At 28.4% G+C, this 120,000-nt stretch overlaps 5 protein-coding genes and 1 long non-coding RNA gene across 17 annotated transcripts; 3 read left to right on the top strand and 3 right to left on the bottom strand.

Annotated features, from left to right (window-relative positions):
• Positions 1-17,632: 17,632 nt before the first annotated feature.
• LOC100200144 (epidermal retinol dehydrogenase 2) lies at positions 17,633-48,092 on the top strand. The gene is made up of 6 exons (XM_065795560.1): positions 17,633-17,766; positions 17,876-18,008; positions 18,106-18,311; positions 18,676-18,917; positions 32,026-32,151; positions 47,437-48,092. Exons 1-6 carry the CDS (start codon positions 17,647-17,649, stop codon positions 47,528-47,530), a joined length of 921 nt encoding a protein of 306 aa, XP_065651632.1. The 5' UTR covers positions 17,633-17,646; the 3' UTR covers positions 47,531-48,092.
• Positions 48,093-56,489: 8,397 nt separating this feature from the next.
• LOC136079591 (protein LKAAEAR1-like) lies at positions 56,490-66,091 on the bottom strand. 3 transcript variants are annotated; one of them, XM_065795557.1, is made up of 4 exons: positions 65,974-66,091; positions 65,821-65,878; positions 60,996-61,118; positions 56,490-57,573 (listed from the first exon to the last, which is right to left on the bottom strand). In XM_065795557.1, exons 1-4 carry the CDS (start codon positions 66,009-66,011, stop codon positions 57,493-57,495), a joined length of 300 nt encoding a protein of 99 aa, XP_065651629.1. In that variant the 5' UTR covers positions 66,012-66,091; the 3' UTR covers positions 56,490-57,492. The 3 variants fall into 3 exon arrangements, with proteins under 3 accessions (XP_065651629.1, XP_065651630.1, XP_065651631.1); XM_065795558.1 differs by lacking the exon at positions 56,490-57,573 and adding an exon at positions 58,296-58,545; XM_065795559.1 differs by lacking the exon at positions 56,490-57,573 and adding an exon at positions 58,613-59,558.
• A 9,851-nt stretch (positions 66,092-75,942) lies between these two features.
• Positions 75,943-77,002, bottom strand: LOC124818394 (uncharacterized). Its single transcript, XR_010638054.1, has 2 exons — positions 76,598-77,002; positions 75,943-76,399 (listed from the first exon to the last, which is right to left on the bottom strand). It is a non-coding gene; the product is annotated as an uncharacterized LOC124818394 (long non-coding RNA).
• Positions 77,003-78,294: 1,292 nt separating this feature from the next.
• LOC136079588 (uncharacterized) lies at positions 78,295-90,249 on the top strand. The gene is made up of 4 exons (XM_065795550.1): positions 78,295-78,401; positions 78,478-78,926; positions 88,604-89,691; positions 90,045-90,249. The coding sequence occupies exons 1-4, from the start codon at positions 78,399-78,401 to the stop codon at positions 90,236-90,238; spliced, it is 1,734 nt and encodes a 577-aa protein (XP_065651622.1). The 5' UTR covers positions 78,295-78,398; the 3' UTR covers positions 90,239-90,249.
• LOC136079587 (uncharacterized) lies at positions 78,927-88,591 on the bottom strand. Of its 7 annotated transcripts, none has more exons than XM_065795547.1 (7): positions 87,749-87,965; positions 87,589-87,645; positions 83,902-87,453; positions 83,726-83,806; positions 80,434-80,468; positions 80,231-80,300; positions 78,927-78,955 (listed from the first exon to the last, which is right to left on the bottom strand). In XM_065795547.1, the coding sequence occupies exons 1-3, from the start codon at positions 87,762-87,764 to the stop codon at positions 84,089-84,091; spliced, it is 3,438 nt and encodes a 1,145-aa protein (XP_065651619.1). In that variant the 5' UTR covers positions 87,765-87,965; the 3' UTR covers positions 78,927-78,955; positions 80,231-80,300; positions 80,434-80,468; positions 83,726-83,806; positions 83,902-84,088. The 7 variants fall into 7 exon arrangements, with proteins under 7 accessions (XP_065651619.1, XP_065651621.1, XP_065651616.1 ...); XM_065795549.1 differs by having other exon boundaries at positions 83,736-83,806; XM_065795544.1 differs by having other exon boundaries at positions 80,434-83,806.
• Positions 90,250-91,197: 948 nt separating the features above from the next.
• Positions 91,198-100,651, top strand: LOC136079589 (uncharacterized). 4 transcript variants are annotated; one of them, XM_065795552.1, is made up of 18 exons: positions 91,198-92,436; positions 93,689-93,778; positions 93,976-94,153; positions 94,248-94,344; positions 94,449-96,681; positions 97,934-97,964; positions 98,189-98,224; positions 98,327-98,353; positions 98,479-98,502; positions 98,683-98,709; positions 98,846-98,872; positions 98,969-98,989; positions 99,082-99,108; positions 99,235-99,255; positions 99,377-99,397; positions 99,483-99,503; positions 99,972-100,055; positions 100,216-100,651. In XM_065795552.1, the coding sequence occupies exons 6-18, from the start codon at positions 97,940-97,942 to the stop codon at positions 100,413-100,415; spliced, it is 561 nt and encodes a 186-aa protein (XP_065651624.1). In that variant the 5' UTR covers positions 91,198-92,436; positions 93,689-93,778; positions 93,976-94,153; positions 94,248-94,344; positions 94,449-96,681; positions 97,934-97,939; the 3' UTR covers positions 100,416-100,651. The 4 variants fall into 4 exon arrangements, 3 of the variants coding, with proteins under 3 accessions (XP_065651624.1, XP_065651625.1, XP_065651623.1); XM_065795553.1 differs by lacking the exon at positions 98,189-98,224; XR_010638052.1 differs by lacking the exons at positions 93,689-93,778; positions 97,934-97,964; positions 98,189-98,224; ... (9 more) ...; positions 99,972-100,055; positions 100,216-100,651 and having other exon boundaries at positions 94,449-95,504.
• The last annotated feature ends 19,349 nt before the right edge of the window (positions 100,652-120,000 follow it).

Here is a 120,000-nt window from a genome sequence, read left to right as displayed (position 1 = left end):
AAAGTCAATTTTTAGTAGTCACCACTTTAGATAATTGATAGTTTTAATTGTTTATAAATCATTATAAACAATTAAAACTACAACTTTTTGTCTTTTTCAGAATAATCTATAAAGTATATAATTGAATAACTTATTTTAATTATATTGTCAAGATTCCAGGTTATAGAAACAGTTGTTATGTTTTTTTACTCAGCGGAAAAACTCAGCGGAAAGGCTCCTATCGCCAAAAAGATGGGGCAACTTTTCTAACTGAAGCTAAAGAATAAGTGATGGTAAGCTATATTATAAGCGCTCAACGAAGGGCACACTTGTCTGCAAAGACACTGTTTTAGAACTTGTGTCCAGTCTTTTAATGGATGAGAAGCTACTCGGAGAAATAAATTGAGACAGGCCATATAAGTTTGGCAAAGCTGGTACTTTTAAACCTGGCGATTGTTGGTTAGTAAATATAATAATTATTATATTTATACAATATTTAATAAGTTACCATAGTGGTATTTGTTTATATAGTATTTTACGTTTAGAATATGGTGACAGGTTTAATAATATAGGCTAGAGTACCTTAACTGATACAATAATTAAATAAGTTGTTACCTTGAAGAGTAAACAAATACAAATTGATAGTTATATACGTCTAAATTATCGTTTGTATTAACTAATTTTAAAAATAAGCTTGAATACTAATTTTATCATTATTTGTTTTTATATTTACAGCTATCTGTCGGAAAATGGTTGCCTAAACATTCTATATGAGCCTAATCAGACTTTAACATTAATGAGACCAACTTCTTGCTTCCTCCAAAGAAGCCTAAACTCTTGGCTGATAAAAGTTCAAAAAACGTTCCTTACGGCATCTCCTAAAAAGATAAGGAAAAAATTGCTGCTTTAGGTATGAAAAATTTATAGGGTATTACAGTCTTTGCTTATGAATTATTGCTACTTCTGTAACAAGTTTATTACTTATAAACTTTACAATTTTAAATAAAATTGCAAAATGCTTCCCCATCATTTGTTTCCTCATCATTTGTTTTTGCTTCATAGGCATGCTAGCTTGACATGATAATATTCTTTTGCTTTATTTTTTTTTCACTTTTCTTTACAGCTAATATTCATGCAGATGGATCATTTCCACCACTGCTTATAATATATTTTAATGTCCGTATTTCAATTAATGTTCATGTATCCTTACCTCCAACACTGGCACCCATTGGAAATTTTGAAAACCGTTGTATTGTTATACGAGTACCTTTGTAACGCTTTTGACCAATGGTTGACATCTAAAAATATTAAAATAACCAGTATTTATGTGATCAGATAATGGTTAAATGTGGCAGATGGTTGTAAAGCAAAATACAATTCCTATGTTACAAAAAAAACGTTCGCTAGTCTTTTTCTCCATATGTACTCCAAATCAATGACTAAGATGAACATTTAAAGTGCTTTCAAGAAATGTGGATTATAGCTATTTAATCCTTATGCTATTGATTACACAAAGTTAACCTTACAAGAGAAACATGCAGGGGATGAGCACCTTTTTGAAGGTGTTTAGTGGAATCAAGATGGCTTTGTAAAAGCTTCGACCCAAGTGGAATCAATATTATATTTCAATGAAAGTACTCATTCTAATCAAAGTGAGAAACTCTTCAATCTCTTCAAGTAGGTTTCTCTGAAGCGCAGGCAACTGGGCCATATATAAACCTGTAATACATTTTGTAAACGCAATATAGGATTGAGACAAATTGTATACTTAGTTGATTTTAAACAACTTTCTACTGTTTGTACAAATTAACATATTTGATTTTGTTTTTGATAGAAACAGGCAGTAGGAGTTAAAAACCAGCACTTTTACAAATCCAAGTTCTTCCGAGAGCCAACTCTCCACTAGTGGAAATGTTTGCCATAATTCTTCTTCTAATAATTTAACAACAAAAATAATGTCTCATTTGCTGTGGTAGCTTTTAAACACAAAAGTTCCAGTCAGATTCAATTTTAGGGATGGGGAGGGGGTGTTTTACCCCATACTCCCCATCCCTAAAATTGAATCTGACTGGATTATGAAGTTATAGTCGGTATTTTGACGAACTCAGTTAAATGTATTGTCATAAAAACATACTTCTTTAATAGAAATAAAGAGAATAATATGTACCACATAATAATATTTAAAAGTAATATTTATACTAATCTATACTGTTCTTTTACTGATAATCTATACTGATATTTATACTGTTCTTAGTTAAAGTTCGCATTGTTGCGCAAGAGCAAGATTGTGACATCAGATCTAGTGGTATCAATTTTGGCGAAAAGTAAAAAAAGATAAAGAAACAGCAAGAACTAGCAAAAGCGGAGAGAATTAAAAAAAGCTTTGCAACTGAGATGGCAAAGAATTCAAAGCCCCCAGTCAAAGTGAAAGTGGCGTATGACCAATTCAAATTGTAATAAACTCTATTAATGTTGTTTCCACTTTTTTTAACAAAAAATTCACGCAGTCATGAGACCGGAGATTTCTAGTCTAATTTATAACTAATGCAAAATAGAAAAAATGTATATAAAACTTTGATTCCTTAACAAAAATTTAGACTTAAAAATAAATTTTTATTAAAAAAGACCATTTTTTTAATGAGTATTGTAAAGACTAACTCTCGATTTATAGGCCAAGATGAAGAGATTTATAATTTATGTAAAAACGAGTAAGAAATTAGTATCAATATCAATGAATATCAAGTCCAAAAGTGACGAAAACTGGTTGTTTTACCTTAGTACCTTAACTTTTTTATGTTGAATAAAAATGCGATACTTAAATAAAATAAGTACTCTCGAATCTACGAAAAATAAGGTTTATATAATTAAGAAAAGACGTGTAAAACTAAAAAAATATCTGGGTTCAGTATTGGATTTCCTGTCAAAAACCCAGAGTAATCCTAGTATTTTTTTTACATATTTCAGTAAATCGTTTTATAATAATATATTTAAAATAAAAAGTTGTTACACAATAAGAAATAATTAAAATGTAAAACAAATATACAGGCATTAACAAAAAGAATGCGGATATTTGCAGAAGACCAATTTTATCAGGTACAAGGCCTGAATTATATCAGGCCTTGTACCAGTTAAAACTCAGATACATACATAAAATGTCATTAAATTATGATACATACATATATACATAAAGAAATATAACAAGTTATAATAACAATAATAATATATTTTTATGTTGAGGATCAACGTCAAGTCAACCCTATGACTCAATAACAGGTTTTACAAGATTTTACAAAATGACTTTACTAAAGCAATAATTAGTTTGCAAAACATAGCTTGTCTATTTTTGCTTTAAACTCATTAACAGGCTGCAATTCAACAACTGAAGTTGGCTATTTTTTCCATAATTTTAACACTCAGTTTGTAAAAAAGTTTTCACGAAGATCATTTTTGAAATGGGTATCAGTAACAGTGTGATGATCTGATCTCCTTAAAATAGCAACTTTATAATTTTTAAGGAGGAATTTTCCATTCAATTTTTATACATTTTTATAGCATTTCAAAAATTTTATTAAATCCCTTTTTTCTTCTTTCTGATAGAGTTGTTAAATTTAACGTGCATAATTGTTTTTCATATGATAGATGTCGTATTTCCGGTATCATTTTTGTCGCTCAACTTTGTATGTATGCAAGGATATTTATTTATATATATGAGGCGACCAAACTTGAGGTGACCAAACTTGAAATTTTCCAAAATTACTTTTAAAAAATAGTTGCTAAGTTTAACTATCGTTTTTAAACTGTATTTTTTTATCTTTTAATCTATATAAATTTATATTGAGTTTATTTGACAGTATGGTGTCAGTATACTTGTCACAATTTTTTTTTTGGCTGATAGCAGCTCTGCAAAATTAAATTTAGATTTTCTTTTTAAGCTTTTTTAGGAATGCTTCTGCAAAACCGGCACATGAGTTGTCATTGACAGGTAATAATTCCACAAATATTCATTGGTTTCTACTGGTTCCTACTGGTTATGTATTAACATTTCTAAAAAGAAAAACCAAAAAATGCCTTCAAATTGAATATGATGAAGATAACGTTGAAGACTTCTTTCCTACTTCTGATTCCTTCCAGAATACCACATATGTTTTTGCTAATTTTGGATTATAGTTTATACAAATTTTACTTTTATATTTTTTATTCGTTATATAATTTTTTTAAATTTGCTAAGGTAAATTTTATTTTCAATTCTTAAATAAAATCAATTAAGTTTATTATACAGTTTTTTGAATCGGTACCTCAACAGGGGCAGATGCAGGATTTTTTGTGGGTGTTGCCTGTTATTTCGAGTTGCCAAAATATAGTCGGCAATATTTTTTTGTAAACTCCTCCCTCAGGCAAGAGAAGGCGGGTGTAGGAGGGGGGCGTTAAAGTTGCAAAAAATATCGCCGACTATATTTTGGCAATTCGTCATCATGGTGGCATCAGTACTTTGTTATTACTTACTTGGTATTGTTCTCAATTGCCCATATAAAACAAAACTAATAAAAATGTTGCCTTGGCTATTCTGTTCATAAATTCGACACTTTTTATTTGTCTAACTTTAACGAAGTGCACTAACGAGAAGGTAAGCCATAGGACTTTGTACTCCATCTGTAAACATGTGGCCTAAGGTTAGCCCTCCATTTCTGGAATCTTTTCTTTTCTTAATAGGCAGTTAGTGTAAAGTATTTGTATTGTTGCCTTAGGTTAGCCCTCCATTTCTGGATTCTTACTTTTTGTTGATAGGCAGTTATGCCAAATTTTTTTTAATAGTTTTTTTCTTAACTTTTTATGTTGGTTTTTCTAATTTTTATTAAATATAAGATAAACTTAAGTATAAAATAAAATAAATTACATAAATATAGTCAATGAACAAAAAAGAAATTAATAAATCAATATTAGGTAAAAACCAACTCCAAGCGTCGTTCCCTTAAAACAGAAAAAATATTTAAAACTCTTTCTACATCAAGAATTAATTCTTCATGAATAGACGTCAAAGCTAAAGGATTAAACCTTGACTTGTCATGCGGCTTCGCATATAAGTTTTCAGTCTGCGTATAACAGAAATGCTCCTCTCGCATTAACATGTAGTAATTGGAGTTGTTCCCATTATTAAAAAACCTTCCCTAATGTTTGGGAAACGCCTCATATCAATAGACTTTAAAGTCTCTGTAATAGTGGATGGGATCACTGATTGATTGTTCCAAAATGTTTCCCACAAATATAATTCAGCACGAATTGATGTAAAATGAGGCATATTGGATATATAAAAATGCAAAAACTCCATAAAATCTAACTTCCAAAAAACAATTTTTGTTATTTTTTTTTACAACATTGGCAGGAATACCACATAAATCTTTGTAAACAACCATCTCACATTTTTTTTTTTTTTTTTTTTTTATGTAGTTATTTTAGGTGCTCCCAGAAGTCCTTACGGTCTTATCACAGAGCACCGCGGGAGAGCATTTAACAAGAAGTTCACGCCTCCTTCCGTACCAATGTCGCTTATATGGCTGGAGCTGGCATCGACCCTCGGACCTCTGAGTTCTGAGCCAGAACTCTAACCACTGCGCCACGGCTGCTCCTTCATCAAATCTATCTTCTAATTCTTTAATCAAATGATCTAGAAGAGGAGATGTGATGGAATATTTGAAATAATCTGAAATTGTGTCAGAGGAATAACTTTCTCTATAAATTTGTCGGTCACAGAGCCTTGGTTTAACTTCTGAAACATCAAGAGTTTTAGCAAGGTCAAGAGCAATTAAGTGCCATTCGTTATGATAGACATCAAATACTTTTTTAAATCTAAAATTTGAGTTTTTAAACAATTTATGTAATTACATTGTTGTGATATATCAAACGCTTTAGTTTGGAAAAAAACAGTAATGGCATAGAAATAGTCCATTATTTGTTTTGCTAAAACTAAACTTACAATAAAAGAAAAATTTGTAATAAGATTTAAAAAACATGAATCTTTTGAAGAAGTATCAATATTATAACTCTTACCTTCATTGTATTTCATTACTTCCATTGAATGAAAAACGGATATGTAGTTATCAAAAAAAACATTCAGACCTATAAGTTTCTGAGAATTTATTAAGACATACGTTTAGGTGATAAGTTAAAAAAATATGGTATATCTTTGATTTGATCAAGAGCATTTCTAACACTCTAAACATTGCACAATTTACTGCATTTATGCATTTTTGGAGCAGAATGAATATGGTGCTCAAGAAGTTTATCACCTGCTTCAACACGAAAATTTAAAAGCTCTACAAAGTTACCTATACCAATTAGGGACGTGGTGGCCCAGTACGAGGGTACGAGGACTTGTACTGGGCCCTTAATCTTGCTCAGGAAACTGGGCCCCCAACCCTCAAACAGAAAAAATTTATTTCAGTTCTATAAGTTTCTATCAGGGCATTTTTTACAACATTTAATTTAACTTACTTTCACGTCGGTTTGTTTGGTGTCCGCTCAAAACAAATACTTGGTCAGCGGTAATAATAAAAGAAATACGCTAAACCTTAGTTTAGCGTAAATAAAAGAAATCGTTAAAAGTAATTTAAACAAACAAAAAACAACAAACTTTGTTTAGCGTAAATAAATAAAATCAATGATGAATAATAATAACAAAAAACGTTGTTAACCTGGAATTAATAGATTTTATAATTTAAAAAAGTAAGTAACGTTTTAATACTTTACTTATAAATAGTAATTAAAAATAATAATTAATGTTTCTAAAGTAAATAAATAAAAAAAATATCTTATAAACGTAGAAATATAAAGAAGAAAGCTAAATATAAAAAAGAATCCTGGAAACTGAATATGATCGATTGTCTTGCTCGAGAAAGAGAATGGAAATTTCGAGCTAGAGCAAATGAATCATCTGAACAACGAACATCTAGGCTAAAAAAAAGAAGAGAACGATATGTTAAGGCAATGGCGGCTGAAACAAAAGAAGGTAGAGGCAGATGTATTTTTAAACTAAAAGAATACCGAAAACAACCATTTTAGCGATGAACGATTAAACAATGTCTCCTTTTTATCTGAAATTAACCATCCCATCAATAAAAAAAAAGAGAAAATTGTTATTAAAAAGTTCAAAACAATAAATATATAAAATCCATGAATTCATTTGCTTTACATTGATAAATATGGTTAATATATGTTTGATAAATAATATTGTGTGATAAATAATAATGAGTTTTTGTTATTACTTTCATTCACTACTACTCAATATGCTCCAGCCCACTCCCTATTGGTCAATGGAATTTATAAATAGGACAACTATGTATAAATTCCATGGACCGATAGTAGTTATAACTCAAACGAAAGAAACCAATGCCGCGGTGTCTATCATAGGACTAGTTTTAGTTTTATATTTATTTATATTTCAGGTGAAATGAAGGGACAAAAAAAGAATCAATATTGAAATACAAATCTGGTGCTGAAAAATATGCTCAAAAACGACAACATGAATTAAAAGTAGCTAGTAATGATCCAAAACAATTAAAGTTAACGGCAGGTCTCGCGTCAGTGCAGGTGCCACAAATACAGAGAAAAGCTAGGACATCATTTACAGCAACAGAGAATATAGAACTAACATCAACATCCATTGTGAATATGACAAGTAAGCATTATTAAAACAGAGCCAATAACAGAGATTAGTGACGAGTCATTTGTACAAGAAACAGACAATAATCAAAATGTCAGAATTGCAGCAGATAAAGGAGCAGCAGATAAATGAGCAGAACTATAAATATTCAGACACATTCTGAAACCGAAAAATTACTGAAACTGAGAGAGTGCCTGTAGAAATGGGTTACTATGAAGTGCCTGTAACTGCAGCGGTGGACCAATAAAGATTATTTAGCGGCGAACCAATAAAGATTATTCAGCGGTTCTACCAATAAAAATTATTTAGAAGTAACCAGACAACGTTGTAAATGTCACTAAAAATGATCCAGCAAAATTTCTAGAGCTGAAAAATGCAAAGACGATTGATAAAAATCAATTTAATGTATTAGGGCCAAATCAGCCAACAAAACATTCAAGGTTATCTAAGTATCACACTGAATCAGTTAAAATTAATGACATTGAAGTTGTGCAAAAAAATTCATGGCCAACTTAATCTCTACTATTGTTTGTTTATGCTTTGGATCAAGTGAGGACAGAAATTTTTTACATGATGGGTTTGATAATTGATCAAACTTACGTCACATTATAACAAAGCATTGCCCCCAGAAAAACCATCGAAATGCTGCTGAAGCTATGGTTCATGCATTATCAGACTCCACAATTGATAAAATATTAAATAATGAAACCACAAGACATCTGAACAAGAAACGTAATACGAGTTATTGATGCTATTCGGTATTTGATTGCAGAGAGTATTTCTTTACGTGGAAATGAGGAAGCCGACTTTTACAATGACTCTGAAAAAAGTGAAATCTTTCAATGTGGCGCGGTCAAATCTCTAAAGTTGTTAAATTTACTCAGTCAGTATGATGAGGTGCTGAATGAAAAACTTTCAAATGTTCGCAGTACTCAAAAACAATCTGCTGGAAGGGGTGCTAGAATTACACCTCTTTCTAATATACACAATACAAGCTAATTCATACTATGACACAGATAGCCAAGAAGGGTATTTCAGAAGAGGTAAATAACTCAGTATTCTTTCACCATCAGCTGATGGCAACTATGATATTACACTCTACGAGCAAACTTCTATTGTATTACGTTATGTTACACTTGCTGCAGAAAAGGCCGTTATAAAGGAACATCTGATTTCAATGGTTGAAACTGGAACAACTACTGGTGAAGGAAATAGTGAAAAAATCAAAGATGAAATCAAATCAGTTAACGTAGATATTTAAAAGTGTATAGGTATGTCTTTTGATGGTGCAAGCAATATGCAAGGAATAAACGATGCAGTTGTAACACATTTGAAGCAGTGTTCTTCCATCGCAACAAATATTTATTGTGGATCTCATGGAACAAATCTGGTTATGAAAGTTTGGGCAAAATCTTCTACAGTTTCTGTTCACTTATTTGGAACAAAAAACAAGCCTGTATGGGCAGAAATTAAAGACTTTTCTATACGGAAACTCAAGGAAACGAAATTATATTTTTGAGAAGTGCAAATCTCTTCTTGAGGATGTGAATCAATCTATTGAACTGTCTGCTACCCAAAGTGTTTGTTTCAGTGCCTTAAATGCTACAGACCAACTGCTGACACTATACCAGGCAGTTATCGATTGCCTTGAACAAATTTCAAATGACATGGAACTTAAAATGTGTATTCGAAGGGAAGAACAAAGTCTTTTATCCCGATTTTAGTCATATGAAACAATTGTGACATTATGTCTCTTCAAAGAAATTTTTACTATCTTGGGTTCCCTAAATAAAATTCTTCAAGGAGAAACACTTGATTTTTTATTTGCGCTAATGTCTGTTGATGCATCACTGGAAAAGCTTTAAGTATTAAGGGGCAGTGCTGACCAAAATGCTATTTTATCTGCTGTTAAAGTTGCAACAGAAGATCAGCTTGAACAGCAAATATTTGTTGAGAATAGGACTCGCAGAAAGAAACGACTGGACTTCGATGAAACAGAAGTTTAGCGACTTACTCAGGCTAAAGATTGGTGGCTGGCAGAAGTGTTTTATACTCTAGTGGATTCAACAACTGCAATTCTTGTTGACAAATTTTCTTTACAGCGGAAATTTTTAGAAAGCATAGACATCTTTTATTGAAGAATATGAGTGAAGATATTAGTCATAATTTTCATAACTCTAATTCACAAGAAAAAATTCAATCAGTGCTTGAAAAATTCAAAATTGGTATCAGTATAAATGAATTCACTACTGAAATGGTTGATTTTGTGGAGATCTACAGAAAAGCTGCTGAGAAGGATAACAAAACTTTGCCTTCTTTCCTCACCATTTACAACTTTATGCTGTAAAGTTATGTTAGATGCTGTATTCCATTCTGTTGCAGTTCTATACAAGATATTTAGTTCAATTCCAAAAAATTTAGGATGAGAGAGTTTTCAGCAAACTGAAACTTGTCAAAATTCGTCTAGCAAATCGGTTGACATCTTAGCATGTTGGGGATCGTGTTCTCTTGTCAGTGGAACATGAGAAAATGTGGAAATTGACCCATTCAGACATAATAAAAAACTATGCTGATACAAATGAGTTACGTAATATTTTGTATCCATGAAAAACTTTTTTTAGTATAAATATAATTTTCCTTGATCAGTTATTTTTCTAACGTTAAAAGTACTTCACCGGGTCCCTCTTCTGGAAATTCGTACCTGCTTTTTAGGTGCCACCACGTCTCTGATACCAATGTTGTCTTTAAATGTTTCTCCAATCTCTGGATGATACTTACTGTCATCACGATGACCTCGAAAGGCAATACCGTTGCGGCCAAGAAAAATAATTGTCTTTATAATTGGAATTAATTTATTTCGATTATTTACAATAAAGTTTTTTCTAAGATTATCGATGTCAAATTCAATAAGATTTTTTTTTGAATTAGATCTAGATTGCAGCATGTTAAGACAGTGAATCGACATTAAATTCATTCATTGAAGTCAACAACTATTATTGTGATCCATATAAGCACGAGTTGCATAACCCCATATTGTAAAAGGTTTTCAAATAAAGTTGGTTATTGAGGTATTGTTTGGAATACTGCTACCCAACAGTGTACACGGAAGGCTGTATGTCCCATCTTCAATCTGTGAGTGAGCTAACCAGGAATATTCAAGTAGCCATTTATGTAAAAATCATTGTTTCTTTTTTTCACCAGAAACGAGAAAAACTAAAGACAAGTCAGGAATAAATATTTTATTAACTAGATCTAATAACATTGAATCATCTTTGCCTGCAGATAGATGTCTACCACGCTCATAGTAAGTAGAAACATCATAAAAAAGAAGGCTTGAAGACTCATCTGATGTACAAGAAATACAATTAAGTAAGATTGGATTAGGATTAATATCAATATTTACAACTATAATTTTAGCTTCATTATCTATGCAAAACTTTAAGTGACATTGAACTAATGATTTTATTTTTGAAAATAGATTTTTAGAAGGTTGACAAGATAAATTAAGGACCTTAGTGGTAACTGAAGAATGCGATAGAACACTTGACAAAACTGAACACGATTCTCTTTTTTTATCACTTTTGACAAATTTCTTTGAGCATAAAACTTCTCTTTTCACAATAGGAACAAAATGATTTGGTGACCACATATCTTTATCCTTGGAAATAAAGCAACAATCTGAGTTACAGCATTAAATACTCTGAATTTCTTTATTTTTTTATGATCACCACTTGGGTGTTATATATTACTTAAGTATATATTACACTAAATAACTTTTTATATTTTTCAAGTCCAAATTCAGGACAAATAGATGATTTTGTTTATTTAACACTGTAGATAATGGAGTTAAACAAAGAAAAGAAGCAAATTTATTGTTTCTGCAATTGCTATAGGTTTCTTTTTTTATAAGTTTAGAAATATTTATATCATTTAATTCTGTAAAAGAATCAGAAGACTCAAATGAAATACATGCCATGAAAACACTAGAGAGTGAAGAAAATCTTTTAGATTCCACTTGGTTTAGGATTATTGGGTATCTTGAATTGAAGGTTGCTTTCTCAAACAACTTTTAATATTTATCAATGATCTAACGGATCAGGTCAATAACAAGATGAAAAAATTATAAACATCATAAAGAATGCAAGTGGCAATAAGAAATTACAATTATATATAGAAAAAATCATGGCATGGTCCTCAACTTGGTTAACAAAATTGAATTATGAAAAATGTAAGGTTATACATATGGGCAAAAATAATCCAAACAGAGTGTATATAATGCATGATATTGACACCGGACACTACCATACCATATCTAGTACGGAAGATGAAAGAGACCTAGGCATAGTAATACAATCAGATCTAAAATGGCAAACTCAAGTTAACTCAGCTGTTGGTAAAGCAAATATGATGCTAGGCATTATAAAATGGACATTTAAATATTTTGATAACAATACGGTAAAAAAGTTATATACAACTTTCGTTCATCCACATCTGGAATTTGCTATTCAAGCTTGATGTCCTTACTTAAGACTAGGGATCGCCGGTACACTATACGGTATACTAACTTTACGGTAAACTTTACCGTATATTTGGTATACTGAATGTTAGTATACCATTTCACCCGATCCTAAGTAAAATTTGTCGATCTCATCGAAATAAAACGTCTCCGTGTATTCCGATCTCATCAACCATGTATTTGCAACACCGTTACATGTGTGCCAATATTTTTCGATGTCATCGAGTTATATATTATGGGGTAAATAACAAATAATAAATTACGTATGAAGTTATTTAAATGGCGTCTATAGGTGTGCGGAGCTTTAGAGCTCGAAGAAAAACTACAATAAATGTTGCTGGCAAAAACAAACGAAAGGTTACTAAAAGTTGGCATAATTCAAAAAATATCGAAAGTCAAGCCTTAACAGAATTCTCCGGTATTTATACATATTATGTATAATTTATGCAATGCATAAAATGCAAAGGTTACTGGTAACTTTATGTACAGGTATACCTTTAACTTAAAGGTAACCTTTAGTACCCTTTGCAGTTTTACTACAAGTCTCTCTTGCTTCACTACAATTCCTGTATTATAGGACTTTTCATGAAGAAAGAAAAGTTGTAGTTCTCTCATAATTCTTTGAGCTTTGGTTTATTATTATAATAAACCAAAGCTCAAAGCTTCTTATTATTCTCTGAGCATCGATGTAGTATCATATAATAATTATATGATACTACATCGATGCTCAGAGAATAATAAGAAAGCTTTAGTATTGCATCATTCTTAGAAAGATTTTATTGTTGCATCTTTCTGCCTAAGCCTGTATATACAAGCTTGTTTGTATATAGTTCAACACCAATATATATATAGTTCAACAAATGTGCGTATATATATATATATATATATATATATATATATCCACTCTTAACAGCAAGAGGTACTTCATTAAAGATTATAGGAAAGTTATACAGCACATATGTACAGAATGTTGTGAAGTATGGCAGTGAAACATGAGCAAAGGTTGACGATGTTCAGCATTTGGAAAAAATAGAAAAGATGACGATTAGATGGTTGTGCGGTGTAACTCTAAGAGACGAGAAAAGCAGAGACGATCTAAGAAAAAGATTAGACATAGTTAGTATATCTGATAGGGTGCCTCAGGGAAGATTGAGATGGTTTGGGTATGTAGAACGTAAGGATGCAGAATACTGGTTATCAGCATGTAGAGGGGTCAAAGTTTCAGGAGAAAAAAGTAGAGGTAGAAGTAGAAAAACTTTGAAAGAATGTGTTTACTACCAGGTGCGGTACAGGGATAATTAATAATGAATTTTGATACCAAATTTATAATCCTAGGTCAACTAGAAAAAAAAGGTATGCAACTTTAACATGTGATGCAACATCACATGAAATACGCATATAACACTTTAACTCTATAATAATTTATAAAAAATAAAATTGATTATGGCACATTTTAATCCAGGTAGAAATGATTTTAAGATAAGAATATAGGCGCAGACAAAAATAAGGAGTTTGTAGTTATTTGTAGTTACTTGCAGTTTTGTTTAACCTTTTTAAACATGAAGGACATGTTTAAATATTGATTATTATATACCAAATGATCTGTAAATAATCTGTAGGAAGATGTTATTTTTCTTTCTGAGCATTTAAAATATAAAATAAAGAAAAGGCAAAAAAATAAAAATTAAAAATAAGCGATTTGCTGTTATTTGGTTGCAACTATATGCAAAAATGTTTTAAGCATGTTCGCAATTTTAAAATATTGATTGTTATATATCAAATGAAAGATCTATAAATAATCTATTTAAGCATGTTAGTTTCATTTTTGAGTATTTGGGGGTATAATAAAATTACTTATTTTTGCTAGATTGCTTTAATAAGGAAAGTATAAAAATGTTTTACAACTATAGCACTTTTACTAAGTTTAAACTTAATTTAATACAAAAAAATACATAGTTTTAAAGCAATTTCAGTAATAACGTTTTAAAGCTCTTTCCATCATGTATATAGCTAATATCAAAAAATCATGAAAAACTAGAATCTTTTTAAAAGCGATGTCAAAAATAAAACGCGTATAAAACAGATGCAAATGAAGGTATCTATATATATTTATCTTTTATTTGCTTAACAATGATCAATATTATGCAAACAAATGTTTTGTATAATAGATCCAATATATTATTAAATATTTAAATAAAAAAATATAATGATGATGTATATATATATATATATATATATATATATATATATATATATATATATATATATATATATATATATATATATATATATATATATATAAATTAGTAAAAAACACTTATCTAACTATATTAAGTATCTATATATATGTATGTGTGTGTATATATGCGGTAGTGGTGTAGTGGTAGAGCGCTCGCTTCATAAGCGAGAGGTTCGGAGTTCGATCCCCACCACGTCCCTGGTAGTATCGCGCTCAACTTGTTTCTCCGCGCAGCGGCCTTGTTCGTCAAGTTTCGTGTTTCAGAGTTATAGAGTTGAGAGAGGGTTATAACCTCAATTAAGTAGCCTCCTCGTCTGTAGTGGCCTTCTGGGCCTTGGGGAGGTGAATTATTATACAAGACAATTTTTTGGGGGAAGATTGTCAACGTTTTATTAATGTTATGAAACCATTATCGAAACTAATAGGTAAACTGGAATCAGGTACTTGTTTACTTTCTTAAGTTTATTTAGGATTTGTTAATTTAATGCAAATATGGAGTGAAGAATCAGTATTGAAAGCTCTTGTTTTACACCGATGGGAATTTGTGCATACACCATCCATGGGGTTCGCGTACTTTCTTGATCCACGAAATCATGGTGGTAGAAATATGTATACTGAGCCTCCTCCATCCAGTAAAAGTGACCTTGTTATAGTCCTTGAGTTACTTCCAAAGTACATAGTTGAAAAAAGAGGATTTTGCAATTATCAAACTTCAAAAAATGAAATAAGATCTTTTCAGAGACTATGCGCAAATCCAACTCCAGATTTTGCAGCTCAAGTTAAATTAATGGATCCTGATATCTGGTGGAGTGTTGAGGGTGCAAGTAAATTTCCAAATTTAGCTAAAGTTGCACGAATACTCTTTACCATTCAAACTTCTCAAGCTGCAAGTGAACGAATATGGAGTTTGTATGATTTTATACATTCAAAACGTAGAAACCGACTTGCAAAAGATAAAGCAATCGGCTTAGTTCTTATGTATGCAAATGCCATGAAAAAGAAGCAAATATTGCTGATATAATGCTTGGTAATACTAGTAATCATGATGAGATTGATGAAGATGATGTTGCTGTTGATTTTAATCTAGAGACTTCAGTTGATACAAATGATATCATTTCAGTTGATTAATTAAAAACTATTTTTAATTACTTATATTAATTTAAAAAAATTCTTTAAATTGCAATATAGAAAAACATTATTGTAATTTTTTAAAAAAGATTAATACAAATGTTTCTGTTAACTTTAGTATTTTTTTTACTTTTGTTTCAATTTGAGTGTGTTTATTTTACTATTTTTATTTAAAATTATTTGAAAACATTAGAATTTATTTTTAAAATTTAAATTATGCAAAAAACAAACATGCTTGCTTTAAAAATGAAGAAGCAAGATAAGACTCCATCGTCAAGTGGTTTCGATCAAACTTTTATTTCATTTTTTTCATTTATTTAGTGAGAATGTGGAGCAAAATTTTATAATTATCAAGTTCATGGGATTATCCGGCTCATCAAAAATTTGCAATTATCAAACATCAAATGAAAAAGCAACTTAAGGGGGAGGGGGGGGGATTAATAGAACAGGATGTGAATATTTTATATTGGTATATATAAAAAGTTTGTCGAAGTTTCAAAAACTTTGAAACTTCGACTTGTTTTTATTTTAACTTTTAAAACAGATAAATATGAAATACAACGAAAAAAAAAGTTTTTTAAACCCTGTGCTAGTTTGACTATTTTGCTGGGTTCGTCGGCTATTTTAATCCTAAGATAAAAGTCTTCTTTTAATTTAGAGTGATGCCGAAATCTATTTTTTAATTAGTTTGCAATGAGTCGATGTACCACAGTGAAATAAGCATTAACATTTTACAACAAATTTTTTATTTAATGCAAACATACAGTCGGTTTCTAAAACCGCTGTCGAGTTGATTTTGGCCGAAAGCTAAAGTAAAATTGTAAGAAAACTGACTTTAAAGAGAAACATACTACCCTTGATATACTAATAAAAATGATCAAAAATGTATTAAATCTGCTGAAACTACGAATGTGTAAAATTATTTTAAAGTAATTTATGGCCTATATAAAAAGTAAGTATTGTTTTAAGTATACAACAACAGGGAAATATGGTTGCATTTATATAAAAAGATTTTTGACATTGTCATATTGTGTCTGCTTCCGTTGTCATCACATATCAGAAAATAACCAGGGTCACCGGCATACAAATGCGAATGACGTTTCGATGAAGACAACCATACCAATTGTCATTCAAAAAGCGTTTATTGTATAAGTTTCTTATATTAAATATAATGTAACTTATATTATATATTATACTAATACGCATAAATAAAAACAAAGACATTTAATAAAAAAACAAACACATTTTTTTAATGTAAACTTTTTTATAAACTTGTTATACAGTTTCGCCAAAAGTTTTGTTTACGGTATACTTTACGGTATACTTTACAGTATACTTTACGGTATACTATATGGTAAACTGTAAACTAAATTTTTAGTATACCGTAAACTAGCGACCCTACTTAAGACCCTTTGTCACTTTCTCGGAAATTTTATTTTGCAATATTTACTTGTTTACAAAGCGCGCAAATTTTACATCACTGTATACTTTACAAACTGGTATACTTTACAAACTGGTACTTTATAAACTGTATACTTTACAAACTGGTAATTTTTCGGTAATCCTTTCGGATAAATCAATCATCGTAACAATCAAAGTCCAAGTTTCAAAAGGAAATCAGAGTGCAATAACATTAGTTGAAAATTCGTGGTTAAATAATGCGACTAACCAGTAACCTTTTTGCTGAAAAACTGAAACTAACTTAATATTTAACTTAATTATGTCTTAACTTACTATTGTTTTTTAATAATGAAGCTTATTTAACAATGCATCAAATATATATATATATATATATATATATATATATATATATATATATATATATATATATATATATTATATATATATATATATATATATATATATATAAATATATATATATATGTATATATATATTATATATATATATATATATATATATATATATATATATATATATATATATATATATATATGTATATATATGTTATATATATATATATATGTATATATATATATATATATTTATATATATATTATATATATATAAATATATTATATATATTATATATATTGTATATTTATGTATTATACATTATTATATGTCATATACATTGTATATTTTTACAACTTTAGTAAATAAACAAAATGGCTTTATTTCAAGATATATTTGAATTTTTTTGTGTTTTGCTGCAAATTTCAATATTATGGCCTTGGGAGATAATAAAGTCGTTTCTACCAAAAAACAGGAAAGATATCTCGAATGATGTAAGTTAAGTTAAGCTTGTAAAGTGAAAATTTTAATGTCTACTAAAGCAATTTTTTTTCCAGAATTTACATTTTTACTTTTAAATTTAATATATTTTTTTTTGTTTAGATTATGTTTATTACAGGAGCTGGGAGTGGAATAGGAAGGTTAATGGCAATTAAATTTGCAAATTGTGGAGCAACCATTATAGCAACTGATCTAAATGGTGCCACTGCTCAAGAAACAGCAGATATTATTAAATGTATGTTTTTTATGTATGTTCATATATCTCATTGGTGTATTGTATTAAAAATTTGATACCTTATATATTTGTTATACTTGTTCAAATTTTTTCTAAGCCTCTGGAGGAAAAGCTTATAGCTTTCAACTAGATGTAACGGATAGGAAAAAAGTTTACTCTATTGCTGAAAAAATACGTGAAACAATCGGTGAAGTAACAATGCTAGTTAATAATGCAGGGATTGTTACAGGTCACAATTTTATGGAATGCCCAGATGACCTTATTGCTAAAACTATTGAAGTTAACACCACATCTCATTTTTGGGTGAATATTGTTTTATTTAGTATAGAAATTACTATTAAACTATTTAAAGCAAATTGTTAAACAATTACAATTAGTTTATCAGGAAGTTTTAAAAAACAACTATTTGTTTTGTTACAAATGCAAAAAAAAAAAAAAAGAATTAAAAATATAATAAACATAAAATGCAGTAGATAATTTTTGACATTACCTTTTTTTTTTAAAATTTTTTTTTTGTTTTTCTGTAAGCAATGTGTTTTTAGTTGTTGATAGAGTTAATAGCTTATATTTATTAAAAACTTTTAAAAGTTATTTAAAAAAATAAATGTTTTATTAGTATTTAGTTTGAACAATTTTATTGTCTTGAACTTTACCTTTTGATATTCAGACGTTAAAAGCGTTTCTTGGCTCAATGATCGAAAATAATAGAGGTCATGTGATTTCAATAGCTTCTATTGCAGGCTATGGTGCTAGTCCTCAACTTATTGACTATTGTGCAAGCAAATTTGGAGCAGTTGGTTTACAAGAAGCTTTAGGACTTGAACTTCAAGGCTATGCAAAAGGAATTAAAACATCGACTGTGTGTCCATGGTTTATAAAAACGGGCATGTTTGAAGGAGCGAAGAGCAGGTAAAAGTCATAATTATTTATTCAAGGTTCTCACTTCTCTTTAAAAACCCTTAGTATTCTTAAAAAATATAAACCTTAAAAGTACTTAATTAACTTTAAAAAGATTTAAAATTTGAGTTTCCTCCTTGTTGTTGTTGTTGTAATTTTTTTTTTTTTTGATAACAGCATGACATCAATTACTTTGCAGAATGTTCTATTTTATATATATATATATATACACACACATATTTATATATTTATATATATATATATATATATATATATATATATATATATATATATATATATATATATATATATATATATATATACATATGTATATATATACATATGTATATATATACATATATATATATATATATATATATACATTTATATATACATATATATATGTATGCATGTGCTTAAAAAAACATGAGTGCTCAATGTTCTTAAAAAAACAGAGTAATTATAAAGTAGTAGAAAATCACTTAACAAAATTTTTTTTCATTGTACACTGTTTCATCAATAAAGACTCATCAGAAATTTCTAATGAGTCTTCATTGATGAAACACAGTGTAAAATGTAAAAAGTTTTTGTTAAGCGATTTTCTTCTACATTATATTAGTGAACGGAAACTTTCGACTTCGACCGAAACCGAAATTTCTGCTTCAACAATTTTTTTACTTTTCCTGTTTCAGCCAAAATTTCAGTTCAAACTGCAACCGAAATGAACCGAAACTTTTATAAGATTTTTTTTAAGTTTTAATTTAGAGTGGGATCATGACGATTTCCTAATTGTGATCGTTTGTTAGTAAATCAACTTTTAATTATAACAATTGTAGAAATTTTAATTGAAATCACGTTACATAATAGTTTTAAGTTACTAATCTCAAATCATTCTTAAAACGAATTAACATTTAAGTAAAGCAACCCAAACCAATAGTTTCATCAAAAGTTTCTCAGTACTAAATTTTACAATAGAAAATAATCGATAAAAAACTGGTTTATGGAATCATTTTACCGTGGCAGCTAGTGATTTCAAATACGGAACTTGCAACAACTGCAATTTGAAAATATCTCGTGGATCGCACAATCCAAAACTTCAATCACTTTGCGGACTTTCATCACATTTAAGAAGTCGTTTACTCTAAAAAAATCTCCTAACTGAAAAAGCAATACTCATAACTACTGGCAGTCCTGAAAATATACCAACTTCAGATCAAGTTGAGTCTATTACAATTAAAAAAAGAACAATACCCTTATTTGACACCAGAACAAAATGTGAGATATATATATATACATATATATATATATATATATATATATATATATATATATATATATATATATATATATATATATATATATATGAAAAGTTATATTACTTTTACAATGGAAAAAGAAGTTAAATCAAAAGTATCTTTTTTGAACCTCTAAATAAAACAAACCATTCCAAAATTACCACTGTTTTTCATATGGAAACTTTCTCAGGATTTTACACCAACTTTTTTAGTTTTACTCCATTATCATACAAAGTTAAATGTTTAATTGATAGAGAAATAAACAACACTTGTCTCGGTCTTAGTCATGATATTAACGATCTTTTTAAAGTTCTTGAACACAACTTATACACATCTTTGTTGATTGAGAAAATCTATAGCTCTTATATTAACAATACTGATGTTGACATTTAATTGCGTTTAGAAAAACCTATAAAATTATCAATATTTCAAATTTCTTGCCAAACAAAAATTATATGCAATTATTTAAAGGTATTGTGAATCAGTTACTGTAAGAATGGTTTTCATTGAAAATTTCAAAGTTTTTTTCCTAATAATTTTCTAAATAAATCCTGTTATATTGGTGAAACTACTCACCATTTGTAAACACGAATAATTGAGCACTATATAGGGGGAAAAAACTCGCTCATTAATAAACATATTCATTCAAATGAAAGCTGTTTTAATAGTTTTAATCACGCTAGTTTAATTTTAAAAATTTTATTTAAGCATTTTAATATATTTTAATTGAGGATGGCTATGATATAGTCGAAAAATGTGTTTTATAAATTAAATGGTTTTAACAAAAATTTAAAAAATTGTCTTATTTATTAGAATATTTACACACACACATACATATATATCTCCTTATCTTGTAGTCTAAAGAGACTCGTATGGTAAAAAAGTATCTTAGCAACAATTTTGTGACTTCCTTAATTAAGCTACATTTTATTGTCGTTGAAAAGTTAAAACAATTAAATTCATGCAGAAGTACATTAAGTTTTATCGCTTTTTAAAAAACCACAATAATAATGGCTACAAAGTTTTTTTAATTAATAGTGTTTTGGTTTTATTAAAATATACTTTTAAAACATGCGCAGAGTGTTGCTACATTGACTATCATATAGTCTGCTGCTATGAGGAAGTGCTGCAACATCAAATATCTTATAGCCTGCTGCTACAAGGAAGTGCCGCTAAATCGATTGAGGGTTTGGTTTGAGCAAGCAATCATTCATTTAAGAAAAAAAACAAAACTTTTATTTAAGTTTTTAAACTTTTTCTGGTATGGTTTATTAGCAGTCTCTTTAAAACTATAGTTTATGGAAGAAACTTTTTGACTAACATGCAAGACTATATATATATATATATATATATATATATATATATATATATATATATATATATATATATATATATATATATATATATATATATATATATATATATATATATATCAGGCCTTGTTACGAGACTTCGCTGCGTAGCGAAAACGCGTAACGCATTTCTAAGTTACTCAACTCATCAAATATATTTTGCATCGTTAGAAGTTATATTGCGTCTCTCGCGTCTTTTCAAGTACCGCATTGTAATTAAAGTTATTTTATTAACGCGTTAAAAATCATACAAACATTTTTTTTTTTCTCACTATAAAAAAAGTTACAAATAAAATCTAAGTTCTTATATAAAAAATTATTTTTATTATTTTTTTCAAATATGAACTAAATTTTACTTTGAAAAAAATATTTTTTTCATGAAACGTAAAATAATGTTTGTTTATTTTCTTATGATTTTTATGTTTATTTTCTTATGATTTTGGTTTTTGGTTATTTTATTAACTGTTAATAAATTTTTTCTTATTTAATATATGGACTCATTTTAATGTTTTTAAACAAGAAAGAGTTTTTTTTTTTGTTTATCAGTTACTGATAACATATTCGTGATCATAATTTATTTTTATAAATTAAACGAACGTCATTAAAACTTTACGTTATTGAATTAACAATAAACAAAATATCTTATTAATAAAATATTTACATCAAAATAAATCGTGCATTTTTTAAACTATTATGACTAAAAATAAATTTTATATTTAAAAGAAATTTATATATTTAATTCCTTAAGATAAAACTTAAAACACCTAACTTTTTTAACTCATTTTTAACAACAACAAAAAAATTATTTAACAAACTGTTTCTTTAACAAAAAATCTATTAGTTTACAATTGCGGTTAAATACTTACGACTTTATTTCTTCTGAATAAACGTCACGTTAACAACAATCAAAAGATAATTTAAATATTCTAAAAGATATAAGTTTTTGCGTAGCGCAAAACTGCTGAACGCGTAGGCAAATCGCCTTTTCGCAAGCAAAATGCGAGCTGCGTAGCGCTTCTTAACAAGGCCTGATAAATATATATATATACATGTATATATATATATATATATATATATATATATATATATATATATATATATATATATATATATATATATATATATATATATATATATATATATATATTATAATCTGCTCCTTTATAGTTTTTCATTTTTTCTTTTTGCGCTTCTTTATAATTTAATTTCATTTAACTTTAGTTTCCAGTCTTTCTTCTGCTGCTCAAAGGTTAATCTTTTAGCAGATAATTTTTTTTTTAATTTAATTTTTTGTTTTTTATTTTTATTTAATTTTTTGTATTTTTGTTATTTTGTGTTTTTCAGTTTTCGTTTTTTTCTCTCTATTTTTTTAATTCTTTATTGTACATAAGGGCTCCTGAGATTCAAAATCTTATCCTTAATTTATCCTTACTTTTTTCTTCTAAGAAATTTTTTTTAAGTGAATAGCTTGATATACTTGATAGAGAAGCAAGTAGTATATGTATATATATATATATATATATATATATATATATATATATATATATATATATAAATATATGTAGAAAAGTTGTGGTCAAGTTGTCCCAAAAAAATAATAAATGGGTGGCAGAGAATAGAGCGCGATCACACGCAATCCTGTCCACAACTGCATGTGTATATATACATATACATATATATATATATATATATATATATATATATATATATATATATATATATATATATATATATATATATATATATATATTTATATATATATATGAATATATATATATACATATATATATATATACACATATATGTATATATATACATATATGTACACATGCAGTTGTGGGCAGGAAGGCGTGTGATCGCACTCTATTCCCTACCACGCATTTATTATTTTTTTGGGACAACTTGATCACAACTTATCAGATTATTGAAAATTTTTCAAAAATGCGCTAAATAAAGTATAAGGTAAACACATGCAGTTGTGGGCAGGAAGGCGTGTGATCGCACTCTATTCCCTACCACGCATTTATTATTTTTTTGGGACAACTTGATCACAACTTATCAGATTATTGAAAATTTTTCAAAAATGCGCTAAATAAAGTATAAGGTAATAAAGCGAGAAATTTTTTTTTAATTATGAATGTAATTTTTTCAAAACAATTTGTATTCTTAATTTTATAAACAACAGCAACAACTAATGTGTTTAAAAAACTTTTTTTTTAAATACTTTTTGATAATTTAAACAAAGTTAGTTTTTTATTAAATGATAATTAATAAAAAACTAACTTTTAGATGTAATTTTTTTGTTTATTTAAAAGAGTTCACCTAATATCATAAAAACATTAGAAAAGATCAAAGTTTTATAGTTTGTTGTATTGATTTGAAAAGGTTGTAACTTAGGGTTCCCACTCCTCCTTAAAACTTTAAATATTCTTTTAAAAAAAACCTCCTTAAAAGTCCTTAAACAACCTTTAAAAAAGTGAAAATTTGACTGCTCTCCTTAATTTCTCTTTATTTTTTTTTAATCATCTTTGAAATTTTATTTAAGTGAATAAATTATACTTATTAATAAACAAGCAAATGTATAATTCTTTGATAGTTTGTAAACCTATACTACTATTATATATAGGAGAGGTTAAGGCTATTGCTCTTAACATTTTTAAAACTTTTGATAAAGTTTGGCATGCTAGTCTTTTCCATAAACTTTCTTCTTACGGTGTATCAGGTAACATCTTTAAGATAATTGAATCGTTCCTTATCAATTGTAGTATAAAAGTTGTCCTCAATGGACTGTGCTCTTCTTCATATTCTGTAACTTCACGGGTTCCTCAAGGTTCTACCCTTGGTCCTACACTTTTTAATTTACATTAATGATTTTTCAGACATTCTTACATTTAAGGTGGCATTGTTCGCTGATGATACTACCATTTATTCTGGGGCATTTGAGCTTGAAAAGGATCTCACTTCTGCTATAGCATGGGACTCACAGTGGCTGGTGAACTTTAATTCAGATAAAACCCAAATTCCGATCTTTCTTGGAAACCATATATCAAATCCACTGCAAAAGTAGCATCTGATAAGGTTGCATTTCTCAACACTTTCTTACTCTGGATTCTATTCTTTATCTCTATAAATTTCAAATCTGTCCTTGTATGGAATACTGTTGCCGTATCCGGGGCGGATCTTCCAATGATGCCTTTTCTCTTTTAGACAGGGTGCAAAAATGCATTGTAAGCATAGTTGGATCTGCTCTTGTACCCAACCTCCAACCATTATCACATCATTGGGCACTGCTCTAAATAGCTAGCATCTGTTGTGTCATTTTCTAAAATTCATTCTTGTGTTACTTGTCATTCAATTAAGTCTCACCCTTTTTCTGTGACTGTTCCTAAGTGCTAAAAAAACTCTTATTTGTCTAGTTTTGTTCCTCAAACATCAGTTCTTTGGAATTCACTTCCTTCATCTTGTTTTCGTAGTTCATATAATTTGCAATCTTTTAAGTCACCTTTCAATTGTTATCATGCTCTATAAACTTTATTTTTTCTCTTCCAACTTTTATAGTAACTCTAAAAGAAAAAATCTGTTAGAACCTTGTCAAACCAAAAGTTATTCAACCTTAACATAATTACAAAACATAATTAAAAATAATTTTATCTTAGAGTTTTAGCTTTTTAGATTTATATTAGTTGATTTTTTTTAGAGCTATAGGTTTTAATTTTTTTTTAATTTCTTTTTCATTAAGATTTTTTTCTTTCTTTTTATAATTTTAGCCTGTTTTTAAGTTTTTTCCTTTGTCTGTTTTTTTCAGCACGTTTTTAGTTATCTAGAGAGCCATTATATATATATATATATATATATATATATATATATATATATATATATATATATATATATATATATATATATATATATATATATATATGTTGAACGTCGTAATAGCATTTTTTTTTAAATAATTATATATATATATATATATAATATATATATATATATATATATATATATATATATATATATATATATATATATATATATATATATATATATATATATATATATATATATATATATATATATATATATGAAGACCTGAGATCAAGAACATTTTAAGTCCAAAATAATCAAAAATTGAGATAATGTGCAATAATGTTGATAGACATGTTACGCATATTGTCTTATAATAACATTTTTTCATAAAATTAATGTTGGAAGCAGTGAAATTAGCACTTTAAGAACAATAACGTCCTGAAATCAAGAACTTCCTAATTCCAAAATAATCAAAAATGGAGATAATATTCAATAATGTTGATAGACAAGTTATGCACATTGCCTTATAATAATTTTTCATAAATAATAATTATTTAATTAGCACTAATATAATACAATATAATTATTTATTGCCTAATAATTAATTATTATTATTAATGTTGAAAGCAGTGAAATTAGCACTTTAAGAACAATAACATTTTAATTACGGTTTTGGTAGACCACAGACGGATGTATGCAGTCGGTGTTCTGAGCTAAAAGTCAGCATTGCTAATGAAAAGAATGTGGTACTTTGTAACAATGCAAAACTCAGTCTTCTTGTTCACAAACGGAAAGCCAACCGGTTTTATTCTCGCATGAGAGAATGTAAAGATTCTTCATCATTAGGTGACAACATTGTTGTTATAACTTTTGACTTTGCACAAAATATTCCAGTTCCGCATTTACCTGGTCAACTTTGGACTTATACCTTTGGTGTTACTTTGTTAACCAGCACCTCTCAAAAATCCACCATGTATATATGGCCAGAAAATGTTGCTAAGAGAGGCGTTAATGAAGTTCTTAGCTGCTTGAATGATTATTTTTCGAAACTTCCTGATTCTATTAATACGGTTTTCTTGTTTAGCGACTCTTGCCCTGGACAGAATCCCAATATAACCATGGTTCAGTTTTTGTATACTTTGATAAAGTTAGGGTGCTTTCAACGAATTGTGCATTATTTTCCAATTTGTGAGCACAGTTTTCTGCCCTGTGATAGGCATTTTGCTATCATTAAAGGTATGAAACAGAGATTAGAAACAGTTGAACTCCCTTCGTAGTGGATGGGCGTGGTCTCCCAAAAATTTCTTGTTGTCAGAATTTCTGGCGCTGATATTAAGGATTATCAAAGTCATTTTCAACCTTTCTTTAAGAAGACGATTATGGCTAATAAAGAAAAATTCCCAGTGAGTAGTTATTTTATTTTTGAATATTCCAATTTGCACAAAGATATGGTTGCAGTTTCATTGGACACGGAGAGTTCTGTTTTTAAATGTTTCGTTATTGAACAAGCTTCAATGGTTTATCTTCTAAAAATACTTATCTTTTATCTCTCTAGACTCACTTATATATATATATATATATATATATATATATATATATATATATATATATATATATATATATATATATATATATATATATATATACATATACATATATATATTCTTAGCAGTCTTGGTTAACTGGTTGAAAAAAAATAGAGTTGAAAAATGTTTGACAAATAATCAGGATATAATTTGAAATTATTTATAAATATGGACTATTTATATATAGAAAATTTTTTTGATTCACGCTGTGTTTACTCACCCGTAAGTTATTTTATGTATGTTTGTGTTCTATTTAAATCTCTGATCCAGTGTGAGCTCAGTAAATAACAAGTCACTCCTACTATAAAGCCTATGCTCACCTTAATCTCTAGTGTTTTGTTAGATGTAATGATTTTCCTGATGCATTTCTAAATTATCTTGCTTAATGTTTTAAAGTAATGTTTACAGGAAAAAACTCCTTTTAACTACTCCAGGTCAGGTCAAGTTCAAAATCATCATGATCACCCTGCTACTGGTATAATGTCACCTAGTACTACCTTATGCCCTGCTGCCTTGTAGTTGTGCTTATTTAGGCAAAGGCTAGGAGAAACAAATTGTGACTCAATAATCCCCTCCCTTGGGGCTCTTGATTGAGTAAAGGCTAGAGATAATGTCTTGATAAAAATGCTCATCTTGGGCAGGTGTTAACTACATCCACCTAATGTCTTGTAGAAGGCCTCTTAGGCAACAAAGGGGTAAGCAGAATAGTTCTGTTGACCAGCCTCAAAACCCTACTTCATCTATTAGGCTGACATAGATGTAAACCTGTGTTACATTGTTTCCTACCTAGGATGACGAATGCTGGACCTTGACTCTACTCAAAGATTTTTGCTTGTGTCTCTTTAATAGTGGCTATACAACACTTCCTGTTAACTCCTAATGAGAGTACAGCTCTAAAACTCAGTTTATTGGTTCTGAGGCTGGCTGGTAGTAAGGTTTCCTGAACTCTGCGGTAGCTCTCAGAGAGGCTGATTCCATCAACAGCTGCAATATATCAGAGAATTAACAATGCAATTTTGCATATGGATGGTATCCCTGTTAATGCTATTGGTGAGCATTGTCAAGGCCACATATGAGCCCTACTTTATGACTTTAGGGTAATTAACAGGACTGAACCAACTGCATAGCTCATTGCTTAGGAGGCTGTGCTATATCTATGAATCAAGTTCTCTTTAAACTTACATCATGCCAAAAGTAACCTAAAGTATTAAACATAAAACCCATTCCCCTAACTGTTTTATATCTTTTACTAATAATCGTGGTCTGTGAAGCAACCTTCCATCAGTTTAATCTTAACTGTCACCTGACTTGCTTGCTCTTAGTGAGACTAATTTAGATTTTGCAGTCACATGCTTAGCTTAAGGGTATATATATATATATGCATCTTTTCACCTATTTGTTGTGAAATCAAGTTTGAATCTTTTAATCATTCTTTTATGTGCTTCCGCTTAGCACCTCTTCACTCTATCACTTTTCTCTATGTTCTTTATCATTCTACTTCTTTCCAAGACTACACTCTTTTAGATGTAATTTCTGATCAAATTAACCATGCTCTTTCTCTTTACTCCTCTGCCAGTATTGTTGTTATTGGGGCCACTGACCCGCTGGCACTAAAGCCTATAACTTCTGCATTTTTCAATCTTTTACTCAGTTAACTTTGTGACTCGTTATCCTGGCAACTCTAATCATTTACCTTCACTCCTTGATTTGTGTCTTGACTCTGACCCTAGCTTGTGTTCAGTTTTTCCTTGTTCTCCTTTGATCATTGCATGGTTTGTGGTTCTGACAATCCAATGATCTAAATAAATCTTTCTTCTCGTATTTCTTCTTCGGATTCACCCTATCATCGCACTTCTTACTACTACCATAAAGCTGACTGGGATTCTTTTTGTGAGTTTCTTTGTAACAGTCCTTGGGCTGATGTCTTCTCTCTCTCAGCTGATAAATGCGCCTGGTATGTAACTTCCTGGATTCAGGAAGGAATGGACGCTTTTATTCTTTCTCCTTGGTTCTGAGTCAAATCTCTATTTTACTCCATGGGTTTTACCTTCTTGTGCAGCTGCTATATCTAATTGTAGTCATTTTTTTCATCTTTTTCAAAAGAATAACTCTCTTTAGAACAAAAGCTATATATTATTGCAAGAAATCAATGTAAAAAGATACTGTCAGATGCTAAACTCCATTGTTTTCAATAAAGCTTGTATTTTATCTTAGAAGTTAAGTTCCAGAGACTTTTGGAAAATCTTTAACAGCATCATTAACAAGGGTAGGTCTACAATCCTTCTCTTATTCATAGGACTAATTTTACTACGTCTCACAAGGATAAGGCAAAACTATTTGCAAAAGTGCATTTCTTGTAATTAGACTCTTGAATCTTACGACCATTTTCTTCCTTTCATTCCAATTAAACAGGTTAACTTATTGTTAGACATTCAAATCATGCTAGCTTCCGATGTTAAAATCATATCTCAATTAAACACTTCTACAGCTTGTAGTCTAAACATCATTCCTGTCATAGTCTTACAAAATTGTTTTCCAGAACTCTCTTCAACTCTCTCTAAACTATTTAATAAGCGCTTGACTGAGTCGTGTTTTCCTGCCTGCTGGAAATGGCATCTGTGGTTCCAATTTCCAAAAACTCCTGAGAACATTTTAACCCATCTAATTATCATCTAAAAAGTCTTCTTTTTGTTATTAGCAATGTCTTTGAATCTTTGATCAACAAATTTCTCACATCTTACCTTGAGTCAAATAGCTTACTGTCAGACAATCAATAGAGTTTTGGATCCTCTTGCTTTACAGCTGACTTGCTAACTGCTGTGACTGAAAAATTTTATTGTGCATTAGATGGAGGTAGAGAGGCTAGGGCTGTTGCTGTTGACATATCTTAAGCTTTTGACAAAGTTTTGCATGCTGGTCTTCTGCATAAGCTTGCTTTATATGATGTATCTGGTAAAGTTTTTGAGATTATCAAATCATTTCATTCTAACCGCTTTATCAAAGTCATCTTCGAAGGCCAACACTCTTCTTCATTTCCAGTAACTTCTAGGATACCTCAAGGTTCTATCCTTTGTCGTGTTTTGTTTCTTATCTACATTAATGATCTTCCTGACAACCTTATATCTAAAGTAGCTCTTTTTGCAGATGACTCAACTTTATACTCCTGTCTTGATAAAATATCTTCTTTTTTTCAATTGCTTAAAACAGGCAGCCAATATCGAATCTGATCTCACTTCTCTAAAAGATTGCGGCTTGCAGTGGTTTATGAGTTTTAATTCTAATAAAACTCAGTTATTTACTGCAAGCAACTATTGCAATACTGTTGACTTATCTATATTAATGAATGTCAACCCTCTCACTGAGTCCTCTTTATGTTTTCTTGGATCATTGTTCACTACTGACTTTTCATGGTTCCCATTTATAAAATTAATGGCTAAATTAGCATCTGCTAAGGTTGCTTCTTTTTATCATGCTTTACTCCTGGTTCCATTCTCTATCCCTACAAATCTCTTTTTCGCCCTTATATAGAATACTGTTGTCATTTTTGGGCTGGTTCTTCTAATGATGCTCTTTCTCTCCCAGACTAGGTTCAAAAATGCATTGTAATCGTAGTTGGACCTGCTCTATCTGCTAATCTTGAGTCTCTCTTCCATCGTTGTAAAGTTGCATCTTTTTCTCTTTTCTACAAATACAATCATGGTTGCTACCCAAAGGAGCTATCATCTCTAGAGTCATCAACTAAAACTCATTCTTGCTTGACTCGTCATTCAGCAAAGTCTCATTTTTTTACTATATCTGTCCTTGCCTGCACTAAAAACTTTTATTCGTTTCTTTTTTTTACCTTTACTTGAAGCTTTTAGAACTTTCTCCCATCTTCATGTGTTCCTGACTCATACAACTTACAACTTTCCATGTCTTTTGTCAACCTTGCTTTATAACTCTATTCATTTTTTTTTTTTTAATATATATATATGAATTCGTTAATTTTCAAGCATTTATTTCTGTATTTATGAACTAATATTAAGATACAAATTTAAACAAAGAAAAAATAAATTTTTTTACCGTCCAAAAAAATTGACTAGTTTCAATTTAATTCTATGTGCTAGCTTCAATATAAAATTTGGTATTTGGCTTCAATATAAAATTTGGCTTCAATATAAAATTTGGTATTTGGCTTTATTTAGCTTCAATATAAAATTTAGTTCAATATAAAATTTGGTGAACTCTATGTGCTATTAGGCTTATGGAAAAGACATGCATACCAAACTTTATTTATTATTAAAATGGCTTGGAAAAGAGAAATTTAAAAAAAATGTGCACGGAAATCTTAAAAAACTGATGTTTGTTTTTTCATTAAAAAAATCAATGTTAAAACATGATTTTTTAATGAAAACTTTCCAAGTATGATTTTTGAAAGTAAATATCACTATGATCAATTAAAGTTTGAACAATTTTTAATTTTAGTTTTCTCAAGAACCATTCAATCAATTATAATATTTTTATTTTAAAATGATGCATGCATACCTAGTTTTTTGTGTGTCGGTGTAATTTTGTTTACATCTTATTGGTTTTTGTAATGTTGAGTAAAAAGTCCGAAAATCAAAAAAATATTTTAAAATTTTATATAAAAAATCTCTCGCGCTCATATTCAATAATTTCAAAAGGTTTTAAAATTCTTAAACCTACTGTTAGTACTGTCTTAAAATGTTATAAAGAGAACAAAACTATAAATAGAAATCAAAGAAGTGGTAAAAAATCCAGATTTAATGACAAAAAAAAGGAAAAATTAACAGCATAGTATAAATAATATAGTTCAATATAAAATTTGTTTATTTTTATTTATAATATAATATGATTATAATATATTTATAATTTTTAAGATAGAAAGAGAATCGAAGTGAAAAAATTTAGAGTAGGAATAAGTTAAAAAACATAAGTTTTAAAAACTTAGAGTATAAGCTATACTTTTTTTTTTCCTGCAACCAACCCCTAATTTATTTGTGCAGTATTTACAATATTATTATATATTAGTTCGTTCCATGAAGCAAACAATATATTGCTATTTTTTAATTTATTTGTCTAGCATGCCTTTTCTTTGTCCAATGTTGGAACCAGAGTCCACTGCTGATCGTATTGTGGCTGGAGTTCTCAATGATGAGACACATATTTTTATTCCATGGAGACTATTTCTTTTGGTTGCTTTAAAGCAGTAAGTTAATCAAATGTTGTTGTTTTTTATTGGTTCGGTTATACTATTTTAATTGTTTTAATTAGCATAATGTTTTATTAGTTAATTTTTTTTTATTTTTTACTGTATTCACCTCCCCAAAGCTTAGGCTCCAATCCTATGTTTTAGTTGTCACTTATACCTTTCTTTCTACCCGAAGCTGCTGCACTATGAAACAGGTTGAATAGAATCTTCAAAACAAATAATAAAATAACAAAAAAGTTTGTATTAAATTTATAAAATTAATACCAGTACCATTTAAAAAAGAATGGTCTGGTTTTTTTCCAAGAATCACAGAATTTAATATAAATTGTATTTAATATTTTCATATATTCTGCTTTAAACATAAACATTAAAATATATTTGCTTTAAACATAAACATTAAAAGTTTTTGTTTTTTTTTGCGATAAGTTTTTTATTGCTTCTTTTCTCTACTTCATTCCATCAACGGAGGAAGGAAATTGAAGAGAGAGCATATGGCAGCTAAATATTCAAAAATTACAGTTTTTTTTCATCAAATGAGTTAATTAAATTAAATCAATTAATTATTTAAATTATAAATACTAATTTTTAGCATTCTGTAAAAATTAATATAACTATTTTTATCAAATTTGAGAATGAATCAACAGTACTTGACTTCTTCTTTAAAAAAGACTTCTAACAAATTAAAAGAAATGTGATTAAAAGATTGTGCAACAAAAAAAAAAATGCTTTAAACATTTCTGACAAGTTTTGAGTGAATACCTTTTTGTTAAGATTGATCAATTTGTGATGCAATCAACTCTAAGAAGTGATCATTACAATAACATAATTAAGTTATTTGGATTTCTGTCAAAGCTGTTTGCTATTAGCATAATCGAAATAAAAGTAAGTGTGAAAAGGTGCAAGAAAGTAATAATTCATTGTATCTGTATGTTTTGAATTAGATTGTCAACACTTATATTATTGACCTGTTTCTGAATATTTATAAAGCATACATGCATTCTTGAGCAGCTGTGGCGCAGTGGTTAGAGTTCTGGCTCAGAACCCAGAGGTCAGAGGTTCGACGCCGGCTCAACCCAATAGGGGACGATATTAAGGAAGGAGGCATGAACTTCTAGTTAAATGCTCTCCCGCCGTGCTCCGTGATAAGACCATAAGGGCTTCTGGGAGCACCTAAATAACCTATAAAAAATAAAAAAATTGATTGTTTCTCACTATTCCAATAGCAAACTGAAAAGTTAAGAAATCATTCTCTACTCTTAAAATAGTAACAAAGATACACTTATCAATAACTGATCACAGCCGTTTATGTTATTAATTATTGAATCAAAGTTATTAGAAACAATGGCTTTTCAGCAATGTGATAACTGAGTTTGCTGAAAAGAAAAGCAGAAAGAAATCTTATAAATTATTCAATAAAATAATTCAAATAAATTTAAATTTTTTAATATTTTTTATTTTTATTTATGCTTCAAATTAATTAGATTTCTGTAAAGTAATATAATTGACATTATTTATTTAGAATTTTTTCTTTTTTAAAAACTATTTATTTAGACTTAAGAACAAAACTACGTAAAGAACTTAAAACAGAATATGTCAAAAAAATTTTTCAAAAATTTACACTGCCTAATTTTAAAACAGTCCTCTGCAACAACAATTCTAAGCTATTACCTAAACTATAACCCTTGTGTGTACAAACTTACAGATTTGTGTTGAGGAATTTATATTGGAGAAACAAAGAGAATTTTGAAAATGACATTGATCACCAAATAAATAGTATGAATGACAGTTCAAAGAATCATTTTAAATGGTAACAACTATTATAAAAGAAATAAGATGTATTACTGTATTTTTTCACATAGAGGAAAATTTATTCAAACATTAATTAGTTTTCTTACTTTGATTTATATGCAGTTTAGAACAAAAAAGTGATGCAAAAATGTTGCTTCCACTTATATGCGGGGTCAACTTATATGCCAGCATATACAGTAATTTTACAGAAACATTTTGAGAAGGAAAACCCCATGTACTTTTAAATAGGGACAGCAGTGTAAAAATTGTGTCTAATTAAGAAAATCATTAAAAAAAAAGTTTTATTGAAGTTATCTGTATTGCCTTCTGAATGATTTTTAAAATGACTTAATTTTTTACAGGTTTTTAAAATAAATTTTCGCATTATTTTACACCTGGTGTGAGCTATCAGATCGAAATATAACCAATAATTTACTTAAAAATAGTATTTTGCTGTTGTTTATGTTTATACGAAATAATAATTTATGCACAACAAGAAATCTCGCTGAAATAATCAATAAAAAGTTACAAATGATCAAGTCATTACAGCTTATATTCATGGAAGTTTAAGATAAAATATAAGTTAAGTTTGAATAATTAAATGTTTCTTTTATAATAGTATTTGTCCGCTATTCTTTAACAAATTCCTTGTAAATGTAGCCGTGTTGAAAATCGAAAGGACTTTCATTTTAATGAGTACATCACTTTGTTTTTCTCTTAGTTGCAAACTGGCTTTTTTCCCTTAAAAAAAAATCTGATGTCTTATTAACTATAAATTACCAAATATAATTGCAATTGATCCTATAGCAATAACAATTTGGACTTGCACTTGCAACTTTGTTTACATATTTTGATCCTTTTTTAATGATGTGTATACAAAATAATGATTACACATTTATCTCATAAATGGATTAAAATAATAACTTTAAATAAGTTCTTTGAACTTTATGACTCTCCTGTGTCAAATAAAGATAAGAATTTTTTTGAATGCTGACACTGAGATACAATTTTGTAACTTTTTTATTCAGGAGGTTTTTACCATTATGTGATAAAGTTATATATTTTTTGTAGAGACATTTTTGTTGTTAGATTAGAGTTTGAAACGTTATTTAATTTTCCATTTTATAATAGGCTATATGTTTTGGTCTTTTAAGCTCTATATTTGTATACTTAACTGATGCAAATGATTTGAGATGGCTTGTATATCTTAACTTAAATGGTGTATGACTAATGTCAAAATATACTTTTTTATTATGTTCATGATCACTGGAACTTACAGTTGCTTGGTAGACAATATGGTTGGACAAACACTGGTTATTCAAAGCAAAAAAAGCTTTATCTATGCAGTTACATTCCTTGGTTTTTAATTGATTTTTGTTGTGCAAAATTTTGAAATTATGTGATTTTATGATAAAAATGTAAATCAATTAGGGTTAGAAAACGGTTTCCTATTTTTGTTTTGACATTCAAGCTGAATGGAGGGTTGTACCAAATGATATTATATTAACTATGTTTTTTTATTTGTTGATTTTGATTTTTGAATTAATTGTGGTTAGAAAGTAATCTTTGTTTTGTATCCCAATTTTTTTAAAGCTTCTTCATATGGTGGAGTAGCCTTTTTAAAGACAGTTTCACTAATTGACATGGAAGATAATCTTTGTTTAATATTGCTAAGCATTGCTTTTATTATGCTTGGAGGGTGGTTAGAATAAGAGTTAATTGATTATCAGGTTTACAATGCGGTTGAAATGTATTGTTATTTAGATTTAACGTAACATCGAGGTAGTTTAAAATTTTTATATTGATTGAATGGTGGTTCGAAAATTGTTTCTTTTAAAAATAGGTGTTATATGCTTTTTGATTTTATCCATTTGCTTACCATTATCTTTTATTAAATACCTTCAATAATGACAAAGCATGGTTTAAAAGAAAGAGGCAGATTGTTATATATGCACATATATATATATATATATATATATATATATATATATATATATATATATATATATATATATATATATATATATATATATATATATGTGTGTATACATATATATATATATATATATATATATATATTTTATTAAATCCCTCATCTTCAATAATGACAAAGCATGGATTAAAAGAAAGAGGTGAATTGTTATATATACATATAACAATTCACCTCTTTCTTAGTTATATATACATATATATATATATATATATATATATATATATATATATATATATATATATATATATATATATATATATATATATATATATATATACATATATATATATATATACATATATATATATATATATATATATATATATATATATATATATATACATATATATATATATATGTATGTATGTGTATATATATATTTATATATACACACATATATATATATATATATATATATATATATATATATATATATATATGTATGTGTGTATACATATATATATATATATATATATATTTTATTAAATCCCTCATCTTCAATAATGACAAAGCATGGATTAAAAGAAAGAGGTGAATTGTTATATATACATATAACAATTCACCTCTTTCTTAGTTATATATACATATATATATATATATATATATATATATATATATATATATATATATATATATATATATATATACATATATATATATATATACATATATATATATATATATATATATATATATATATATATATATATATATATATATATATATATATACATATATATATATATATGTATGTATGTGTATATATATATTTATATATACACACACACACATATATATATATATATATATATATATATATATATATATATATATATATATATATATATATATATATATATATATATATATATATATATATATAAGAATTGAGAAAGAAAGTTTTAATTACTCTATCAAGAATATTCCATCGGAAGAAACTATAAATTAAAGTTATTAGAAAAATCGGAAGAGCTAATAAAAAGGATGAGATGGAAGGCGATTTTCTTCAACAATAGAAATCTGCAGAGCAATAACAATGGTTTTATTTCTTCAAACTACGACATCAATACAGATAAATTTCCTAAGCAAGTTAAAGATTTGGTTGCTTTTGAAAATGATTTTCTAAATCTTATTAAATCTTTAAATTATTGTAAAATAAAAAGCGCTTTTTAGTATAAACTAGTTAACCATGTCAAAAGAATATGTAAGTCGGACAAAACATTTAATCAAGCTGATAAAACATCGAATTTATATCAACTATCTAAAGACCAATAGAATAAACTGCTTACCAACTTATTTACTACATTCTATGAAAAATCAGAGTTACACATAAATAGCCTCTTAAATATGGAGGGGAAGTTATAATATAATATATAAAACATATATACATATATATGTATATATGTTATATATATATATACATAAAATATATATATACATATATATGTTTAATGAAGCTTTTTTAAAGTACTACATCATATTAAATCATTTTAGTATAAAAGAAATTATAAATATTATGGATCTCTCTTTTTATAGAGGAAAAAAAAGACCAAGTTGAATGGTTACTTTGCAAGAAGCCATGGATCTCTTGGAAACTAACAACAGGGCAACAACAGTTATCATTCTTCTTTCTGATGGTGGCGATCAAAATATACCAACTGACAAAGAACTTTGTGGTAAACCGTCTGATGAATTATTTGAACCAGCCGGAGAATTAAAAGTTTTGTTGGCCTCCAATTCTTTAGATGATGAAGGTTATTCTCATGATATAAATGTTTTAGCTGATTCACAACGGAGAAAGAGAACTAGCTTTACAAGAACTATTTTGTTAGATAAGCTATTAGTGTGGAATACAAGTATCCTCAACTGACTACAAAGTCCTGCTACAAATATGGGAGCTATTTTTCACTAATAATATATGTAATCATATTTTAGAACAGACAAAATTATATGCTTGAAGAGATAAGAATGATGCTGCTTTTGATGCCTCTGTCACTAACATCAAGAGTTTCATAGGAATTGTAATTTTTTCTGGATACCATTTTGTGGCATTAAGAAGGGACTACTGGAGCAATCGATCAGACCTAAATGTTACATTTGTTTCAAATACTATGAGTAGAGATAAATTTTTGAAAATAAAAAAATGCTATCATGTTGCTAATAATCAAAATTTGGAAACAGGAAATAAAGTTGCTAAAGTGTCATTTTTATATGAAACCTTAAATGAACAGCTAAGTAAATGGAGAATATTTCATGAAAAACTAAGCATAGATGAGTCAATGGTGCCTTATTTTGACAAACACAGCGCTACAATGTACATAAAAGGAAAATCCAATATGTTTTGGGTACAAGCTTTGGGCTTTATGTAGAAACAATGGATATCCATATAAACTACAAATTTATACTGGATTGATTCTACTAGAAGATCTGAGATACCTTTAGGTCAGCAAGTTGTTCAAGATATGCTAGAAGTAGTGAAGCAAAAATCTAGTCCAAAATTCCACGAATTATATTTTGACAATTTTTTCACAAGTGGAAAGTTGATGAAATTACTTTAGAGGAGAGTTTTATTGCTACAGGAACTATCCGTGAAAATAGAACAGATGGTGCCCCAAAAGTAATGATATCCAAAAAGGAACTGAAAAGGCAAAATAGAGTTACTTATGACTATCTCTGCAAAGGTGAAGTCTTTGTCTGCAAATGGTACGGGATTAGTATTGTGACCATTCCAAGCAACTATTTTACCCATGAACTAGTGCACAAGGTGAAAAGGTGAGTTAGAACTAAAGGAAATACAGAAGTAAATCAGCCCAACCTAATAAATCTTTACAACAAGGGAATGGGTGGAGTTGATTTGATGGATTGTCTTTTGGGATCTATAGGCCTATGATCCAACCAAAAAAATGGTGGTGGCCATTGATGACTAATATGTTAAACCTATCTCTGGTTACAGCTTGGAAATTTTTTCTCGCTCAACATCCTAATAAAACAAAATTACTCACTTAGATTTCAATAGTCCTAATGAAATTAACTCAAACATTGTGGGCAGATGGTGGAAGACATGCAGATTTACCAGCAGATGTTCGATTTGATGGCCAGTGCCATGGGTCAACTGAATGTATTCAAGGAAGATGTGTCATATCATAAGAATACAAGATCGAGGTGTGGAAAGTGTAATCTTAGGCTTCATTACAGTAGAGCAACTCAATGTTTCAAAATTATCTCACTAGAGTTTTTTTTTTTACCGTTTGTTTATCAGTACATACAGTAACTATTGTTTACAAATGTAATAGTTTTTAGTTTTGTGGCTTGTTTATCAGTATATACAGTAACTACAATTTATATAAGTTATAGTTTTTAGTTTTGTTGTTTGTTTAATAGTATACTAAATACAATAACTATATTGTTTATAAAAGAAAAGTATTGACCTAGTGATCCAATAAGTTAAAAGAATGTTTGTTTTTTTTTGTATTTGAAATGAAATTTAAAAAAATAATTTCAATTGGATTTAATGCAGCATATTCATAAATACTTTTTAAAAAAATTTGTTTATTTTCGATTTTCTTTTGTATAGTATGGTTTTATTTAATAATAAGCATTTATAAGTGGCTTGGTAATTATTTTCCAAAAATCCTAAAATTCAGGCAAAATTTATTTGTCAACATCTTAATGTTCCCATATAAGAACACTACTATATTTTAATGCATTAATTATTTTTTTTTAAACCAGGAATTAGTTATTTAGATTATAAATAGTCAGCGTTCCAAATATATTTAAAAAATATGAACTTTTTCTGGGATCAGGCAGTATAAGGTTAAACAAAAGGAATTAAGAATAAATCAGGTGCAACTCTTAGTAAAATGAGAACTACAAAATAAATTTAATTAAAAGATTAATGAAAAACTTGTTGTAAAAAAAAAAAAGAAAAAAATAGAAAAAAAAGCGACAAAAATAGGATTTAAAAACGACTTATTGAAACCACTAAGATAATAATATTTACTCTAAACAGAAATATAGTAAATAAATAGATGTAATGGTGAGAGGGCTCAAATAGAAAAAGAAGAAAGTTTTCTATTATAGTGCAGAGAAAGTGTATCAAGAAACAATAACAAATATTATAAGAAATAATAATAATATTAAATCTCGATTAGGAAAAAAAAGTTATTGCTGAGCTGAAAAATATTCTCTTAATCTCAATGGAAAAGCACACAAAGTTAATTTTTATCCTTCTATCAATGAAAATCTTTAGAATGATGCAATAAAATTTACTGAGAGTTATTAAACAAACCTACCGTCTTTTAAAATCTGTCTAAATTACCGTCTTTTTTCAAAAGTTTGTTATTTAAATCCAACAACAAAAAAATTTGCTGAGAAATACGTAACCATTAAAAACGAAGATAAACTAATAATTAAACAAGTCAAGAATTATTGTTGTTTAATAAAGAGTAACCTTGGATTAAAAAGAACAGTGGTTTGTTTGATGTTGCAATGGGTGCTTTTGACGGCGTAGAAGTATGTGAGCTTGTTGGACTTTTTCTTCTTTTTCAGCTATCCCAGCATTATAACAAAACAGATTTTGGCTTATACCGAGACGATGGTTTAGTGGTTTTTAAAAATGCAAGTGACCACCTCATGGATGCAATAAAAAAACATTATACAAATTTTTTAAAATAACAATCTTCCTATCTCTATGCAATATAACATGAAAGTTGTGAACTTTCTTGACACTTAACCTAATTGACCAATATTTTAAACCGTTTCGTAAACCAAATGATGAACTAAGTTATATACATGTTGATTCCAATCACCTTTCTAGCATTTTAAAGCAACTTCCTCATTCTATAGAGTTAAGGCTGTCAGCTAATTCATCTAATGAAACTATTTTTTGAAAGCAATTAGTATCAGGAACTTTATATTTATAAAAAATTGTATTCTGAAACTTATCCAACCTCTATCAAAAAACCGCAAGCGCAATATAATCTGGTTTAACCCCCCATATAGTGATAAGTGTTTCTACCAAAATTGGTAAACTCTTTATGGATTTAATAGACAAGCACTTCCCAGTCGGCCATAAATACCCCAAGATTTTTAATAGAAATACTTTAAAGGTGAGTTGCAGATCTATGCCGAACGTCAAATCAATTGTTAACTCTCATAACCATCATATAATAAAAAACAACACCTCAGATTCCAATAAACATTGCAATTGTATTATTAAAAGCAAGTGCACTTAAAATCAACAGGGCCTTGTAAATAACATTGTTTATCAAGCCACTCTATACCCAGGCACTCTGGACGGGAATAAAAAAGTTTATTTTGGATTAAATGTAGGTCTCTAAATGTAGGCATAAATGCAAATTTCTTCTTGCAAAATTTGATACGGGTGATTAGGCAGCCATTTTTAGATTATTTTTTTTCCTTTTGTTATTATGACGAGGGAGCACACTCTTTATACTTTAACGGTTTTTTTGTTTCTTGATTTGTATTACATGGCTTTCGGCATGAAATTATTAGTACCACAAAAGGTTGCACTTTCTTTGTTTATAAGTTTACATATATATATATATATATATATATATATATATATATATATATATATATATATATATATATATATATATATATATATATATTTTTTTTTTTTTTTTTTTTTTTTAAACATCTTCGCTTCCAACAAGGCTGCAAGCAGCCACTAATTAAAGTTGGAAGTTACTGTAAGAGAAAAGATGAAGGTTGTAGAGCAAGATAACGATTGACAGATGATTTAAAAGATTGCAAATTATATGAATCAGGAAAGCAAGATGAAGGAAGCGAATTCCAAAGAACTGATGTTCGAGGAAAAAAACTAGACGAATAAGTGTTTTTGGAGCACTTAGGAACAGTCACAGAAAAAGGATGACACTTAATTGAATGACGAGTAACACGAGAATGAATTTTAGTAGATGGCACAAGAGACGCTAGCTCTTTAGAGCAGTGCCCATTATAGTATTTGTAGAAAAGAGAAAGAGAAGCAACATTACGACGATGTGATAATGGTTGGAGGTTGGCTGCAAGAGCAGGTCCAACTATGTTTACAATGCGTTTTTGCACCTTGTCTAAAAGAGAAAGGACATCATTAGAAGATCCGCCCCAGATATGGCAACAGTATTCCATACAAGGCCGGATTTGAGATTTATAGAGATAGAGAATAGAATCCAGAGTAAGAAAGTGGCGAGCTCGATAAAGAGATGCAACCTTAGCAGATGCTAATTTTGCAACCAATTTGATATATGGTTTCCAAGAAAGATTGGAAGTAAGAGTTAATCCTAGAAGATGAAGAGTAGGTGACTCATCGAGTACATCACCGTTCATAAATATAGGAAGATCTAAATTATTGCGATAACGATTGGCTGAAAAAAATTGAGTTTTATCTGAATTAAAGTTCACCAGCCACTGTGAGCCCCATGCTGTAGCAGAAGTGAGATCCTTTTCAAGCTCAAATGCCCCATCCAGGCAATCAGAGGGTGTTGGTTTCTTATCACGACAAGAATAAATGGTAGTATCATCAGCAAACAATGCCACCTTAGATGTGAGAATATCTGGAAGATCGTTAATGTAAATTAAAAAGAGTATAGGGCCAAGGATAGAACCTTGAGGAACCCCTGAAGTTACAGAATAAGAAGAAGAGTGTTGTCCATCGAGGACAACTTTTATGCTACGATTGGAAAGGAAGGATTCAATGATCTTAAAGATGTTGCCGGATACACCATAAGAAGAAAGCTTATGGAGAAGACCAGTATGCCAAACTTTATCAAACGCTTTTGAAATGTCAAGAGCGATGGCCTTAACCTCTCCACCTTCATCTAATGCACGATAAAACCTGTCAGTTATTACTGTTAGCAAATCAGCTGTAGAACGAGAAGATCGAAATCCATATTGATGGTCAGAAAGTAAGTTATTAGATTCAAGATGAGAAATTAAGTGTTTGTTAATTAAAGATTCAAAAACCTTGCTTATGATAGGAAGAAGACTTATGGGACGGTAATTAGACGAATCAGATCGCTCCCCAGAATTTTTGAAGATAGGGATAATAGATGCGGCTTTCCAGCAGGCTGGAAAACAAGACTCTGATAAGCACTTGTTAAATAGTTTTGAGAGTATAGACGACAGCTCCGGAGAACACTTCTGCAAGACAATAACAGGTATGTTGTCTGGGCCACAAGCTGTAGAAGAGTCTAGGCAGGAGATCACTTTAGATACAGATGCTGGAGTGATATGAATGTCAAGCAATGGATCAACCTGTTTGTTGGCAATATCAGGTAGAACGCAATTAGTGGAGTCAAGAGATGATATTGATGAAAAGTTTTTAGCAAACAGTTCGGCTTTGTCTTTAGGTGAGGTGACAAAGTCTGAACCATACAAGAGAGGTGGAATTATAGATTTGCCCTTATTATTGATATTATTAAAGATTCTCCAGAAGTCACGAGAGCCTAATTTTTGAGATGAGATACGAGATTTCATGACCTGAGAATAGCGGGTTTTGGTGTAAGACAAAACCTTTTTACAGTTGTTTCTAGCAGTAATAAACAGACGTCTGTTTTCTGGAGAATTGTTTTGCTGATAAATATGGAAGTAACGGTTTCGATTGGCAATCGCAGCAGCACAGTGTGAGGAAAACCATGGAGGAGAGTGAGGCTTGACCTGGAATCGTCGAGAGGGAATAAAAGATTCCATGCCAGCCTGAATCCACGAAGTTATGTAAGAAGCACATTTGTTGACAGGAAGACGAAAGATTTCTACCCAAGGGCCATCACGAAGAAAATCACGGAAAGAATCCCAGTCAGCTTTACTGTAGTTGTAAGAGGTTCGATAATAGGGGGATTCAGGTGATGAAGAAGAATGAGATATTAGTTTTAAAGAGATCAAACTGTGATCAGAAGCACCTAAGGGTGAATGTGGAGAAACTGAGCACTGACTAGGATCAGAAACAAGACATAAGTCAAGTAGAGAAGGTAAATGATTAGGGTTGTCAGGAAAGCGAGTTGGAAAGTTGACTATTTGAGTTAGGGATTGAGAAAGGCAAAAGTTGTGGGCTTTAATGCCTGCAGAGTCACTGACACTAGAGCCAAGCCATTCAGAGTGGTGAGCATTAAAGTCACCGACAACAACTATATTAGCTGATGGATAAAGAGAGAGGGCTTGGTCAATATGATCGGAAATAACATCAAAAAGAGTGCAGTCTTGAGATGAAGGAGAGCGATATAGAACAAAGAGAAAGGCAATAGAGTGAAGTGGTGCTAAACGAAAGCACATGAAAGAATAGTCTGTGGATTCAAACCTAGTTTCACGACAAACAGGTGAATTCTTACGAATGTAAATGCCCAGGCCAAGCATGTGACTATTGGAGTCTTTACGAATCAGAGGAAGATAACCATCAACACTAAGATCACAAGATGAGACAGCTGAACTCAAATTAGTCTCACAAAGAGCAAGTAGGTCTGGTGAACTTTGCAAGAGATAAGACTCAACAGAAGAAAAGTTACTTCGAAGACCACGAATATTAGTGAATGATAGGTTTAGAGAACTTGGTGATGATGATGGTTTTTTGTGTTTTATAGTTTTTGGTACTTTATTCATTTTTAAATTGGTTTGAAGAACTTGACTCAAAGCATAGATAGTACTCAGAACACCGTTTAATAGCCCAAGCAATTGCCTCATTACTACTAATAAACCCTAAGCCGTAACAAAGGGCTCCAAATGTGGCCTCCGCAATGCACACCAAAAGTACAAACAGGGACACCATCCATGCGCAACATGGCACTGTTAATACTTTGATATTTTTCAGCTGTTGATGGAATCAGCCTCTCTGAGAGCTACCACAGAGTTCGGGAAACCTGACTACCAGCCGGCCTCAGAACCATAAAACTGAGTTTTAGAGCTGTACCCTCATAAGGAGATAATAGAATGAGTTGCCTAGTCGTAAAAACAGTGACACAAGCAAACCCATGCATTGAGTCAAGAAGATCCAGCATTCAACATCCTAAACTGGAAACAATGTATTAAAAATACATCTGCGCCAGCCTAATAGATGAAGAAGGGGTGCAAGGCTGGTCAACAGATAGAATCTGTTTACCCCTTAAGTCTTTGCCTAGGAGGCCTTCTACAAGACAGTAGCTGGGTGCATTTAACATCTGCCCAAGATGAGTATTTTTATCGAGACACCATCTCTAGCCTTTACTCAACCAAGAGCCCCAAGGCAGGGGGTGTTTTATATCGGAGTTGGCATCTCCTAGCCTTTGCCTAAAAAGGCGTATCCTACAAGGCAGCAGGACATGAAGCAGATTGTACTGGGTTACATGTTACCAGTAGCAGGATAACCTAATATATATATATATATATATATATATATATATATATATATATATATATATTAGGGCATGCCAAAAAAAAATTTTTGGTTGCAGTTTAAAAACCTATTCTATATATAAAAATAAGCAAAAATATGAATTTTTATTGTTCTATCTCAATTCTAGGTGCCAGAAGATGAAATCAGGATTTTACGAAAATACGCAAAGTATGGTGAAATTACGTGAAGGATGGCAAAATAACAAGATTGCACCATTTTGTGTTTAGTTTAAGATTACAATCACTACATGACACATCTATTATAAACTGTTAATAATTTCTTATAGCTTAATAATTAAAAATAGTTAAAATAACATTAACTTTTCAGAAAGAAATGGGTTCGAAAAAGAAGAAAAATACGCATATAAGTGAAATTGTCAGACAACCATTATATCTGTTAACTAACCCAATTTCACAGCTACCAAACACACAGCTTCCAACCATCTCTTACTTGGTGTTTTACCTGCAGAGTCTGGCAAAGCTGTTGATGAAACAGAAATTATTCACAACTTACTTGAGTCCTTTGAAATATGCAATGAAATTTTCGCAATTGTTGCAGATACTACCAATGTTAATACAGGAGCCCATGCAGGAATTAAAACCAGATTGTGCTATATTTTGGGAAAACCTGTTCTCTGGCTGTTATGCAGACATCACATGTTTGAAATAGCAAAACATAAGGCAATTGTAATTGTCCTTGGAGTTACTGCTGTACCAGATAGACAGTTCTATAAAGATTTCAAGAAGGACTGGGAAGTATATCACGCTATAATTCAAAAAGCTGACCTGTCTGAGTTTAAGAAATTTGATGAGGAGAAGCTGGAGGTTGGATCTGAACGTCATAAACTTTACCTGGAAGCTCAGGAATATCTGAAGTTTGCTCTTAATCACAAAGTGTTTCCAAGAGATGATTATAATCATCTAGTCAAGTATGCTGCATTTTATTTAAATGTCTAATCACCAAAGCTGAGTGGTTTTAAAATTCATCAACCAGGAGCCAATTACAATGCTCGTTTCATGGCTGACAGTCTTTACAATTTAGCTATTGTTATGACATCAGGTATAATAAATTTTCTGCCTAAAGATAAGTTACCTCACCTGGAAAAGCCGGTTTTTTTATGTGCAGTTTTTTATGCTCTATGGTATTTACATTCATACAAAGCAGAATATGCTGTTAAGAATGATTACCTGTCATTCAAGTCAGCTTATGTTATACAAAAAGAGTTTGATGTCAAAATTGGCAATGCTTTTCTAAAATTTTTTCAGCAGCACTCTTGGTACCTTGCCCCAAAGGTTGCTGTGTTATTACTGGCAGATCCAGATTTTGAAAAGAAGCTTGCAGTTCTAGACAAGCTGTTGACCTTTGAGGTACCAGATATCAACACTATTCCCAATGGTAAACCTGATGCTGTCCTAGTTTTACCTACCTCTGAGGTAACAAAGTTGATTACAGAGGAAAGTTGGGGTCTGTTCATTGTTCTAGGCACACAGGACGAAATTCCTACCTGGAAAACAGATTTAGCTGCTGGAAAGCTGGAGGAAAATGATTCTTATGTATCATTTTGTGAGTTAGTTAAATCTCTAAATGTTACAAATGACCCAGCAGAGCGGAATATCAATCTAATACAAAGATATATCAGTAGGGCATTAAAGGAGGACAAAAGGCAAGATATACTGCTAGTTGTCAGAGAGCACAGGGCGTTAATATCATTAGAAGCTGACCAAAGTGCACTAGCCAAATTGTAAAAAGTCTGTTATAGTAACAATATTTGATTTTAAACTAAAAAATACCTTTCCTAACTTATTTTTTTCTTCATTTTCAAAAAGAATATTTTTTTTTCAGAAAAAAACAATGATTTCTCGTATTTGCGTAAAAACCTAAAATCATCTTCCAGCACTAAATATGGTCCTAGAGAGGTCAAATTTGGTTTATATACTTCTTTTTATGTATAGAACAGGTATTTATACCGCGACCTTTCATTTTCTGAAAATCGTGATATTTTGGCATGGTTTAATATATATATATATATATATATATATATATATATATATATATATATATATATATATATATATGTATAGGTAAAGTTATTTAAATAAATTTGTGTTTCTTGTAGGCTCATCCCTGCAAGCGTTGGGTACGTTCTTTCAGATTATTTGCAAATGGAAGCACAAATGACTGGTTTTGTCGGAAGAAAAAAAAGCATCTGAATTTTTATGGTTTTAAAATTATCTTTATAATGTGAAAGTTGAGCATTTTGAATAAAAAGTTATTTTTAGTCTTAAATACTGATATATTAATGCTTTTATTGGTTTACGATACATACAGGAAATCATTATTCCCCTTGTTGATGAAACATAATGAAACCATTTTAACTTTTGAAAAAAAAAAGGTTCTCAAAACTTTTATTTTGATTTAGTTTTTTGTTTGCCTTGTATTTAATAAAAAGAAATAACATATTTTCATTTTTAAAAATTTTGCTTCTTTTTTTATTAAATTTTGTTCATTATTTTTCTGAATTATTTGTTTATTATTTAAATTTTTATGAAATGAAAGTTTTATATCTTATTAATTTGTAAAAACAAATCCAAATTATTTTTAGTAGTTTGTGCTGTGAGCTTTTAAAATGTCCCGCTGAGTGAGAGTATTGCGCCCCACTAATATAAGTATACTGCCTGCATTTTTTTATGAATTTACGAATTTTATAGAGTATTTCCGTGTTTCTTAGTATTCTTTTGAATCTCGTACAAATAAAACAAATTATCGTACAAATTTCTATTTTTTATAGTTCTGCGATAAACAAATGAATTTAATTTCTTGAACCGTCCACTTGCACATAAAATTAATATTTTTACCGCCTAATTAAAAGGTGAGTGGAGTCTTAATTAACCGTAGAGTGAGATTTTTAAAAATGCCAAAAATTTTTAAAAACATCAAAATACCAGAAATTTGTCATCTATGATAGAGGTTCTTATGTTATTAATACGTTTATGTAATTAGTCTGCGCGTTTACACACATTAAAGAGACTTTTTTTTCTTAAAAAATCTTTTTTTACATTAAATGCTTTATTTTCTTTAAAGTTAATAAACGGGGCGAAGTCATTTTTATTCTTAATTTTTGTTTTTCTTAAATGTTCAATTTGATGACCTTTGTCATCATAGATAAGTTTACAATGTTTAGACTAGGACATCAATGCTTTATTTATAAGTTTTTGAGGAATGTTACTTCATATATCTTTTATATTCCATATAATCTCTGTAATATTTTTTGCTTTTCGTTTTTTCAATTGATTTAACTTATAACCCCATGTAAAAAATTCCATAGGTGCGTTATTTGGTGATTTTGGTGTCCACATTTCAGGATGAATAAGTTTGATTTTTTGGTCATAAAAATTTAATGGTCACTTTCAAAGTGTAACTAGGTGCGGAGTCTTGATGGAAATAAAAGTTATTTTTTGATTATAGTCTTTTGATATCATTTTTAATAAATAGTTTTAAAACACTCTATATAGTTACTTGAATTAATTTTAACTCCTGATTTGACATAAGATATGCTAAGCTTTTTGCACAAATTCCTCCCCGAAGACGGAAAAATTTTCTTTTTATAATAGGGTACTGTCAGTGCTTTTTAATATTTATTTTTGTAAATATGTTTGGATTTTTGATCACAATCAGTAAGGTGGAATAGTTTTTCATCAGTTGTAATGATTTTTGTCCAGATGAATAAATCCGTAAAGTTTTTTTGATCTAGTAAACCGTGCGATCGGTTTGATAATGCATGTACACATCCTTTTTAAGCTGATAATGCATGTACACATCCTTTTAAAAGTTTTTTTAAATTAAACATTTTATCAATATAACGTTTAATTGACTTTCTTGATATCTTAAACTTTCTAGGTAATTCAGAAATAGTTGGTGGATTGTCTTATTTAAAAACGTTTTTCACCTGAAAAATTTGCCGCAAATGTAGCTTTATCGGCGGATGTTGACGTTCAACTTTTGCCATTTAAATTATCTTTTCTTTTAATTCTCGCCACGTTATTTTTAACTCTACTTAAAGTGGTTATTAAAATTTTGATTGATTCCTTTTCTAATAATTTCTTAATCATTCTATACGAATATCTAAGTTGTACCAACGATAAAGTACTTTAATATTTTCTTGATTTTTTTTTTGTTAACATGCCTTGTTTATTTTAATCTTTTTTTTCTTCAACTGACTACTTTAAATGTGTGATTAAATTATATAAATAGCATCGTTATATATTAATTAATTAAAAAGTAATAAAATTTCAAAAGTGTTCCCATTTCAATGTCACATAATTGTGTAAAGTGTTGAAAACTAATTATTAACTCAAAGCAAAGGTTTTAAAGATTTCTATTTTCTGCCATTTACCGAAAAAATTATTGAAATAAAACAATTATATAAAGAATAAGTATAGAAATGGTGTGGAGCTGACCAATCATAAACAGATTATGGTGTGGAGCTGACCAATCATAAACAGATTATGGTGTGGAGCTGACCAATCATAAACAGATTACGGGTCCGGTCTGCAAGTGCATATAAATAACATTTCCTATAGCTTGGGAGAATACTCATTTAACAGAGTGGAATGCTCGACGCACCATAAATATTAATCAAGCTAACATATACCATAATACTAAATACTAAAATACCAACAAGATCAGGTACCAAACCATTTCATAGTTTGAATAATTTACTTATGATATCCTTCAAAGAGAAACACGCCAAAACATGCAAACAGGTTGTTAAGAAGTAAACTTAGCAGTGCTAATTAGCAATCTTTCAAGCCTCAAGGCATAACCCAAAAAGTTAATTCAAACCTACACTAACAAAATACCGTATGAAAAAAAATACAAGTACTATTTTCAGTTGACGATAAAATCAAAACTGAAATTCATTTAACCAGTTAAAGGAATTCAAAAATGAGTATAATCTAGAATACATTAGTTTTTCAAGGAGCTTGCTAATGTTAGATAAAATTGAAATTGGTTTATAGTTAGTACATGAGAGTTTTGAGCCATTTTTATATACTGGAATGACGCAAGTTAATTTCAAAATGTCATGAAAAATTCCATTTAATTAGGAGATAATAAATAGCTTAAAGAGGATATGAGAAAATTCAGAATTAAAATCAATAAGAATGTTTGTAAGGATGCTGTTAGGACTTATTGATTTTCTAGATTTCAAATTAGACATAAGTGATGAGATTTCAGAATGGTTTGTTGGAGATATCAATAAACTATGAAAATTTGGATACTTTTTATAGCCAATGTAAGATGAGTGAATTTAGAATTAAGTTTACGAGCTACATTAGTGAAAAAGTTGTTGAATTCTTCTCAGATTAGAGTTGGTTCAGTTATATATATTTTGTTAACTTGCAAGCAATTTGGAAGGGGTCAGGGTTACAACATCAGTTGTTTTTTTCATGTGTAACAACATCTGAAATTTTATTGATGTCAAATAACACCTGTGCAAAAATTAAATGAATATTACAGATGTAGTTACATCTTTTAAATCATCAAAGTGTAATAACATCTGTGCAACTACATCTGTAGATTTTAAATTGAAGTTATTCTTAAGGTGAATTAACTAATAATGCATTATTTTAACCAGATGTAGTTACATATTGGATTTTTTTCAGATCTGGAAAAAAACGTTAACTAACTATGCCTTATTTTAAACTGATGTTATTACATATGGAAATTTTTTCAGATATAACTACATCTGGAGAAGATTCTTTCAGATGTTATTAGACTTTTAGAGAAAAATTACCAGATCTAGTTACATCTTTTTAAAGATGTTGTTAGGGGCCGTTGAATTTTCAGATGATATTTGACAGATGTTATTAGAGTAAAAAAAAATACAAATGATCTCGGACAAAAGGGTACAGATGATCTTGGACTACTCCACAGATGTTGTTGGACAGATGTACTAATCTTTTACCATTTGGAAGTACATTATTTACATTTTTTACATTTATTAGACTTTTTATGTCTTTCCAGGTTTTTTACATTTTCTGAAAAGAATTTTTTGAAATTTAATTAAGTTGAAACATCTGGTATAGTATGTAAATTTATCCTTATAAATTTCTTTATATTAAATTACAGAATTTCTAGGGATTATATAAGTATTATCTTTTTGAAATGTATTTTTTTTACTCAGTTTTATTAGATTAATTATGGTATATTTATAGCATTAAAAGAGTTTTTAGTTTAATTATATTTGTTAGAGCTTTTATCATTAACATTTTCCTTAGAATAAGATTTCGAATATGAATTGATTTTATTATTCATTTAGTAATCCATGGCTTGAATTGACGCTTGTAGCTCTTAATACTAATTTTTTTGAGTGGCACATGACAACTATCTAACAACAATGTTATTTGAGAAATAGATGCCACAAAACTGGAGTTAACATTGTTATTATTGGTAATGTCATTCCAGTCAACTTTTTATAATTCAAATATAAATGATTCTTTATAACAATTTTTAAAGTTCCTGCGGTATAAATTATGACAGCATGGTATAAGTATTTTGTTGAAATTAGGACAAATTAGAAATTGAGGTAGGTGGTCAGAAATAGAAGTTGTTAAGTTTCCTAAAGAAATTTGGTTAGTAGTCATTGTAGCAGAATGGTCAGTAACTCTCGTTGGTAGTGTAATAAATGGGCAAATATTATCAGAAGTAAGTTTAAAAACGCTATATGGGTGTCTATATATGCAACCAGCAATAATATTTGATTTTTTGGGAAAAAAAAATTTTAACAAAAGTAGATTCTATAAAGCTTGGTGTGTGTATGATCAAATCATCTCTTCTTTTATGAATCAGTTTTTTTGATAAATATAATAAGGTTCCACCACAAGAAGATTTGGTTGATGTGTGCTCAAAATTGTAATTTTGAATAACAATTGGATGTGTGGAAGAAGATTCTTTTTAACCTTGTTTCTGTAATTCCAATAGTGCTAACTTCAAAACTAATTAACGATAATAACATGTTCAGATCTTCAAAGTGCTTTTGTAAAGAGAATATGTTTAAATGGAAAAAGGGCATGGAATTAATGAGAACAAAATTTATTAATATCGTAATATTTGCAATCTACATCAAAAGATGAACAGTTTTTCTCATCAGAAACTGAAGCACGTGATGTAATAAATTAATTAAATTGAGTATAGATTTAATTCAATTCCGATGCTAGAAAGAGTTTAGTTGATGAAGGCAAGTCATCAGTTATAATAATTTTATTTGAAGAGAAGAGTAATTGAAATTCATTACCATCGTTCAATGGAAAGAGCCATGTTAAGCGTTTTGATTGTGTTAAATTGTACCCATGATCATAGAGGCTGCAACATTTTGTATGAGTCCAAAACAAACATACATCACATTGAATTGCACTGCTACTTGTACTAATTTTTTTGTACACGCAGTGCATACTCCCCAAAAATTAGAGGTCATAGTAAAACTAATGAGAAAGATAAAAGAAGAAAATTTGCCAAATTTAGAAGAAAGCTTGAAGTTGTTAAGTTTTAAAGGAAAAAAAAAAGAAAATAATAATAAAAATAACAATGAAAAATAATAACGATGCAATATTATAAATATTAATTATAATAGCAACAGTTATAATAATAATAATAATATTTATTAATAGTAATAATAATAATAATAATAATAATAATAATATTTGCCCTAAATTAAGCAGTATTAATGAACAATTTAATATAAAATAATAGTTATAATAATACAAAAGAATATATCACCAACAAAAAATAAGAATATATAACTAATTATAAATTAAATAATAAAGTAAAAGTTAAAGAGAAAATTGTATTAAAATTATATTAATTATTATAAATGTATTATAAATGAAAACGAATCGTGTAAATGAATCGTAAACTAAACAACCTCAGTGAATTAAAGCCAACAAACTCTCTTAAAGCACAATTTCAGCGCATTCAGTAGGTCTATGAACAAAAGTAAAACTTATATATCTCAACCAAATATAAAGATAAGTAATAAAAATAAAAAGATTTATAATTGTAACATGTCATTATCAGTGATGTCATAGAGCCGAAACGGTCCGAAACGCCGTTCCGTAAACTTTAATCAATCAATCAATAATTTATTTCTGAAAGAAGATTTTACATTCAAGGATGTTTACAAATAGTAAATATACTAATATAAAGTAAACACCTGCTAATGTTAATAATATCTAATTCAATTAAATATAATGCTAATTTTCATAATATATAATAAAAATAATAAACTTTATATCATAAAAATAACGGTGTTAATAATACTACTAATAATAATAACAATAAAAACAACAATAATAATAGTAATAACAATAATAACAACAACAATAATAATAATAATTATAATAACAATAACAATAATAACAATAATAACAACAACAATAATAATAATAATTATAATAACAATAACAATAATAACAATAATAACAACAACAATAATAATAATAATAATTATAATAATAATAAAAATAATAATAATAACAATAATAATAATAACAATAATAACAATATTAATATTAGTAGTAATAGTTAAAAGTAGTTAATAATAGTAATGTATATATTTATAAAAATAACAATAAGCAATAGTAATGACAACAAAATATATAATAGAAATAAAAAAATGAAAAAATAAAAAAAAAAATACTAAAGACAACAAAAATTGATTATAGAAATTATAAACATTAACTATATTTTTTTAATAAAAAGTAGAACAAACTAGTTTTAAAGGTTGAGAATGAATTGAGAGCTTTTAGTTCATAAGGAAGGTTGTTCCAAGTTTTAATGCTTTGATATTAATGCTTTGATTTTGATTGCTAATTATGCTGAGATATAGCAGCCGTGGCGCAGTGGTTAGAGTTCTGGCTCAGAACCCAGAGGTCCTAGGTTCGACATAACATAATGGCGAACTTTGGCCAACATACCATTAGATCTACTTAGTTTCATTGCTAAGTCTTCACAGTGGGATAAAAAGGAAAGATTTGAATCAATTTTTATACCAAGATGTTTAATTGAGTTAACAGGTTCAATTTTTTTGCCACTTAATCTAAAGTTCAGATGTTTATAGATTTTTGTTTTATTTGATTTAAAGATAACGAGTTTAGTTTTATTAGAGTTTAGAAAAAGTTTGTTGGAGCGAAGCCATTGAACTAGATTGGCAAGATCATGGTTAATATGTATGTTAATTTTTTCAAAGGATTTATTAATTAGCATTAGGTTAGTGTCATCAGCAAAGTGGTAAACAGTAGCAAACTTAATGGACGTATGAAGATCATTGATATAAAGAAGGAAAAACAGTGGTCCCAATACTGAACCCTGTGGAACACCATTAGAACATTTTACAAGGGTAGATTTTGAGTCATTAATAGAAACAAATTGTGTTCTATTGTTTAAGTATGAAGTAAACCATTTAAGGGGTACGCCTCTGATCCCATAATATTCTAATTTTTAAAAGTTGAATTATCTACTGTATCAAACGCTTTCTGTAAATCGACAAATACACCGCATGCAAAATATTTATCATCGATTGCTTTTCTAATCAGTTCAGTCATTACAATGAGAGCATGAGTTGTGGAGTGATTGGCACAAAATTCATACTGATGGGTGTAAAAACATTTAAATTTTTCAAGAAAAGCATAGAGCCTAATATGCATTGCCTTCTCAAATAGTTTACCTATATTAGAAAGCAAGGAGATGGGTCGATAATTTGTGAAATCTAATAAAGAGCCTTTTTCAAATATTGAAATAACTTTGGAATAAAATTGTTAAATTTATTAGATACGGAAGTGTGGTCAGTGATAAGATTTTCGTTCAATTTAAGTTTAAAAGATGTATTTTGTTTAGAAGGTCTAATATTAATGATTTCTTTTATTCCCTTCCAGGTGTTTTTAACATTATTCAGATTATTATTAAAATACGTAATAAAGTATGTTTTTTTGCTAAATTTTAAAAAATTATAAATTTTGTTTCTATAAAATTTAAATTTTGTAAATAATTCATTTTTATTATAAATATTTTTTGATTTTATAAACTTTTTATAAAGTTTGTTTTTAACTGAGATAGATTTAAGTATTCCATACGTTATCCAAGGTTTTGATTTTAGTTTAATTTGTTGGTTGGTTGATATTTTGTAAGGAGCATGTCGGTCTAAAATTTCATCAAATGTTTTTAAAATAAAAATCATAGACTTATTAATATCATCATCTTTTTTAATGGAGAGTTCCCAGTTGATATTAGAAATTTCTTCAATAATTAAATTTTTATTAAATTTTTTGAAGCATCGTCTGTAAGTTTTTACTTTTTTGGGGTGTTTGGGTATGCTAGGAATGCAAATAAATTGTGCCATGTGGTCTGAAATTGAAATCGTAAGGTTACCTGAGTATTGATCAGTTGAATGAAAGTTTGTGAATATGTTATCAATCAGCGTTTTAGATGTAGCCGTTATGCGTGGTGGTAAAATTATAGAAGGGCTTAGTGAGTGAGAAGTTAAAGAATCAAGATATGTAGAAACAGAGTTAGATTCATTGTGACTTAATAGATCCATATTAAAATCACCCATTAAAAAGATTTTTTTTTTTTCGTTACTTTACTTTTCAAGTAGAGGAGTTAAGTGGGAAGAAGTAAACTCATGTTGATTCATTGAGGGATGACGATAAATGCAGCCAATTATTATGTTTGATTCACAATGTTTTTCAATTTCAACAAAAATAGATTCTAAATACTTAGATGAGTAAATCATAAGATCATTGCGAACTACGTAGTTTAAATCTGAGCGTAAGTATAAAAGTCCTCCTCCTTTTTTAGCCTCAGTAGGGCAATGCTCAATATTAAACCCGCTTATGTATATATCAGTTATATTTGTATCGTTTATATATAAATTAGATTCTGTAATACCTATTGCTAAGGGAAAATTATTAAAAGAGCTTTATATATATATATATACATATATATATATATATATATATATATATATATATATATATATATATATATATATATATATATATATATATATATATATATAATATATATGTATGTATTATTCGACCGTTCCGGCACTTTTATTTTCTACCAGACGCCACTGATCATCATCTATTAATTAAATAATGAAATAAAATAATTATAATAATTGTTTAATTTGGGCTTCATTTTGTTCTTTAATCTTAATAATCCCTTCTTAAATTTTAGAAAAAATGTTACGGCATGTATCACGAGTAATTGCATTGATTACATTTGTTATTGCTAGAGTCAAATTGTCAATATTGGTCATTTTTCATTGAAACATATCCCAACTTTAAAAATTTGCGTAGCGTCATATAAGGATATTGATATCTCCAGATATGACTTTATATCTGGATATCCCCATTTTTTTGGGAGCTTCTTATTTAACCAAGCTCTAACATTAGTAGTGTAGAGTACAAGAGTGTCTGTCTTGTTGAAAATAGATTCTTCTGACGATGTGCTTTTAGACCAATACTGCATTAAAAAATTCTTAAAGCATCTCGCGGTAGTTTTGGCCGTATATTGTTGGTTTGTCAAAAGAGTATGTTTCTGCAACCCAGTTTAAAAACATAGCACACTAAACGTTAACTTTCGGACTGTTCTGATTGTATTCTTCCCGCAGTATTTGGCTTTTTGTGACTCCAAATTCAACAGAAAAATAAATTTTCTTAAGAAAAATTTGACCCTCTGGATAAATTTACTTTGGCAGAAAGCTTGGTTACTGTTGCTTTTGCTTGTCCACCAAAAAATTTTCTGGTTTTGTGCATTTTTATTGCTTTTATGTGGTCGTCCGCTTCGATCACGGTCTTAAACTGATTTAGTCTTAAGAAAACGGTTATACTTTGTAGTTATTGCCTTTGGATCTAGTATTTTGGTATTTTCTTGCTTTAGGCATCTCATAACCTCAACCCTACTCTTGAATTTTTTCATTAATACAACAATTCATATTCTGTGATTAAACCCAGAGGCATGGTTCAGTTTATTATTATTATTTAAACATGGCAACTATTTCTGCATAGTATATTATATCAGACAGACTTTCTGAACGCACTGTGAAAGCAAATATATTATCTTTTCTAAACCTTCTAAATCTGACATCTTGTAATTAAAACTACCGCTCATTTCAATGAAAAAGGTTACAACGTACATTCTGTGTTAAATTCTTTGGCGTTTTACTCGATGAGCTATTAAGTTGCATATTAATCTAATAGAAAATAAAGTTTAAAAAAGTATTGGAATTATGTATAAAACTAGATATATGATGGATAAAAACTGTTTAAAATTATTTAAGATATATTTTTCCTTTTTTTAAAGCAAGTACATATCCGCCAAAACTTTGTTTGATATCTAAAAAACCGAGTGTGGCCACATTAAATGTGGCCGTAGATTTCTTTTCACAAATTTTGTAAAACTTATTTCTTTGAAATAATAGTAAAATTAGAAATTGATCTGCATCTTTTAAAAATATTTAAAAATACAGTTATGATTATGACGTATCTCGAATTCTATTTTATTTATAAAATATACTCTTTTATTTTTTAACTCTTCTTTTCTTTTTTTAAAAACACTATAATTTTTTTATAATTTATATTTACATATATACACACACACACACACACACACACACACACACACACACACACACACACACACACACACACACACACACACACACACACACACACACACACACACACACACATATGTATGCATGAATGTGTGTGCGTGCGTGCGTGCGCGCGCGCACACACACATACACACTAAAAATTAAAGGTAGAAATTTTTAGTTAAGGTAGGATATGTGATATACCCTTAGTAAGGTATAATTTTCTACCTTATAAGGTAGAAAATTATACCTTTAAGTTAGAAAATTGTATGAAAAATAATTGTTTTTAATATAATTTTCTACCTTAAAAGGTAGAAAATTATACCTTACTAAGGGTATATCACATATCCTACCCTAAGGTAGAAATTTCTACCTTTTTTTTTTAGTGTGTACACACATACATGCGCGCGTGTGTGTGTGTGTACATGTACATGTTATTAGGCATTATTTTTAAAAAAGTTTTTTTTTTTGTTTTTTTTTGTTTTGTTAAAGTTGCTTTATTCTTTAGCAAATAACTCGTCCGATTTCGATCCCTCTTTCATCTTCCAACAATGTCTCTATTCTCATTCGCTATAAAAAAAAAAAAAAACTTAAAAAATTAAAATTTATTTACTGATGGTCAATATAGAATATATACTGACCATCAAAATGTTTCAATAAAAGAAACTAATCACTTTATCACGTAGCAACTACTCAACTTGTACAGCATTTTAATACATACTTTTGTTATTAATGACACCACGACAAGCGAAATTTAATTTTGAAAATCCTTGAAATGAAAAGGATATCCAAATAATTTTTCAAACGTAGAAGCTATTCTACAACTGCCAGAGTTAATTAAGGATTTATAAAATAAAAGTAATCAATAATATTAATTGCACTATCATTACTGTGGTACAAAAGAGAAATGTAAACAAATAATGCATATACAGTGCGGCACTCCTCACAGTAAATGCGTCAAACGACTTCTGGACCGTTGCAACAATGCAGTAGCCTGACTGTGGCAGTTCAGTAGCCTGATTGCAGCGGTACAGTAGCTTGACATTCACAATGATCTGGAGGTTTTTCCAAACCTCAGAACATTGTTCTGAGGTTTGGAAAAAATTTTTATTAGAAATTAAAGCAAGACCAATATCTAAATGCAAAAATTTAGCTCAAATATGAATATATATATATAAACATAAAATTTTTCCAAACAAAATTGTTTAATAAAAGACAAAAACTATAGAGCCAAACAATGCTCTCTACTGCAACAAAGTAGGAAACAAGCGTAAAGAAATATTACTGTTTAGCTGTAGATCGTATCCTTCTTGAAACTTTGGCCAGTAGTAAAGATATTAAAAATGACTGGAAAGCTCAAGGAAATAAAATCCGTGATGTTTAAAATGCTATAAAAACAATTGCTTCGCACTATGATAAAATTGCTTAAGAACAAAAAAAGTGGAAAATTTTATTATAGTCATACAATGTTTAGAATCGTTCGATGTCTTTATAATGAAGAGTTAACGCTATTGATAAGTTAGTTGATTTCGGCTTGAACTTGATTAATGAAATCGTTAGGTGTGTTACTGATGGTGCATCAGCTAAAAAAAAAGGGACGAGAAATAAGAGTTACCCACCAACTTTGTTATTGCCATGGAATTCAACTTGCGTTATGTGATATTCTTTATAAGAAAAAAGGTTTAGAAATAAAAACAACTGGAGAAAAGCTATTTAATGACTAGGAAAAAAAAATGAAGAATTTTGTTCCGATCCTTATGGATACGATAAAAATAAAAAATGCTGGAATGAGAAAAGTATTTGCTTAAATGATGAGGAAATTCAGTTTAATGAGAACTATGGTATATTAAATCAAAGGTTCGTAAAATTAGCAAGCTGTTCATAATATCACCACTTAAAAACATTTGTAGATCAGATTTATGAAATATACTGTATACTAAAATAAGATGTGATTCTTTAATAAGTATAAGTACTAAATATTTTTGCATTACTATCAGTCCATCACGGTAATGACTTATATCGCTGCGAACAACAGTTGCAGATGGTCCTTTTTGTTTTTCAACAATAAAAATTTCATCAAATCAAAAAAAGTCAACTTTACGACGGTTTCGACGTTACAGTGAGATGCTTTGATGAAGCTAAAGTACGCTAGCTGATAGATTTGTATACATTGAATTACTATCAAAAACTAATTTTGGCAGCGATATGGGTCTTTACTGTGATGATAAACTGATTATGATGCAAAAAAAATTGAACACAAAAATAAATAAAATCTGCAAAAATGTAATAACAGTTTTTAAAACAATTGGCTTTCAAATGGATTTCGAAACAAACCTATCTGCTGCTAACTTTCTAAACATAGCGTTCAACCTTAAGAAAACCTTAAATGACAACTTATCCTCCCCAAACATACCTGACATAGTCATACAGTGGTTCAACAGAGAGCTTGTGGAAAGTTAGATGGACAAACCACAAACAGCCATTCAAAGTTAAAAATACAGCAAACGCAACTATGTTATTAAAATACTTATGGAATACAAAAGAAAAATTAAGAACAAAACCCATTTTAACAATTATAAAAAGCGCATACAATTTTATAACATAAAAATATCTACTTTGCTTATACGAAAAGCTAATAACTTTATAGTTCAAAAATACAAAGGAATTATTAAATAAAAAAAAGCGAGTTGATTTCCAATTGTTATGAGAACATTCCTACTAGATAACCGCAAGCCTCTTGAGTTCTTTAACGTGGTTTTCTTTTATTTCTTCTTTTTTTTTTTTTTATCCAGAAATATTCTCTCGAGAAAAAAACATATTTTTACCTGGCAATAACTATGAAACTAATAGTCGTAGAAAAATTTCTTATATATATACATATATATATATATATATATATATATATATATATATATATATATATATATATATATATATATATATATATATATATATATATATATATATATATATATATATATATATATATATATATATATATACATGTTGCTTTTTTTTACCTGCTTTTTAGTGAACATATCTTTTAGCTCAACTTTTTGAGGAATTGGAGGAAGTAGTGTTTGCAAACGCACTGCTTCGACTGCAGTAGACTGTGACAGTATTAAAAAATTGATTTGAAATGCCTTGAGACATAAACAAAGTATTAAAAATTTATTATTAGTAAAAAAAAAAAAAGTTTGAATAAGAATTTCACATCAAAACAAAGTTTAAATATTCAATTACTCGCAACTAAAATTTTGTTCAATAATTCTAAACTTTAGGCCACCTGCTATATGAAGTTTATTTAGCTGTCATTTTAATAGCTTGTTAAAACCCTGTTTTGGCAAATTAAAACCTTATTAAAAGTAAAAAGTTTAAAATCATAATCTATTGATCATGACCTTGATTAGTTCGTACGTTACAAAAATGTGATCGATGAACCAATCAAATATAATCTTTTTTACTTCACAATGATATAATGCTTACAGAAAATTTAAACGTAAGTTTGTAGTATTCTTTTCATTTTTTCATTAAATAGCATAAATTACACAATCTACAACTTTATACTTATCTTAATTTAGCAATCGTAGCGCAATGGTTAAAGTCAGTGCTCTAACTACTAAACAACTCGTTAAAAGCAAGAGATCCTAGGTTCAATGCGAGTTCTAGGTATATTTTACGTCATTAGGAAAAAGGAGACATGAAATTCCCAATAACTTTACACTTAGTATAGTGGTTTATTTGTTATGTTTAAATTGAACTAAATATTTTGAAAAAATTCAGACAGTTGTTAAATATAAGATTTTGAGATAACAAAGATTAAACTTGTATCTTTCAAGTTCTGGCAAAAAGAGGGGCAATGTCTGGCTAGAAATTTAAGGGAAAGTTGGTTAGCCCCGGACAGCGGGTAATTCCGGACACTTGATGTACAGCTTAAACTAAAGAAGCTATGTGACATATTTTTAAACATAATCAACAACTTTTTACTTTGTTGATTATCTTTTGATGTAGTTTATATACACACGCTTGTAAAAAGTTCTGATGATAAGATCAGTACGATCTTCTTTAAGAAACCTTGTTTGTGTTTGTAAAAATAATTTATTTACTACGGACAAAGGTACTTTGATGTTGCAGTTTTTTTTCCAACCATTTGAGGCAAAACCTTTAGATCTTCAGATCCTGTGTAATCTAAGGAAGAAATGTTCAATTTATCCAAAATTATCCGCAGATTATGGTATTTTTTGTTCAATAAAGGCAAAATGGCCAGTATAATAGTACTATGTACACTTGTATCTTTGAAATCTTTGAACGCATATCCGCCACACTTTCTCAATATATTTGGGATTTTATAATTTTCTAACTCTGGTTTAAGGGTGATTGATAGAGTAAATTTAAAGAATCCCTGCCCTCCATCTACACCTAAATTGATATCAACATCATTTGTTTTGTTGATGTCTGTGATGAGGCACCATTGCTTGAAGCTCTTCAACGTCATTGCAATACATCATAGGAGTAAATTTTTTTACCAACTGTTTGTGAATAAAAATTCAAAATGAATGATACAGGTTGCATTCTAATTATTTTTAAAAATTGTAGGTAGTAAATTACTTACCTCTTTGTTTTCATTTACTCCTAATAATAATGGGAATTTATCATCATCGAATAATTTTCCAATCAGCTTATTGCTCTCAGTCAGTTTAATATCCACACTTTTCAGAAAGTGTGCAACTTCAATCATATTGCAATTACTTAGAAGTCATAACAAAATTATATATAAAATTATCTTTAAATTCATATGTAAATTATTAAAAAAAATTTTGCTTTGAACCAAAAGTTTTCAAAGCAAAAGTGTTCCCTGATTCATTTGTGGTCAAACCTTTAAAAGAACTAGACAGAACTTTTCCTTGAGTTGTAGGGGATGTTGATCTTTGGCAGTCATATTCTTTGTCTTTCTAACTTTGTACAGGGATGTGGAATTCCTTATGACACTTGAACATAGCAATCTGGACAAATAAGTCTTTTTGCAAGTTTATATGAAACGTCTTTGGCACCTTTATAAACAGGTCTTCCAAAACACATTCAACCATAGAACAATATTTTTTCCATTTTTGATTTGCGCCCATTTTCACATATAAAACATTCACGTTTTCTGCCTCTGATAACCCTGGTATTCAGGTTTAAATTTCATAGCGTATGTCAAGTAACTATTGTTCCATAATAACGTGACTAAATTTTAAAACTAAAGTACAATATATATATATGTATACTTTACCTTCATAACACGGTCGCATAGTGAAGTAAGGGTCAGTCCCAGCAAGCTTTTTTCTACATTTTGAGCAAAGCATGGTAGGAAGGTCTAAGTTATTGGCTGAATAATCTTTCCAGAATATTGTTTTGATAAAGTTTGAATAGTCTTTTTTCTTTTTATTTAGATTTTTTAGATGTTTTTTCGTCATTATTTATAGGTCTTAAATCCTTGCCTTTCTTGAAGCAGCAAATGCAAAACATTTTAACAAAATCAACGTGTTTTTTCGCATGGTTAGGCATTTTAAATAAATGCTTCAAATAAAAACTTCTGATATGCATTTATAATATTGGCATAATAAATCGGCCCTATTAATAAAATTTCAATTTAATGACCAAAAGCATGTTTTTAGTTCAAAATTCAACGCGTGTATGGAGTTATTACTTTATTTATTAATAATTAGCGACGACAAGCCGTTGTTAATTGGTAATATTTGAAACAGTAATTGTAATAGCTAAATTCTAATAATAGTAATAACTGAAATAACAATAGTAGTAAGTAATTAATAAAGTTAATAGTTCAGTTTGCAACTTCACTATTGAAACTCGAAATAAATGCTCGCGGGTATGTTATTTTTTATGCAATTTTGTGGTGTTAGAGAAGATCTCCATTCCCAAACCACCCCATCCCCACCCCTAGGGTATTGTTTTTAAAACAAAATTTTTAAATCCTTTTTTGTGTTTTATTAAACCAAATTAAAATTTATCGACATTTAAAAATTTCATATAGAAAAAATTCCTAGTATAAAAGTTACGACCATTTAAAGTTATTTCAGGGGGTAAACTTATGAAATTTTAAACTTCTTATGGTCATAAATCTTAAACGAAAAAATATTTTGTAGATGAAACTTGAAACCTGTCGATAAATTTTGCTCTAATTTATGATAGAACTTAAAAAAATTAATTATCTTAGGAGACTTAGTTCTAGGAAGGGGGCGATTAGGGGTCGGACGGGGTTTGGTTAGCTCCAATTTTACCAAAATTTTTTGCAAGTCATCCTCATTTGATACTAGTATTAAAATAATAAAAATTTAAGTATGCTCTTAATTACCTATCTTGAAAAAAAAATTACCAGGCACTCGCCTAAAATACATAATTTCTCCCCGGTGAAAAAAGGTGTTTTTTACATTTTTAAAATAAGGAAAAGCCTTCTGATAATAAACAAAAAAAAATTTCTGGGAATGTGTTTAAAGGTCTCAGAGCATGTTCCTAAGCACCGTTTACGACAACAAATGTAAACTAAAAATAAAAATTAAAAGTACTATTAAATATTATTTGAGTGAAAATACGGCACATGCAAAATATCTATCATAATATGTCAAAGCAATTGAGAGTGCAAGATATTGTTTCCCACCACTAGTAGTATCATTGTATTTGATTCACATATTAATATATCTAATTTTTATATAAACTAATAACTTTTATTTCTTACAGAAACATATTTGTTTACAATATTTATTTAAAAAAAGTCCTTTAATACTTTAATTCACTGGTTTTAAAACTAGTATTTGTGAATGAGGTATGATCGGGTGGTATCGAACACATGTTTGGAGAGTGGTTTTGGATTACTTAATCCATTTACATATTAAAAATGAGCAACTTTTTCATATAAATAATAATACATTTAATATAATACACAAACCCATAGAAGCAATTCATTTAATTCCAACAAAAAGACCTAAAATTTGAAAAAAGTGTTTAAAAATGATCCATTAGTAAAAAGCTTATGTTTATATTTCTGAACGACGACATTTTCATTCCCATTCCTTGTATATCAGAGGCAATTTTTTAAGGCGAATTTTTTTTTAATGTGTTGAGAACATTCCAATGCTAATTAATTATATATTACATTTCACGCGGGTAAAAAGAGGTAAAATCATAGTTAAACTATGTGTCCGGGGTTACCCTCCAGTTATAAAACATGCCTTTTTTCTAACATTTTTCTTTTGTGTTTTGTATATTATTAGATAAATGTTTATACTTTTAAAAAAGTCTTTCGACACTTTGTTTACTGTTAATGCATGTGAACAATCTATTTTTTCCTTAAGTGTTCGGGGCTACCCAACTTTCCCCTATACCAAGTTGTTCTGTTCGCTATAAAAAGTTAAAACGAATAAGTGAAAAGCGTTTTAATTAAAACTCATCTTTTCTACTACACGACTTTACTACAGACTTACTTATAAATTACGCAACGTCAATTTTATTTAAAAAACAAAAGTAGGTGATCTTAAGCGGTAGTTTTAAAAGTTAGAGATATACCTGGTAAAAGTAGGAGATCTACCCAGAGACTTCATTAAACTTAATTGGCTGTTTGACATTTTTTTTAACTTAAGGCACTGCGAGGGAACACTTTTGATCTTTTTTGTTTTGTTTATTGGAGAAATTTAGCCTTACGTAATTATGGACAATCCTAATTCCCAAAGCAAAAAGTTTAAGTCAATATTACAAATAGAAATACATAGTAATGCCCTGGTTTTTGAAGAACGTTTTAATAATAAATCAACATGAATATGATAAAAAGAAGTAAATAAAAGGAATTACCTTTCTAATTAAAAAATTGTGTCTTAATGTTTTTACTCGAATAGCGGCTTCAAGTGCTCTAAATATTCAACAAACAAAAAAAAAATTTTATTAGCTTTATCGAAAATCATAATTTAAAATTGACAGTAAGCGAATATCAAATCATTTTAATACTTTTTATCGTTTGTCTTTTTCTTTTCTTCTTCTGTCATTTTGTTAACAATATAAAATGCATTTTAATGTTTTCTTAACAAATTTTTTTAAGCAAACTAAAAAGTTAGGACCAATGAAGTAAACTAAATAAATAAATATAAAAAGCAAAATAGAAGTTACATAAAAGAAAAAAAAAAAAATTAGAATAAACTTTATCTTTTTTGAAAATAACTTTATTTGCTTTAAAGGTCGACATTGTTTCAAGAGATTATAGATACACTCGTTATCAAGTAAAAATATTTAAAACCGTAAAATAAAAAGTAAAAATAATAAAAACAAAACAAATCAGTGCAGTAGTTTCATTTAAAGTAAAAAATTGAAACAGGTTTCTAAAACGGTATTGTTACGTACAATATATTTTTGCAACTTTTACAAGTTTTTACAAGTTTTAACTATATACACTTTTATTACAAATTCATTCAAAATAATTCTAAAATAATTGAAATAATATTTTAAATTAATTGAAGCAATATTCGAAATAGTACTCTAAAATTATTGAAATAATATTTGAAGTATAAAGTAATATAATAAAGTAAAATAGTATTAAAATTTATGTTTTGAGAAAACGAGATAAGACTAAAAATATAAGCCTTTAGTTAAGGTGGTAGCGATGCAACCAAGCTACTTTCTGAAATTCGTCAATGCAACATTTTTTAGTTTATTAAAACTGTTAAATACATTAAAAGAAATAGCTTGCAAAAAAAAAAATTCTTTATTTTTTAAACAGAAAATCCATAATGGCGGAAAATTTGTTAATTTTGACCCTTACAAATGATGTTTTTGAAACATAATATCTTAATAAAACATAAGCAAAATTGAAAATTCTTTTGCACATATGTATATTATTATATTATACTCCGGATGATCCTTAGGATTTACATAAATCATTTTACTCCAAGAGTTATTTAAGTTTTTGTGAAAATGCTACTTTTTTTCAACAAATGTTCGTACAAATTTTCACCTAAACTGAATTTTCTTAAGGTATTTAGTGTTTTATGTAAAATCCAAGAGTCATCCGGATAATTAGATCATATTAAACACAAATTGAAAATTTCAAGTCAAATGCTCAACTCTATCTCGAGTTATCATGTTTTGAGTTATAGCAAGTATGCAAAAAATTGAAAAATGCAAAACAAAAATAAAATGTTTAAAAAATAAGTTATCTACTCAGTAAGCACCAGTTTGATATTAATCTACAGATTCTTTTTCATTCATTTTATCAAAAAATTCTTTTTTTCTGGCTCACAAAAAATCCTTTTTTTCTGGATCTTCCTTTTCTATGCTTTTTCACTGCAGCCGTGAACTTCTTTTCCATTCGCTTAATGCGTGAATTTTCTAAATTTGTTGCAGTTGCCTTTGAAATTTGCCCTTTCAAACCAAAATTTACTAAAACCTTCAATATTCCTTTGCGTCCATCATTAAAATGAATAGTAGCTGAATTTACACTCATTTCTATGGTTTCCCTGCCAACAAATACAGTTTTTGGTAACCTTGACCATATGAGTCCATATAAGACCTCATTTGCATTCTGGGTTTTTCCATGCACACATTTTTTAAACAAACCCTCGTCCATTAAATCCTTAAAAATGGGTAGAGGAAGACTCTTTATCCAAAAAGGGAGTGTATTGGAGAGTTTATAATCCTTTTGGCCCTTGGACCAGTACTTGCACCAACTGTTGGTATCTCGAGGGCAATTTATGACACTCAAGCGGATCATTTGTGTTTTTGAAATGAAACAGTATTGCATATATGGCTTTTTTCATAGCATAAACATTCGAAAGGTTTGATCTAATTGCCATACCATAATAGTTTTGCATGGAATTAATGCATTTATCCTTCAGTTGACCGTTTCCAGAGACAGGAGTTTTTGAGCCCTTGTAAGATTTAACAAGGTTGCGTAATCGGGTTCCTAATCGTTTCTGCACATGTCCAATACATTCAAGCTTAATCGGTGTTAAACTATGTTTTACATATGGTTTAGATTTAACAACATCATTAAAAGATGAAGTATCACCATCACCAGGATATTCTTTGTAAATTATGTTGTGCTTAATAATTGACCGGTTAAATATATTAACAGCACCAGATGACTCCATCGCACCCGAGGATTTTTCATGATTTATTTGACAGTGGTGATCAATTTTCCATAAACCATATTCAAGTGAACCTTTTTTATTCTCCCACATTTTGCATCCAAAACAGTGCTTTTACTTTACTACCCTATCCAAACATTTATCCCCTGATATTGCAGCTACTACCCCATGCAAAGAGGCATGTCCTCTTTTTTGCCAGGAACCGTCAATGGAAACACGTACACATCTTATGTTGTCTACTAAATCTATTTTTGAGCTTCTTCAGCAGCACGTTCCATACTGCTCTCTGCAACATTTTTGTAGGCTGTCATAAGTTTCTTGTTCAACAGTTTAAAAGAGAATGATACCATGGACTTCAAGTTCTTGATAGAGGAAAATATCTGCATAGATGAAAATCCACAACTTATTTCCCGAAAACCAATTACAGCTCGGGCATTTACATCAAATGTTTTGCGACCTTTAAAATCACTTTCTGGATTGTAGGAAGTCTTAGGAGATGTATAAAAAGGTTTCATCCAATCACATATTGAACATTTTATAAGAATACTATGTGCAAAACCCATTCGCTTTAAATGTTGATCAATAACAACAATGTTCGCAGCACAATCAGGACATGCTATAAGTTCACGATAAATATTTGCTAACACATTAAAATGAAGAAATAAGAAAAAGTCTTCAATATTATCAGCGAAACCCTCTGAGTTAGACTGATCAACAGTATAAGAAATCTTTTTTGCTGAGGATGTCACAGTAAATTTTAGTCGTTTTGAAACAATACCATTCCATTTTCTTTGTTTAATTCGAGAAAAATGTTTTTTACTTTTTGATGTGTTCTTTATATTCTTATTTTTAATACTATCTTCATGAAATTCCATTGTGTTAATTATTTAAAAAAATCTAAATTCAAAGACATACGGTTCTCTAAAGAATAAATTTTTGTAAATAATATAAAGTATAAAATGTTCAATTAGCTTATTTATTTGTCTGAGTAATGTTTGTGACTTCAAAATATGATATTTAGACCGCTAAAGACATAGCAGATACATTCTTGTGAATGTTCTGAGTAAAAAAAGGCACATATTATGAGAGGAAAATAAAGTATAAACTTCTGTTTTCGGTAACTAGGGACGTTGCTATGAACTCTGTTACCTCATAGTGTTTTAAAGTGTAAATATGGACCAAAAAATATTTTTTATTGTTTTCAATGTTAGTTGCATGAAAATAGACATATCAAAGGGTGAAATTCCACCATAAAAAAAAATTTTACAAAAATTTTTTTTTCGATCATTATTTGCATCCTACCACCTTAACATTATGAACTCGCTTTCATCTAGAATTACAAACTTGTTTTCATCTAGAATTACACCTAAAAATGTCATAGAATATTCTCGTTTAACGATGTATTCTCCAATAATAAGTTTTGAAAGTGCAAGAGGAATTTTATCTTTTTTATGGAGGCGATGAAAAATAGTATACTTAGTTTTAGTTAAATTAATTAAACGTTTATTCATATTTAACCATTCGGTTAGTTTTAGAAGTTCAATGTTGACCGTTTTAGATAATGTTGTTATATCACTATGAGAATAAAATAAATTTGTGTCATCAACAAATAAGATAGAACCTAGAATATTAGAGGCTTTGCTTAAATCATTAATATAAATTAAAAATAAAAGTGGTCCTTATATAGATCCTTGAGGATCACCGTAAGTAATTGTCATATTGTTAGTCGAATGAAGTATATTGTTTTCTATTAGATAAATAGCTTTTAAACCAAGCTATGATTATATTTTTGATTCCATAGTTTTCTAATTTTTTAAATAAAATACAATGATCGACAGTGTCGAACACCTAAGGTGTTTTCATAGAACTAAGTTCTATGAAAACACCTCAAGTGAACTTGTTTTTGTCTTAACCTTGAAAAATAATCTAAATTAGATAAAAAATTGCATGATCAGTAGAGTACCCTGTTTTGAAGGCAAATTGTTGGTTATAAAGAATATTATTTTTTCTAAAAATGAGTATAAATTGTTATACATAATGCGTTCTAGTATTTTTGAGAAGCAAGGACGAATACAAATTGGTCTATAGTTAGAAATATTAGAATCATTTCCATGTCGCACACAATTCTTTTCACAGTAATTATTTCTTTTACCAGACCATCAATTCTGTCGTTTGTTAATTTCAGATTTCCGCTTCTTAGTTTTAGAATATCATTTTGTTGCTTAATAAACATTTTGTTAAATAAATCCCGAACAGGCATTATCGAAATAATTTGTTCACTGTTTGATAATTTATCCATGATGTATTATTTTAATTTAAAAAAAAATGGTAAAGTTCAAAAAAATGTTAAAAATTGAAAAAGTTCAAAATAACCACGGAGAATAAACACGTCCAATATACGCAGAATAAACACGTTTTGATCGTTCAAAGAGAGAGCTAGCGCAAACGCCTTCTCATTTTTTGGAAACATTCTTGATATGTGTCCGTATTCTTGAGACGTAACTCAGAACATTGCTTGTCTCCCGTCTTCAACCTATTTCTATTACTATTTCTTGGTAGATGACAGTTTCTAGAAAAATGATTGGGGAGAAACTCATCGCAAACTGATTGTGTTTAATTTTTAAGCGACTTCGGCTCAGTACGTTTTCTCTTTGCAATAGCAGTAAATTTTTCGTTTATCTCATTGATTCGTTCTTTAACTTTGAGTGCTCTTGCTCGCGCAAAAATTTTTATAATAGTAAGATTGTCCATATGAGAAATTGATCTCAGCATCCGTTAAACTTCCTCAGGGAGCCCAAAAACAAAGACACATGCAATTACTCTGTCTGGTAGCCCACCAATAAGCCTATATAATCTTCTGCGATAATCTTCTAAGATAATCTTCTGCGGAGATCTAAGATAATCTTCTGCGAAGATTCTAAGATAATCTTCTGCGATAATCTTCTAAGATAATCTTCTGCGAAGATTATATAGGCTTATTGTTCCGTCTAACAAATAAAGCAACCGCCTCTCAATGCTTTAGCATTTTCGTGACAAACTATTCGTAAGCTGTAAATGCATCAACGGCAAATGCTTTTGGCAACGTCACTTTTTCCTGTCAACATCTTTTTTATTAGTTTCTGCTAACTGTTGATATACCTTAAATGCACCATTTTTGAGACGGAAAGTAACAACACTCGCTATATTGGTTACACCTATTAATTTGCTTATCAGTTCAACCTTTTCCAGCCATTCTGCAACTGATTATAGATCATTTCCACTAAACTCTGAAATTAACTTAAACCAATTTTAGTCAACATCTTTGTCGAAAGAGATTGTTGTTTCACATAAAAAATATCTATAAGTTATGAGTAAAACGCCCACTTATATAAATGCAATTCGATATAATTTACATACCAACTAATTCTCCTGATATATACAACTATATTTTTTATATATACAAATATTTACAAGTAACGCTAATTGATCGTTAGCTTTAAAACAATCATAAACTATATTTACAGTGAGAGGGTTACCATTCATTAACAAAAAAAAGTTACTAGAAATGATAAAGAGAGTTGGCCTTTGATGAAGACTTTAATAAAGCGGTTAGAAACAAGTTGTTTAATAAACTCAAAAACTTTCACAGGTACACTATATGAAGCAAGGTTATAGAAAAGACCGGTATATCAAAATTTATTGAAAACTGGAATGACAAGAAGAGAATCGTTTATAAAACTCAAGAGAGGAATTATAAGAAAAGTTTTTTTCAAATAAATTTGTCCCATCCTTGGGAAAGTTATTAAGATCAGTCCCGTCAATTGGAGATAGAGTTTTAGACTTATCTTTGGTAATGACGCTATTAAAGATTTTTCAATAGTCTCCATAGCCCAACTTCAGAGATAAAAAATAAAATTTGTTAAACTGAGAATAATGCATAGCATCAGACAGCACCTTTTTAAATTAATTTCTTGCAATACTAAACCAGAGTTTGTTTTTAAAAGTTTGTTCTTTTGAAAAAGATAAAAGAAGATTGGTACTAAATATAGTAGCTGCACAAGAAAAGAAAAATCATTTAAAAACTAATAAAAGTTTCCATACCTACCTGAATCCAGGAGGTTACGTAGGAGGCACATTTATCCGCAGAGAGATAAAAGACAAGGAACGTTTCGAAGAAAATCAAAAAAAAAATCCCAGTCAGCTTTATGGTAGTAGTAAGTAGTGTGATGATATGGACCAAACAAGAAGCACAAGAAGAAAGATTTATATAGAATATTTATTTAGATTTATTATCGCATGGTATATTTGTTTAGATTTATTATCGACTATGCAATGGTCAAAGCTGAACAAGGAGAAACTGAACACAAGCTAGGGTCAGAGACACAAATTAAGGAGTTAAGGTAAGTGACTAAGGTTGCCTGGAAAACGAGTCACAAATTTGACTATCTGAGTAAGAGGTTGTGACAAAAGTTATTGGCTTAAGTGCCAGCAGGATTAGTGGTGTTATGTAGTGATACTCTTAAGTGTCAGCAAGATCAGTGGTGTTAGAGCTAAGCTGTTCAGTGTGATGAGAATTTAAGTTACTGATAATCACAATAATGGCGAAGAGATAAAAGAGAAAATGAATGTATATATTGATATATATATATATATATATATATATATATATATATATATATATATATATATATATATATATATATATATATATATATATATATACATAACTTTTTAGTTAACGAATTTCTTTAAAAATTTTTATTTAGAACTAGCTTTGAAAAACTTTGAACGCTTATGATGGAAAGAATTGATTTTCTATATTTTGAAATTCTATATTGAAAGTCATATAGACGCAAATTTTCACAAATTACTTTCATAATGAGCGACGAGGCCTACTTTAAAGACAATGGTCATGTTAACAAGCAAAATTGCAGAATATTGGACATTCAAAATCCAACATAATGACTTAAATCTTCTTTTTCTTTTTTAGTAAAAAAAAATAAATATAAACTAGCACAATTTATTTCTTTTATTTGCTTTTATTTTTATTTGTTTTAAATTTATTTTACAAAGCGAATTTAAATATAAACAGTTATATCGATTGTGAAACGTAGTTTTTACACATTTTATATATATTTTATCACAAGCATTTATCATGATTTTATATATTTTATCTTAAAAAACGACCTGTAATGAAGCCACAATGGGGCTTGGTGATAAGACAAACTGATGTCTTCTTCTTGCTCCAGCCATCCAGATCTAATTAACTTGATTAAAGTTGAAAGACCCTTCATTTTTTAGGTCTTTTTAAAGTCTATACAGTTACGTTAGATATGTATAAATACATTGATAAAAGTTACCCCATTATGTGCCTGAACCAGATTATGCCGAGACCCCGATTCCGTGGTACCCGGCCCATCACTAATATATACATGAGATAATTTTACCTTGTTCACTTACTTCAAGTAATATGTTAAACTTTGTTCAATTATTTCTCTGCCTTTTTACAAATTAAACACATTTTTGATAACATGTGTGGTTTTTTTTTATAATTATTACTGTTGCAAAAGGAATTATAACTATTGCTTTTATACAGAACTTTCTAGATCTGGTGTTAATTGTTGTTTAAGAACTAGACCTTCTTTTATTATTGGCGTCAGATTACATCATTCTTTTTCACTGAACTTTTGATTACATTTTAAATAGATAATGAGTGCTTCTTGCAAGTGTAACTGCGTAATTGATGTTGATGATAATGAAACAATCTTTCCAACGAAATTAATAGAATTTTCCACAACACTTTTCATTTTATTTGCAACTTGGCTCTTTGTATACATAGATTTACGTTTGTTCTTTTTTACTTAAACTAATTCAATACGCCAACGGTTCCACTTAAATTAACAAGCGGTACAAAGTTTGGCACTTTGCTGACATTTTGTTTATGGAATTCAAAAAAATTGTTGATGTGTATTTAATGGAATTTAATTTTTATGAAATTTTAGAGTTTATGTCTTTATTTATTGCCTTTGGTAAAATTCACAAACATTAAATCGACTTGAAAATAAAAGGGCGTGAAGGAATCGAAACACACGATAAGATTGAAAATTTTAAATTTAAAACAGCTATATCATAAAAACTGCGCATTTACAAGCTGATAAATTTTAACCATTAATTTATTATAGCTTAAAACGCTTAATAATTTGTATAACGGTTAGAACTCACGACTGCACTACGAAACTAAACAATACAGTTCGATGGCCTGTAGTCTAATAAATGCATTTTATTGCTTGTCTTGTCAATTTTATTTATTTATTATCTCTAATTTGAACAGATTTTCTACGCTGTTAACACTAAAGCGCCTAAAGATTATTAGTATTATCAGCGTTGACACCGTAATCTTATTAAATACAACACACCGCATCCAGTAAATCCACAATAGCATTTTTAATTGTCAGTTTAACAAATATTGCAATTACTACATGTGGTAGTCATGCCACATGCGGTTTGCAAGCTTAACTTTTTACTTAAATAAAATACAAAAAGTATTTTGCGGTTAAGCAATCGCAAAATACTTTTTGCGATTGCTGACTTATTTTATTTCCGTTTTAAGTATATCATGATAATATTTTGTTACGTTATAAAAATATCTATATAATATAAAAATTAGCTGTTGTGTTAACAACAAAGACAAAAGCAAATATTTAAACATACGTAACAAGAGTTAAATTAGTGAAAAGAATCCTTTAGAATTAGGATAATTTTAGTTTGGTCATATGTTTTTATAATTTTTTTAAAGGTATTTATTTTCATGCCAGCATTAGAAGATTATTCAGATTTTTTATTTAGTAAACTTTGGTGATACATATGGGTAATTAACTCAAACTTTTCTCGCAAAGAAAAAAATGTTATTTTTAATTTAAAAATAACATTTTTTTCTTTTTATAGCCAAATGTATTTTAATAGCTTAGCATTTTTTTATGTTTAAAAGATTGTTTGTGGTTGACGTAACGTTTTTTCCATTCGCTTTCGGTTAAATGCATTGTTTCCCCACAAAATAACCCAGATAAGCAATATATTAGCTTAACTGAAGGCGAATGGAAAAAACTTTACACCGACCACAAACAATCTTTAATAATATTTCCAAAAGATGTATGCTGTTAGCGAGAAAAATTTGAAAGGCAATACAATGTTATATTTAATGCCTCTATATGGCAATTATCCGGAGGAAAATAAACCACAATACCCAATGTTATATTTAATAACATTCAGAAAATTTTACATTGGGATATTCATTTTAGCAAACCAGATTTTGTTTTTTACCTCGAAGTTTTTTTAAAAAGTTTTTAATAAACAACATTCAAAGAACAACTAAATCGTTTTAAAATTACCATTTAAAAGATAACGAACTACCTTTTAAAAGATAGCGAGTTACTTTTTAAATAATTACGAATCGCGGTGCTTATGATCTAAAAAAACAATGTAAACAAATTTCTATGAAAAATGTTCTTGGTTAACCTGAGGCACAAAATCTTTTTTGAGGCGTTAAAAATTAAATAAATTTGCGGGATCTATTTCTTGCTTAGCAATTTTTTTCAATTTCGTATACAAATTAAAAAAATTAAAAAAATTATAAAATGGCGCCTAAATCATATTACGTTTACTTTAATAAATTTTTTTGAAAACCGATATCAAATTTTTTTGCCAAATAACCACAATGCATGGTTTAATTTTCTTTAAGGGAATTTCTTAACAACAACAAAAAACCTTTTTTAGCATTAAAATGCTATTGCATATTAAAAAAAAACGCTTAGTTGTTGAAAGTACTTTATTGAATATTATTTCTAGTAAAAACGATATGTGGTCATATATATTCTTTTAATAAAAGATTGTGTTTACTGTTGACAAATATTTGTAAAAAGTTTAACAAAATACTTACAAAACATAAATATACGACACAGAAAAAAATTGAATGCGTACGCCATCCAATCTTTAATAAACAGTTACGTTTAAAGTATTTGAAAAAAAATGTTGTGTAAGATTATAAGAAATTTGAATAGCTCCTATTACCAGCTTTTTTAATTATTAGGCTTCTTTATTACCAGCCTTCTTTTCCATCTTTTAACCGAAGGGCTACTTCATAAGGAATTTTGACACCTTTGAATAAAATTTCATTTAGAGGTTTAAGTTGCTCAACGCATACTTCAAATGGAAGACAACAAACATACCAACCCGCACAAAAACCAGCGATTGGCCAGGCGATAAATAACAGAATAATAAACCAAAGTATTGCCCATAACACATTCATTTTGAGCTTCCTTTAGAATAAAAGAATAAAAATTATATAATTTTTATATAAAGTCATATAAAATTTATACATATATATATAAAATTTATACATATATATATATATATATATATATATATATATATATATATATATATATATATATATATATATATATATATATATACATACATATATATGTAAACGTATAAAGCTAAGTAATACTAACGCTCTAAAAAATTGTTTTTGCCGTTGATTTTTATCTCGACGTTTTTGTTAATTTGAAATCTGAATAAATATTAAACGTACGTGAAAACTCCATCGTTGATATAAGCGGCCGCAACAAAAAGTCGTTCAAGGTGTAAAATTTTTTCGGCATGTTGTAAAACCAATTAATAAATTTAACGAATAATTTGAAAATAACCAATAGTTTATGTTTATATTTATAAAAAACTTATTTTTATTTACAGTTTTATTTAAACTTAAAATGCGAGAGTTACGTTTTAAAATGGCTTCCGTATAACAGAAAACTTTCAGACGTAGATTATTTGGTACTTGAGTTAAGTTATCCGGAATTTAACTATGTACTAGTTAAATTCCAGATAACTCCAAACTTTTATATTTTCATACATATGACGATGTCATATGACGATGTTTTGCTGATTAGAGACTGTTAATCCAATAACTTTAAAAATGAGGGAAACCTGTTTTTTATAAAATAAGTTTTTATATCCTTAGATTTATTTAATGATTTTAAAATAAAATTACGTCCGTATAAAATTTGCACACGTTATAACTTTCAAACAAAAGTTAAATATATTTGTAAATTTTACTTTTATTAAATTTTTTTTTTTTTATAAAACCGATTCTTCAAAGTTAGAATCACATTTTATCAAGTGATTCTAACTTTGAAGGGTATTTTTTACCCGTGCACAATTTGAAGCAAATTTTTTTCATATTAAATACGTACGAAAATACAAATTTTTTGTGTACTTTTTGATATAAAAGTTTTACATACTATTAAAAGAAAAACTGAAAACAAAGTCTAAATTATGTGTTAACTTCCTTTTTATTAGGTTTACAAAAAAATTAATATTAAGTCCCACTAGATTAGTTTATAATTTACTAGCCTATTAATCACCATTAGCGGCAATAACCGCCTTGCATATTCTCGGTATTTTACTTAAAGACTTATCCAATTTGTCTAAGTCATTTTGTCAAAGTCAATTTTATGCAACTAACTAGTCAGTTTTTTTATCATTACGCATTTTTATTTTTTAAATAATTTAAGAGAGTGATCTTGTGATTGGCTAAATTCAATATATGGTCATTCTTAAACTCAGTCAAACAACTTATAAAATTTCATATTTGTTTATTTTGTATTGTATTTACAATTGTATACTTGTAATTTTTTTTTTTTTTTCTTTTCTTTTCTTTTTTTTTCAGTGGTAGGATTTTCATTATAAAAGATTTTGGTTCTGCATAAGTATTTCGATATATTTCAGCGTTTTTACTACTTTTACACTTGGAAAAAATCCTGGAACGAATTTTGGATATGATTTTGTTTCTTAGTGAATGAGGATTTGCTTTTCGTGGAAAATCTGACCTAAATTGAGATTCCAATAATGAAAGAATGTCATAATGGAAATTTCTTAGAACTGCTGAAACTGATTTCACGTTACAACTCAATTCTCAAGAAACAAGTGATAAAATTTAAACAGTCACAGGACCACGGTCGTTTGCAAGAGGAAAGTTATTATACGCATGCGCAGTGGAACTACATTTATTGAAGAATTTTTAAAATGGCTACGGTAACAGCATTAACTAATCGTTAAATACAGGAATGGCTCCCTATTTTGATTGGACGAAAAAAGATTGCTTTCCTTAGTCCGAAAAACAATTTTTTCTCGTTGCCGTATTTAAAAAAAGTTTATGCCTTTGTATGGATATACGTATATATATATAATATATGTACAATATAAATGCGATAGAACTCGCTACTAGATTCTAGTTTCTAATACGCAATAACGATGGTGAGTTTTAGTACAGTTTTATTTCATTAAAGATAATGCAATTTTTCTTCTTCTAAAAGACATAACTTTTGTTTAGGCATCTGCTAGCTTGTCTTCAAACAAGTTAAAGCTTAATCACCTTACGATCAACAATTATAATCGACATAATGCTTACGAGTCACAGAAACAGTTTATTAAATCTGTTCAAGATTATTCTATCAAAACAAGCCAGTCTCCTGTGGATATAACTGATGATGTATTTTCTCTTAAGAGTTTACCACCTAAACATCAGTTAATGAAATGGTCCACTGAACTATCTATGCGCAATAATATTGCGAGTGGAATCCATTATATAGAATGCAATCTAGGAAAGTTCATGTATAAAAGTGTTCAGCATCTAATAGCTCTTCATAGGGTTCAAGAAATGAAGCTAGCAGTTGATCAAGAGTTAACATGGTTTAATTCTCCCAAGTTAGTACCTAAATCAATCAGTATTTTTCCTTCTCAAAATTTAATAGAAAAATTCAAAGAAGTGCTTTTTAGAAGGTAGCCATTCCAGACGATTTTTTTATAATCTAAAAAAACATATATAATTTATATCATCGTATAGAGCTTGACCTGACTTAAAAAATGAGGGGTCATTCGACCTTTGAAGTTAAGCGGATCCAAAGTTATTGAATTTTTTGTAGTGCAAAAATTGATGATTTTTTGACGAAAGGTATAGGGCTTAAGTATGGAAAATTTGCAGTGTTATGGCACCGAAAAAGAGAGTATTTTTGGATCATATTGACTTTTGAATAACTTTTGAACCGTTATTACATTCGACTTGAAATTTTCCATAATGATTCAACAACTATAAGAAAAGAAAATACAAAAAAAAAATTTTTAAATTCTGTCGGGATTGCCCAGAACTGTCTATTTTACAGACTGAGGGTTTTTACTTATTTACTTAGTTTTGGTGTCATATTAACTCTTGAATAACTCTTGAACCGTTATTACATTTGACTTGAAATTTTCCATGTTGATTCACCAACTATAAGAAAATAAAATACCAAAATATTTTTATTTAACTCAGTCGGGATAGTCCAGATTTGTCTATTTTACAGACTGTGGGTTTTAACTTATTTACTTAGTTTTGGTGTCATATTAACTTTAGAATAACTTTTAAACCATTATTACATTTGACTTTAAATTTTCAATAGTGATCCAACAACTATAAGAAAATAAAATACCCCAAAATTTTTTTGTTCAACTGACGAGATTTACCAGAATCATTTATTTTACAGACTGAGGGTTTTCACTTATTTACTTAGTTTTAGAAAATAAAATTTGGGGTTATATTATAATAACACTATACAAATGTGCATAAAGGAACCATGGAATCCAAATAGTACATCATTTTGAAATCATTGTATAATTTACAGACCGGTCAGTAAATTACTGCAAAAGGGCTACACAAACCAACTGGGCATACCGACTTTGAATATATTTGATATTTTTCAACCGTTATTAAATTTGATTCGAAATTTTTCATAATGGTCCCATTTTTATTCATCTGACGAGATTAACCAGAATCATCTATTTTACAGACTGATGGTTTTCACTTATTTACTTAGTTTTGGAAAATAAAATTTGGGGTTTTATTATAATTACACCATACAAATATGCATAAAGGAATCATGGAATCCAAATCATACATCATTTTGAAATTATTGTATAATTTACAGACCGGTCAGTAAATTACTACAAAAGGGCATTAAAATCTGTCGAAATTATTCAGAATAACCTATTTAACAAACAGAAGTTTCTTCAATAAAGTTAAAATTTAATTTTTAATGAAAATAACTTACAGCAAACGAACTTTCTGAAATTTGGAGTACTTACAACTGCAATAGGCAGGTATAACAGCAGAAATTATATCTAAAAATGTAAAAATATTATTATTAGAAACACAGATACACAATAACGTGTTAAAAATATTTTGTTAATTCATTTTAGAAATATATAAATTAAAAACATTTAAAACTAAATAAGTATAAAATAAGAAACTTACTCTTTAAGATTGCTTATGTGAACCTATGAAAACGCCTAAGATAAAAAAAAATGAAAATAACATAGAAAAATGTTTTTATTCTAAAACTTATTTCTTGGCTTTTAGTGAATGATTGGAAGTAGCAAGTTTCAGTAACGAAACAAACTAATAATCATTTTTAACAATAGACACCATCGAGAAGGTAAGCCGAGTTGTCTATCAACACAAAACATCACAACAATAACATCACAATCACAAAACACACAGACCCTGTGGCACTAAACGCTCCTAAGTCACACTTGTGTCACTAAGTAATGGGTTAACTTTTAACCAAAACTAGTGATCATCCTGAAAAGCTTAAAGGTGGCTCTATTTGCAGATGACATAAGAAACAAATGGATTTCAATCATCTTGTTTAAGAACTGACTTGCTAACTGTTGTTACAGAATGGTACTACATAGCATTACATAGAGGTGGTTAGGCAAATTCTACTGCTCTGGATCTCAAAGGCTTTTGATAAAGTCTGGCATTATGGACTTACCCATCTTTTTGCAATTTTTTAAGTTGTCTGTTAATTGTTATCTAGCTATATATGCAGTAGTGGTGTTGTGGTAAAACGCTCGCTTCATAAGTGAGAGGTTCCGAGTTCGATCCCTACCACGCCCCTGGTAGTACTGCGCTCAACTAGTTTCTCCGAGCAGCGGCCTTGTTCATCGAGGTTCGTGTTTCGGAGTTATAGAGTTGAGAGAGGGTTATAACCACTATTAAGTAGCCTCCTCATCTGTAGTGGCCTTCTTGGCCTTGAGGAGGTGAATAACAAAAAAAAAAAAAAAAATATATATATATATATATATATAAACTTCATCTAGGCTCTTCCAGTAACTTCCAACTTTAAAAGTAGTTACCTTCTGATGCTTGCTCTACCCCTACTTCTATCCACAATAGTAAAATTGTTCCCAATCAAATTACTGTTGTTGTACCTTCTGATTTAATTTTGAAAATTGCTAATGATGACTTTTCATGCTGTTACCCCAACTTCTATTGCATACATCCCTTTAGGAAATGGTTCTAAAAACTTTCTTATTAAAACGCAATTTAATCAAGTGAATCTTCCAGTTTCTAATTTGGATACTACCTATATTACCTGGTGATTTCACCTATCAAATAAAGACATTTTAATTTGTAACATGTAATTGACGTTTTTGAAGAAGGTAGATATATCTAATGGTCTAATTATAAGCAAGGGTTTTGAGTCTTTAATTAACAAACACTTATGCTCTCCTCTTGAATCTAATAACTTACTTTCTGATCATCACTATGGATTTCAATCGCCTCATTTTACAGCTGATACTACCATTTATTCCTGCCTTGATAAGAACGCAACACTCTCTGATTGCTTGAAGAGGGCATTTGAGCTTAAAAAGGATCTCACTTCTGCTACAGCATTAGGCTCACAGTGGCTGGTGAACTTTAACTCAAAGAAAACATAATTTTTTTCAGCTAATCGTTATCTCCATAATCTAGATCTTCCTATATTTATTAACAGTAATGTACTCCATGAGTCATCTACCCTTCGTCTTCTAGGATTAGCTCTTACTTCCTATCTTTCTTGGAAACTGTATATCAAATCCATTGCAAAATTAGCATCTGCTAAGGTTGCATCTCTTTATTGAGCTCAACACTTTCTTACTCCGGATTTTATTCTTTATCTCTATAAATCTCAAATCCTTCCTAGTATGGAATACTGTTGCCCCATCTGGGGCGGATCTTCCAATAATGCCCTTTCTCTTTTAGTCAAGGTTCAAAAATGCATTGTAAACATAGTTGGACCTGCTCTTGCAGCCAACCTCCAACCATTATCACATCGTCGTAATGTTGCTTCTCTTTCTCTTTTCCTCTTTTCTACAAATACTATAATGGGCACTGCTCTAAAGAGCTAGCGTCTCTTGTGCCATCTACTGAAATTCATTCTCGTGTTACTCGTCATTCAATTAAGTCTTATCCTTTTATTGTGACTGAAATTGTAATAAAGTTGCAAAGACAAATAAATTTCGAAAAAAAAATCAAAAAGAAAAGAGAAATGTTGTTAACAAAACCTCAGATTAGAGGGTGACTTAAGTTTATTAACAAAAATTAAAAATAAAAATAATTATAGAATACCAAGACCTGCCGCTGTAGCCAACCATTGTCGCACTGTCATAGTGTTGCTTCTCTTACTCTTTTCTACAAATACTATAAAGGGTGATGTTTTAAGGAGCTAGTGTCTCTTATGCCATCTGCTAAAATTCATTCTTTTATTACTTATCATTCAATTAGGTCTCATCCTTTTACTGTGACTGTCCCTAAGTGCTACAAAAATTCTTATTTGTGTGAGTAATCATTCAGCATCATTTTACTGTATATGTTCCTTCATGGTCTAAAAACTTTTTTTTTCTTTAACAAAACATAAATATACATATAATGACTTACGCGTGCATGAATGCTGTACCAGAGAACACAGACATACATACAATTCCAACAGAACATAGACATACATATAATGACTTACAGGTACATAAACAGAAACTTACATATATTGACTTACGGGTGCGTCAACACCGCTCCAAAGGTCCAACAGAACACAAGCATACACATAATGACTAACTGGTACATAAACACATACATACATATAGTGACTTACGGGTGCGTCAACACCGCTCCAGAGGTCCAACAGAACACAAACATACGCATAATGACTGATGGGTACATAAACACAAACATATATATATTGACTTACGGGTGCGTCAACACCGCTCCAGAGGTCCAACAGAACACAAACATACACATAATGACTAACCGGTACATAAACACATACATACATATAGTGACTTACGGGTGCGTCAACACCGCTCCAGAGGTCCAACAGAACACAAACATACACATAATGACTGACGGGTACATAAACACAAACATACATATAGTGACTTACGGGTGCGTAACACCGCTCCAGAGGTCCAACAGAACACAAACATACACAAAATGACTGACGGGTACATAAACACAAACATACATATAGTGACTTACGGGTGCGTCAACACCGCTCCAGAGGTCCAACAGAACACAAACATACACATAATGACTAACCGGTACATAAACACAAACATACATATAGTGACTTACGGATGCGTCAACACCGCTCCAGAGGTCCAACAGAACACAAACATACACAAAATTACTGACGGGTACATAAACACAAACATACATATAATGACTGACGGGTACATAAACACAAACATACATATAATGACTTACGGGTGCATAAACACAAACATACAAATAATTACTAATCAGTAGATCAACACCGCTGTAGAGGTGAACAGAAGACAGGTATTCATATTATGACTTGTAGATGCACCTACAAAAATATACATATAATGACTCACAAATACCTAAACACAAGGATAGATATATTAATGGTACATCAGCGCAAAAATAGAAAACATAACTTACCAGTATGTTGTCATGGCTGCAGAGGTCCAACAGAAATCAAATATACATATAAAGAATTGTGGGTGCGCAAACACTGCTCCAGATGACCAAACAGATTACAAACATAAAGACATTAAATTGAATAATAATAATAGCAAATATAAATGCAATAAATTGAAGTTGAATTGACATTGCGTCAAAAACAATATTAACAACATTTTTGTTTTTTTCGAATTTCGCCCTCCACATAACCATCAGCCTTTCCCTCTATCACAACACATTTCATCCTCCACTCTTTGACTAACTCGATATCGTATTTATCCTCAAATCCGTCATATAGTATCTCAAACTCGCATTCATCATCAAATTCATTGTCATCTAAAACACTTACTACGAGCCCTGAATACCATACATCCTTTCCACCTTCATCTACCATTTTATGTTTAATTCTTTTTCCTAAAAACTTTGGAACCCCTCCCTTTGATGTGCCTGCTCTTATTATTTTTCTAGTTTCCATTAATAATCTAGTGTCACCCTCTAATCTGACCTTTTTTTTTAATGTTAACAACATTTCTTGTCTTTCATTATTCTGTCTGATGACTGAACATTTTATTGTATTTGCTCGTTGTTCTGGAGCATCTTTTAAAAACTTAAAAATTGATAGCAGGTTTGTTTTTAACGCCTCTATACCAAATTTTTTGTAATTTTCACCTTTTACCTTTTCTCCTAACTGTAGCCACTTTTCTGGAAATTTTTGCTGTAGTACTTGTTTTCGAAATTTAATTTGTCTTTGCAACTTCATTACAATTTCATTTTCAGTACCTAAGATTTGCTCCAAATCCTCTTTACACAAAATTAAACCACCATCCTTCCCAATTTCTGTTGTCAAAAACTCTTTTTCTTCGCTTGCCTTTTGCTCCTTTATTTCCTTTTCTAAGTTGCGCTTGTCCATCTCATCGATTTTGTACTGCAATATATTTGCTTTTTTTTCTCTGTACTTTCTGATATATCCTTTTCTATTTCGCCTTGCTAGTAAAACTAGCCTTGCCAATTCTTCCTGGGATTTCCCATATATCCAATCAGCTGTTTTGTTATTGTTAAACATGATGACACCAGCTGCAGCTACTGTTGTCATGTTAGGTTTCATTTTTAACCTGCGGTCATAAGAAGCAAAGTCACGTTCAGACACAATGTTAGTACGCGGACAGTTTTGAGTTTCCTCAAGGACACCAACATCTGGATTGTGATATTTCCCTCCAGGCAATTGGTCTCTTAACTGACTCTGGATCATAACTGAACACGAACAACATATAACTTCAAGACATTCTTGTGTTAAGGCATCCAAAAGTGGGTCATTACAGTTAAAAAACAAACAATCAAACAATTCATCCTTAGTGAGATATTTGACATCAAAAAATGTAGAACCACTTAACATTATTGATGCATCAGAAGAACAACAAACAAAATAATTAAACATTTGCGACCAAACGGTATTTAAAGAAAAAATATGACCTTCTTCTTCAATAATACGAAAAAGAGGTCCTGATATCAGTTTATTAAAAATTCCCAGAGCTCTGGTTGAAGCATGAAAAATTATGTTGTCAATATCATGCCTAATTGATTCATGAAGGAAATTTGAACCATCAAGATTAAAAACAAATTCTTTAAGATGATCTTTATGAAAATACGTTGCTCCACCAAGTAAAAATATAATGTTAAACCGATGATGCAGAAATGAAACCATAAAATTTTTTGAAAACTTTTTACGCAAAAATGCCCTCCATTCATCAGCTTTCCCGTTCCGTTGATCGCCATGTCTATAGCTTGTAAGTTTTGAAAGTTCATACAAAATATCAAAGGTACGTGAGTTTTGAGAATTTATAAAACCACCATGAACACTACCTTCCTGCTCAACCACTTTTTCCCATTCTATGATTGCTTTTTCTGCATATATTCCTAAATTATGGATAACATGTAAGCCACAAAAAACATGATGCATTTGAGAAATTTTTAATTTTTCATTTAAAGGAAGTAGTTCATAGTTTTCAACAACAAAAGGCAAAATTGCTTCTCTCCAATGTTTAAATTGGCTTAAAAAACTTGAATTAACTATGGTGCGATCTGTCATCAAAGATTTGAATGAAAAAATAAGCTTCCGAAGATCATCCTCATAGTTTTCTTTTTCAGGAGAAAATATCTGAGACATATCAGTGAGTAAATTTTTTAGCTCTCCAAAATAAGATTGTGCCTCGCCTGAAAACATATCTTCTATCCCAAAGGTGTAGCTTCCAGATGACGTTGTGACTTGAAAACTACCAATCTCTCTAAAATTATACTTTGTGCCATCTGTATGAAGAACATTGTGTGTACTATCCAATATAGCCTCTCTAACCTGTGCTTTTGATAAAAGGTTCATTTCACTAAAAAATTCAGCAGCCAAAGATTTTTTTGGAAGTGTGCCACATGAAATTCCAGCCATTTTTTGTAGTACAGTTCTGATAACTGATTCAACATTGTTAACAGAAACATTTTTACTTAAAAGGTCATAATATACAGAGCGAATTTCATCATTATATCTACCTCCTTCAAAAACATCAATTACATTTTTTTCAAAAAAGTTAACTCTTTCCTTCAGCTCTTCTGAAAGATTTTCAAAGTAATTTAAACTCTCCTTTAAGATTGAGTCATTCGCTTCATCAGATGTTTTCAAAACAGTGTTTTCAATTTTTTTCTTAAAATACCATGCCTTTTGTCTATCTGATTGTGAACGTTTTCTAGCCAAATCAATTTCTTTTTCTAATCTAAAAATTTTTTGCAACAATTGGTTAATCCTACAATCCTTTCTAACTTCTCTTTTGTTGACATTTCTGACATTATATTTTGACAAGATTGCTTGATATTTTCTTTTATATTCATTACATCTTTTATTAATTTGTCTGTTTTGTAATTTAAGATAATTAATTCTCTGTTTGTATTTTTTTATTTGATAGGCCAAATCACCTGATAATATAGGTAGTTTTTTATCTGAATTAGAAACTAGCAGATTCACTTCATTAACTTGCGCTTCAAGAAGAAAATTTTCAGAATCATTTCCTAAAGGGGTGTATACAATAGAGTTTGGGGTAACAGAACACAAAAAATCATCATTAGCAATTTGCAAGTTCAAATCAGAAGATACAGAAACAGTAATTTGATTTGGAACAATATCACTATTGTGGATAGAAGTTGGGGTAGAACAAGCATTAGAAGGTGACAAACCAACAACATCCGGAAAAGCACCAATAAAAGATAAAGCAGAGCTTAAAAAATACTTTCTTAAATCAAAATTTTTGGCACGATTTACTTTTGCAATAAAATCTTTTGACTTTTGAAGGCACTTGATCAGCATAACTCTAGATATAGGGTATTTAAACAAGGATGTAAAAAATACTGAAAGATTTGGCCATGTCAAGTTAAATTTATCTTTTTCTTTACAAATTTGTAAAAAATGGCGATTGGTTAAAACCAAATCTGGATTTTTGAGGGATACAATGCCTCCATTAATATTAAGATAATCCATAACAGTGTCAGATACTAAAATTAAAATTAAACTTAATTTAAGTGACATAAAGAAAAATAAGGGGTGGATTATTTTGGTTCTAATAAATTGAATTAATAAAATGAAAAAAATTTGTGCTACAGTATTCCTAATTTAAAATTTTGACTTACTTTCTTGACTTATAGATGGAGCAACCATTTTGGTGAGACTATTGTTAATGTCAACACCTAAAAAAAAAGGAATTAAAATAATTATTACAAGAGTTCATAGTATTTAATCAACAAACAAATAGAGGCAAATAAATATAAAAAGATATAATAAATTTCTTACACAACTCCATTTTCATAAGCTTTTGTTGAATACTATTTTCAGGTTTTTGTTTTGAAAAAAACAGTTTAAATAAGAGCAACCTGTAGTTAAAATAGTAAAAATCAAGATTTTAACTTTCTTGAAGAATGCAGACCTTTTACCTGGGAAAAAGGAAAAGATGTATTTTCATTTGATTAAAATTTTAAGAATTATACTTTCACTTTCAATTTAATTTTCATAATCTAACCAAAACAAACGCAAAAATCAAAACAGATAACGTCATTAAATACGCGAACAAAAGCATATATATATACACATAATTTATATATGCAAATCCTAAGTACCAATTCTTTAGGTAAACTTAAGTAAATACTTGTTTTAAATAGAGGAAAGGCTAAACTTGCAATTTCCACCTGGACGTTTTTCAAAAACACTTTTTTTTTTATATAAATCAACCTTGAAGTTTTTAAACGCTGAGAACTAAAATTTTTTGTATAAATGTTAAAAAACGTCCAGATTCCATTAGATTCCCCGTCCTTTTCTTAATAAATATGGAAAGTTTCATAAAAATTAGATGTGTTTAAGATCTTAGGAATCCTTACCTTCAAAAGCTTCGTTTTAAAAAAACGTTCCCGCGGCAAGTTTTTTTATGAAAAGTGGTCTCAAGATATGGGTAATATATAAATGAAGCCATACAAAGCTTAATACTTTCTATATACGGTTGCAAAGAAATTGAGTAACACTAACTGATGCAAAAAACCTCAAGGCGCTAGCTTAACCATACAAAAAGATATAACAGAGCAAAGTTTATGAAAATTACGTGTTTTTTGTCAAACGTCAAATGTTTTTTGTTAAGCCGTGGAATCGCTATAGAAGGCCAGCTAACAAAGAAATATCAGAATATGGGATGAACCCTAATACTTTGGCTGAGTTATGTTGTGCTAGATGGCTTTCATCAGATCATATGCTGCAAATTTCTAGCATTTTAAACTCTAATCAAGGCCATTCAAAAGTAATTTATTTTAACTTTTTAGGAAATATTGAGCATTATGTATCAAGAATAACTGTTGTCCCTGAAAAGCTGATCTTTATTATAAATGTTGGAGGAAACAATGAGAAAACATTTTCTGGCACAGATTTAAATGCAGGTTGCCACTGGACACTTGCAGTTTATAATAGTATTGAAGGTAATTTTTACTATGGAGATTCTTTAGGATGGACAGCTCCAGATGATTTTTTAACTAAAGTTAAATTATTAATCAAAAAATTGTATCACATAAGCGAAAGCTTTAATATCACTTATTGTCATGATCCAAAGACACATATGAATGGAGTTAAAAAATGCAGTTCTTTTTGCAAAGAAAATTATCCCATGCAGACATGTGGAAATATTTGTGGAGTTATTACCATAATAGTATGTGCAATCTCTTGCTTAAAATATGATTACTTTAACTGTATGATAAATAATGGTCAAATAGAGAACAATAATTACATTTTTCTAAAAGACCCTACTAAATATTCTAAATATTTAAGATTAGTTTTAATGTCATGGTTTATCTCAAAAGAAATAAATCTTGATTTTGTTGTTCCTACCACTATTGTGCGTGAAGTTTCCACCAGTTTTGAAGTATGTGATACTGATTCTGATGAAGATGCCATATATACAAATGTTTTTGAATCCAACATAAATAAAAAGAATATGGCCAATGTAAAAAATACCAATTTTTTATCTTTAAAATGCGCAATTTGCATTATCTCATTCACCCAAAAAAAAAACATGCTGCGGCATATGAAAAATAAACACAAATCAATTGATGAAGCACAAGAAAATATTCAATCAGGAAATTCTTTTTGTCTTCAATGTGGATTTAAATGTAGGCGAATTAAGGATTTAAGAAAACATTTATCTACAGTTCATTTTTATACCTTTCTGAAAGAAAAATTATCATTTGCAAACTATCGAGGTAATGCTTAATGTTTTTAAAAGTAAATAATGTTTTATTTAATTATAGCTTAGAGTAAAAGTGCCATTTATTTTGCATACAAATTTTTGTAATCTGGCTTTGTTATTTTTTCAATATGTTAGTGATTATGTGTCGTGAAAATGATTTTGAATTTGTAATAATTTCTAACATAATTTCTAACATGAATAGGTTCTAAAAAATATTTATTGCCTATGTTAGTCCAGTTGCTGTTGATGTTATGAATTTTTTTTATATAAGTTGTTACACAATGATAATTGTTTTCAAATTCATTTTCTCCTTTTTTGTCTTGTAGTGACTAAGTGATTATTTGATTTTTGTAAATAATTTTTTAGAATTTGAAATGTGGAAATCAGATGTTGAAAGTAATAATGCAACACAATATGTTTTACCTTCTGGTGAAAAGATTGATAAAGATGGTAGGAAAATATCATACTATCAATGCAACAGAAGTGGATTTTATAAATGCATTGCGAAGAAAAGACTAGTTAAAAGTAGTGGTATGTATCAAGTAAATAGCGATATTTAGAAGAAGAAAAATATTTGTATTTGCCACAAATTTTAATTTATTAGCATTTTTTATCTAATTACTGTTATAAGACTTAATTCAGTGACCACTTTCTTATTAAATTTTGTTAAATACATTATTTATTTCAAATAATATTAGAACACCTAATGTTAATATCTAAAAACTCTTAAACATGTTTAGTTTTTGTGTTTTTGTTTTGTTTTAAAAATCTTTTAAAATTATACATATGATGATTATATTTACTATATTTAGAGTTTTATGTATTATATATATATGATATACGAATATTATTTTAATCTATATGATCTCAAATATTTACTTAATAGGTACTCGAAAAATTGCTAAAAATTGCACGTCCACACTTAAAGTTACCCAAACCGTAGATGGACATGTTATTGTTAATGCTTGTTATTCACACTATGGACATAAAAATGAAATTCAACATATTTCTCTATCAAGTGTTCAAAGGCAAGAAATTGCTAACAAACTTAAAATGGGTGTAACCAAAAATAGAATCCTAGATGATATTAGAGATGAAACAAGTTGTGTTCAATCCAGGTTACATTTAACCCAGCTTCAAGATATCAAAAACCTAGAGAAAGCATTCAACATTAATTCTATACAACTTCATGCCAATGATCAAGACAGTGTTGCAATTTGGCTAAAAGAATGGCAAATGAAGGGAAATAGTCCTGTTTTATATTATAAACTACAGGGTGAGTTAGATACATGTTATACATTTAAAGAATCAGACTTTATAATTATAATGCAAACAGAACATCAAAAAAAAATGCTGCAACAGTTTGGAAAAAATGGTGTTTGTATTGATTCAACGCATGGCACAAATGCATATGATTTTCTTCTCACTTCAATATTAGTTGTAGATGAATTAGGTGAGGGGCAACCTGTTGGATGGTGTATAGCAAACAGTGATTCATTTAGATTTTTAAAAATTTTTTTATAAAATTACATGAACATTCTGGAAGTTTTTGTCCAAAATGGGTAATGAGTGATTTGGCATCCCAATACTACGAAGCATTTTGTGATGTTTACTTATGTGCACCTCTGAAATTCTGGTGTACCTGGCATGTTGATAAAGCATGGAGAGAAGAATTGCATAAAAAAGTACACAATCTTGAAATGGAAGCAGATATATACAAGCGAATAAGATTTGTTTTACAGCTGAGTGATAAAAACCTATTTGATGACTATTTAAAATCATTGATGGGTTACTTGCAATCCTCAGTTTTGACACAAATGTTCGCTGAATACTTTGAAAAATATTGGGTTAATAATAAATATATATGGGCATTCTGTTATCGTATGGGTCATGGTATAAATACTAATATGTATATGGAATCTTTCCACAAAGTTTTTAAGTACAGTTACCTGCAAGGTAAGCATAATAAAAGAATTGATAATTGCTTGTTCGCTTTGTTAAAGTTTAACAGAGACAAAGTGTATGAAAGAATAACAAAATTAACAAAAGGAAAGATTAGCTATAAAATAAAAATGGTGCACTATAGACACATTGCAAGCCTACAACTATGTGAAAATTTTACTAAGGACGATAAAGGAGCCTGGCTAATAGCATCTGAAACAAATGCTTACCATTACAGAGTTGTAATACACCAAAAATTGTGTGACATCACTGAATGTTTCACTAAATGTCCAGAATGTAAAGTGTGTACTCATTTATATAGTTGTGACTGTATGGATTTCCTAACTAAAAATATCCCATGTAAACATATCCATTTAGTGCATCGTCATAGTAGTCCTAGTATAACTACAACAACTATACCTCTCTATTTGCCATCATCTTCAATTGAATTAGACTGCAAAATTATAAAAGGTTGTGAACCTGCAGATATTAACATTTTAAAAGATAGCATTATTAAAAATTTAAAGGATCTAGCTAATTTAGTGTCCCTTAGTTCAATATCAGATGAGGATAGTTTGCAGACCTTACAGAAAAATATATCATTAGCTAAAAATGCTTTCTTAAGTCTAACAACAAATAAGCAAAATGAATTACATATCAAAAGTAAGGTTCCATCAAACAAAACAACAACTAAGCAGCCAACGTTTTATTCAACAACAAAAAAAAAGAAAAACATCAAACATTCGACTAGCAAAACCTTCAGCTGCCGAAATAAATAACTTATTAGATATCTCTAACTGGACCATGAAAACAAAAGGTTTCTATACATTATTTTTGGTTTCCAAATATCTGTATCTTTACATATATTTATAGTTTTACATATATTTAATATTTATATATATATATATATATATATATATATATATATATATATATATATATATATATATATATATATATATATATATATATATGTTTATACATAAATATATATATATTTATATATGTATGTATATATATATATGTGTGTGTCTGTATATATATATCTAATACACAGGCCTCTGTGAGATTAAATGAGTCTGAGAGCAGAGCTGCTACTCTAAACAACATTTTACAAGAGCTATCAGTTTTTGGGCAAGCTATCTTTTTTATAAAATACATCGATTATTAAATACAAAATTTAATTTTACTCTTGTTACAAGCATTAGCTTGTGAATGTTAACATAATATATACATAACGAGTGTTGAAAATTGTACATTGAAAAAAATCCTTAGAAGAGCGTTTTCTTTATATTTTTATTTTCTTTTAGGAAAATTAGGCATTTATTTAAGGACTGGAAGGCTTAAAAGTCTTCCAGTCCATAAATAAATTTTTAAAAAATTATTAAAAAGTCCAAGTTTTAAATGCTTAATAAAAACTTTTAAAGGCTTCTGCCAAGGCCTTTATATATATATTTATATATATATAGATAGATATATATATATATATATATATATATATATATATATATATATATATATATTTTTTTAAATATTCTTGTTATACGATATGTTTATAATATATAAGTTGATTTCAATGAAAAGGCAGCGTATAATTATTTTTAAATATATTTTGATATAATAATATATTAAAGATATTTCACTGACCTCTTGCGGTCAGCGTCATCAGGTAATAATAAAATGTTACAAAATAACATAAAACAAACCGTTAAAAAAGAAGACATTAAAAAACGTCAAATATAAAAACCAATTAAATAATATAATAATGACTTTAGTTACATTTTTGTCAAAATGGGTCCCCAAGTTCTTGTTTTAACTTTATCAATAATAATCTCATATTGAACTCTTGCTTTGTCAATATTCAGGGATTCTCTAATTTTACTTATTCGGTATTCTGGAATGACTGCCAATATCAAGAGTTTTTCTCTGCTCTTGCCCTTATTTACTTCTGCGGAGGCCCATATATATATATATATATATATATATATATATATATATATATATATATATATATATATATATATATATATATATATATATATGTAAATATATTTCTTTTTTTTTTAAAGAATCTCACTTAAAGTCAGCAAGTAAATTGACCAAAGCAAAACATGATACAACATCCAATAGTAATATAAAAACAAACATATTATCGATAGGTATTTTTAATTTATAACTTAGTTATTTATAAACCATTACGTACAAACCATCAAAAGTATTTAAAAACCTTTTTCATATTGCTAATTGTTTTGACTTTTTTCTATATACACGTTTACACTTTTAATTACATATCACTGTATATAATTTTTGTGATTTACTTATGGAATTTTGTGTTTATAACTTGCCATATTTTTAGAACAAAGAAAAGTTTTAGAATTATTTGCTTACAAAAAACCAACTATCAGTAACACATTAACTAAAAAAAGAGTTACGTCTGGATGACAATTTTCCTCATCCAGAAATATTAAATCATGATATTTCAATTGTCAAAGAATTAATAAACCCAGATGTGTTTGAAATGGTTCAGACAAAATGTAAGTTTTTTAAGGGAGCACATTTTTGGGTTTTTTTTTTTTTTATCAAATTTTGATACATGGTTTTATGCATTACATCAACATGTTTTTATAGTGCTTCACCTTGAACAAAGTTGGAATTGTTCTGTATGCAGTACATCTCAGTATAAGGATATGATTGAGTGTGAAGTTTGTGAGACATGGTACCATTTGTAAGTAACTATATTTTTTTTTATGAAGTTGAATGAGCATATAATAAATTGACCTACAACTTGGTTTTACTTATTCAAATGTCATAACCTGTTAATATTTTTAGGATTTGTGTGTCTTTATCTGAAACAGTAGGTGATGTGCGTTGGGTATGCCATAAATGTGATTCCAAAAAAGTTATGCGTGTGGAATAAATATAGAAAATATTGATTAAGTTAAGTTCACTTGTTACTTGATTGTGCTGTTTTTTTTTTTACTTTTTTTCAGCTTCTTTATAGTTGTTGAATTTCGAATTTATTTGTGTGCATCATTAAGTTGTTACAAATAAAACTGTTTTATTAAAATCTTCTAATTATAATCCAAATCTTAATATAATTTATTTTTCTTATTCTTCTGACCAACAGCTTGCAGTTTGATAAATAAAGTAATAAATGTTTTGAAAATCACAACTTCAAATATCTAAAATAATTTTTCAAATTCATGTTGTGTCCAATTTCTCATAAAAATTTATCTATAACTAGAACATTCTCTAAATTGAATTATTTTTTTGTCTGTTTCAGTTTTAAATTAACGCCAATGCAAATGTTTTTAACAATGCTTCATTCAATTCTGAATGCAAATATTATTGTTTAAAGATGATGATTTTTTAAACAAGGCGAGGTTAACATTGTATGCAATTGTAATAGTTTATTTGCATATGCTTTCAAATTATACTTCATTTTTAGTTTATGCCAAAAATTTGATAGCGGCATAGACATTTATACCTTTCTGATATTAGCATATTCATTGGCATATAATATATTGCTATTTGTGATACATTGCCCTAATTGTGCTGTTTGTGTCATGGTGTTAAATTTTTTTTGACACAACACGCTTATACCTTTATGACATTGGTAATTTAGTATTATATAGCCTTTTGTGTAATTGGTATAAGTCGTTAGGGTTATCTTATATTTATATTTTTTCCTTCTATCAATATATATACTATAGCGTATATTTTAGCATTCCGGGATAAAAAAATGTCTCTGTGTTGCCAGGCACTGTCAAAAATTAAAAAGCACCTCGAAAATTAACAGACACTTCCAATAATTGTAAGGTAAACCAGCACACAAAAAAAAAACTCGTCGGGTACCTGGCACATCTCTAATATACACACTCTGGTCTTCTCAAAAAAACTATATAGAATACTACGGCATAGAATACTAATAAATTTCTACACATTTAAAAGTAAATTTTTATGTCTTATTTTTGCATTAGTTTGTAAAACTATATAGATATAAGATATAGTTAAACACTAGAGCTAATAAATGCTCATATGTGTTAAAAAATGAAGGAATGTTGTAACTAAAGACAATTGCAATTCAGTTAAAAAATAATAATATTTGCATTGTGCCTTAAAAAGAAAATCTGTTTTAGGATAGGATATTTTTCAAATACTATTGTGCATTGTGAATAATCTAATAAGTTTATAGTTCCCATGATTCCCTACCCACATTTATAAAACATAAGTAATATTTATTCATAATGTACAATAGTATTTTTTCAAAAAAAGAGTCTTTTATAAACCTGGTAGTAGGGTGACTGTTAAGAAATTTAAAAGCTACTTTTTTAATTTGTTTGATATAATACTAAAACACTAGGTTTAAAATTTTTTGTGAATAAAAGATTATTTTAAGGGTAGCTCGAGACCCTTAACAATTTGACAGGTCCCTAATATTTTGAAAATAAAAGTTCTTTTAAAGTATCTCAACCTGGTACTCAAAAGAAGTGAATTTTTATAAAAACTTTAAAAATAATAATCAATTTACGTAAAAAAAATTTAAAACTTGAAAATTATGACTTTCAGCTTAAAAACAATAGTTTTTATGCATTTATGACTGAAAAAGTTATCTTTATGAAAAATGATTTTCATTTTTGAATTTTTTATATACTTTTGCTTATTTTGAGTAACAGGTTGACGTACTTTAGAAGTACTTTTTAATATATTTGGACCCGTCAAATTTTGGGTCTTAAGCAACTCTTAAAAATATTTGTTGTTCAAAAAAATTTTAAACGAAGTGTTTCAGTATTATATAAAACAAATTAAAGGGGTAAGATCAGATTTTTTTTTTTAATGTTGTTTTAAGAGTCACCCGACTGGGTAGGGAGTCATAGGAGTCATAGATAGCTTCTATAATTGAATTAGGAGTCATTAAAAATCACAGTGTTTTGACACTGGTAATGTTTTTGCTGAACAAACACTTTATTTACAAGATTTTTTAGAGTCCAGCACTTGCATCAATTTTGCAATAGTGAAAAATTTTATACAGCCATGTGTATTCTAAATATTTCTGAGAAACGTAAGTGTTACTTAAAAGATTTATTTTACATTTACATTTGAAAAAGTATTATTACAATATATTAGTACAATATTTTAGCCAATATAATTAATTTGTTGAAAGCAATTTAAAAAGAAGTACATAAAAAATTTGTATAAAAATAAAATGTTTTTTAAAAGTAAAATCTTTTCATAAGTTTATAAAACTTTATTTGATAATATTTTGTTGTAAATATGATTTTAGCAAAGAAATAACTGAAAGTGTGTAGAATTCACCAAGCATAGATATATGATAAATCATTTGATTAGATATTACAACAAAAATTCTTGTTTAAACAAGGCAATGGTTGAAGACAAGTTAGTTTAACAGAAGTTAGTTTAACAAAGAATTGAATTACAGAAAAATATAGTGTTTTATTAAAGTATGTTGTAGACCTAGATTTGTTGTTTTTGGCAATTGTTTTGGTCTTTTGGTTGTTACATTTTCTACATTTTGGACAGCAACATGATCAACAGTTAGTATTTAAACCATTAATCAAAGTTAAATTGAGATTTATGCATTCTCGTTATTAACATTCCAAAAAGTATATATTAACAGCAGTAATAGTTTTTAATACTTAGATGTTTAACTTTTCAAGGTTTAGCTTTAATTATTATTTTTCATTAAATGCACCGTCTGATTAAAGACCATTGATGTCATTGATCCATCATTTAAGATCGATAAAACAGTTTGATTTTTAAACTATTTATTTTTGGTTTTTACAATAGTGAATATGTTTGTAATTATAGTATAGTATATATGTATATATATAGTATAGTAGTATATATAGTTACTATGTAATATAGTATTAGTGATTAATTTATTTGTGATAATAAGAGTAGTATGTATAAATAAAATCAAATTTTTTTGCCCACTTCTAACAGTTTGAGGTCGGTAGTATATTGCTGACCTCATTTTTCCTATTTCCAAGGGTTGTATATATATATATATATATATATATATATATATATATATATATATAATATATATATATATATATATATATATATATATACATATACATATATATATATTTATAAACACTCCTCATCGAGAAGCAAGAGCTTTACCTCTTGCGCAAATTAAGATTTACTCTCTCACACTCATTTACTCCCGCCAAATTTATATATATTTTTGTGTTTATATATATATATATATATATGTTTTTAATAAAGTTAGTATAATTATTTTTTATGCTTATATCATGCATTATAAAAATTTTATGAGTTTTTAGTTAAAAATGTTGTCTGAAGGTGGAGAAATTTGTAAGTCTCATATTTAATAGTTTGTTTTTGTTTTTTTAAATCATGTCTTTTTCAGCTGTACAATAAATTTTATTTTCATAAATCTTTTATTTAATGATTATTTTGATTTCTATAAAATAAAGTTCTAAATAAGTATAATCTTTCAATACATTTTTCATCTTTTTTTTGTTGTTGTTGTAACTTGTAATTTTTACATTAAAACAAAATTAATTTATATTGTTTAGCTGATAGTTGTAACTATGAAAAAGATTATTCTTGTGGTATATTTTATCTATGTTGTTTTAATTAGTAATAAATTAAATTTCTATCAAAGTATTGATAATAACATTAAAGATGCTGTTAATTTTCATCATTTATCCTAGATTTTGTTAAAAGTAAAGTTGATGTTGGTAAAAAAATTTAATCTTTTTCGTTTTTTTTTGTTTTTTTAATTTAATATATTTTATTACAAATATTTAAAATGTAAATTGTATTTCCGTTTATCTGATGCCTGAATTTTTCAAATTTTGTTTAGCGAATAAAGTTTTAAAAATAAAAGGTATGTAAGAATTGTTAAAAATATTATTTTTCAAGTGAAATTAAAGATTTAACATTATTACTTCAATTATTAATTTAACACACATTATGAGTAGCAATTTTACCAAACAAGAGGTCTAAAAAATAAGGTGTTTTTTTTTCTGATCAAAGAATATTTTTATATAATATTTGCTGTTTTTAGATTTGGATGTATTAAAAAAAGAATTGGGTAATTGAAATAAATTTTTGTTTTAAAATTTTTTATTTGACATTATTTAAATATAAATTTTATATTTTCCAAAAAAAATGTGTTTTTAAGTAAAAAGATTGGAATTTTCCATTTTTATATGATATTTTTTCTTTAGATTTGGATATGATAAAGAAAGAAGTTGGTAATAAAAAAAGAACTTTATTTGAAAAGTTTCTTTATGACATTATTTTATAATTTTTTTAGATTTTTTTTCTGATCCATTTTCATTTTTCTTTAGAAAAGAAAGAACTGAAACTTGGTATAAAACAAATATTTTAAAACTCAATAATGATCTTGTTTTCCAAAAATCTTTTACAGTCATTGTTTACAAATTTTATTTATTTTTTTTAGCTCAACTGGAGGAAAGAATTAAATTAAGTAATGTTATCCTTTACTGTTTTTTATGATTGATTATTTTGTTTTATGATAATTTATCAAATGCAAAAAATTTATCGGGCCATTAATTGAAAATTCATAATAAATATATTTTATTTCTCTCAATAGTGGCAGCAAAAAAGGAATTAGGTATTTATTAATTTAAGTCTTCCAAATTATCTAAATTATTACCTGTTGAATTAATGTAATGTCGTTTTTAAATATTCATAATTACTCACAAAAATTTCAATTCTGCTTACATAATTTCTAGACAAAAAGATCTTGGATTTAGGTAACATTTTATGTATTAGCAAATTCCTGCTATTAGTAAAACGTTGCATTTTAACTTTCATATATATTTTTATTTTTTTGTTTAGAAAAACAAGCTTTGCTGTTAGGTATTATTTTATATGGAGGTGCTTTATAAAGTTTAAATAGTGTCTCAGCTCGCTTAAATATAATAAAGAGTGAAGGTGGAAGCGGGGGGGGGGGGGGCAAAAATATTATTGTTTTGAAGGAGAAAAGGGGGTACTCTGGTAGCTACCCTTCCCTTAAACTAAACTTTTTACGCCGTTAGTATATGTTGTAATGAGATATATAATTTTTATTTTTCTATATATAATTATTTTAATGAAGTTTAAACTAATCATAAATAAGCAATATAATAAAGTATACTGTTTTAGAGAAGATAATTATAATTATTTTAAATAACACTTTTAATTTCAATTTAATGTTAGATAAAAAAACAGATAAACCTCGAGAAAGTAAATATAATTTTGTTTTACTTTAACTTTTACTTTAACTTTAAATCGTTACACAATTAATTATAAAAATAGTTATCAATTTCGATCTATTATATTATTTAGAGAAATCAATGGTTCCGGAACCGACGCTTTCTGCACCAGAGCCACCAGTAGTAGCGCCACCGCCATTACTCCCATTGGAGAAAGGTAATATATTTACATTTTATAATCTCTAAATTTTGAAGCTTTAACTAATAACTGTAGTTATAAATTTGTTGTAGACATGAATGTTAGTAAAATTTCTTTGGTCAAATGAACTTGGACCGAAACCACGTCGAATTACATACTTATTTTTTTTTATTATTAGAATTGACGTGGAATGACTTTATGCTATGGCGCCAGAATCACCCAGGGCCAAAAACAAGAAGATCGTTTCATTTTTGGGTCGGAAATGGTGGGCGAGACTTACCGTCTTTTACGTGGCGAAGAGGGTATGCTAGAGCCAGAAGGGGTGGCTTACTACGGGGGAATTCTGGGTTTGTCTTTAACAACTACTCGTATTCGTAGATTTGGTTTTTTTAATGTGTTAGAGTTGATAAAAAATTTATCGGTCGTTGTATAACGACCGCTTTAAAACAATAAATACAAGTTTATACAGCCCCCACCTACGTTCGCAGTACCAGACATCAACTTTTTTTTTTGTGAGGAGTCACATTAATTTTATGTGCTTTAGAGTAACGCTTTTCTAACACAGCCTAATGGTTGCAACTTAATCAAAATAAAAAAGAGTTACCTCGATTTTAGAAGGCTTGATATGTAAAAAATAATAATAATGGTCAAGTAATCGCTAATTATGTTTTGAAATTTTAAGTATGTCGTACTTAAAATATATTTAGTAATCATGTTTTAAGTATGGCATATGGTATTATTTAAAAAACAAAAACGGTCGTAACGAAAAAACCAATGCTTAAAAACTACAAATATAACGACACAATCTATGATATAAAAAAAAAAGTATAAATAATTATTAACAACCATATATAATATGTTAAAACAATGCAATAAAACATCAAAGTTTTTAATTATGGATATACGGTACGATTTTTAACACTACACAACAGGACTGTAAGTAAGCGTCAAAACACGTTTATACGACCCTTACAACTTTAAAACCATGGTATGGTATGATAAAATGATTTTTTTAAATAACTTTTTTGCTTAAAAATATTTTTAAATAGTTAAAAAAAAATGTTTTTGGAGTTTAGTATGTGTCATAACTTTTTGCGCTTTTTCCTCTTTCTCGCGGAATTGCTAACATATAACAACCCGTATAACCCTTTGAGGACACATTCCTTTTATTAAGCGTGCTGCCTACCCATTCGGTCAAAATGTTTTCAAATTCAATTATTTAACATTAATACTAATTTGTTTTTTGAAACAATGTTATTTGACCGTTCTCCGAGTTTTAGGATAACTAAAGCAGCATGCAACTATGCTTAAAAACAAACAAACAAAAACCCTTACGGCCCTCAAAGGAATAAACCCTGTAATAAATAATAGTTTAAGATCATATCTTGATGGTTAAAGCTAATAACTTAATGATTTTGATTTTCTCATATACTGCTGATTTACTAACGGTAATAACCAATTGGTTTTATTGCGCACGAGATAGATACGAAGCTTACTGCTTTTAAAACTTTTAATGCTTTTGCTAAAAAAAAGCGGGTTGCAAATCTTCAGCATAAAAAAATTCTTATTGTATATCATATCCATACTCTTTGCACGGTCGAAAAAGTTTTTCAAATTGGCATGTCTGGAACATTTGCGAGCATGTAAATCACGATGTCGCATGCATTGTTCGTTTCTGCATTCAGATGGTTTTTCATATGGAAATTTAAAAAAGTGATGAGCTAATTTTAACTTTATTTTGTAACTGTGTTTTTAAAAATAAAAAAAATAAAATTTGTTGTACACAAATTTTTTTTTTTATCAATTTTCACACAACTTTTAGAAGTTATGCAATCCAAAGCATTGTTGAAATCAGGATTGCTGATTTTCTTTGTTGAGTAATTAGAACAGTTAATATCTTGAGTCGAAAAGTTCACTAATAATAATTTTATTACATTATTTATGATTTTTATTTTTTAAAACTTTAAAAATAAACTTTTCTTGGAATAATGCAAATAATTACAAAACTAAATGTCAATTTAATTTTTCGGTTAACTAATGAATATAAAGTCAAATGTAGTTTTTTGATAAGGGGTCGTCCATAAAATACGCTATGCATTTTTTGACCGTTTTTAACCCTCCTTCCCCCTCCCCTCCCCCACCTTTGTCTAAAAATCGTAACACTTTAGAAGCAAGTTTTGTACGAGTCATCACAAAACCACCAAACCCCCTGCCCCTTATAGCGTGACGTAATTTGTGGACGACCCCTAATTATTTCATTGAAAAAAAAATAAAAAATTCATAACTAGCTATAATCAAGGTTAAAAATTTTGATATCAACTTTTTTTCTAGTTGATGGAAGTTGAAAATGCGCTTTTTAATTTTTTCCTTCTTACAATTCGTGAATATTAAAAAAGCAACAAGAATTTAATTTTCGTTAGCATTTTAACATAAAAATAAATTGAAGAAAAAATAAATTCATTTAGGTAACAAACACTTGCATGCACACAGCATGCAATTTTTGACATTGTTTTTATGGCAATCGCTTCTGACTTCGCTGGTAACCAGAGCAATGAATATTTTTAAATTTACCTTGATTTTAGTGTTTTTCTGCAGTATAATATATGACAAAACAAATTTTCTTATTTTGGCAACTCTAAACTTCAAAGCGCATGGGCAAAACGCACTTTATGGACTTTAAGCATTAGATTACTTAGTGTTACATTTTATTAAAAAAATCACACTTTTTTGAAATGGGCTAAACTTGATATATATTGCATTGATAAATTAACTTTTTATTTACAAAGAATTAATGAAAAAGAACACATTGAGGTGTATGCACTACACCTTTTTTATAGAAGTAATCTTTTAGACAGTTGAATAATTCTAAATTTAAGAGATTTTTTTTTGGTAAAAGTCATTTTACCAAACAGTTTTTTTCATCAAGATTTACTAAATCATGACTCTAATAAGGTGTTTGATGTAATCACAAACATTACTCTGATCGATGTAACGTGCAGCAAATCTTCACCATCTGCATCTTAGACTTCATGTATAACTGTTTGGAGTGAATTATATAGATTTAATTATCATTTACTTTTGAATTTTACTTATGAAGCCTTCTAAAAGATAAACATATAAAGAATACATAAAAATTGGAAACACCTTTGTAAAATTTTATACAAGCTTAACACTTAACAAAAGTCTATAAAAAAAAAAAGAAATGAAAATAGATGTTTGCTCTATAATTATAAATACTCTCGAGTCCTAGATAAAAAAAAGGGGGACGTTTGTTAATTTTTTGGAAATTTTCTCACCCACCTTAAGCTTAATAAGACACCCCCCCTCTAAAATTCCCACCCACCCTTTTATTACCTCTTTATTTATACCTTTAATTTGCCCCTTTTGTATTAAGGACTCGAAAGTAGTTATAAATTTATAAATTTGAATAATAGATAAAGAAAGGTTTTTTTATTTAGTATAAAAATAACAACAGACCTAATTAGCATATTGTTTAACATGATCACAATCAATAATATGACAGCTTTTAAGTTTCAATTAGCTCACTCTATTGTGTTATTGGTGTTTTTTATAAGTTTTTTTCAGAAAAAAAAGTGTGTTTAAGATAAAGCTGATAAAGTAACAACAATTATATTATTGAAGTAGGTTTCCTCATTCGAAAAAAAGTAAAAGCTGTATACAAAGGTAATTTAATTTAGTGAAGTAGAATCAGAGCTATTAATAGAGCTCAGAGTCTCCTATTGCTTGTTAACGTTGAAAAAGTGCCATGAGAGCTTGTTTGATGGGTTTAATGATATTCAGATGTTAAAAAATTTCTCATGACTATGTATGAAAATATCACAACATAAATGAAAACAAAAGAAAGAGAGAGAGTGTTAGTTTGAAAGTAAAGGTTGGTGTGCAGCATTGTTCAGTGATACACCCTAGGTTTTTATAACCATCTTGTAATCTATTTGTAAAGAGTTTAGACTTATTTTAGCATAAAAACTAATTTATGTAGTTGAAGGAGAATTAATATATAGTGTTGAAAAGTTTCAGTGTTGAAAAGATGGAATTGAAACAAAAGAGCTAAGGAATAACATGATAAAGACATTAGTCATCCAGTTAAGAATGACCAAGCAAAAATATCTAGGAAATGGGCTTGTGGAGTGTGTAGGAAGGTTACATTTTGTGAGCAATGAGTTCATAAATTTCAACTGCTTTATACACAAGGAGCATTTATTAATTTTCAGAAAATTTTCCCACCCACCCAGAGCTTTTTAAGACCCTCTCCTTTTTTACTTTTTAACCAGACACATTGGTTTTGTAAAAGATTTCTGGTGCAGGTAAACTCATAAATTAGGAGATTACAAAACAAAGTTGAAGGCCAAACAACATAATACTATTTAGAGTATCAGAAAGTAACGTTACCTCATTAGATAAATCATACCAAAAAGATGAGTAATTTTGTATTCAAATATTTACTATAACTACTTCACATATTGTTAAGAAAAATATAATTAAAGTGATCCAGCTTGGTAAAAAAGGCAATATTGTATAACATTGTTAAAGACCATTGTTAGTAAAACTAGTAAATTATTGTCAAAAAAACTTTGTAATAAAGAATCTGAGTAAATTTGCAGATGCTAAGATATAAATCAATCAAAGAGCCTCATAATTTGACAATAAAAGAAAACAAAGATCTTGAAATTTTAGTAGCTGAGGCAAAGGAACAACAGCAAAAAAATGTAGGGGAACAAATAATTGTGGTAAGACAGATCAGAGCAAATGAAAACTAAATTCAAGCAAAAATTGTATAGTGTAGACACATTATTGGAATAACTTAGAGTTGAGCTATAGAAAACTCTATAGAACTCTTAACTTAAATGTCATTAGTTGTCATTAGTTGAACAATAATATTTTATGAAGCTAACAAATTTGAAAATAAACTAAAATTATCATTTTAGTAAGATGTCATATGTATATATATATATATATATATATATATATATATATATATATATATATATATATATATATATATATATATATATATATATATATATATATATATATATATATATATAATTTTAAAAACACTTATCAAAATGTATTCTACAATTTGTTTCACCTTCAGCAGGTTTATCAAAAAGCTTCCTGATGATCCTGCTGAAAGTAAAACAGGCTGTAGAGGATATTTAGATAAGTGTTTTTACTAATTTAAACCAAAAATATCTTTTAAGTCACCCGCAGTGACTTAAAAATTACCAATGGAAAGGAGATTCTGGTACAGTTCGGGATGTTGCTCAATGCAATGATTTGTCAAGTCTTGTGTATCAGTTATTCACTTGCAAATTTTCTGATGGATATTTTGTTAAGCTTGGAATTGATGGTGGTAAAGGTTTTCTCAAGTTTTATCTAAGCATTGTTGTACTGCATTAAGAGTAGATAGCAGCTTACCACCTCAAAATCAACCTGTCATTCAAAGGACTGGTAAAGACACTAGTTAAGAGATATATTGTTGTTGTGGTATCAGAAAATTTGCCAGAAACTTACTCCAACATTGAACAAATCTAGTCATTGAATAATGCAAATAGAGTTGAACTAATTTTTCCTTGCAAACGTAAGGCTTAAAAACATTGAGCACTCAAATTTTAGAATACACTAGCTTACATAGTGTATTTTACAGTTAAAACTAGTAGTTTTCAATAATGATATCCTAATAGTAAGATAAAATTTAGTTATAGAAAACTACATCATTTAAAAACATAATTTAATTTTAACTTTTAACCTACATTTATTTAACTTTATTAGTTAATAAAACAATTTAATAGAGAATCATTAGTTAAACAATATATTTTATGATTTAACTTTTAATTTTATTTTGAACCAACAAACCTCTGATTGAAATTATTGCCATAGCTTAGAATGTAAAAGTATTGCCTTAGTAGCAGCGTGTAAAAAATTGTGTTGCTTTGTTATTGTAAATGTATAATAATACATGTTAATTATTGTAAATGTATAATAATACATGTTAATTATTGTAAATGTATAATAATACATTTATAATAATTAATTTGAGTGTTACATACAGGTTAATTATTAAATGCAATAATGTAACAGGTAAATGTAATAGGTAAGTGTATTATAATACACTTACCTATTACATTTACCAATTACAAACCTGTGTGTAACACACAGGGTAACTATTGTAAATGTATTATAATACATTAACAATAACAAAACATATTATTATACAATCAATGTGTTAATAAAAAACACTGTATTTAATAAAATACAGTTATAAAATTATAAAATTTTTTATTATTTAATTATTTATAAAATTAATAAAATAAAAGTTAGTTAATAAAAATAAATAAAACTTTTATTTACACATTGAATGTATAACAAAAAATAATATAATTTTATGTTTTACTCTCTGTACATGTTTTACTTAACACTCTCGGTATATGTTTTACATAAGTCTTATGTAAAACATATACCGAGAGTGTTAAGTAAAACATGTTAATTTGTTTTTATGTTATTCTTATGATAAGAATAACATAAAAACAAATTAACAAAGTTAGTAAACTATAATACTATAAACAAATTAAAAATAATAGCGGTAAATAAAGTTTAGGTAGATAAAACCTAAAATCTAAGACTTTTACAGGAATGGCTCCCTAATTTGATTGGTCAAAATATTTGCTCCGATCTTAAAAATATATTCATAATATTTCATATACATGTTCCATATATAACATATACAAGTCACGATATCCGGCAAACGAGAAAAAATGTTTTTCGGACTTTGTGAAACAAAATTTTTTCATCCAATCAAAATAGGGAGCCATTCCTGTATTTAACGGCTCCTCAGCATTATAAAAACTAATCATTGACAACGGGTAGTTTGTTCAATTTTAGATAATTAAATAGGTTTTTAACTAGTTTTTTCATGAAATTATTTTGAAAATAACTTGCAGCTGTACGAAGAAATTTTTTAAATAAAATACAAGACCTCTGAATGTGAATAATATCTACTTTCAGCTAAAGCAACTTTAGTGTTTTTGTTTACAATTTTTAAACCTTTTTTAAAATATTTTTGAGCGTAGAATTTTTTTAATTTAAATTTATTCAGCAAGATGAACCTTTTACCTTTTTTGTATTTTTTGCTTATATGAGGATTCAATTTTTTTTGCAGGGTTAAAAGAAAATCTTAATCATTAAACTTTTGTAACCTGTTGCTATGGTACTCTTTTCCGATGTGGCTATATATATATATATATATATATATATATATATATATATATATATATATATATATATATATATATATATATATATATATATATATATATATATATATATATATATATATATATATATATATATATATATATATATATATATATATATATATATATATATATATATATAGTATAAACACTTATCAATTTTTTTGTTAAACCTTCTGAAACACTTATCTATTTTTTTGTTGAACCTTCGACAAATAGAGTCAAATTCGACTCAATATTCTTAAAGAAGAGAGCATAATATTGTTATATGTTAGTAACATATATATATATATATATATATATATATATATATATATATATATATATATATATATATATATATATATATATATATATATATATATATATATATATATATATATATATATTATAATTTTGTAAGAGGTATCTATTTTCGTGTTTACATTTAGAAATTAATTCAGATTTTTAATTTAACATAGCATACATTTTTTGGAAATGTTATTATTTAGCAGGGCATTTAATATTGCTCTGTTCTTTAAGAACATTGAACACTCAATTTGTAAAATACACTAACATAATTTACATATATATGTGTATGTATATATATATATATATATATATATATATATATATATATATATATATATATATATATATATATATATATATACATATATATATATATATATATATATATATATATATATATGTATTAGGGCCCTGCAAATTGACATTTTTTGTCTAGAATTGAATCTCAAAGCAGGTCTTGATTTGCGAATCGAATCAGCAATTCGTGGTAAACCAAATTTAAGCATTTTTATTTCCAAAAAAATAAAAGTATTTCTTTGATTAAATTCTTTTTGCCCGGATTATATTTTCGACGTTTGTTTAAAAGTGATATTAGAACTATTTTCATTTACTCTTACTCCACCCGGGATAAAAAAACCATTTCAATTACATTTTAGCTTTAGAAATCTAAAAAAACAGCAACATTCGCAAAATAAAATATGATTCCAAAAAATTTGAATCTTTTTTTTCGACTCAATCGAAGCAACACTTGATTCGCGAATCGAAGCAATTCGCAAGGCCCTAATATATATATATATACATACACATACATACATTATATATTTATGCACTCTTATTTATGAATAAAATTTTGAATGTTATTATTCCAGGCTTTCGATTTAGTCAATAACGTCAAATAAATCAACTGTATTGCCTGCATCAAAGCAATACCATTGGTTATGTTTTTTATTTTATCAATTGAATGCTATAATTTTGATTCTATCTATTGAATCATCAGTCTGGTTTTGTTCATATTGATTCAAAATTAATAAATTATGATAAAATTGATTTAAAACAAACAAATATTATAGTATATATTTTTTTAGTATTCCAACCATATTCGCGTCTTGACAAGGAAACCTACCTGTTGTAAAGAAGGGAAAAGTAAACTAAAGCACAAAGACTTTTTCTTGGAACTCGATATAAATATTTTTTGTATTTCGTGTTTAAATTTTTTTATTTTTTAATGTTTTTTAGCTTGAGACTGTTAAAATCAATATGAATATATTTAGAATATTTTTTACATAAAGATTGAAGGAATGAAAAATGTATTTAATGCATGAAAGATATTTATATTTTTATTTGAATTATATTTTGATGTTTTATTTTGTGTTGAAATACATGCAACAGTCAACATTTTAATGAGAGAATTTGTTTTGTTACTTGCTAATGAATCTTCATATAATAAATGTTCTTGGCATTGAGGATATATTGCTTTACTAATTGGCTTGAACTTAATATTTTCTACAATACAAAAAAAGCAGAAAAGATGCTCGCATTTTTTATAGTTAAAGGTTGCTTTGGAGTTTTACCGCATATATTACATAAGTAATGTTGCAAATGTGGATTTAACTCATTATTTAGCTCTGATATATCTGTCTTCATCTTGTATTATGGTTATTGCATCTTTTATGGTAGTGAACATTGCAAATGTCCACATCTTTGAATCATTTTTTTGGCGGCCACTACATCTTGCTTTATTTCTAGATTGTTGTTGAGAAACTACTAAACCTTTTCTAAGCTTTTTTACTGATTGGCAAGTAAAACAGTCATCTCAGTGTGGTTTCCACTTAGTACACAGACCAAGGGCAGTTGATGTTTTTTTTGAAAGCACATTGTTTATTGTACTATAACATTTTTTACACATTTTTGGAGAATGGACAATTTCCAAATCTGTCATTTAAACATGAAACAGCTTCTCTAATTTTACTTAAAGAATTTCTCCTATAAAATAATGCTTTTTACCAAGTAACTGTCCACAAACTCTGCAAATGAGTTTAATATTTTTGTTGTGAAGTTCCATTTTATTTAAAATTAGACTATTTAAAAAATGGTATATATATACAATTATAACTATATATATATATATATATATATATATATATATATATATATATATATATATATATATATATATATATATATATATATATATATATATATATATATACATATATATATCAGAAAGGAGTACCGTAACAACAGGTTACAAAAAGTTAACGATTAAGATTTTATTTTAACCCTGCAAAAAAAATTGAATCCTCATATAAGCAAAAAATGCAAAAAAGATAAAAGGTTCATTATGCTGAATAAATAAAAATTTTAAAATTTCTACGCTCAAAATTTTTTTAAAAAAGGTTTAAAGATTATAAACAAAAACAGTAAAAGTAGCTTTAGCTGAAAGTAGATTTTATTCACATTCAGAGGTCTTGTATTTCATTTAAAACATTTCTTAGTACAGCTGCAAGTTATTTTCACAATAATTTCATTGAAAAAAATAGTTAAAAGCCTATTTAATTATCTAAAATTAAACAAATTACTCGTTGTCAATGATAAGTTTTTAAAAACGTTGCATCCGTAGCCATTATTAAAATTCTAAATTATTTTTAACTCTACTGCGCTTGCGTATAATAACTTTCCACTTATTTCTCAAGTCTAAACGACCGTGGGACAAGTGTCAACGGCATCTAGCACATTACCTGTCAAATCGTTTTCAAAATGAATTAATTGGCCTTTGTGCAGCCAAGATTTGCAGACAAATTATTGAAGAATGCAAATCTGCAAAATATTTCTCAGTTATGGTTGATGCCACTCCTGATGTGAACCATACTGAACAAACTACGTTTATCACTCGATAAGTACATGAAGACACCTGGAAAATTTTTAGTTGAAGAGCAGTTTTTTATCTTTGCAGATTGTGCCAAGAAAACTGAATCTGATTTTGCAGGATTAATTCTGGAAATTTTGAAAAATTGAAAAATTTGTTTTTAAGACTACCGTGGCCAAGGCTGTGATAATGAAGCCAACATGTCAGGAATATTAAAAGGGTGTTTAAGCAATCCTACAAAAGAAGAACCAATGTCTACATTCTCACCGTTTAGTTATAATTCATTGAATTTGTGTGGATAGAATGCTGCCTTAAACTGTACAGATGCTGAGACTTTCTTTGGAACTGTTCAAACCGTGTATACAATGTTCTTTTGCAGCCTACAACGCTAGGAAATATTGAAAAAAAAGCTCCACGGTGTGTCTTTACGTGGGCAATCTAAAACACGGTGGAATCTTTGGAAGAAGCTCCGAGCTTGATCCTCATGCCTAAAAAAAACGAGTTAGAGATTAAAGATTAGAATTTCGTTATTACACGGAAAAAATAATATTATTACGTCAAAAAAAAAAAAAATTTAACGTTACAATTACGTAAAAAAATAATAATAATAAAAAAATAAATAAAAAGTTTTCAAAAAAAGTTTATTGAAACTTCACGGATATAAACTATATCAAAGAGTATTTATCGAGTTAAAAGCGAATCATATATATATAGGCCTTAAAACTGCTTCCACTGGTAATTGCCAAAAATGGTAACACGAAAACAGCTTAAAGACGCTCTGGAAAACACTGATAAAATTGCCAAAGAAGAGCTTAAACAAGCTCTTTTTTGGCAATTAAAACATTTACTGTTTTAATTGCCAAAGAAAAATTCGTGTAATTAAAACATTTACTGCCAGAATTGACGAACTTATTAATAGAATTGATTTGCAGGATATTGAAATAAAATCCCTGAAAGATAGCAAAAGTAATGAAAAACCTTTGTTATCTAAATTAGTTGAACAATTCAGCAAACCCGTTATTATTGCAAGCGTAGCTTTAGTGAGCGCGCCCAATAAGCATAATAGGGACGTGACTAATAGAGAGAAAAGATTTGTTGTGTTTGGTCTACCAGAATCTGCAAAAACTCAACCAAATCGGGCAATTTTAAAGATATATTTATACGGATAAAATGAACAAATTATCTGCACTTTGTGACATAAACATGTATGATTTAATCTTTATTTCTGAGACCTGGTTTACTGAAATATCTGTTTCTCAATTGAACAACTACTCACTAGTAAAGAAAAATGGAATTAGTCACGGCGGAGGTGTTGCTATCTACATCAAGCGTGATCTAATCGTGAATAAGGTATCTGATCGTCATCTAAGAGAGATCTTAAACAACAGCAACTCCGAGCAAATATGGTGTGAAATTAAAATCAGTAACAAAATTCTTATTGGTTGTGTCTATAGACCACCTTTATCGCATTTAAATGATATAAATAAAACAATTATACTGGATAAGCAAGCTATTGATAGAAAAGCGTATAGTTGTATGTTACTAGCAGGTGATTTCAACTTTCCGGATATCAAATGGCACGATAATGACAGGATCGAATTACTAAGTGGTCAAAATAGTGCGGCAAGTGTTTTTCTTGATACTTTGGCTAATAATGACCAAGAACAATTAGTAAATTTCTCAACATTCGAAGCATCTAATGGTAAAGCAAAAAACATGTTGGATTTAATTATTACAGACTTATCAACTAGAGTAATCAACTTATCTAGCTCTCTGCCGTTAGGTAATTTGGCACAAGGTCATTGCATATTGAGTTGGGATTATGTCGTTCTTTCTAAAAATGAGACTACTTTCTTAAACAAAAAGTATGACTTTAATAAAGGTGACTATATAAACTTCGGTAAAAAGATTATGGAAACTAACTGGAAGTAGTGAACGGAAACTTTCGGCTTCGGCCGAAAGTTTCCGTTTCACTGATTCGTGAATACAGGAAACTAAGAAGCCAAGTGCAGAAAGCATGTAAACGTCGTGTTCGAGTATTTGAAGCACAACTAGCGTCAGATAAAAGTAATCCTTAACACTCTAGCGACTGGACCGATGTTCTAAGCGGAGTTCCTCAAGGGTCTGTACTTGGTCCAACATTATTTATCATTTATATAAACGACTTAACGGATAAGTTAAAATCAGTTCATAAAATCTATGCTGACAACACTAAACTGTTACAAGAAATAAGACCTGTGTTTCACGAGGCTCAATTTTATTACTTTGAAAACTCGCAGGAGACGTGGCGACTTAATCCAGTAGTTTAAGCTAAAAAACGGTTTTGAGAGTATTAATTAGCAAAATCCACCAATTCGCAGATCATTTTCCAACGTCCGAATAATCCACCAATTCGCAGATCATTTTCCAACTTCCGAATGCGTGAATTCACATATAATAATGCTCGTCACAATTTTTTTACAAATCGTGTTGTCAATGATTGGAATAACTTGCCGTCAGCATGCCAAAAGAATCCGTCAGTTAACGCATTTAAGAATAGAATTGACAAGTATTTTTTTTCTACAGCTGCAAACAGTACAACTTTTACTAAAGATGAGCTGCACGTTTATTAATTAATGCTTTAGCAGCTGCAAATATTGACTTTTTAGATACTATTTGTCATAAATGTAAACTTTAATTAAATGAAAGCAATCTTTTTTCCCTTTTTCTCAAATTTGATATCAACTTACTTGCTATGAAATACAATTGCTTTTTTTTTACTTAAAGTTTATATTTCACAAACTATAAATTTTTGTATAATTTGTTGGTTTTGTTTGTTTGTTTTTTTATTATTTGCTATCTTATCTAAGAGGACTTATTTAAATATATTACTACTACTACTATTACTATTAAAAACGTTTTATTAAATATTAAATACATTAGGGTAATACAAAATTAAAAAAAAGTAGAAAAAAAGCTTACAAATTACGAATTTAAGAATTAGTCAGTAAAATAAGAAACAAAGTTTAACAAAATTAAAGTAAAATATAAGAACTGATTTTTAAAATAGAAAAAAGTAAAATGTTTATTTCATTGTTAAAACTAAACAATAAAAAGTAAAAGTAAAGGATAAACTCAAAAATAAAAAAATTTAAGATGAGATTACAATGATAGTTCAAAATAATAAAACAAATATATTAACAAATAAAAGTAATATACAAGTTAATTCATTAATATAGTAGTTTCTTAATTTAAAAGCCTTTTATAAAAAACTTAGTTCACTTTCATAAACCATAAGTAATTGCTTAAGAGAGACTTTTTAATTGAATCAGACAGAGCTCAAAAGTCTTCAAAAATACTACTTTTTTAATATGTTGATCCTATTCATACTAGAAGGTAAATTCAAAAAAAAAAATTTATATTTTTTAGTTCTCTAGATATTGTACTTCAAAGTCTGTCAAATATTTTATGAATATTAGTCAAAATGGTGCAGAAAGCGAATTTTAAACTTGAAAATAAAACAAAATGTCTATTTTTTGATATTTGTTCCATCTGATTATTGTTAATACAATAATTCAGAGCTAAAAATGATAAAATAGGTAAAGTAAACATTTTGGCCCTAAATGTACTAAAAATTTATACTTAGGGCATTATAACTGGCATTATAAATATAACCCTACAGGTTATATTTATAATGCCAGTTGCTCTTCAACTAAAAGAAATTTATTACATCCTAATTGACTAATAGTTTTAAAATCATTCTTAACCCCGAAGTTTTATTTAGTTTATTTCAGAGAACTTAATGATTAAAGGTGTCAAGTGTCTTGCTAAGAATAATAAATACATATAACATAAATTTATCCTAATTGAATTCTTCATAAATGTTTTAAACAACGAAGTTAAAAAGTTAAAATGTTTTCTTCATAAAAAGTTTTATGTATTATAAACAAAGGTTAAGGTGATAACCAGATTTTCAATAGGTTATTTGTAAGGTATGATACATTTTCAATAGGTTATTTGTAAGGTATGATACATTTTCAATAGGTTATTTGTTAGGTATGATACATTTTCAATAGGTTATTTGTTAGGTATGATACCTTTTCAATAGGTTATTTGTTAGGTATGGTACATTTTCAATAGGTTATTTGTTAGGTATGGTACATTTTCAATAGGTTATTTGTTAGGTATGATACCTTTTCAATAGGTTATTTGTTAGGTATGATACATTTTCAATAGGTTATTTGTTAGGTACGATACATTTTCAATAGGTTATTTGTTAGGTATGATACATTTTAAATGTCATTTAATAACCAAAAGCGTTGTTTATAATATATATAACTTTAACAAATAAAAAAACATTTGTTATACTGTTTTAGCTGCTCAAAGTATTCCAAATGCTGAGTCAGCCAATAACATTATTTTATTCCAAATGCTGAGTCAGCCAATAACATTATTTTATTCCAAATGCTGAGTCAGCCAATAACATTATTTTATTCCAAATGCTGAGTCAGCCAATAACATTATTTTATCTCTTCAACATCACAATAGTTTTTTAATTTGTAACTATTATGATAATCATAAAGGAGATTAAGAACTATTATTATGTTATCATAGTTATATACTTTATCATATATAAATAATAATATAATAGTTATATACTTTATAACTATATATTAGAGATCAATATATATAGTATTTGAAAATGTTTATAATGCTTTGTAAAAACAAAGTTTATTTAATTATTGTTTAGATGAAGTTGATCGAGAAAGGATAAATAAAAGTCAGTTATATTCCTGTTATATGATTCATTATTTTATTTCATAGTTGTTTACTCTTAGTACTTAATTATTGATGTGGAGGTTGTTGTCTAATCACATAGTTTATCGATAGTTGTATTTTATATACTTTTTCCTTTTTTTTTATTGAGTTTTTTTTTTTTTTTTAAAGTTTAAATTGTTTAGATAATTATTCATTTAAAAATATTTATATGCTACATTAGTTTTTGGTCCAATACGATCCAATTACATGCAAACCTGTTTTGTATAATGTCAAAGTAAAAAAGGTTAATAATCGAAAAAATGAATAAATTTACACTATTTCTTACTGGAAAGATGATGAAACTGGCATTGAGGCTGTTGACTATTGTATAAAAAAGATGCAATTTGCTGCGGATGTTGTCTCTGGAGAGTGACAATTTTATTAATTTTACTCCTCAAAAGTTGCAAAAACTCATCCTAAGTGCTGTGACTTGCAAAAACTCAATGCAAGTTCTGTGTCTTGCAAAAACTTATTGTAAGTGTTGTGACTTGAAATTTTTGATTGACCGCTCTGGCTTACCTTCATGTGGTGTCTGTTGTTAAAAATGATTACTAAAACTTTTTCATTAACGGAATTTATCATTGTTATCATTTACTAAAAGACAAGACAAAGCTATATAAAATGAAACATTAAAACAATCAAACATTTTGTTCATTTTTGTGTTTGAAGCAGCTTTTGAAATCAAACGTCTATCAAGCATGAAAGATTGAAAAATTTATAAAGATAATAAATACTTTGTTTTGTTTACCTTTTTTTTTGCCACTATTTACTGATAATAGAAGTCCTTCAGTAGTAGAAAAATAATTTAGTAACTTATTATCTAATTGATCAAAAATGTTTCTTTCAAATAAAAATTTGTTTCATGGGAAAGGAGGGAGGGGGGACGGAAACGCCCCCTCTCTTATGTCTCTTATGACCATGGATGCACCACTAATGTATCTTCTAATCTAATAAAATATATTATATCTCTTTGTTGTTGTACTTTTAATAAACAATTAGATATTTCAAGATTGAAATATTTTTTGATATTATAGTGTTAAAACATCATCAACATATCTACTATGAGTTTTACATTCATCTCCCATATTTGGTGGATTTCTGGAATGAGTTTGTTTTTTCCTATTTTATAAATTTTTTTTAATTTATTATTTAAATTTTGAAGACAGTAATTGGATTGCTTTATCGTTTTTTTTGTTAGTTTTTTGTTTTAGGTTGGATGGGGATGTTTTAGAATGGAATGGGGGTGGGGGGGGGAGCATACGCCCCTCCCGAAATATAAACACCACATGTAAACGTAAAATCTTGTATAACATAATTTTATATTTTATAAAGATATAAATATTTGTAAAATGAAGTCATTTTTGATACTAGGGTGTGCCAAACCATCACCCTGACATCCACCTCTATTACTAACATGCATCTCTCATATATTTTAATGCTTTAGTATTATTTTATAACAACTTTTTTGTATATTTATATTGCTAATGTCTTAAAAAAGACGTTTTTTCTGAAAAAAGTGTTCACTTTTATATGGGTAAGATGGCTTGGTGTCCCCTCTGTCTATCCTATACGTCCGGTGGTTAGAGTTTAATATAGATTTGTAGCCCACTCTTTAATCTATCTTTTGACACCAAGATATTAGTTTTTCGAATTGACAATTATAACAGTTTGAAGAAAAACATAATTTTGACCACAGTTTCTTCAGCAAATCCTTATATTGAAAAATTGGGTTTAAACTATCAAAACTTTTGAACCAATTGTTTTTCTAATAATATATAACATTATAGTATTCAAATAATTTGAAACAACTTCTAATGCTTCAATATAAATTGCAAACTTTAAACGCTCGAAAATAATATACCTTAGCGTCAAATTTAACTAATCATAATCAAACATTTTTAGTGATATCTTTGATTCGGTTAATCTTAGATTAAATTTTATTTGTTAAAAATCACATTTTTTATATAATATAGCTTATATAATACAATATATATATATATATATATATATATATATATATATAATATATATTTAACATAAGATTATATAGTTCTATATATATGTGCATAATATTTATATATCGAAGAGCATTCGATAATATTCAATAAGTCTCGAAACCTCGATAAGTCGGACATTTTTCAAACAGCCCGACATAATGAGATCTTTGCTTAAATCGGACATTATATATGTCAGACTATATATATATATATATATATATATATATATATATATATATATATATATATATATATATATATATATAATATATATATATATATATATATATATATATATATATAAAAGTACTATGGACCGACGAGTCCAAACTGTTTGGGCAAAGATGTAAAATTTACGTCAGAAGAACAACAAAAGAAAAAATGATCCCAGAGTATTTAGTGCCAACAATCAAGCATGGTGGTGGGTCAGTTATGGTATAGGAATGTTTTTCTTCAGCTTGTGTAGGTGACCTAGTTAAAATTGAGGGTTTCATGAAAAAAGAACAATAAAAAACAATTCTAGAAAACAATGCTAAACCTTCTGGCTTAAGAACTATTGGTCGTGGTTTTGTTTTATGCAGGACATTGACCCTAAACACACTTCAAAATCATGTTAGAACTACATAAAGGAATAAGAGGATAATGGTGCCCTCAAAAACATGACCTGGCCGGTGTCATGAAATAAATTAACCCCCATAATAAATTAACTCCCGCAGCGTAAAAAATTATCCGGGGAGTTAATCTTTTTCGAAATAGATTAACTCCCCTTGAAATAAATTAACCCCTGTCGGCGAAACAAATTAACTCCCCATAATATTTTAACTCCCTTGGAACAACTTATACGAATTACGGAAAAAGCATTTCAAGTGATGTTTTCCAAATGTTTTTGTTTTTAAATCTGTTAATTAGTATAGATATGGATATAATAACAGTAGATATGTATAGTATATATCTTAAGCATTTTTAAATATTTATACATTCGATATATACGTATATCGAATACTACTATCTATCTACTGTCTATAATTTCTACTAATTTGCTCTGTTCTATTAAGAACATTTAGTACTTATATATATATATATATATATATATATATATATATATATATATATATATATATATATATATATATATATATATAAATATCACTTCTACAACATAAAATTACAAAGAGAAAGTCTGAGTTAAATCTGAGTTATTATCTGAGTTAAAGTTAAAGTGAAAGTATCATCTGAATAATCTCCTCTTCTTAGACCACGAAGTGTATTATTAAAGAATAAAGAAAAAATATACACTATGTGAGACCAGAATATAATGATACGTAGCAATGAAACATATGTGATAAAGGTGATGTCCATCAAAGGATGTTCTCTATTTGGAAAGAATTGAAAAGGCAACAATCAGATAGATGTGCGGTGCAACTAAGAAAACAAGAAAAGTAGTGGTGATCTTATATAGAGATAAGGAATAGTGAGTGTACCTGACGGGATCATCAGGGAATATTAAGGTAGTTTAAAGTTGCAGTTAATCATGTAGTAGCGTCCAGAGCTTAGAGTTTCAGGAGAAAAAGTTAAAAGTAGAAGCTGGAAACTTGGCGACATGAAAAAGCTACAGTTAAGCAAGAAAATGCTTATGATCTCATACAATAGAGAAACAGCTTTATCAGCGATATGATATTTCTAAGTGAAACTGCAATATAATATTATATGTGTGTATATATATACATCAGGCGTACAGTAGATTGTTTCGATGAGCTTAGATTTGCTGTTTCCAAGTTAACTGTAGGTAAGACTTAAGTTTGAAACTGGTGTGCAGTCTTATCTGGTTCTTGTAACAGGTGTGCAGTAGATTCGACAGTTGCTAATAACAGATTTCAAAACATTTACAGAGAATATTAGTATGCGAGAAGCAATCATTCTGGTAACACCAGGGTGGCATAACGAATTGTGTAAAGACAATGGAGTAAACAAACTCATTGCTGAAGAGTACATTCAGCTAAAAGTATCAGGTGTAATATTGTATTCCTTTTCCTTAAACATGTCAAAGTTGTAACAAAAAAGCTCAAGACGCCGTTGATATATATTATCGTTCTTGATTTTACTCGCATTATTCTTATTAAAAATAAACAGTACAGATTTTTGATCAGTTAAAAGCTTGAAACGCTTCCCAGTTAGAAGATGGCACTAATGCGAGCAGATTCAATAACAGCACATGCCTCTTTTTCAATAGGGGGATATTTTACCTCTGATTGATATAACAATTGCAAAAAAAAGCAACTGGTCAGCCATTTTGATTAAGAAGTCCGGTAATAGCTGTATCAGATGCATGGGTTTCTAATTGCTTATTCTTATTAATAGAACACAACAAGCTGGACATTTATATCTAGGATGCACAGTGTTTCTACAGAAGAAGCAAACTTTTATTTTTTGAGGAGTTGTTACTGTTAGGAATGGCAGCAGATGTGGTGAGAATTTCTGTATTGTCATTAGAAACAGGTGCTGTAAAAGTAGGTTTTTGGTAAGCCGAGGATAGATAATCTTCAGAATACTTTTGAGGAGATACGTAAGTTCTAGCTTTGTAAAACATAACCTCTAGTGTCATGTCATGTGCTTTGTCCATTTGTTTTTTGTTACACAAAGATTAACAAGTTAATAAAATTGTTGTGGACTCAAAGGATAAATGACAATAACTGAATTATTGCTTTTTATCAATTTATTGACTAAAACAATAAGAAGAA

This window comes from Hydra vulgaris, chromosome 04, assembly GCF_038396675.1.
Source record: "Hydra vulgaris chromosome 04, alternate assembly HydraT2T_AEP".
Classification (NCBI taxonomy): Eukaryota; Metazoa; Cnidaria; class Hydrozoa; order Anthoathecata; family Hydridae; genus Hydra; species Hydra vulgaris.
The sequence above is the reverse complement of the archived record's forward strand: the minus strand, read 5'-3'. Positions and strand labels throughout refer to the sequence as shown.

What these genes read in the sequence shown, in the direction of transcription:
- LOC100200144 (XM_065795560.1), top strand. Translation starts at nt 17,647, where the DNA reads ATGGCTTTATTTCAAGATATATTTGAATTTTTTTGTGTTTTGCTGCAA. An exon ending in GGAAAGATATCTCGAATGAT is followed by an intron (nt 17,767 to 17,875) that starts GTAAGTTAAGTT and finishes TTTTTTGTTTAG; the next exon opens with ATTATGTTTATTACAGGAGC. An exon ending in CTTTTGGTTGCTTTAAAGCA is followed by an intron (nt 32,152 to 47,436) that starts GTAAGTTAATCA and finishes TGTTTCTTGTAG; the next exon opens with GCTCATCCCTGCAAGCGTTG.
- LOC136079591 (XM_065795557.1), bottom strand. Translation starts at nt 66,011, where the DNA reads ATGACAGAAGAAGAAAAGAAAAAGACAAACGATAAAAA. An exon ending in AAAAAGACAAACGATAAAAA is followed by an intron (nt 65,879 to 65,973) that starts GTATTAAAATGA and finishes TTGAATATTTAG; the next exon opens with AGCACTTGAAGCCGCTATTC. An exon ending in ATATGTTCACTAAAAAGCAG is followed by an intron (nt 57,574 to 60,995) that starts GTAAAAAAAAGC and finishes ATTTTCTATTAG; the next exon opens with ATTAATATGCAACTTAATAG.
- LOC136079588 (XM_065795550.1), top strand. An exon ending in AAAGAAGTGCTTTTTAGAAG is followed by an intron (nt 78,927 to 88,603) that starts GTAGCCATTCCA and finishes TCGCTATAGAAG; the next exon opens with GCCAGCTAACAAAGAAATAT. An exon ending in ATCATTTGCAAACTATCGAG is followed by an intron (nt 89,692 to 90,044) that starts GTAATGCTTAAT and finishes ATAATTTTTTAG; the next exon opens with AATTTGAAATGTGGAAATCA.
- LOC136079587 (XM_065795543.1), bottom strand. An exon ending in TCCATCTATAAGTCAAGAAA is followed by an intron (nt 87,454 to 87,588) that starts GTAAGTCAAAAT and finishes TTTTAATTTTAG; the next exon opens with TATCTGACACTGTTATGGAT.
- LOC136079589 (XM_065795551.1), top strand. Translation starts at nt 91,244, where the DNA reads ATGAGTGATTTGGCATCCCAATACTACGAAGCATTTTGTGATGTTTAC.